The 139,461-nt window shown below is 35.6% G+C and overlaps 17 protein-coding genes and 1 long non-coding RNA gene across 33 annotated transcripts; 13 read left to right on the top strand and 5 right to left on the bottom strand.

The window, feature by feature from the left end:
- Positions 1-830: 830 nt before the first annotated feature.
- Positions 831-5,867, top strand: LOC113734313 (transcription factor GTE6). 2 transcript variants are annotated; one of them, XM_027260804.2, is made up of 9 exons: positions 831-1,125; positions 1,616-1,754; positions 2,203-2,424; positions 3,229-3,306; positions 3,636-3,860; positions 4,049-4,147; positions 4,261-4,337; positions 5,066-5,216; positions 5,315-5,867. In XM_027260804.2, the coding sequence occupies exons 2-9, from the start codon at positions 1,629-1,631 to the stop codon at positions 5,513-5,515; spliced, it is 1,179 nt and encodes a 392-aa protein (XP_027116605.1). In that variant the 5' UTR covers positions 831-1,125; positions 1,616-1,628; the 3' UTR covers positions 5,516-5,867. The 2 variants fall into 2 exon arrangements, with proteins under 2 accessions (XP_027116605.1, XP_027116606.1); XM_027260805.2 differs by having other exon boundaries at positions 850-1,125; positions 4,279-4,337.
- A 137-nt stretch (positions 5,868-6,004) lies between these two features.
- On the top strand, positions 6,005-11,488 carry LOC140004473 (putative disease resistance protein At1g50180). The gene is made up of 3 exons (XM_072082001.1): positions 6,005-6,299; positions 7,596-8,631; positions 9,476-11,488. Exons 1-3 carry the CDS (start codon positions 6,294-6,296, stop codon positions 9,841-9,843), a joined length of 1,410 nt encoding a protein of 469 aa, XP_071938102.1. The 5' UTR covers positions 6,005-6,293; the 3' UTR covers positions 9,844-11,488.
- Positions 10,346-11,488, top strand: LOC113734312 (disease resistance protein RPP8). The gene is made up of 2 exons (XM_027260803.2): positions 10,346-10,480; positions 10,602-11,488. Exons 1-2 carry the CDS (start codon positions 10,442-10,444, stop codon positions 11,319-11,321), a joined length of 759 nt encoding a protein of 252 aa, XP_027116604.2. The 5' UTR covers positions 10,346-10,441; the 3' UTR covers positions 11,322-11,488.
- Positions 11,489-14,434: 2,946 nt separating this feature from the next.
- On the bottom strand, positions 14,435-14,863 carry LOC113735400 (uncharacterized). Its single transcript, XM_027262412.1, has one exon. It carries the CDS (start codon positions 14,861-14,863, stop codon positions 14,435-14,437), a length of 429 nt encoding a protein of 142 aa, XP_027118213.1.
- Positions 14,864-22,881: 8,018 nt separating this feature from the next.
- On the top strand, positions 22,882-24,673 carry LOC113735401 (uncharacterized). The gene has a single exon (XM_027262413.2). The coding sequence runs from the start codon at positions 23,175-23,177 to the stop codon at positions 24,492-24,494; it is 1,320 nt and encodes a 439-aa protein (XP_027118214.2). The 5' UTR covers positions 22,882-23,174; the 3' UTR covers positions 24,495-24,673.
- Positions 24,674-26,377: 1,704 nt separating this feature from the next.
- On the top strand, positions 26,378-31,966 carry LOC113734314 (protein NPGR2). Of its 4 annotated transcripts, none has more exons than XM_072082004.1 (6): positions 26,378-26,655; positions 27,559-27,833; positions 28,516-28,768; positions 29,150-30,366; positions 30,784-30,937; positions 31,350-31,966. In XM_072082004.1, the coding sequence occupies exons 2-6, from the start codon at positions 27,579-27,581 to the stop codon at positions 31,664-31,666; spliced, it is 2,196 nt and encodes a 731-aa protein (XP_071938105.1). In that variant the 5' UTR covers positions 26,378-26,655; positions 27,559-27,578; the 3' UTR covers positions 31,667-31,966. The 4 variants fall into 4 exon arrangements, with proteins under 4 accessions (XP_071938105.1, XP_027116607.1, XP_071938104.1 ...); XM_027260806.2 differs by having other exon boundaries at positions 26,379-26,923; XM_072082003.1 differs by lacking the exon at positions 26,378-26,655 and adding an exon at positions 26,952-27,251.
- A 577-nt stretch (positions 31,967-32,543) lies between these two features.
- LOC113735402 (uncharacterized) lies at positions 32,544-36,987 on the top strand. Its single transcript, XM_072083278.1, has 9 exons — positions 32,544-32,596; positions 32,679-32,914; positions 33,589-33,792; positions 33,900-34,026; positions 34,950-35,057; positions 35,140-35,200; positions 35,289-35,412; positions 36,500-36,695; positions 36,894-36,987. The coding sequence occupies exons 1-9, from the start codon at positions 32,544-32,546 to the stop codon at positions 36,985-36,987; spliced, it is 1,203 nt and encodes a 400-aa protein (XP_071939379.1).
- An 814-nt stretch (positions 36,988-37,801) lies between these two features.
- Positions 37,802-40,364, bottom strand: LOC113734315 (large ribosomal subunit protein bL28c-like). The gene is made up of 2 exons (XM_027260809.2): positions 39,998-40,364; positions 37,802-38,138 (listed from the first exon to the last, which is right to left on the bottom strand). The coding sequence occupies exons 1-2, from the start codon at positions 40,224-40,226 to the stop codon at positions 37,906-37,908; spliced, it is 462 nt and encodes a 153-aa protein (XP_027116610.1). The 5' UTR covers positions 40,227-40,364; the 3' UTR covers positions 37,802-37,905.
- A 1,098-nt stretch (positions 40,365-41,462) lies between these two features.
- Positions 41,463-51,841, bottom strand: LOC113734316 (uncharacterized). 8 transcript variants are annotated; one of them, XM_072082006.1, is made up of 11 exons: positions 51,712-51,841; positions 48,898-50,498; positions 48,662-48,799; positions 45,126-45,180; positions 44,592-44,692; positions 43,899-43,940; positions 43,735-43,824; positions 43,202-43,309; positions 43,025-43,117; positions 42,845-42,924; positions 41,463-42,721 (listed from the first exon to the last, which is right to left on the bottom strand). In XM_072082006.1, the coding sequence occupies exons 2-11, from the start codon at positions 50,437-50,439 to the stop codon at positions 41,908-41,910; spliced, it is 3,063 nt and encodes a 1,020-aa protein (XP_071938107.1). In that variant the 5' UTR covers positions 50,440-50,498; positions 51,712-51,841; the 3' UTR covers positions 41,463-41,907. The 8 variants fall into 8 exon arrangements, with proteins under 8 accessions (XP_071938107.1, XP_071938111.1, XP_071938109.1 ...); XM_072082010.1 differs by having other exon boundaries at positions 48,898-50,488; positions 51,712-51,834; XM_072082008.1 differs by having other exon boundaries at positions 48,898-50,556; positions 51,712-51,834.
- Positions 51,842-56,484: 4,643 nt separating this feature from the next.
- Positions 56,485-58,107, top strand: LOC113733702 (F-box/LRR-repeat protein At3g58900-like). Its single transcript, XM_027259895.2, has one exon. It carries the CDS (start codon positions 56,485-56,487, stop codon positions 58,105-58,107), a length of 1,623 nt encoding a protein of 540 aa, XP_027115696.2.
- Positions 58,108-61,821: 3,714 nt separating this feature from the next.
- LOC113735277 (F-box/LRR-repeat protein At3g59190) lies at positions 61,822-64,453 on the top strand. Of its 2 annotated transcripts, none has more exons than XR_003459560.2 (2): positions 61,822-64,047; positions 64,262-64,453. XR_003459560.2 is itself a non-coding variant. In XM_027262301.2 (2 exons), the coding sequence occupies exons 1-2, from the start codon at positions 62,173-62,175 to the stop codon at positions 64,302-64,304; spliced, it is 1,737 nt and encodes a 578-aa protein (XP_027118102.1). In that variant the 5' UTR covers positions 61,822-62,172; the 3' UTR covers positions 64,305-64,453. The 2 variants fall into 2 exon arrangements, 1 of the variants encoding a protein (XP_027118102.1); XM_027262301.2 differs by having other exon boundaries at positions 61,822-63,866.
- A 6,592-nt stretch (positions 64,454-71,045) lies between these two features.
- Positions 71,046-72,761, top strand: LOC140038179 (probable FBD-associated F-box protein At1g32375). The gene has a single exon (XM_072083279.1). The coding sequence runs from the start codon at positions 71,046-71,048 to the stop codon at positions 72,759-72,761; it is 1,716 nt and encodes a 571-aa protein (XP_071939380.1).
- Positions 72,762-75,829: 3,068 nt separating this feature from the next.
- LOC140038024 (uncharacterized) lies at positions 75,830-77,491 on the top strand. 2 transcript variants are annotated; one of them, XR_011841834.1, is made up of 3 exons: positions 75,836-76,227; positions 76,761-76,894; positions 77,069-77,491. It is a non-coding gene; the product is annotated as an uncharacterized lncRNA (long non-coding RNA). The 2 variants fall into 2 exon arrangements; XR_011841833.1 differs by having other exon boundaries at positions 75,830-76,227; positions 76,761-77,491.
- Positions 77,492-84,496: 7,005 nt separating this feature from the next.
- LOC113735403 (F-box/LRR-repeat protein At3g58930-like) lies at positions 84,497-86,063 on the top strand. Its single transcript, XM_072082013.1, has 2 exons — positions 84,497-85,784; positions 85,882-86,063. Exons 1-2 carry the CDS (start codon positions 84,639-84,641, stop codon positions 85,939-85,941), a joined length of 1,206 nt encoding a protein of 401 aa, XP_071938114.1. The 5' UTR covers positions 84,497-84,638; the 3' UTR covers positions 85,942-86,063.
- A 1,085-nt stretch (positions 86,064-87,148) lies between these two features.
- Positions 87,149-90,126, bottom strand: LOC113734317 (cyanate hydratase-like). Of its 2 annotated transcripts, none has more exons than XM_027260814.2 (4): positions 89,758-90,126; positions 88,746-88,817; positions 88,198-88,306; positions 87,149-87,410 (listed from the first exon to the last, which is right to left on the bottom strand). In XM_027260814.2, the coding sequence occupies exons 1-4, from the start codon at positions 89,988-89,990 to the stop codon at positions 87,366-87,368; spliced, it is 459 nt and encodes a 152-aa protein (XP_027116615.1). In that variant the 5' UTR covers positions 89,991-90,126; the 3' UTR covers positions 87,149-87,365. The 2 variants fall into 2 exon arrangements, with proteins under 2 accessions (XP_027116615.1, XP_027116614.1); XM_027260813.2 differs by having other exon boundaries at positions 89,716-90,123.
- Positions 90,127-96,352: 6,226 nt separating this feature from the next.
- LOC113734318 (protein NRT1/ PTR FAMILY 5.2) lies at positions 96,353-102,733 on the top strand. The gene is made up of 4 exons (XM_027260815.2): positions 96,353-96,704; positions 98,465-98,682; positions 101,063-101,628; positions 101,775-102,733. The coding sequence occupies exons 1-4, from the start codon at positions 96,578-96,580 to the stop codon at positions 102,649-102,651; spliced, it is 1,788 nt and encodes a 595-aa protein (XP_027116616.1). The 5' UTR covers positions 96,353-96,577; the 3' UTR covers positions 102,652-102,733.
- Positions 102,734-117,467: 14,734 nt separating this feature from the next.
- On the top strand, positions 117,468-124,219 carry LOC113734319 (protein NRT1/ PTR FAMILY 5.2-like). The gene is made up of 4 exons (XM_027260818.2): positions 117,468-117,983; positions 119,473-119,690; positions 122,265-122,830; positions 122,946-124,219. The coding sequence occupies exons 1-4, from the start codon at positions 117,869-117,871 to the stop codon at positions 123,832-123,834; spliced, it is 1,788 nt and encodes a 595-aa protein (XP_027116619.1). The 5' UTR covers positions 117,468-117,868; the 3' UTR covers positions 123,835-124,219.
- A 2,943-nt stretch (positions 124,220-127,162) lies between these two features.
- Positions 127,163-132,117, bottom strand: LOC113734320 (protein unc-13 homolog). 2 transcript variants are annotated; one of them, XM_027260820.2, is made up of 5 exons: positions 131,258-132,117; positions 129,592-130,473; positions 129,012-129,464; positions 128,680-128,866; positions 127,163-128,334 (listed from the first exon to the last, which is right to left on the bottom strand). In XM_027260820.2, exons 1-5 carry the CDS (start codon positions 131,807-131,809, stop codon positions 127,358-127,360), a joined length of 3,051 nt encoding a protein of 1,016 aa, XP_027116621.1. In that variant the 5' UTR covers positions 131,810-132,117; the 3' UTR covers positions 127,163-127,357. The 2 variants fall into 2 exon arrangements, with proteins under 2 accessions (XP_027116621.1, XP_027116620.1); XM_027260819.2 differs by having other exon boundaries at positions 129,592-130,494.
- Positions 132,118-139,461: the final 7,344 nt, after the last annotated feature.

The raw sequence follows: 139,461 nt of genomic DNA on the forward strand, positions 1-139,461 counted from the left end.
GTAAGGAACTTCATTTCTATCACCTTTGGCCTTCCAATTGGTTGTTAGCTTTTTGTTACTTTTCTTACTAAATGAAAAGGAAAAAGAGAGAAATCTTGTGCCCCGTTAACTTGCTGTCATCCCATGCGAATTTTGATCCCAAGGTTTCTAGTGAAATTCAAGAACATGCTTTTCTTTTTTTTTTTTTTTTTTTTTTTGTGATTTTGCTTTATTTTGATGAACGCTCATTTCACTAGAACTGCAGATTATCTCGAGACAAATACATGCAGCAAATTGCTAGTTTAAAAACTTAACACAAGAGGAAATATTAATTATATTATTTTTTATTTGTATATATTTTTTGAAAGATATCCCCCAGTTATTTTATCTTCTATATATATATATATATCCCTTAATTATGTTATTTTTATTTATATGTTTTTTAAAGCTATCTTATTAACTGAGGTGCGCTTCTAATTTAATGTAACAAGAGTTTATTTTGTGTTAATTGTTGTTATTGACCAAGCTACTCGACTTGAACTCGTGAGTAGTTCAGTCAAAAGTTTAACTCAAACCCGCTATTGACAGAGCTCGACTTGCTTGATAAGCTAATTGAGAAAAGTTCAAGTGAAAAAAAAAACTCGTGTATTTATTGAATCTTATCGAATAATGTATTTATAATATTATTATTTATTATAAATTATGAAACTTACTAAAAAAAAGGAGGTGATCTCAATTATATTGGATTGAGCTTGATTTGGTTGATTTCGAGCTCGAACTCTAATAAGGTAAGATAAGCTCAAATTCAACTTTAAAATTTGATGAATTCGAACTCGATTCAACGATTTCTACTTAAGTAGAGCTCATCTAGTGCGCTATTTAATTCAACTTTGATTCGAGTCGATAGCAGCCTTAAAATAATTATGGCGTCGTTAAATTGCCAACAAGGTATTAGTAGTAAACAATTAGTGGAAAGTTTTGCACTATTTGGCTTGGACAATTCTCCATAAAACGAGTATACGTCGTCGTTTTCCACCGGGTTGTGGAAACTAAGAAACCTCGTGCCAAAACCCCTTGTCAATCGTGGGCTTCAGTTTCTGAGAATTGCCTCCGGCCGGCGGCTTCTTCTTCAACTCTCCAACTAAGGTAACCAAAATCAAGAACCCAATCTCCTAATTTTCTTCCTTTAGCAGAATGCACTCATCTGATTCTCGTTAGTCCATAAAATCTGTAAAATTCAGTGCTCGTATCCATTACGAAGATGAAAAAATTGTTGAACTTATCTGTTACCCTTTCTTTCTGCCTTTCCTTTTTCTTTTAAATTCTCTCTTGAACTAACTCCTTCTCGGTTATTCTCAAAATCCCTGCTTTGATCATTCCATGTTTAAAAATCCAAACTTGCTATTCTCTTTGTAAATTTTTTGTAGACTAATTTAAGAAAGAAAAACCACGGCGTAAAAGCCTCAATTTTTATTTTGGGAATAATTCACCTTATCTTTGGTTGCGGATAATTACAACCCTGGTGCAAAGTAAACATTTTGGTGGCATTATGAATATTATTTTTTTAGGGGTTGCAATATTTATGGTTCATGTAGTTAAAGTAATTTTTTTTTCTATTTTTTTGGGATGATTAAAGGTGGGGACAACTGATGGAAATACCACGTAGCTTGGCCCCTGATGTCCAAATTCCAGAGCCTATAGAATACAAAGACGATGCTTCTGAAGTGGAGAACCTAAAAAATCAAGTTGATGAAATCTTTGTGAAGGTTGATCAGGTAAAGTAAGGCGGTAATTGGGATATTAATGTTGTTTGATTTAAGAAACTTCTATCCTGTTTGTGATGTTGGCTTGCTTGCATTTGTAAAACGAGACTGATGATTTTAACTATCTACTTATTTTTTGTCTTTTTTATGAACAATTTTAAACTTCATTTGTGTATACAAAGCTTGTCTTGATGTATACGCAGGAATCTTCTGTAGCTTATTTCAGAGCAGAGTCATTCTATTGAAGTTCTAGAAAAAGACAGGAATGTGATGCCAAATATTGTGTTTGTGATTCATCTGTTCTTTTGTTGTATCAGTCATCCTTCCAAGTGATAATTTAGGAGAATTGTAATAAGCGCTTATGACTGTTGGTGTTGTTGATGGATGATAACGTTCCTTTGGCATGTAATGAATATGATTTCAGCTTGAAGTTTTTGAGTTTTTTGATTTAATTTTGCAGCTTGAGCAAAGATTGAATGAAGTTGAGCAGTTCTATACAATTGCAAGTAGAAAGCAACGAAGTGCGAGTACCCCAAAAAGTTTGTCAGCTCTGAAGGATAAAGACAAGGAGAAGCAAGTTGCTAGCTTTAAGAAACGACAGCAAGATGCAGCACGTAGGGAAGCAGCTGCTGCCAAAAGAATGCAGGAACTTATGCGCCAATTCCACACAATATTACGTCAGGTGATAAAAGGTTTATTTGCATGTGTTCCTGTTGTTGGACAATATATTGGATCCGGCTTCATTCTGTGCTTATTGTTGTTGCCCCCCCCCCCTTCTTCTCTCTTTTATTGAAATTTTCATGAAAAGTATGATGTACTTCCTTTTGCTTTTTGAAAGTTTTTCATATTATTTTTTCTTGACAAAGATTTTTACTCGGTCTTGGTAACACACAACTGAAGTGATACTGCAGCAAATAATTTAGAATGAATTGGTGGAGAGATTTTCTAACAGGCATTTCAAGGTTGTAGGAATATACTATGGTGTCCAGTTGTGATTTTTCATCTTCTTTTCTAATTTATGAATGATATTATTGCTGAGCTGAAAAATATTCTCTTAACTATTCACAAAGATGTTTGCAAAAGCTGCAAATAATTATTTCTCGTTAGTCGGATATTGCGCCTTCAAATGTTGGAGAAGATAAGGTGTTACTGAACATGGAATGCATTATGGTTTCAAATTTGTAGAGTTTTCTGTTTGAATTGGCCTTACTTAAATAAAGAAAAGAAATCTTATTTTTTTTTTCTAATATTGGTATCTATAGGACCTAAATTTTAATAAGATTAATATATATGCTTCAATCTTAATTTGAAAGAAACTATTGTTTCTTTTGTCATTTTTAGTTGTTAAGATTATTAAGAAGTTAGCTAAAAAACATGACATGAGCACACGAGCACCATTGTATTTGTTCTTACATGCTGCATATCATATTGTTGAATTTTGCAGGTTACAGTAAAGTATCACTAAGTTGATTTGTTGGCTTGTCAGATCACCCAGCACAAGTGGGCAGGACCTTTCATGCAGCCAGTGGATGTTGAAGGTCTTGGATTGCATGACTATTTTGATGTAATGGTTTTGATCTTTCTACATTTTACCATGATGCTATAAATGCAGCCTAGCCAACTCAATCTCTCTCTCAGCATTGTGTACAAATGCATGTGTGCAAATATGCGTACAGTCAGGCTCACTCCCATGCAGAAGAGACCCTTGATTTGAAACTTGTTTACCGTTTTTATTTCTGGGAGAAATAGTAGAAAAGGTGTTTTCTTTTGAAGTTTGGTCATCTGTTTCCCTTTGGATTAACTTGTTACAAATGCAATGGTTTCTTTAGTCCTTTGTGTTTATGTTGTAATTCAGTTATTTTGCTTCATTTTTTTGTCTTTCCAACATTCCAGGTAATTGAGAAGCCCATGGACTTCAGCACAGTTAAAAGTAAAATGGAGGCCAAGGATGGTAATGGATATAAAAATGTGCGGGAGATATGTGCTGATGTTCGATTAATATTTAAGAATGCAATGAAATATAATGAAGAAAGGGTTGATGAGCATGTAATGGCCAAAACTTTGTTGGGAAAATTTGAGGAGAAATGGCTGCAATTGTTGCCTAAAGTTCATGAAGAGGTATGAAACAAATCGAAAATTTAATTGCCTTACTCTATTAATCAGAAAAGTGTTTAGTGCTACAAAAGTCAAATACTTGTGGTTAACTTTTTGGGGTTATTGAATATCACATAATCAAGTTTCCACAGCAAACAATCATATCTCAATTTTGAGGCCTCAGGTTAATTTTCAAAATTGCAACCTTGTAGGAGAAGAGGCGGAAAGAGGAGGAAGCAGAGGCTCAATTGGATATACAGCTTGCTCAGGAGGCTGCACATGCCAAAATGGCTAAGGATTTGAGTATTGAGGTAAGTAGCATTCTATTGGGAAGCGTTCTAAGAAAGACTACTGCCTCAGTTTGATCTCAATTTTCTATTTTGCATTCTAATTAATTTGGAAAAGTACTGGAAATTTTTGACAGTTGTATTTTGATGTCCAGCTTGACGATGTGGATGCGCATCTTGAAGAACTCAGGGAACTTGTACTTCAGAATTGCAGGTTTGTTATTTATAACGCAGCTCTTTCAACAAAGCTTTTAACTTTCTTTCTTCTTTTTATAATAATAATAATAATAAAAACCTGCTTTTCGTGGCTTCTGTTTTGGTCTGCTTGTGATACATGGCATGATTTTTTAATAAAGGAGTTCATGAATGTTTGACCCAGCAATTTGTTATAGATTTGCAGGGTACTGACTTAGAGCTGTTAATCGAGCCGAGTCGAGCCGAGTATTTGGCTGCCGAGCTCGACTCGAGTTTAATTCGAGCCGAGCTCGAGCTCGAGTTAGGAAAACGAGCTTTAAAATGTGTTCGAACTCGGCTCGTTAAATGTACATGTGGCTCGAGCTCGACTCGTTTATCACAAACGAGCTCGAGCTCGAGCTCGTGCAAATTAACCTTAATAAAAACCTATAATTTTTAATTTTTATAATTTTGATTTCTAAAATGACAAATATGCCCTTCATTAAGGAGCTCTAACGAGCTACTCGAGTATCTAACGAGCCGAGCTTACTCGGCTCGGCTCGTTAACTAAACGAGCATGTTTCGAGCTCGAGCTCGACTCGTTAACCAAAATTAACGAGCTGAGCTCGAGCCTTAACGAGTCGAGCTCTAACGAGCTTTCGAGCTACTCGATTGACTTAACAGCTCTAGGTACTGTGCATATATTACTATTTTGAAATTCAATAACTTTGGGATATTTTGTTACTAAACTTTGGATGGCATTTCCAGAAAGATGACAACTGAAGAGAAGAGAAGACTGGGGGCTGCACTCACCCAATTATCTGCTGAAGATCTCAACAAAGCCTTGTTGATAGTTGCTCAAAATGATCCGAATTTTCAAGCAGCAGCTGACGAAGTGTTTCTTGACATGGATGCTCAGGTATTAAGTTCTGCTTAACTATTTTTGTCTGCTTTCATCTTTTTGTATCCCTGGCAGTAGTTCTTCTAAGGTAACTTGGGTTTTGGCTTCTTTTGCAGAGTGAATCAACATTGTGGAAGCTGAAGTTATTTGTGAAAGATACTTTGCAGGTAGGAAAAAGTCCAGCATGTGTGGGAGGAACAACCAACAATATGAACAATACTAGCAACTACCAAAACAACAATAACAAACGTAAGAGAGAGATTTGTGTTGCCCTGGCTAAAACTTCCCATAAAAAGACCAAAAAACTCTCTATTTAGTGCAGGATAATGGTACAGATAGTTATACCCTAGGACTGGCTCCTTTTTTACCTTTTTTTTTTCTAGTGTAAGTGGGAAGTCTCTACCCCGAGACCTCTCACTCACAGTCCCTCCCCCAGCTGGCTCTATTTAGTTGCAAGTCTTTATGAATATGGTTCTACTGTAGAGAGAGAATTATTTCCATTTGAAGTGACTGGTTTGTCTTCTCCAAGTAGACACGAAATTCAATTCTACTGTATAGTTTAGTTCTTTCGCAGAGATCATTGAGCAAGATTCTGCTAGACAACATGGTTTCACCAAATGCATCCATGTATTATATTTCATATGCTGATAATGACTATTGTGCTCTCAATTATGTCTTCTTCTACATTTCTCCTTGATTTTCCTTGAGATAAAGAACAGTGGTGCTTTTTAAACTAGAGTTATATTGTCAGTTCAATATTTAGTGGGTATGTGATATATAGCTTTTAGCAAAATAATTTGTGCACCTGATAGTAATATTTCCCTTTTCCAAGAATGATGGAAAATGCCCTCATCGGCAGATTCCTGCTGCTGTGGAACTAACGACAATGAAGAGCCTTTAAGTTGTAACTACTACACTCTTTTGATGCTACATCCTGCATCCATCTTCTTGGCCTTAATTTCTTGATTTATGAGAATAACGAAGAATCTTGTAGCTGCTTTGCTGCAGGGTTTGCTCTGTTTACTGGTTTCTAGAATTTTTTTCTTGAAATGAAGTGGGTGGGAGCTTGAGGAAGAGTTTGAAAGAGAATATTGAATGCCGGTGATGATCTTGGATTCTTGATTCTTTATTTTAAAATGTTAAAGAAAGGAGGTAACAGAAACCGTTTGGTCCAGTTGCTAATCATAGAGGGAAATATAATGTGTACTAATATCGCATTCTTTGTAGTTTGTAGCTCCCTAGCTTTATCCGTCAAACAGGAGCAGTTAGTGAAAGACTGGCAAAACTTTGTCTCAAGAGTAATACTTGTAATCGTAGAGAGAAGGGTGGGCAAAGAGATAAACATGATACATTTTTAACCGTGCAGGAGTAATCATTATAAATAAACTTGAAGATCCAATTTCCACTAAAATTTTGGGGATGGAACCTTGCCTCTTAACGTACGGCAACACCTATTCAGCAAGTTAACACAATTATAAAATGTACTCTCTAATTTGTAATTAGGGCTGCAAACGAGTCGAGTTTTGGTCTTATCGAGTTGAGTCTTGACTTAATTTCATCGAGCTCGAGCTCGACGAGCTGGTAATTTTCAAACTCGAGCTCGAGCTCGAAAAAAATAAAAATAAAAATATTTTTTCTTAATAAATAATAAAATATTAAGGATATTTATGTAATTTTACTAACGAGCTTAATGTTTTGATCTCGAACTCGACTCTGGCTCGACCAGCTCAAGCTCGACTCGAGCTCGATATTGATCAAGCTTGAGTCGACCCCTATTTGTAATCTATATACAATCACTTTCCCATAATATTCTTCCATTTTCTGTTTTCATTCTTTTTTTTCTGTGGTTTAAACTGTTTTTTCCCCTCTAGAAGTACCAGAACCCTAGAGATTGGAAAGTGGTAGTCCTAGTAGCAACCTTCAAAATAAATTTGTGTTTGGATGGAAGATTATTTGAAATATTGTTTAGGGTAATTATTATAATACTTTTATGATTTAATGTATGCGAGATAAAAAGATAGTTGTAACATAAAAAAAAATTGATTGAAAAGCGTGTTTCTGATGCAAGCAAATAATTTATTTTTGCAAATAATGCCTATCCAAGAGTAGAGAGCAGAGCAATTTAAATATGCTCTTGGAGGAGGTTTGGTTATGCACAACTGATAATGAACAAGAAATATTAGATTCGGGACTTAATGCATAAGTTGAAGAAATACGAAAGGAATAAAGTTGATAGGAATTGGGATTGCTTAAACTCAAAGCAAAGGTTTAGAATCACGATTAACTTAATTAATTTTATAATCTATGTACCGAATGTCTATAGCCTATAAAGCTGTAGAGACGTATTTTTGCTGATCATGCCTAAACCTCTTTGATCCTTAATTTCGACAATCACAGATGGCCGAGCCCATTGTATCATTTCTTTTGGAAACGATCGGGCATTTGTTGATTGAAGAGGGAAAGTTCTTAAGTGGGGTGACTGAAGAGGCTAAGCAGCTTCATTCAGAGCTAAAGATGATGCGGGCACTATTAAAAGATGCTGACGAAAAGCGACATGAGGCTGAAGTTGTTAAAGAGTGGGTTTCACAGAGCAAAGATCTAGCTTATGAAGCTGAAAACATGGTTGAAACTCACGCTTTCAGGCTTGCATCAAGACAGATGGCAAGAGGTACTAGGAATGTCATTCGAAGATACACTTGTATCGTGAATGAATGTTATATTCGTCATAAAGTTGGATTAGAGATTCAAAATCTCAATGCCAGAGTCTCTAATCTGAGAAGATCTTTTCAAGAATATGGAATAAGGGCTGCAACAGAAAGAGAAGAATCAAGCTCTCGGCAGCAACAATTGAGGATGACATATTCCTATGTTGCTGATGATGAAGATTTTGTTGGATTGGAACACGACATCGAGAAGCTAATGCAGGTCCTGGTGAATGAAGCTGAGTTCTCTGGCTCCTGTGGAGTTGTTTCCATTTGTGGCATGGGAGGTTCAGGAAAGACAACTCTTGCACGAAAGCTATACAACCATCCTAATGCAAAGCATCATTTTGATAGTTTTGCGTGGGTTTGTATATCCCAACAATGGCAAACAAGAGAGATCTTGCAAGGAATCTTGGTTAGCTTCTTCCCAGAAAGAAGAAGGGAGATTGAGAAGTGGAGAGATGATGAGATGGTTGGGGAACTTCTTCGATTCCAGCAGAACGGAAAATGCCTCGTAGTTCTTGATGACATCTGGTCGACTGATGCATGGGAATGCATCAAAGTTGCATTTCCAATCAGAAATAAGGGCAAGATATTGCTCACAAGTCGTAACAAAGATGTAGCAATGCGCATTGGTCCAAATGGTTTCCACCACGAATCGAGACTGTTAACCGATGCTGAAAGCTGGGAGCTGCTCCAAAGAAAGGCATTGAGAGACAGACCTATCCAAGGTTTGTTATATCCTGTTACTCCAACTATAAACTGTAAAGTTTGTTTACAATCCTGCATCACGCTATTAGGAGCATAAATTTCCTAACCTGTCTACACCACCATGTCCAGATAAAGGGATTCAGTGAAAATTATCATAATTTGGAAATAGTAGCCATACGGTTCATATTATTGAACAATGTATAATTGGTCAAACTTTGTGTGAACAACATAAGTATTCAATATGGTTCATGTTATTCAACAATCATGGACCAATTGTCTGAAATGAATATCTACAACATTCATCTAATTCATGTTGCTGACCTTTAAGATCGAATATTGATTGCGTACATAGATTTACATATTGGAAGTACATTGAATCTTAACTTTGTTTTAAAATTCAGATGACAAGCAATTCCTTGAGTTTGCTTTTCCCTCTAGATTATTACCAGTTTTTGACCTTGCTGGTTTTCATCTCTGTATTAAAGAGACCTTAGGTTCTCTGAAGTGTACAGTTTTGTTATGTCCCCATCAAATAGAAGTTCGGTTTAGGCAAAAATGAAAAAAAAAATGCTATAGAAAATATCAATTAAGTTGTCCTTAAACCACAAAGCCCTTTTTAAATACATCCACTTATTAGAGAAATTATATTTTCCCTGCCACTTCTTGAGCTGAAAAATATGAAGAGTGATAAAATCTAGTACATAGTCATAAGGACAAAAACATAGACAGGTTTCCATAATCTTTTAGAAAAATAGAATTGATTGCTCTATTTAATTGGCTAGATGAAATCTGGTTGAACGTTCCGAGGCATGCCTTCGAAAATGTAATCCATGACTAATTTACACTACAACCAATGCTTTACAGGAGATGGAGATGTTCACGACTTTGAAGTGTTAGGCCAACAAATGGTTAAATTTTGCGGAGGTCTTCCTTTAGCTGTGGTCGTTCTAGGAGGAATTCTTGCAACAAAACACAGCTTCAATGAGTGGAATGTAGTTTACAGAAATATCAAGTCCTTCCTAGCAAAAGGAGAAAGCATCGAACATCAAGGAAAAGTGCACAAGATTTTGGGTCTAAGTTACGATAACTTGCCATACAAATTAAAGCCTTGTTTTCTTTACTTAAGTGCATTCTATGAAGATGAAGAAGTGCCCATAGAGAGATTATATCAGTTGTGGATGGCTGAAGGGATGGTCTCTGCAGAAGACCAAATGGGGGGGGGGAATCAATGATGGACATTGCTGAAAGCTACTTGGGAGAGTTGGCCAAACGATGTATGGTCCAGGTTCAACAGGTGACGGTAGCAGATGGGGAGACACTGCGAAGCCCTAGAAAGTTTTGGTCATGTCACCTTCATGACCTCATGAGAGACTTCTGCATAGCAAAGGCAAGAGAAGAAAATTTTTTGAAGGTCTTTGGTTATCAACATGGGAATGAAGTCGAGTTGGCCGGTTCCACTTCATCATCAACCGGTAACATTCACAGACACGTGATTTATTTGGGTGACCAGGATGCTTCCAATTATGCTCAGGAAGGGGAAACAACGAAGCATCTTCGAACGCTTCTGTTTTGTGCCACGAAACATGGAAGTATGACAGCACAATTGGCAGAGTCCCAAATGAATATGTTCAAGATGCTAAGATCTTTGACAATTCAAGGCGTCAACAGTCCAGGCCTAGAAAACAGTAAAAATAGTCCCAAGTTACCGATAGGTCATCTCATTCACTTGAGATACCTGAGTTTGAGAAGTTCCAAATTTGTCATGTCACCCTCGTCCATAAGCCGCCTGGAACACTTGGAAACTCTTGATTTATCTAATGCCAAAATAGTATGGACGAGAAATGTGCCATTAAGGATGCTGCGACTGAGGTACCTATATCTTCCTCATGATATCTCTGTGCAAATATATGCCTCAAGTAACCTTGAAATCTTAGAAGGCGCCAACCTTGCAAAAGTTGTAAGAAATTTCTCTGAGTCTATTAATCTTCAGGAGCTACGTGAATATAGGGGAGAATTGGAAGGTATAGAAGAAATCATCAACTGCGTATCACATTCACACAAGCTAAATCATGTAAATATCTGGACTCCATTTATTCCTGAATTTTTCGGCCTAGAAAAGGGATTAGCACTTCTGAGGCAATTGTTCCGCAGCAATCTCCAATGTCTACGGCTAGAAGGACCTTTAAGAAAGTTACCTGAGTATGAATCCAACTTCTTCGGAAACCTATTGGAACTGCAGTTAAGAGAATCCAGGCTTGAAGAAGATCCCATGGCGATACTGGAGAAACTCCCAAACTTAAAAACACTCAAGTTCTGCAACCATTCCTTTAATGGAAAAGAAATGACTTGCCATTCGAGGGGATTTCCTCAGCTCAGGTTTCTTCTGCTCCATCATTTGCATCAGTTAGAGAAGTGGACGGTGGAGGAAGGAGGCATGGCTAATCTTTCTTGTCTCTATATTTGCGACTGCGAACGCTTAGCAATGATTCCACAAGGATTGAGGTTTATTGAACCACTCAAAGAATTGGTGATTCAAGGAATGCCCGACGAATTTCTGAACAGGGTTCGATTGGTGGATGGTCAGAAAGGAGAGGATTTTGACAAAATTTGCCACATTCCTTCAATAAGGATCGATGAGCCTCCACTTCTTGAAGCATCAAGCCTCGTTCTCCCGTTCTTAATGCTGATTGCCTTTCATTCTGTGATGTAATATTTTTGCGTGCTCTTCTAGCTTTGATTGTTCTCATTTATCTCTATTTCAGCTTATTTTTAGGCTAGTACCAGTGCCTTCTACTGAGGGGACAGTGTTCTGCTTAATTATGTATTGCTGCATAGATTTAATTATATAATACGGGGATATGATATTTGGTTGTTTTATTCCTCTAATGTTTGGACGTTGGAGTTTGATATCTAATTTTTAAGCTCAATCTTTAACACAGTGTTAAATTGTCAACCTAATTCGATTCGAACGTGATTTGGTTCGAATATTATGATAAATAGTGAATTTAATAATTGAAACTGGGGAAAGAAATGAAAGCTAGAAAAAAAAAAAGGTCAAATCTGTGATATTCATGTATTAAAAAAAGAAAAAGAAGGAAAATTTGTCAATTTGGTCCCTCACATTATCAAAAAAAAAAAAAAACCTTATTAGCCTTTCACATTCAAATTCAACTAAAATAGTCCCTTAGGTATAACAAAAAAAAAAAATCAGCCAAATTTTCCTTTGAAAAGATTTTGACTGTGAAGGACTAACTTTAAAAGATTATAACTAGACTTTGAAAAGTTTGAAGTGATGATAGTCATTATTATTTCCCGAGAGAAGTATACATAGCAATCTTATATAGGCGAGATCAGTCGTACACAGCAATCTCATAGTACGTGGTAGTGTGTATTTGGTTTGCTAATTTTCAACTTTGTGCTGCAGAAAATTTAGGCCTCTAAAGTCCCTGTTATGTCCCTATCAAATAAAATTTTAATTCGCGGAAAAAATGAAGAAGATTTCTATATTTCCCCATCTGGGATTTGGTGATCTTTCTAGGTATGCCTCCTCAAATGTGAGCCATGAGTAATTATAGCAACTTTAACCATCCTTTTCTTCACAGGAAGGGAAGATATGCATTAACAGGAAATGTTAGGCAGAGAAATGACTGAATTTTGTAGAGGCCTTCCATTAGCTGTTGTCGTTCTTGGAGGAATTCTCGCAACTAAACACAGCCTCAATGAGTGGAATGTGGTGCATAGAAATATCAAGTCTTACTGACCAGCATCAAGGAGAAGTGCAAAAGATTTTGGCTTCAAGTTACAATGACTTGCCCTGTAAACTGAAGCCATGTTGTCGTTACTTGGGTGGATTCTCTGAAGATGAAGATATAAAAGCAGCGATACTGCATAATTTGGAGATAGCCGAAGGAATGATTTTTGCTGAAGACCGAAATGGGGACGAATCGCCGATGGATGTTTGGATAACATCCACGTGAAGATAACATACAGTGAGTATCAATCCAAGGGAAAGTTTGGATCATGTCACCTTCACGACCTCATGAGAGACTTGTGTCTGGCGAAGGCAAGTGAAGAAAATTTCTTACGGGTCACAGAATATCGCCATCGGAATGAAATTGCTGATTAATTTGGTAGGTTTCAGTTCTTCATCAATAGCTAAAATTCATCGACGACTCTTTATTTATTTGGGTGATCAGGGTGCCCAAAAGTATGCTCCCCCTGCAAGGGAAGTAACTGAGCATCTACGAACACTTTCAGTTCGTGCTATATATACGGTATGGTCATTTGAGGACACAATTGGCAGAGTTCCAGTTGGAAAGGTTCAAGATGCTTAGATCTTTTGACAATCCAAGAAGTGATCACTCCAGGCCTGGAAAACATCAAAGTCAATAGTAGCATCCCGTATGATGTTTTCAAGTTACCAATAGGTAAGCTTATTCACATGAGATATATATACCTGAGTTTGAGAGATCCTAAATTGGTCATCTCGCCCTTGTCTCTAAACAACCTGGAACACTTGGAAACTCTTGATTTTTCTAAATGTGCCATTGAGGATGCCGCGATTGATCTATCTATATCTTCCTTCCAGTGGCAAATCTATGCCTCAACAAATCTTGAGACATTAGAGGGTAGTGTCCCTGGAAAATTTGTTAGAGACATTTCTGAGTTAACTAATCTTGAGGAGGTGCATGCATGGATGGAAGACGTAAAAGCTGTAGAAGAAATGATCAACTGGCATATCACCTTCCAACAAGCTAAATCATGTAGCTCTTGATGCTGAGATTCCCAAATTCTTCGGCCTAGGACAGGGAAGAGCACTTCTAACTTGAGGCAATTATTCGACAGCAATCTCCAATTTCTGTCGATAGAAGGATGTTTAGGCGGGTTACCTGAGTACGTATGATTCCCGCTTCCTGGGAAACCTTTTGGCCCTGAAATTAGGGGCATCCGAACTCGAAGAAGATCCCATGACAATACTAGAGAAGCTTCCAAACTCACAAAGGCTCGGGTTTTAATGGGACGGTGCTTTCGTGGGAAAAGAAATGCAGTGGTTTGCCATGGCTCAGTGATTAGCCTCTGTTAGAGAAGTGGACGGTAGAGAAAGGAGCCATTATGGCTAATCTCCTTTCTAGTCTTCAGATTCACTACTGTCAAAGATTAACCATGAATCCGGCCCGAGGGATTGAGGTTCATTGAACCACTCAAAAAAGTGTTGGCAATCCGCGAAGAATTTCAGAACAGGGTTCGAGGAGAGGATTTCGACGAAATCTGCCACAACATTCCTTCAGTAAGGATCCCTCCACCTCTAAATCATATTTTGATCCAGATACGTCTTGAACAAAAGCTTAATTCTGGAAGCCTTTCATTCAGTGATGTAATTTTTCTCCATCTTCTTCTCTATTTCCCATTTTATTCTTGTTTAACTCCATTTTCTAGCTTCATTTCAGAATATATAGTGAGTACTACTACTTTTTATCAGCATTCCAGTGATGAATTGTTGTTCTAGGTTGATTATAAATTCTGATTTCAAATAATCAGTTTTTATGATATTCTCGAATTGGCAACGTGAATTTTGGTAAATAAATGTGAATATCTTCTTAAATACATCCTCATCCTTAGTAGTATATTGTTGTGAATATCACAGACTTATGCCAAAGGAGTAACATCACAGAAACTGCAATACAAGTATGAAAACATTATTAATTCTGCTGAGTTTAAAATTAGAAACAAAAAATAATAATAATACATAAAAACTACCCAAAAAAAAAAAAAAAACTGAGAAAGGATAGCAGCAGCTTAAATGAGATGGAATTATTAAACAATTCAGAGTTGAAACCATCGAGCCAGCTCCGTAGGATTGACTACACCAGGAATGTGGTTCCCATCACTCTTCAACAAGCTCGCCACCTCAGCGTAACTCTGGCTACGCAGCTTATGCGGCTCGGCTTCAGGTTTATTTCTCCGGCTCCTCTCCACCTTCCTCGAGTGAGAGCCAGCTGACTGAACAGGCGCGGCCTGGGCTCTAGCCGGGTCAAACTTCTGACCCAACAGAGTCCCTTCCGTTAGAAACTCGTAAGCCATGTAACCAGCTAGAAGCCGATTGTTATGCAAAGCTGATGATTCCGAACCTCCCAACGACGTCGTTGGATTTAAATTATTAACAGCCGTCGCTTCAGCTGACGATTTTCTCGTTGATGGGAAGGGGCTAGGGTGCTCCCCCCTCTCTTTACGCTTTCGGTCGCTCGAACTCATCTCAGCCGTCCGATTAATCAGAACACAAAACAATTAATCGGAGGACTATAAAAAGGCCACGTCAGCGAAAGATCCAAAAAATGGTGGTAATGGGATGGAACGAACAATTCAAGAAACCGGTGAGCAAGAACTGAGGAGTGTAAAATAGAATCGGACAGTTTAAAAAGCTATAAAAGGTACATTTAGGAAATGAGGGTGAAATAGTAATTTCATATTAAGCTCCTTTTTCTTTTTCTATTTTTTTGAGGTAAAATGGATAATGAAGAAAGATTGGGAAATGTCGATAGGGCAGAACTTTGGACATAGAATAGAAGATGGGTTCTGATAAGGTGTGTGTGAGGTGACTTAAGATTGGGATGGAGGGTCACCGGAAACTGATAACTAAGATGAAGATTTGGGGGTATGGTGGCGGCGCACGGGGTGGCTCCGACCGGGGAGATGGAGTAAGATGGGGTTGATCAAGGAAGGAGAAATTGGAGCTGAGAAGAGAGCTTTAGGAAGAAAAGAACGTAGAGACCTTTGGTCTTAAATCTATCTAGGGAGGTTATAATTACAGCCCTTGAATTAATAAGGTATTTGCTAAATTGCCATTGCAATTTGTTGTCAAATCAGGTGAAGGGATGGCTGGCTCAATAGCTAATGGAAATTTTATGTGCAGATGGCGGAAAAAAATGCTGAAAATCATTAAAAAAAATTTGAGAAATCATCATTATGATGGCACTAATGCTTATTATGAGGTTGATTTGGATACTTTTAGGATGTCACTAGGAACATTTGGGGTGGGACAGGTTAGAAGTTGTTCGTTGGATTAACTCTCTTAATTCCGTCGCTAAGTACTCATTTTCTTTCCCCCCTCTTCTTCATAATTGGTGTTGAATATAGGAGGTAAAATAAAGGTATTTAAATTGAAAATGAAAGTTCACAATTAACACTTGCACGTACTCGCTAAGTATTAGTTTAGGACCAAAAAATGATTATAAGAGGTAAAATAAAGATATTTAAATTGAAAATGGAAGTTCAATATTGACATTGTACATACTCGTTAAGTATTATTAGATATGCCCAATACTAATTCTACCATCAACTTATTGCTAATATTAGAAAAAATGAAAACAAATACTTATGTATGATTGATATATATATACATACATACTTGTGAATGATTAATTAGATATATGCAATAACCATATAAAATTTTTAACATCATTATGCATTACTTATCATTACAATTCTAATATCATACACATTTTACAAGTGGACCGTTCAAACCTATCTTCTTAAAACGGTATCATTATAATCTCAAATTGTTTCAGTTATGATATTTTGAAACCCAAAATTGTAATTGGTAATATCTTTTTTTTCCTTTTATTTGGATTCAATCTTTGCACTCAGTTCAACTAATTTATTGCGCTCAAAAGGAAATCTTATCTCTTGGCAACCATATAAATTTGGAGGGTACAAAATTACCAAGTGTAGTACCACTAAGCATAATGGTTTACCAAATAAAAGAATATATTCCAGGTACAGCTACAAAATGCTTTGTGCAAATTAAATCTATATTATATCCATATTTTAAAATATCACACAAAATCAAAAGTATAGATACAAATCACATCCTTGTATTTATCAAAAAAATGTATGAAGAGTTCAACGGTTTAAACAAATAAAATTAGTTTCTGACAGGTGTCGGGCCTGTGCAATAATAAAAACAAAAAATCTATTCAACTAAAGTTAATTTTTGTAGATAGTGGTAAGCAGGGTCGAATCCACAAGAATTGGGTGTAACTGCTTCTTTTCAAATTCACAGTAATCAGGAGGTGTTTTTGTGTGGAAAGTGCCAATCAAATAAATTCAAATAAAAATAAATAGCTAACTAGAAATTAAATGACAATTCACTAAAATCAAAGTAATAATAAATAAAGGTCTAACCAAGAAATAACTTCAGCAATGGTTCACCTAATTGATCATCGATGCAAAGACGATTCCAATTATTTATTAATAAATAGAATATAACTGTCAAACAAGCGATGACAGTTAACCCCTCCTTACTGTGTCGGTGATGAAGGTACGCCCGTTAATCACTGTTCTAATTGAGAAATAATCTTAGGTACGCCCTTAAGATTTAATTTTTCAATTGTCTTACATATTAGAAGAGCCCTATTTTAACCAAATAACGCACTGCCAAGGTTATTTCAGATTAGCCCACATATCCCCCGGCATAAACCTAATCATGCCAGTTATCACTAATTCAAGGTAATTAAATAAATGCGGATTTAATGCCCTAACTGACAATAGATTATCAAGCTAACTAATTATCCGGATCCAAAATAATTAATTAATTAATTAATCATAAATACTGCAATCAAGGGATACGCGAATACCAATAAATAAAAGAAAAAGATAAAATTAAATCGATTTTACAAGTTTTAGATGAACCAAAACCTCCGTTATTCCTTGACTAGAATGAAGGGATTAGTTCATATTTGATGCGAAAAGTCCATACAAAAGTGAAGAGAGAGCCGCGGCCATCAATTGAAAAATGGGCAAATTCAATTCGGTCAAAGGAATACAGTAAAGCAAGGTTGCAGAGGATGATTCAATGTCTTCTTAATTGCTCCTGACATCCAAGGAGAAAAACTACCAAGTACCCAAACGAAAAGTCAAAGCTAAGAACTACTAAGTTGTGCCTGGCATTCGTAAGAAGAAAGCAAAAGAAAATCCCAGGGAAAAGTCAACAAAAGCTATCCAAAGTAGTGCTCATCCTTTGCTATCTCTAATTTTCTATCTAATGCCTCTTCTAATCTCCCACCGTGCGGCGGCTTTTTGCTCTCCAAGGAATAATGAAGACTCTCCCCGTCTGCTGTCTTTGCTGCAATTACCAAAATGGTCATAAGTTTTTCTTTTTCAAAAATGCTCCTTGGGATAATCCTTGATACTTGGGCTCCTTTCCTGTCAAATTGACACTTGTTATTATATTTGCATTCTACTTCCTGAAATAAATGCAAAATATCAAAGGTGAGTAAAATTTAACAATTCATCCACATCAGGTCAGATAATAGAGAAAATTAATAATAAAATAAACGATAAAATTGTAACATATCTTGCGTTAGCCACAGCAGCTCTTATCAAGATTTAGACCTACAAATAGAAGCTTTCCTTTTTGCAGGTTACTTTAGATTTATGATGGCAATGCAAGAAGAGATAACCAACATACGAATTATTAGAATATGGTAGATATCAATTGTCACTTTGGTTTGCTTCAATGAGGGATAATTTTAGAAACCTCCACAGATTTGTAATAATATCGCTTAGTATTTGAAAAATATTATTTGTCTCCTCTATTTTTAATTTTAGCATTGTCAACCTATTTCATAATATATTATTAAAAAACTTGACTGATATGGTTTTTAAATTAAGAACTGCAAGACATTAACAAAGTTGGAAGGCCGTTGAATAGTTTTCGCTTCATTAGTCTACACAAGAATTATAACAAATTTTAGAAATTTTACATAATTTTAAAAACTCATAAAATTCACCTGAAATATTTTAAATGAAGAAAATAACATTTTGCACTTTAAAAACAACTCAAATGAGATTTTAAATATATAGTTAAGAAATTTATCTTTTACTAAGTTTTCAAGCCATTGAATTGGACAAAAAAAATTTAGAAATTCAAAGAACTTGTACACAATTTATAAATCCTTAATTCATCCGTAAACACTTATTCGATAAAACACCATAAATGAGTTCATAAACATAATTTTAAACATTTTGTCTTCTTCTAGCTTTCAAGCCATCACAATCTCGACAAAAATTTAAAAATTTTCAAAATTTCTAAAAATTTGAAAAATTCTTAAATTGACCAAAAAAACTGAATAATCTTTTCTGGCTTGAAAACATCTAAAATATACTCTTAAAAATAAATTATTTGTGCGGTAAAACATATACTGTTATATTGTTTCCTATCAAATTTATGCATTCACACAATTTGTCTGTATTTTAAAGCTTTTATTAATATATTTTTAATTATAAAAGTAGGACAATAAAGGGCACTTTTGAAATGAAAACATCTTCTGTATCAAAAAAATAAGTTATTTACTAATATAGTTTGAAATAAGTTGATAACGTTATAAAAACTTAAAAGTAGAGGCAAACAGTTTATGGATTCTAAATGATACGCTGTGACAAGACTCGAGGGATGTTTCTGAAATTATTCCTTTGCTTTAAGGTAAATAAAATAAAACACCCTGTTAGTGAGTGACCGTGGTTAGACAATCACCATCAGCTAGCAGCAGCAGTAATGAAGAATCTGGACATCTACAATTCCTATTTGATTGATGCTTAAAGTGCCGATCCGACCCCATTGTTTAGACCTAACAGTGCCGACCTAGTCATCTTGCATTGAATCGACCCCGCTTTTAGTTTGTCATACTTGTCAATTTTATGGCATGCCAAGATTTCTGATACGTACTCGATCATTTTCACATGAAACTGGAAACCAATATTAATTTTGAGGCATCTTGAATGCCAAAGGGAGAAAAAGAATAAAAAAAAACTCGAAATGTATAAAAGGATTATTCAAGTAGAAAAGATAATCTAAAATTTGAGGGATTGGTTTCTATAACTTTTCACGTATACACTGAATGACCATACAAGAAAGTAAGTTGAGAAAAAGAGCAGTTCTGCTTGTTCAGTTTTCTTGAAATTGTTGTTTTTGATACTGTTTTCCCTTTCATTCCTTCTATAAGTGGAAATGATGAAACGGATCATAGAGAAGTAAATACCCATCAAAATGGTATGTTTGCATTTCAGAACTCGGATGGGGAAAAACAAGATGAAAATAACTAGTGAACCCCTTGATTTTCATTATCAACTGGAAATACTTCAGTGTTATCATATGATTAATGTAGTTTAATCCGGTTAATTAGTTAAGCAATCAAATATGTCATAAGAACAAAAGAAAAACAGCTCAGTAATTAGTTGTAATTGTTAATGAATTTTCAATAACAAACCAAATCAATTTTGCATTATAACCCAAAACAAAGTCAATTTACATTTGAATGCAGAAAATGGATTCTGCTAGAGAACCTGTCAAGTTGAGGCCTTGCATGTAAATCAAGGAAAATGGTTACTCTTTGCATGTTGATTTACTAACCGGTTATCCACATGTATTCAAGTCAACCTAATTAGCACGATTTCAAGAAATTTACTTCTGTAATTAGCCAGTGTGAAATTCCTTTCCTACGCGAGGGAAAAAAATAATGTCACGTTCTTATGTTAACTTTCGAATTAACGTTAACCCCTTTCGATGAAAACATCCATAATCATAACAATAGTTCAGAAAGAGAGAAAACAGTTGAAAAAGACTCTCCCTGAGTTTGCTGTTCAAGAAGCTTAATGATGGCTAAGCGCATCTGTTTCCATACGTTCAATCACACTCATTTGCGAGTTTAGACAAACACATAAATGGAAGTCATTTTCGCTCGCCGCCCATTATCAAGTAAGTTTGTCTGTCATCTTTGTAGATGCATTTAGTTTTCGTCAAATACCATAACACTATTTGTGTCTAGAAGAAAAGCAATGTTGCCAAGAACTTGTAGCAGGAGTATCAAATCTGGGAGTTTTGATAACTTTGTTTGTATTTTATCACTTTTTTGAGGGTTTAAAAATTTGGCATGAAATCTATGTCGGTGACTATTTCTGTCTTACACTGACCCTCGTACAAGTTTCCAAGGAAAAAGTATATAACATCTGAATATAAATTGAGGATGGAACCCATGTAGTTGTAGTACCAAAACAAAAATATTTCGTGTTCTGAGAAAACTATGGGGCGTGGAAGTTGTGCAGTTTTAGGGGAGCTAAATTGTAAATCGAGGAAACATTATGAAGCATTGATGTTTAATGCAGAAGTGAACAAACAAAAATGCGATTGGCTGAGATGATAAAATTCCGCCACAGTATCGAACCGACGAATGGCATGCTATTTCATGACCAGAACAAAACCATCCAGCCAGATCCAAGAAGGATATGATAAATGATACCAGTGCTAGAATTAGATGGAAGTTGAAAATGCTACTACTAGTATAAACAAAATTTCAACCAAGCATTAATTTCTTTGGTTTCTTCCAGTTTCAATTGCATGTGCGTGCGTACCATATTGGTTAGGAAGGTCCCAATGTATTTCCTTTACCAAACTTTGAACTTTTGTGCTGTATCTCTTTCAGTTTCCCATGTCGATTAGGTGCTAGCTGTTTTCTTTTCACGATGTTTCTGGGAAAAAAAAAAAGCCCCCATGTGTGATTACCAAATTCTAAGTAAGATGACATTTATGATGCCACAGTGCTCATTCTCAACCAACCTGTTTCATTAGAGATAATTTTGTTTTCACAGCACAGACATTGAAAGTGGTACACATTTTTGTATTTGTGGATAACATAAATGGTGGTACTGGTATAGTAAAGAAATTGCTGTTAAATGTGCCCAAGCGAGTCCAAGAAGGCTCCATTTCATTCTTATGCATCAGTTGCTTTACAACCTAAGGCTAAGATACCTCTATCAATCATCAAACAATAGTGAATGGAGAGTAATAGTGGTTTGCCATAGATTTGGGCTTGGAGATCCATAGAACAAATCTTTTTGTGGCTAAGATAAGGATCATCTACCATGCGATATACCACATTTGTGGTATCTCATGATACTTTTTCTTTTTCTTTTTCTTTTTTAATCACACTTTTGTTAATTTGTACAATGTGATTTACCATAATGTAGTGTTGTAGCACATTGTAGAATTTCCCTCAAAACAAATATGAATACATAGTCAAAAGGCAAAAAAATGTATGTGATTGACATTGGATTACTTCAAAAGAGTAATCAAAAGAATTTGTGTGAAATCTTGAATAAAGTCTCACAGTCAATAATGAATTTCTGGTAGAATTCATGGCAACTATGCTGTCACACTTCAGAAAAATCCTATCTTTCCAAGATCATCTGTATATCTACATAATTACCCGCAAGAAAATATAAGGGACTTATTAGTCGATACTGGCATACGTCAGAATCAATCATGTTTCTGCATTTCCACTTGGTCTGGATGCACATACATGCATGCAACTCTCGAAGGGCATAGGCAAAATTTCAACTCTATGCATGCAGCTGATATCTGCCATCTGCCTCGGAAAAGAAAACAAAAAAACACCCAACCAAAAGTTAAAGCATATGGTTGACTAAGAAAATAGAGCATTTTTTTTCTTTTACTCAGAATCGACCTGCAAACCGGAACACCATTGCAACTGAGTCATTCGTGCATTTATTTTGCTATGTTACGACATTTTGATCATCAGCACTTGGGTTGCAGTGGTCAGAATGGCCCGACGAATGTGCAGAGGAGAGAATACTATATACTTATCTCGAGAGTACTACAGAATAAAGAATTTGGTTATACTCTCGAACAAGAAAGAATAATGCAGTAACTAAATTCACTTGTAGTCGGTAAAAAGTTGTAATACAGACAAAGTTTGGCCCAAAAACAAAAAAACAAAAGAATTGCATTTTCTTTTTGGCAAAACCACCCCATGCAACAAATGAAATTTACCAAAAAGCTCGTCAAGAATTTTGATAGAGCACATTAGTTTTTTTTTTTTTTTTTCAATAAAAGGTTATAATTATGGACAACGGTCCTTAATCCTTATCAATCCTATTCACTCTCTCAATTTGGTAAAATATATGTATGCTTCTTTGACTCAAATACGGCCTTATACTTGAAGATTTTATACCTTGCAGAAATAGTAAAGAACAAAGGAAAATTTATGGTCCTTCAATGCTATTCCATATAAGTCAGTGAATAATTTAATGAATTAACTATCCAGCAAGAAGTTACTTCTGACTTTCTGTTCATTTCAGCCTCAGAATTCAAAAAACACTACTGATTCCTGTAACCTGTTTTTCCAATGACGCGTATTCCTATATATGAACCAGATACTACAATCCAACAAAAAACTACAGCTATGTAACCATGTAAAAGCAAAATTTTGTGTCAGCTCGTCCCAAGATGACCAGGGAAATTTTCTTTACCTGGAAGATTTAAGAAAATCATTAATGATGCTTTTACCAAACACCCTTTTTGTAAATGTAGACATTGAATTTCAAATTTCTGGCGAACAGTTGGCTGTTGGGCTTTCAATTAATGCATAGGAAGACTGAGAGCATGGGAGTGTTTGGAGAACAAGTATAAATAAATCCTCGGTGGGCTTGCTGAGTGAAGTGTAAGTTCAGTGATAGAGCACTAATATCTACGTAGATTCTTCTGATAAAAATGATGAGTGGGGCAATGAGAGTTGCGGTTCTATTGCTTTTTTGTTTTCATTTTTTTGTAGTTAGTCGGGTTGTAGGGAGAGATGTGAATTTTGTTAAGGATGAGAAATTTTTGACTGCTGTTGGTAAGGGAGGTGGGTTTGGATTTGGAGCTGGGGGTGGTTTTGGGACTGGTGCAGCAGGAGGAGGATGGGGAGGTGGAGGTGGAGGTGGAGGTGGGGGTGGAATAGGAGGTGGCGGCATTGGAGGAGGTGCAGGTGGGGGATTTGGTGGCGGTGGTGGATTTGGAAAAGCGGGTGGTATAGGAGGCGCCGGAGGTGGCTTTGGAGGAGGTGGAGGCGGAGGAGCTGGTGGAGTAGGCGGTGGTGCCGGAGGTGGCGTTGGAGGAGGTGCTGGTGGAGGAGCAGGTGGTGGTGCTGGAGTTGGAGGAGGTGTAGGTGGTGGTGGTGCTGCTGGAGGTGGCATTGGAGGAGGTGCTGGTGGAGGAGCCGGTGGTGGTGCTGGAGTTGGAGGAGGTGCAGGTAGTGGTGGCGGTGCTGGTGGCGGCGTTGGAGGAGGCGCTGGTGCTGGAATTGGAGGAGGTGCAGGTGGTGGTGGTGGTGCTGGAGGCGGCGTTGGAGGAGGCGCTGGTGGAGGTGCTGGAATTGGAGGAGGTGCAGGGGGTGGTGGTGCTGCTGGAGGTGGCGTTGGAGGAGGTGCCGGTGGAGGAGCAGGTGGTGGTGCTGGTGGAGGAGCTGGAGCTGGAGGCGGCGTTGGAGGAGGTGCCGGTGGTGGTGTTGGTGGAGGAGCTGGAGTTGGAGCCGGTGCAGGCGGTGGTGCTGGTGCTGGAGGTGGCGTTGGAGGAGGTGTTGGTGGAGGAGCAGGTGGTGGTAGTGGAGTTGGAGGCGGTGCAGGTGGTGGTGCTGGTGCTGGAGGTGGCATTGGAGGAGGTGCAGGGGGTGGAGCTGGTGGAGGAGTAGGAGGTGGTGCAGGAGGTGGGGCTGGTGGTGGAGTTGGGGGTGGAGCAGGCGGGGGAGTAGGAGGAGGAGCTGGTGGAGGCATTGGTGGTGGTGCCGGAGGTGGAGCAGGTGGAGGCGTAGGAGGAGGGGCTGGAGGAGGCCTTGGCGGAGGTGCTGGAGGTGGGGCCGGTGGCGGAGTAGGGGGTGGAGCAGGTGGTGGCTTTGGAAAAGGTGGAGGTATAGGAGGTGGTGCAGGCGGTGGTTTTGGGGCTGGAGGAGGTTTTGGTGGAGGGCATGGGGGATTTGGTAAGGGTGGAGGAATTGGCGGTGGCGGTAGTTTCGGAGGTGGGACTAGTCCTGGAATTGGCCGTCGCAAATTGTGATCTCACTGATGCCGTTGGAAACAAAGCAAAACTGGGCAATTTTTTAAGCAAGATTATAAAGATTTTAGAAATTTTATAGCAATGGAAATTTCACTCGCATCTTTTTCATTTTCATTCTGTCCGTCCGTTCAAGTCTGCAATCAGATTATATGAAAAGCAAAGTTTTATTTATTATTCCATCTGCTAAATCCAATTAAAATGGCTGAACGACGAAAACCAAAATCCACATACACACTCATACACAGATTGCTTCAACCCAGAAATTCAAATTGTTCAAAGATTCTCAAATAGCCCCAAATGGCTTTTTGATCGATTTTCGAGTTCAAAGGTTGACCTTATCCATAGTCTCTTGTCGAGTTTTATTCCTAAATTTCATGTTATCATCATCGTGTTACTGGGTCTACTTTCAGTCGGATCAAGTCAAGGTTTTGTGGTGGATCCGATTATCATAAGGATTAAAATAGTTCAGTTGACAGCAAAAGTCAACCGTGACAAACTTTTATTGTTTGCTTCTTTCAGATGAAATGAACAAAGGAGTTGGTTCTCTTTGCTGTATTAGCAGATTTCTTTTGATTTTTTTTTTTGAGACGACAATTGTTATATAACCTATCTATCCTAAATTACAGGGATATGCAGACCTTATTAAACAAAGGGAGTGGTTTGACATAACTCTTGAATTTTTTTTGCTGTAGGTGAAATTTGAACCCCATCTACAATTCAAAGAAGGACTTAAGACCTTTCTGGTGGCCACTGATGACCGTCCCTGCACGGTTAAGGGCCAAGATTTGCCCTCAAAATTTTGTGCGGCTGAAATTACACCATGTAACTCGATTTTCGCGTCAAGTGTGGGGCCCACCACTATCTGTTGTGAAAATACATCCTGTGAAAAAAAAGTTACACGATGTACAAAAAAAATTACGCGCAGTTAATAATGACCAAAATTGCCAACCGTCCGTGCCCCGAGTCCCACTGAGCCAATCTCAGTGATTGTTTCAGATTTATTGATATCCACATCTGTCTTTTCCCATTTGATGCTGAATGTCTATCCGACCCATGGTAGTTTAGCGGTAAAACGGATTCTTAGATTGAATGAGGTTCTGGAATCTATTTCTGGATTTGATATGTCGGCTCGAGTCAAGACATATTCCAGATCACGAAAAAATAATTTAAAAGTCGAAACAGTACCTTTTTTCCCCCCTAAACAAATGGAGTCAATTATTCCAAGTCCGATGGAGCAAATTCAATTTATTCCCTTTTAACTATCCCCAGGCCCAATGGTTAAGAAATCAATTTGGGCATTCTTACTTTCGGTCAAGCCCAATAGTTTAAACTTGGCTGAAACATGCTCGACTCCCTTCCAAATGCGAGCACAATCATCCAAGCAAGTTCCTGTTGAGTTTTACCATTTTCTCTCAACTTATTCCCTCTTGTAGCATATATTATTGTTTGAATTAAATCAAATTCAGTTGAAAATATGAAATAACATATGGTTATTGTAGCTTATTAAATCAAATTCTGTTTAAGAAGGAAAAGATGACTAACATATGGTTCTTCTTATAATTTATTTTGAATTAATTATTATAATACTCTTTTGCAGTGTAACATATATTAGATGCAAAAAGTGATAACAAATCTAAAAATGTGATTGGAACACGTGGTTAAAATCCAGGTGAAAGAGTATGCTTAGAATCCATTTGAATTGTAATTTCTTAAAATTTTTATTAAAAAAAATAATGTAATGACTTACGAGTTTGACGTATATGAAAAAAAAAAAAAAATTTGATTGAAAAATGTATTAAAAAAACCGTAAAAACCTTTATGCAAAATCCAACAAGCAAAGAGCCTTTCAATCCACTTGCTCAGATGATATAAAATGGATCAACTCCATCATGGAGGCCCTGGCCTAGCCTTTTAAGCTGGCAATCAAGCAGTCAAGCAAGTAGGCAGTTGACCATGGCAATATGGCATCCAAATTCAACAATGAATGTAGGGCGTCATCACTCCTTCAAACCACCATCCAGTAAACCAATAGGTTTAACATACTTTAATAATCTAGAATTAATAAAATTAATATATCTTAGTCTTATACAATTATTACCTAAATCCTATTTTTGTTCACACCCGTTGTGAGGAAGATTCAGTTCAGGTGTCGTACTGCCAGGTACCAAAATTAATGCAGCCACAGCAACTCTCTGATATATGAATGTTCACTTCAACACTTCCCCAAACAGCACCACTAAAAGCCAAAGAAAATAATTTCGAAACAAGGAAAAAGAAAAATGCAGAAAGCTCAAAAGATCATCTTTAAGTAAACTTTGGATTCTTGGTAATTAGTCCACAAATTCAAGCACCCTTTTGGGTGAAAGAAAATGGGTTGTCGTGTATTTGATGTTTTGTGGGCTCAGTCAATGACTTTTACCATACAAAAGGTAACTTTTTTCTTTCTTAAACTGTAATGTGGAATTCTGTTCTGTTTTACTATTAAGCGTTTCTTTGCTGTGGTACTATGAGTGGACTGCGTTTCTTGAACTTTTAACTGATAAAGTTGGTTTCTTTGGTCATTTTGCTATCTCTCCTGATGGATGTATCTGGGTTTTGCTGAATTTTTCTGGAAATTCTGAGCTTTTAAGTTTATACTTGGATATAATATCAGATTTCTAAACTGGGATAATATATGGGTATTGAGGTACTACGAAACTTTCAGTTTAAAAATTTTCTATCTCAACGCTGGTTTTGATGTTTTTAGGCGACCTTGAGGTCAGTGTATAGATATGTGTAGAATCGTTCTTTTTGTTCATTATACTTATTAAATTGTGTTCTTCAGAGAAATTTTGTAGTTCTGATTGCATTAAAGACTTCATACATGAGTTTAGGGTCTCATGTGGAAGCGACAAGGCAGGGATTTGATCAAAAGCTTCTTGCTCTATTGGAAATTTAGGAATTCGGCACTTAGTTCACTATCAAAACATTTTCACAAACTATTTCCTTTTTCCTTTCAACGCCACCATCTTATCATTAGTTTGGGTATTCACTAATAATTACCCTGTGATTCCGTGGTGATCAGAAAGTCTGCAGTGAGGCGGAATGAGAATTAAATACTGGCTTCACAAAAGAAAAAGTAGATTTAGTGGGAGATTGCGGAAGATGATGAAATGCATTTGTTCTGGGGAGCAGCTAAGAGTTGATGAAATAATTCCTTCATCAGAGTCTTTGGCAACCAGGGACTACTCAGCAAGCGGATTTTCTTCTCGAACTGGTGAAGCTGATACAAAGGTTGATACAAGCAACATTGAAGAAGCCGAATCTTCACTACGTGAGAGTGGCTATTTGAATTATGAGGTTGGTGAAGTTGGCTTGTTGCATATTTTATTGACATATAGCATTAGTTATGCATAATAACTCAAGATCAACTGCTTCTTATTCTGCTTTAATAAGAAAAGTTGTTGCGATTGCAATCACTTCAGCAGAGGTAAATTAGTTGTTTATTCTAAATATAACTTCTGAAATTTATTCAACAATTGCCGTTTTATTGACAATTAAAAAATATTGCTGAATTTGATAGACTTCCAAAACACGAGAGTTATCTTTCATGCTTATAAAATACAGAGAATTCATTTTGGACTGGACATTCAGCACTATAGAAAGTGGATGATGATCATATCCTTAAACAGTCAAAGCCTGTTCTAAATGGGGGTCAAGGTAAATGATGATTTGCCACCCTCGGTACTGTCTTGAGTTGTTGTAGTATAGAAGTTCTTGAGAAAAACTTCTCACTACTGAAATCAACTTCTATTTTAGTTTTTCAGAGGAATTTCAGTTTTTCTGACCTTCTATCTCAACTTGAGAAAAACTGAGGCTTCTAACTGATTCCGCATGTTTAATGACACTACTGTAATGATAATAAGTATCATATTATCTGGTTTGTCTTAAAAGCGTTTTTTGTATGTGTAATGTGTTCTACTTTAGGTTCAGTTGCCTTCATATTGTAGTGGCAAGATTTGAAAACTTCTCAAATCTGCAGGAAGCGAGAGCTTTATTGGGGCGACTTGAGTTTCAAAAAGGAAACGTAGAGGCTGCTCTTCATGTTTTTGAAGGCATAGACATTGCTGCTGTGACTCCCAAGATAAAACTTTCAATTGCTAGAAGATGTGAGCTCCCCAGACGTCTTTCACAAAGTGATCCAGGTCCACCTATGTCGATGCATGCTGTATGTTTGCTCATTGAGGCAATATTTATGAAAGCAAAATCACTTCTGGCCCTCAGAAGATTCACAGGTACTCCCTCTAGCTTTATTTGTGTGAAGTATCCAACCTTTTTATCAGTTCATTCCATTCCATCAGAAGATTTTGACCATTATGTCTATGCATACTTATGAAGTCAATTAAATCCCATATGCTGCAGAATGATTGTACTAGAAACCATGTGTACTTTTACCTGTCATATTATCTGAACAGGCTGAATTGAATTTAGGTTTGGATGAATTTGGGTATAACCTGTATTTCAGGAGTTACAATAGGTTTTGAGCACACTCTTTCTTTGTTCGTTTCATTATATCTTTGAGCATACTCTTTCTTTGTTCGTTTCATTATATCTATCTGTTTAGTTGGATCTCTTTGAACTGAAGCAGCTGTATTTCTGTCCATGTAATGTCGCAGAAGCTGCTCAATCATGTAAAATAATTTTGGACACTGTTGAAGCTGCAGCCCCGGAAGGCCTGCCTGAAAGTTTTGTTTCTGACTGTAAATTATTGGATACATTAAACAAGGCTGTTGAGTTGCTTCCAGAGTTGTGGAAACTTGCCGATGTTCCTCAAGAAGCAATTTTATCATATAGGCGTGCTCTTCTGTATCAGTGGAATCTTGACCTGGAAACCAGAACCAAATTAGAAAAGGAGTTTGCAACCTTTCTTCTCTATAGCGGCACTGATGCAGCCCCTCCAAATCTCCGCTCCCAGACAGAGGGGTCATTCATTCCACGAAACAATATTGAAGAGGCTGTACTCCTCCTATTAATTCTGCTAAGAAAGTTTGTTACGAAGAGAATTGGATGGGATCCATCAGTTATTGATCATCTGTGTTTTGCATTATCGATCGCGGGTGAATTTAGTACTGCTGCACGCCAGATTGAGGAGTTGCCTCCTGGAATAATTGAAGACAGAGAAAAATATACTACTCTAGCACTCTGTTATTGTGGGGAAGGGGAAAGCTTGGTGGCTTTAAACTTATTAAGGAACATACTGAATAACAAAGAGAACCATAATTGCATATTTGAGCTCTTACTTGCATCAAAGATCTGTGGAGAGAATTCTGAATATCTTGAAGAAGGTGAAGCATATGCTCACAAAGTCGTTTCCAAGTTTCAGGGAAGATGTGACCATTTGGCAAGCATTGCTCATTACTTAATTGGAGTTTCACTCTCGGCTCAATCAAAAAAGGTTTGCTCAGATTCTCAGAAAATCTCCAGACAGTCTGAAGCAATTGAGGCACTTGAAACCGCCCAAAGACTGACAGATGACACTAATCCTAATGTGCTTTATTATCTTAGTCTTGAAAATGCTGAACAGAGAAAATTGGGGGCCGCTCTTTATTATGCGAAGAAAGTATTGAAAATTGAGGCAGGATCTGGTCTAAAGGGATGGATTCTTCTAGCCCGCATACTGTCTGCTCAGAAAAGGTATGGAGATGCTGAAAGCATAATAAATGCTGCTTTAGATGAGACAGGAAAGTGGGACCAGGGAGAATTGCTAAGAACCAAGGCTAAACTGCAGATTGCGCAGGGTCGTCTGAAGGATGCCATTGCGACATATACTCATCTTCTTGCTGTTCTTCAAGTTCAGAAAAAAAGTTTTGGTGTCCATAAGAAGCTCTTGAGGGTATGTGCTTCACAATTCACAACTTACATCTGCTTTAAAATGATTTCCTTCTTGGTAAGAGCTCATGACGTTTCTGAGGAAGGTCTCAACATATTCCTGAAATTTCTTTTTGGTACTTTTCTTGGGAAATGATTTTCTGGCCTTTCACCTTGTGTCTCTATTTTGAGTTTGTTTTTGTGAAAATGATGAACACATGTAGCGTGTACATTAGAGATCAACACGGTAAAGAAAATCAAATGCATGAACCGATGTAGCTTGAGGGGCTCACTATATTTACATTTTTGTACTACTGTTACGCATCGTGCTTTGGGGGAAGACATGGTTGAGGGGGAGGAAGCACTAGTGCAGTATGCTTCTGCTGCATTACCGTCTCAAAATTCCTTTAATTCTTTTTATTTTTTATTTTTTGATTCACAGAACAGGAGGAACATTAACAGAAGTTTAGAATTGGAGACATGGCATGACCTTGCAAACGTATACACAAGCTTGTCACAGTGGCGGGATGCTGAGGCTTGTCTTGTGAAGTCGGAGGCTATTAATCCTCATTCTGCTTCTAGACTGCACTCAACAGGTATGAATGCTTCCTTCAGTTCCCAACTTAAAATCTGTGCCATAAATCATCTTCAAATTTGGATCATTCTCTGCCTACAAGTGCCCAATTAACCACACAAACTGCATGAAGTGACCATGATTTTGCTTCTAGCTTTTGAAACTTCCTAAGCATATTTGCCAGATGAAGAAATCATCCACTCGGCTAGCTATTTGCATCAAAGAATAATCCTCATGGAATTCAAAGTTTGAAATGAAATTCCTGCTGCTCTATCTTTGCCCTTCTAAGCTGCCAAAATCATCATTGCCTATTATAAATCTGTAGTGCTAACTGTTAAGCATGTAATTCTACTAGGACATTTTCACTCTTTTTAGGTTTTAAGTCAATTACTGAGATTCTGTCAAAGATTTAAATATGATGGCGACTTTTGTAGGTGTACTTTATGAAGCAAGGGGCATGAAGAATGAAGCCCTGAAATTTTTTGAGGCAGCATTGAACATCGAACCAGACCATGTTCCGAGTTTGATATCTGTTGCAACTGTTTTACGACAACTGAGTAACCAATCACTGCCAGTTGTGAAGAGCTTTCTTTCTGATGCATTGCGCCTTGATAGAACAAACCCTTCTGCATGGTACAACCTTGGTCTGCTCTACAAAAGTGAAATTGGAACGTCAGTACTAGAAGCTGCTGAATGTTTTGAGGCAGCTGCTCTTCTCCAGGAGTCTGCACCAGTGGAACCTTTCAGATGATACCAATCAAAATCTTGATCTCAAACGTGTATATACCATACCACCAGTTGAGGGCAGAGAGAAGATTGGCGTGCCATCGATTTACAGGTGTATAAACTTCTGGAGAATGTGTAATCAAGATCACATTTTGGTGTAACCACTTTGAAACACTTTGTAGTGTACATAATTTTGTTGTCGGTGAATTTCTTTGCTTTTGCTTTTTCGGTTTTCTTCGCTGACTTTAATTTTGTTTTTGGTATGGATTCAAGATGAAATTTTGTTCTTGGTACTAGCATTTGAATATATTCTCTTTACTAGCAACTTGCTAAAGTAAGGGAAATAGCCCCTAGCAAATTCTCATTCCTTCTATAGTTTCATTGTTTTTGGGAGTAACATTTAATTATTTCCTTGCAGACAGTATACTTAAATAAAGTTAATACTTGCAATTGACATTTTTTTTTTTTACTTTTCTTCTTTTTGGCAACTTACCAATTGAGTCCTTATATTTCGATACAAGAAAAGAAAACGAAAAATACCATAATAAAAGAGAATACTTCTAATAGTTCTAAAACACTATGTAGAGCCTTATAAAATTTCCACATCTCATTGTTCAAAACCTTCATAGAGTTTCTGGTTTTGCATAAAGGTAAGAGAAAAACACAGAAGAAAATGTCTGTTCTAGTACTTTATGATCCTATAAAATTATTAAGAAAAGAAGCCTCTTCTTTATTTAAAAAAAATTGCTGAATGATTTCTTGCAAATGATCAATTTTCAAACATGAAAATCCTTTTTGAGAAAAACCCATTTGAAATCAAGCTTTAGGTGTAATAATTGATATTTTTCATTTTTATATTTTTTGAAAATTAAAATTTATGGTATCTTGAATTAGGCTAGAGAATGCCGGACATGCAGGGGCTTGTGAATGAGTTGATTGACAAGCTTAAAAAACGGTGAGTAGTAGAAAAATATTCTGAAGCTTCCTCTGTTTTATAGTTTTTGCCTTTTTTTTTTTTTGAATTATTTGCCTGTTAGTGATGGATTGATTAATGGGCTGTCTTTCGTTTTGGTTTTAATGTTAATACGTTGGCAGAAAGGTGAAGGGATCACTGGAACTGCTTTGCAGACTGCAGAGCTGCTGAGGTCTGTGATTTCTGTACAAAAACTTCCTCCTACAAATAAGGCTGCAGCATTGATTAACGCTGTGAGGGATGTAGGGGAGAAGTTGATTGCTGCAAACCCTGTTGGTGAGCCTCTTGCTAGCTTCTGTCGTAAATGAGCTTCTTCTTAGTGGTTGACTGGATATGTAAGCAAGAATTCAGTTGAACTCAACGTGACAGCACTAAATTAGCGCTGAACTATAGTGACCAATAATAGTTTTTGGTTGACTGTTGTGTAGGAAATGTTCAAATGAATGTAATTTAATTGGACACAAAGAACTGAATTTAGTGATGGATTGTTGTTACTCGTTGGTAACTTTTGCTTCATTGATTTTTATTAGTAACATGTCATTGTTGCAGAATGCTTGTTGAAAATTCATTTCTTTGGCTAGTATTGCATCTGGGACTTCTGCTTGTAGATTAGTTGCTTACTTGCTTTTCTTTAGAAGTTTGCAAGCGTTTGAAAAGGGATCTCCAGCCTCTGTATCGTACCCTGTTAGAAGGCAGATATATAAGACGTGTAACGTTCTGCTTGCTGTGTAAAACTGGAAACATTTTGTAAACATAGAAATCAACCTCAAAATTGGATTTTCGATCCTTTCGTTTCAAGTGCCTTGCTCGTTGACCACCTAATCGCTCAGTACCTCTTTTCTTCTTCAATTTCAGAAGTATACAGAATTTTCAATGTGAGTTTGTGCAATTTCTGGTTTGCTGGTTAGAAGTCAAACTTTTGTGTTTGCCTCGCAGCAAGTATCATGTTTTAAGAACTTTGAATTGAATTGCAGAACTTTCTGTTGGGAATGTTATTAGACGTGTCCTTCATATTGTTAGAGAGGAGGATTTATCCCCATCAAGTGATGAAGCTGGGGATAATGAGGAGGAAATCACTTGGCTCAGAGACAATACTGCTCCATATGTTGCTGAAATTATACGCCCTCCATTACTGCACATGCTTCATACCTTTTCATCTGCCGAGGAAAAATCCAAATGTTAGGCTTGCAACCCTTTACATTTGAGTGTTTTTTATCAAGTGTAGGAAACTTGATTTGGATTACACATAATAATCCCTTTTTTTTTTTCCTGTTTTTCATCTCAGCTTATATATTTGGAAGGAGCAGGAAGCTAAAGAATGATGTCATTGAGGCAATTAATATGTTAATCGAAGATGTTAATATCTGTTATGAACTAATTGCAGAGCAGGCAGTAGAGCATATTCATCACAAGTAGTTATCGTTGAATCTTTGCTCAAGTTGATATGTTGATTTGCTTTGCTTGTTCTGCTCTACTTATCTTTGCATACGTTATTCGTTCCTGTTTAGTAATCGTCCCGGAACATCAATGTGAGGTGACAAAATTCTAGTTCTTAAGAATTGCCAAGTCAATGAAATTCCAAGCTCTTTCTTTCTGTTGCTTATATCTGGGGCTGACTAACAAACTGATCCTTCTTGGATTCATGCATGTCATAAATGATCATAGGAAAGTTATGGCATTTCTTTTCCATTGTAGATAGGGTTTAGGATTTGTATGTCGAAAGCATCTATCATCTTGCTAGATTACATTTTTACATGAACTAGGCGATTCTGCTACCGATCATGGATAAGAAACTTCCTAACCAGAGTATGTTTGCCAACTTGATGAAGGAAATGTTTCTTGAATTATTAGTAATTTCAGCAGTTTGAACTGGGTTGAGAACATGGTTCAAAGACTCGGCCAAGTCGTCACTGGAACGGAGCTTTCCGATTCGATACCGGGACGAGATAATTCTGAGATAACGAATCGCCGAGAACTCATTCGAGACGTCTCCGAGACAGATAAAAACGGCCGAATCGTCCCGAGTCAACTCAAAATTTTATTTTATTTTTGCTATTTTTAAATTATTTTTATTTATCATATTTTTTGTAATTTTTAGAATATTAAATATTTTAAAATTTTGCATCTCGCCTAGACCGCGACCAATATGTCGAAACCGATATAGAACGGTCTGAACCACGACCGCGACTTTGAACCATGGTTGAGAATATTTCAAATTTTCTAAATTTTGTAGGCAGATACATGTCTAGAAATTCGGTCCCCTAAAGATTTTCTTTTTTTTTTCATATATTGTGAATTAGGAGCATTAGTTTTTAACCATTTCCTCTGATTCCAGTGAAACGATATTGACCCTGGGTTGGTCTAGAACTGTATTGGAATTCTTACTTGCTGCGAAGGACAAAAAACGTTCATTTCATGTTTTTGTAGCTGAAGGTGCCCCAAGGTCTGTGAATTTTAAGCTCGTCTTGTCTGTAAAGTGGCAGACAATGGATGATATAATATTACGTGCATATGTTATGCATCAGGTGCCATGGCCATGCTCTTACAGATTCTGCAGTTTTTGCAATGATTTCTCGTGTAAACATGGTAACTTTTGGGTTGTCATTTCTTTTAAGTTTTAGTGTAGACAATAGTCGTGTGGCATTGTACACTCTTAACCACAAGTTTTATGAAGGTTATAGTTGGAGTTCATGCGGTGACGGCCAATGGCGGTGTCATTGCTCCTGTTGGCATTGATATGGTCGCACTTGCTGCTCAGAAGTTTGCTGTTCCAGTTGTTGTCGTTGCTGGCATTCACAGGTACATCATGCAAAAGCATTAGTGTGGTGCTTCCAAACTTCTTGATCATTAGATCTCCGTAATCAATGAGAACAATTTGCCAATTTTTTTCCCATAAAACCTTGCTCATTGTGATCTTTTATGGAGTATCTATTAGAGCATCCACAGCGCACTGTGATAGGGGGTATAATGGCCCCCCATAACACCGCTCCATGACACGGTCCCCCATAACACCGTGCCATGGAGATTACACGCATAATGGATCCATTATGCGTGTAATCCATGATGCCGTGGGACTCATAATTATTTTTAAAATAATTCTAACCATCAACGTGCATATCCAATTTTAGCTCTAACGGTAAATTTGCTAGTAACGTTCATATCCAATTTTAGCCAGCAAACGTTCATAGAAAAAGATATATTATTCAAACTTAAAAATTAATAATATCATTTTTAGAAAATAAAAAATTCAAAAGGTAAAAAGTTTAATGAAAGTTAGTACTTTATTTTTTTAAAATAACAAATTTATTTTTAAAAATTACTTTATTTATTTATGGGATATGAATTATGCATTATTGAAATAAATATTTGATTTAATTATGGACTCATGCTATGCTATTACACCTTATGGAGTGTAATCCATTATGAGTGAAAGTGTAATAAAAAAGAAAAAAATAAAATACTGGCGTGGCACGTGAATTACACTTTACAGGATGTAATAATATTGTGGATGCCGTCACGGAGAATCGCTTGCTCAATTTCAGCTCCATAGCTACGTTTTGTGGGATTTGGGGCAGGGACGGTCATCAGTATGACCGTCCCTGCACGGTTAAGGGCCAAGATTAGCCCTCAAAATTTTGTACGGCTGAGATTACACCATGTAACTCAATTTCTGCGCCAAGTGTGGGGCCCATCACTATCTGTTGTGAAAATACATCCTGTGAAAAAAAAATTATACGATGTACAAAGAAAGTTACACCCAATTGATAATGACTACAATTGGCAGGGACGGTTGCACCTGTAACCGTCCGTGCCCCCGAGTCCCGTTTTGTGTGTGCTTTTCTGAAAGACCTGCTTAGTGTAGACCATCTGTTGTCACATCATTGCAGTTGTGCCCACTGTATACGGAAAATCCTGAGGTATCATTAAACGACGTGAGATCGCCATCAGAACTGCTGGAGTTGGGAAATTTCTCCGATTGCATGGATTTTGGAAGCGTAGATGGTGCTCCTCTCGTTCATGTGGCCAATCCTGTGTTCGATTATGTGCCGCCAGAACTTGTCAGTCTAGTTATTACTGACATGTAAGCCTGCCATGCTTTACCATGTTTCAGTTCATCTAGTCCTTGCTGAACTGATCAGACCTGATACATACAAACTTTGACATCTGATTCTAGTTTGGAAAACCTATAACAAGTTTTACCCTTTATTGGCATCTTGTCACCCATCTTTTCATCAAATGATCTAACTGTTGCACTCTAATGATCATATCTTGATTTCAGAGGAGGGCATAAGCCATCATATATATACAGGCTAATTGCTGACTACTACTCCAGCCAAGATTATGTACGTTATGGGAAGGATGCTTTATTGTAAGTTTCTTCTGTTTTGGTGTCTTTAAGCTTCATATATATCCTTCTGAATTGGAAGAATGCCTTTTGGTCATGACACATACCTTCTTGTTTTTTTTTTTTTTTCAGCAAACTCTGAAATATTGGCATCATCATTTCCAAAATGAAGCTTCAATTATTCCAATTCGGGGAAAAATGGCAAGGGATTTTCTGTTTTCATCAATGTACTTCAGTGGCTGTTCGTGAAATGACAAACTCACTTGCAGGGAGTTCTTTTAATGAGTTAATGCTTTAATTCTCAAACTATTGAATGTACGGTTTTGTGTAGAATAGAAATTAGCCATTATAAGATAGGTTGAATGTGGCTTCAGCGGCCAAGAAGGGAACCGAACAACCTCATTAATTGTCGCTGTTGCTGCTAATTTGCCTTGGCCTCATGCACCTCATGACTCTAGCACGAGGCTCTAATATCTTCTCAACATTGCATGGTGGAGGCAAAAGGCACATTCTTGACTCCTGAGAAGGGCTCAAAACCAAGGTTGTGGATGTAATTCGGAAAATTATTGGGCAGAAGGTCTTCTTCTATCTTGCAGTTTCATGCGAAGAGCTTCAAGTCCAACTCAAGAGTGAAATAACCAATTCTCAAGCTGAAGTATGTGCACCGTAGGCTGATTTTACCAATTGAAAGTAATGAAAATACAAGTTGGCCTGAAATTTATTGCGTGAGCATCCGCAGGGCAGACACAGGATCTAAAACTTGTATCGACTTTTGTCATGAGCCATATTGCACCCTCCAAATTTGGCAAACATTTTCTTTGGTCATGTGGGGAAGCAAAACATGTCAAAAAAATGCAATGAGTTGGATTGGATTTTCCACTGCTTCACGGAATATCAATGTTTAGCACTGAAATTGCTAGGACAACATTACAATCCTGTTTTAACCTTACTCCTTGCTAAGATTGATCCCCGCCTTCTTGGCAACAGCATCCAGTCCATTTTTCTCTATTGTCTTCATAGCTTTAGTTGACAAGCGAAGTTTAACATAGCGTTTCCCAGCCTCCCACCAAACTCTTTTGTACTGCAGATTCACAAACTGTAATCTCTTTGTCTTGTGGTTCGAATGAGATACCTTGTTTGCCTTGTTGGATTTCTTTCCTGTTAAGGGACACACTCTCTCTGCAAATACAATAAATACCAACATTTCAACTTTTTTTTGAGGAAGCTATGCACGCACCTTTCAGGCAAGAGTCCAGAATTCTCTAAGTAATAATTAAAACAAATAAAGCATGCAGTGTCATATATAGCAGTAACCCCAAGAACTTATTAGTATAGACAGGAATAACAGTAGTCTGAACCGTCTTTTTTCCTTGCATTTTCACTAGAATTAGCAAAAGGATAGCGCAATCAAGCAATATGTGTTGACTAATGCTGCTCAAGCATATTAATCTAACTCCCTGAACCGAGTTTCTTTTGCTATTTGACAATATTATGCAAGCATCATGGAGCTGAATGCTAAAGAAGATGAGCATAGAGAAAGCTTAAGTCTCGATTGTATAGAGTAATCATCCATAAAGCTGCTAGCCAACTAGGTACTACAAGCTAAACAAGCATCTTGATTCCTTGACAAGTTTAATCTCCATATTCATATAATTTACAACTTAACACGACAGCAAAATGATGCTAACATAAAATCCAAAAGAACTGACAAGATAAAGAATTCAGCATCTCCCTAACCACTTGGTTTCCCACAAAACTAGATACAAGCTACCATACACCTCAGTTTCTGCAGATTTTATGATCATGGATATTATAATATCTCCACAGACTGTTAAAATTTCCTTCTTCAATTAGAAGGCAAATGCTTCTCCTTATGACAAACATCAACCACCCTGTTTCCACAAATTAATGGTCGCATAATGCACATTTGAGTGACAGTTGTTGGCAACAAGGTCCTCTAAAAAAGCTACTTAGAAGTTCAGCACCCGTAGTTTAATTCATTGATGGATTAGTCTCCTGTGTTTGTACTATTAGCGTAAGTTAAAATAATCTGATGTACAATGCACATGGATTCCTTGATTGCATATCATCAAATCATTGGCTCTCTGAAAATACAAAACTTAGCTCAAATAGTCGAGTCAAACATGCCAATGCAGAATGTGGACGAGCAATATTCACCAGTCATTTTCACAAGCAGTTTTGCTTCTTTGTCACGCTCATGTGAATCACTCTCGTAACTCCTAACACTAATTTGTTCACCTTTGAATGTTAAACCCGCTAGGAATTCCCCTCCTAAACCCACCTGAATCACCTTCCCCAACTGTCTTTTACATTTAAAGCTTAAACTCTGAAATGAAGAAGAGTTTTTGCATCAACCCAACCAGAATCTTCCGTGACATCTAAACCACATATAATCCCAAATTGCTCATAATATTGCACTTCTCTCATGAAGCACTCGTTAACTGAAGCTTCTTGTATCATCAAATAGTATTCGTCTCACAAAAAACTTGTATCAACAATTCTGAACAATGTCAACCATCCTAATAATTTACATACACCATCCGCAGTCAAGGACAGAGGATATTTGTCGTCTTCACCCCATCTATCAAACAGACAGATATACAGCAAAACATTCTCCAATTTACATTGCAGTAGTCTAAATGCAAAAAAAAAACTAGTAGTCATACTACTGCAATTGTCCAGTACTACAATATAAGCATGTTTAAGCTTTCCTTCTAATATAAATTTTTGCCAAAAAGGTTCCATATTTAATATTATCTTAACAGGGGCTATAATTACGAAGTAAATCTTCTACATTCCCCCAAACCTACCTTACCACATAGAACATTAACCTAAGCACTAAGCAAACAAGCAATTATTGATCAAAAAATGACAAAAAAAATTAACAAGAGCCCAACAGCAGAAATCAAGCAAATACCCAAAAATGTAAAAAGAGGAAAAACGAAAATAAAAACAATAATCCACAGGAAAAAATGCTTAAAAGACACAAGAGCCACAAGAGGAAGCGTGAAATTTACTTGCCACAGGCTGAAGAGAAGGCCTAAAAGGAACAGAAAGGGCTGTTGAAGGCAGCTTGAACTGATTGGGATCGCAAGAAATCTTGATGCCATTCAACTGGGAAGTTACAAAGCCCAGCTCTGAACCCACTGCTTTCATGGAAGCCTTGAAGAGGGGCCTATTTGCAGCCATGACTGCCTGTGAGCCCACTGCCAGTCCTCCCATCGTTGCTGTAATAGTTGTAGCCATTTTTGGGGGATTCTTGAAACTCTGTATCTCTGAGTTTATCTTCCACTCTTCTCTGATTCTTGAATATACTTTTATGCTGCAAGAAGAAACTCTCTGCTTTGCTATTACTGGGAGGATAATATGTTAGTCATTTGTGGGTGTTTTGTTTGGGTACTGCAACTTTGTTTTCTGGCCTCTGGTTTTGTAAACAAGGTATTTACAATTCAGACTTCAATTATTGGTGAATGTGATATAGACCCTCGAGTATTTTCTGATAGCCCCAAAAAAAAGGGAATTAAAAATATTTCTTTTCAATTAATTCTTTTTCAAGGATTGGGCAAGTGACTAAAATTAAAAAAAAAAAAAAAAAGGCATTGAGAATATAATTAGATTCCCTAACAAAATTTGCTTCAAAAGTGGCATATGGATTTATGAGTAAGGATCTATTCTCACAAATGCTTAATTCAAAAATTGCCTCAATAATCTATTTTTGTGTAAATCCAATTCCACCTTATTACTTGCTTACATTTCTATGTTTGGCTGCTGTCATATTATTGCTCCTTTTTGCTCCAATTTGCTAGTGAAAAAGAAAAAAAAGAGAACATATTATGAAATCTTGTTCCTTGGAGTACCTTATTTTCCTTAATTTGCTGGCATCTTTGGATGAATAGGAATATAAAATTGTCTGAATTGAAAGTCACAACAGGCCGTTGAATTCACCTGATTTTTGTATTAATGTTTGCTGAATTTTTGATCTGAGGCCCTGGGATGAATTCAGCAAACATTGATACGGCTCCGTTTGAATTCATCATTTTTTTTGAAAAATAAGTTTTGTTAGGTACAATACCACGGTAATGTATAAATAAAAACAATCTTAAAAACACCAAAAATAACCTCAAAAAAATAACTTCATCTACAGTAAAAAATTTTCACCTGCAGTGCTATAGTAAAATATTTCAAAAACACCCTCAAAAACAGTTCATCCAAACGAAAATTTTTCCAGATTGAGCAGTAGAGATGAGAATTGGAAAATGTGATGAACTCCATGGGTAACGATGGTATTAATGTGTGAATATGCACGTATTTTTGTGTGTGTGTGTGTGTCTGAAATTTATGCCTATGTTCAGAGAAAAAAGACACCCTTTTTCTGGTGAGGGGTAATGGTCTCGGTCTACTAGAGTTGCATAATATAATCCTTTAGCCGACTTGCATCACTTCCAAACTTCACCAAAGAACCTAAGTACAAAAGAACAGATGTTAAGCCAAACGAAATATAGCAGAAACCTATATACCGTTCGATAAACTTGAATCAGTAATCCTATTACATGTATTTCCCCTCAGTTGAGCACTGGTGACCTACAACATTACTTCCATTCTGCTCAAAATGGAATGGAATGGCATGCTAAATAGCTCCAATCTACAAAGGGAAGGGCAAGGGTCATGAGGGCGATCTTTAGCTGCATGCTTCAAACCCCATTACACTCTTTTTTTGTTTTTTTTTCTGGGTAACTTTACATGAGAGGCATGAGAAGAAGAAGACAGCGATACAGACTAAAGCTGGAAAGACCAACATCCCAGAGGCTGTGCAAGACTTACTCCATGGTTTACCACCAAATTTGCATGCAAAAGAGTTACAAAGAACAAAAATGAGACTAACAGCACTCCACAGATCCGGTCATCCGATGATAACATGCAAGCCTACTCATTTAGGAAATCTCTTGTGGTAAAGATCAGGATCGACATACTCCAGAGTCACAATACGGTCATCAAAAAGCCGTCCATGCAGACAATGCGCAGCCATGCTAGAAGCTTCAATTCTTTTAAACTCCACTAGAACACAACCAGCCTCAAAACAATCAGAAACATTGGGCATCTCTTCCTTGTTTTCACCTTTCTCAAGAACGTCCGATCCCATTTTCCCACAGGAGTCTGGTTCTGAGGCACTCCATCTTCCAACATTGTCCAAAAATGATTTCTCCATGACACGCACTTCATTTTTCATCTCACAGGCCCCAACTGTAGCATCAGAAATGCTGTCATTGCTCATCAACTGGTTTGTTGAGGTGTTCAGGTTTTTAGTGCATTCTGTAGAACTGATATCCAGAATCTCCTGGCAGGCTGAGCCAGTATTAGTCCGATTGCCATCGTTAATAATTCGTTCATGACTCTCATCATTCAATATATCGCTGACAGGTTTGTAATCAGAATGGCCATCATGGAAATTGATGTTGCTAGTATCACCAGGTTCTTTTAAATTGCTAAAATGGATGTTTTCAGCAGAGATGGCATCACCATTAACAGTTTCATCAGCACTCACAGATTCTATGCAGCTGTCAGGGGGCTTTGACGTGATATTATTTGCTAACACTTTATCAGTGATACTCTCTCCACTTGCTTCTTCTGAATTGCCCTTGTAATCCATAGCAGAACCACTCCCATCCACTGCTGTAAATGCTGCACCAGTAGTATAATTATCAATGTGCTTGACAACATTGATGGCTTTGACAGTACCAAACCTGCAGTATTGGATGACACATAGAGGTGCATTTAGACACACATTACATTTAAAAGGCCGGCAAGGAGATTGGAAGCAAGTGCAGACTAGAATAATTCAGTTATGAACTTATATTAACATCAACCTGGCACACTCCAGTCTTATGTCTTCCAATATCTCTTCCAGTTCGGCTTCAGACAATGATAAGGGTCCTACTGGATCTAACTGTACATGAGATGCATTGGGAAATAAATTTTATTATGATACTGATTCCACAACAACTGACAAGAAAGAAAAGCAACAAAAGAATGCGTATTAACCATACCACATTTTTTAGCTTCAAAACTCCAGTGGGTTTCTTCAGAAGTGGCTTTGCATGCTCAGGGATCCCATAGAGTGGCAACTGATTAGCATTTCCCTAAAAATTAGCATAACAAGGTTAAGCATAGGACTACAACAGACTAAAATTAAGACGAGAAATAAGGAAATCAGAGATAACAACCAATGTTGGAGTATCTGGAGTAGCTTGTACCACAGTGAGCACTTGTCCTCCCAACTTCATACCATTAAGACCAGCACACGCTTTTTGAGTTACCAGATGATCAACATACTGAACAGTCCAGACCAGTTTTAGATTCTTGAATGAGAAGCAACAGACATATTTGGCTAAATTTAAAAGGACATAAATCACAGAAGGTCAAGGAATATAATGCAGCATGAGAAATAGATTTCATATAATATGGCAGGAGAATTTTCAATCACCCAGTGACAAAAAATGCATTTTTACAAGTTACCATAAAAAATATTCATGTCAAAAAGGATTAAGATTAAAGATTCATAATTTCATCATCCAAACGCAACCAGCACTGTCAGAAGTTTTATAGAATTAAACGCCCACACCAAAAACTTACTGCTTCTTTCTTTATTAAAACCAAACTAGTGGATTGAAATTTAGAATAATTATAAAAAAAAAGTAATTTTCTTATGATTCAGAAGAATTTGATCAATTAGGAAACTAATGAAAATAGGTGGTACCTCAAGAAAAGCACATTGTCCAACACCTTCCACATTATGCTCAAAGTGAAATGCCTTTAGAGATCCAAAAGCCTCAACAATCTCCATAAGCTGAAAGCAGTACAGGAACTTTAAGCACAAGAAAGATGGCAACAATAAAAAGTGACATTTGTCAATCATCTTACCATTTCAGCTGAGATAACCTTTGATATTCCACCAATAAAAATCTAAAAGAATTCGAGAAATCCGTTAGCATAAGAAAACATGCCTTCACAAACATAAAATTTGAAGAACCAAAAAAAAAAAAAGGATATCCATAAATATTTTGTAACAAATGAAAGATAACAAGGTGAGCAGGAGGAGCAGATGCCATACAAATTGGATGACACATGAAGATATACATAAAAGGCCCTTATCACATTGATACAGGAAGTATGTTCATATCCCAATTTATAATTGATCAAGTACAAAAAACATAATAAACTGGTATCGCATGCAGAAAAAAAGAAAGAAATAAACCGGTATCGCATGCAGAAAAAAAAAAGAAATAAAAAAAGAACTACAAATCACAATGAAATCACTTCTGAAAGAAAAAGCCTGTTTGAGGTATAAATTTAAGACAGTAAGTCACACTATATAAGGATTGTAGCCCAAAAATATTCACAGCCTTAGGATTAAGGAATCAAACATGTCATAGACAAACAGTTTAGGATTAACAAAAATGAATTACCATTCAAATGATGAGCAGATTATTCATGTTAAAAAGGAATCAAAATATAAAGTCACTACATGCTTGACTAGAGCATCATGAACGAGGATGCAGAAGAACAGACAAAGTTAAACAAAGTTATAACACTCCTCATCCTTAAAATGCATACCTTATGGCTTGAGTCCTCGACATCGTCACTTATTGAAGTAGTTGCATCTACTGATTTGTCATCAACACCAGTCTGCACGAAAATAGCAACTGTCTGAAAACCTGCTACATAAATAGTAACCACAATGTACCTCAGAAACAGAATTTCAGACAAAAAACAACTGTTGCATGATAAACAACTTGGAGACTTCATATGCTAATCAAGCACAAAAGCCTTGATTGAGTTGCCCAAAGAAAAACTATGAAACAGTATTTACGAATACAGGGAACCTGTTGCACAGACTTCATATACGCGAATAAATCACTTGTACAATCAAACATCACAACAATTTCCAGTCCACATTTAAGAATCACAGACCTCTTACTTAAGAGCCAATACATAATCCGGATCAGGAAACCTTAACCTATTTGGGCTAGTGCCGAAAACAGAGGCAAAGTTAGACACAATGCTCAGGAAAGACACAAAACTCCAAATACTGATTGAACAATTACTTAATTCTAGAAACCATAATTCTAGAAACCTCCCGTAAAGTACCTGATAATATCAGACTGTATCCCTTTTCAAAACTTAGACATACCTCCCCTTGGTACTGCAAAATGTTTACAATAATCATGACTTAATCAATCACCAATAATTATGCCTCTTTATATGAAATGAAGAAAAAACTACAAAGAAAAACTTAACAAAGAAATACTAAAACCACGGTTTCCCTCCTTACCAACTCTTTCTTGCTTACCCTCTTGTTCATCATTTTTCTAAACAAATACCTTCCAGTTCCTCCCCAAAGCCATGAGCCCAATGGCCCTTTACCTCCTCCCTTCTCCTATTTTCTCTGCCTCTCAATTTCTGCAATAAATGCATAGTTCACCGGGACGATATATAACTCTTTTGGTAGATAAGGAAAAGGAGGAGGATGCTGAGTTTGACTGGAGTAGTTGATAATAAATTAATGGATTATATGCACAAAAAAGCTCCTTGTGGTTAAGCAAATGTACACTTTAGCTACCTATGGTTTGTAAACCTCACTTTAACCCCCTATGGTTTTAACTAAATTGAAAACGTTAATTTTCCAGTTAATTTTAACAGTCAAAGAGAATAGTCAAGCTATTTAAAATAATGATGTAATTATTAAACTGCTCTTTAGAATGATGTTAAAATGATATTGCAAACAAGAAATGGGGTCAAAGTGCAAATTACACTTTCTTCCATCTTATCCAGGAAGCTCCTTTTGCTTTCTAGCACCTCTTTGCCTTTCTTCCTACCACTCTCCGCCCTTTGTCATCATCCTCTTCACCACTTCTCTTTTATCTTCTCCAAATCCTAACAGTTCCTCCACCGCCCCCCTAATCTCCTCCTCCTCCCTCTCGTCTCATCAGGTTCAAAGTGGAGGCTTAGACCAAGTGGTAGTGCAGACGGAAGGCGCTTAGATAGTGGCAATGGAGAAATCAGCGCTGAAAGAGGGAGACAAGGAAGAATGGGGTAATTCGGTTTTACTAGAGGTGGTTTCAATTGAAAACTTAATATTTTCTTTGTAGAGGATGAGCTGCAATTTTTCAATTGCTATTGTGGCTATCACACTAAGGCCAACTGTATGAGGGTACAGATGTAGAGTGAACCTTGGACAGCTATTATTCTCTGGTTTGATGTCCACATTATTATTTCTGTTTTGTGGGCAATTTGTTGTCGATGTTAGATTGAAAGGAAAAGAAATTGTAGGAGTAATTGGATTAGTTTATTATTCCAAAGCAAAAAGGAGAGACGATGTTGAAGAGGAGGTAGTGCCTAAGAAGGAAGCAGAGGACTAAGGCCTGATAAGAGGCCACGGTTTGGCTTTGGAGAGACATTTTTTTTAAACAATTTGGTGTGTCTAAATAAACAAATGTCTAATTTAATCTTTACGAGTGTTTAATGTAACAGAAAACATAACAGTTCACTTTGGTTCAAACCATGGAGTGTTAAAATGTGGGTTTCCAAACCATAAGTCGTTAACTGGTACATTTGCTCAATCACAAGGGACTTTTTGCATTTAACCCTAAATTAAGAGATTGGCCTTCAGTTGGATTTAAGGTAATTACGTTTTCGGCATATGGGCATTACAACAAATTTTGAGGTTTTCCTTCGGATAGGATGGTATTGAAACTCAATTAGAATGCTATGCTAATTGTGAAGGCTTTGACAGAATACTACCAGTTCAGAAGCAAAGGGGTTGGGAATGGTGGTGGTGGAGGTTCTTGATAGGCTCTTTGGAGAGGCATAAGGGATGGTGGAAGTGCTAGACAGGCTTTTTTGGAGAAGCACAAGGGATGGTAGTGTAGAAGGTTCTTGGTTTTCTATAAGGCATGAGGAATAGCTAAGCAGTGGATGGTGGTGATTGGTCAAAGCAACCAATTTTTATTAACCATAAGGGTAGTTTTGTAGAAACATGTTATTCGTGGGCTGACATGACCATTTTGCTACCTAAACCAACTCAATAAGGGAGGTATGTGTAAATTTTGAAGGATGAAGCATATTGTCTGCAATTATCAGACAGCTCGGGGGGAATCCCTGAAATTTTGCCTAAAAAATTTATAGACTGCTCAAGGAACTAAATTCATATAGCAGGAAGAGTGGATAACCTAACCTTATATACCATTACAATATGGTAATTAAGATGCCTTGTAAGGTATTTGCTTCACATCCCAAAACCGCCATCTATAATAATTTAGCTTCCCAGCTAAAGCAATAAAAAATGCAACAGTAAACACTAAAAACTGGCCAAAGAATGAAAAGCTTGTGCTTGGTTTAACAAAATAAACAGTCAAATCACACAACATTCTCCAAACAAGTAAAAACCAAAATCAACCAATAATTACTTATTCATCAAGAGACGCAACATAATAAGATTCCCAACCATCTTTGAGTGTAATCAGTTCAAACAAGACGCCAAAAAGCTCTTTTTTTTCTTGGATGACAAGTACCACTTCTGCACACATCTACTTGAGTTTTTAAAGGGGCATCCACACAAAAATAAATAATACCAAATCATGAAATATTAAGAAAGTTACAGTTTTGCTTACCACTTTTTTCACATGAATAGAAATATTATACATTGAAAGTCCAATTAAAGACCACAAGCCCAACCCCCACTCGTAAGAATTTAAATATTTATTCTTCCAGCATTACATTCAAGCTGCTTTGAACATTTATCCCTTAAACCATGCAGCCACAAAGCAAGGGAATGTTTGAGCTCAAGAAATTTGAGGCATCTAGATACCAAGCAGCAATGATCATTAACAAATAGCAGGTCCACAATTAATAGAAAACTTAAAATAAATGAGGACCATTTTTATTAGGAGTCTTATTAACATCTGAACCAATTAATTTCTTAATTCCAAAGAATGACCGAAAAATCTACCAACATGTTCTTATGGTTCCTCCAAGTAGGAGCTGTACTCCCCACCATTGAAACATGTGGAGCCAACTAGCTCCTCCTCTTTCTGCAACCCCTGCCCCCAACCAGAAAAATAGCAATAATGAAGCCAGAAACTAAAGATGCAGCAAAACTGAGCTTCTTGAAGGAATCCATAGAAGAAACTGTTCCTCTAACCTAATTTTGTTTGTAGCAAATACTAAATTTTGATGCAAATGACACGAACACTTACCTTCTCTCCTCCTCGGATCCTCCATCACGTTACATCTCCTAGTCCTAGTTCTACCAAAAAAAAATGAACTACAGCCAGACAGCACTAGGAAAAAGTATGACAAACCAATCTTAGATATAAAATTCTCTATGTACAAATTTGAGGACTGATAAGGAAAATAAAAAATAATTCCCACTTACAAGCACTCAAATATTGCATTAGAAGGCAAATTTAGGAAGACCAAATCATACATCCAGACAAGAAAAAATACTGAAAAGACAGATTGAAGAAAAACCAAGAAGTCCACATCTTAATCAATACGCAATAAGGTGAAGCATATCATCAATCCCTACACGGATTTAGTTATATAACTGCCATAGAAAGAAGCAAGGCTCAAAAAGGGTAATTGAATGCCAATAGCATAAAGCTTAATGGATTCATTGTTCTTACAGTCACTTCAACAAAATCCTTGGGCCGTCTGATTTTAAGAACAGACCCAAAGAAGGATCTGCCATCAAAGGAAAGTGCAGCTGAAGCATCTTCTGGTGTCAAAAATTCAAGAAGAGCTTGGCCCTTCTCCTTGTGTATCTGCAGTACAGATACAGCAGAGGAAGTTTAATCTGGTAGCATTAACATGCATGACAACCAAAAGATTTCTAGTTTAAGAAAAGTAGCTAAATGCCTACCATACAACTGATGCACGGAGAAGTTCCTTTAATATGGTTAACACCCGAAGACAGCAGGAAATCATTGATACATTCCACAACAGCTTTCTCAGAAGCTGTAGGCGGTAAATTCTCCACATAAAGCCTCCTCATTGGCCGTGTTGCTTGTGTTAACTGGATGGAGTCAATGGCATGTATCTGAGAAAATGAAGTATATTGAGAAATACCAACAGGCTTTATTGCAGCTGAAATAGTAGGAATCACACTCAAAGGCTTGGGTCCATTCTCTGATGCAATTTGGCTTGACAACTGCACATTAGAGGCAAGAGAACTGCTAGTGTCACTTTCCTTTCCTACAGGTGGATGGTCCCAGCCAGCAGTTCTGCGCTCTGGAGAGCGAGTAGTTGGGGAAGGAGTCTTTGCTGCAGCATCAGTTTTTCTCTTTCTTGGTGAATAGCCACCAAGCCCACTTGAAGATCCAGAATAGCGCCTGTGATTACTATTAGAACCATCAGTTGATATCCTCTTCCTCTCAGTATCGACATGTGATCTTTGAGATTTATCTTTATAAGAGTAGTCCTGGACCTCCTGGTCATCCACCAACTTCCACCTGTGGGCCGTTGGTGAAACTGAAGAAGACCTCCTACTTCTTTCTTGATCACGCTCTCTGCTCACAGACCTTTTCCTTTTGGGCCTCAAGTCTTCATAATAGCTTCTCGATGGCTCTTTTTCCTTCATTTTGGAAAATTCTGAATTCTTTGATTTACGCTTATCATGTTTTCTTGGAGCATCCTGGTCTCCAGTTCTCTCTTTGTCTTCATCTTGATGTTTCCTTCTGCTTTGCTTCTCTGGTCTTACTCTACTTTCTTCGGCATATTTATCTCTCCCAGTCAAAGCTCTTGAATGTCTCTTCTGTGGTTCATTTTTATAATCATGCCTCGTTTGGTCAACATCTCTGCTCCTGCCGTAAACCTGTTTGTGGTCATTATCTATAGCTTTTCTGTGTTCCCTCTCTGTTACAGATAACCCGAAAACCTTTTCTCCAGACCTCTCCTTTCTGCTCAAATCCCTCGAATGTCTCTCACCAGATCCATTTTTAGAATCTTTATTAGAACGATCACTTCTCTTGCTATTGTAAGTATGTTTATCAGATTTGCCTCCACTGGCATCATTACAACCTAAAGTTGTTATTACTGAGCTCAATTTGGCGCCCCGCTCTCGGCTTTCTCCAGATCTGTCCTTTGTTGAATATGTATTATCTTCTTTTCTCCGAGCATGGATCCTCACAGATTCCTCTGAAATAGGTATAGAACCACCATAAATAGAACAATGTTGTCCGTCTCCATCACTTTTTGGACCATCAGAAACATTCTCCATATTGTGTTTGCCATTACGTTCTCCAAGAGCAGATTGAATTCCCCCTGTTTTCTTGTTTTTCCTTCTAAGCATTATGTCTTCAAAGCTCAAAGGTCTCGTCCGAGCTGAAGTGCCCTCGTCGCAAGAAACCAGGGATAGCTCTCTATTATTTCGATGCTTCTCTTTATGGTGACTGGATCTGCTCATGCTTCCCACTATTACGTTTCAAACAAGAGACTTCCAATCTTCCAGCATGCTGAAAGAACCTAAAGCAACAAACAGCTTCAAACATAATACCCATCGAAAACTTGACTACCTCAAAACCTAAAGGGATCAATATAAAACCAACCATAGATAAGTCAACTATCTAGAATTCCTCAAGAAAAGCACAAGTTCACTGCCTGGTACAAAGAAGTCACTACATATACCCATATAAGCACATGCATAAGGCCTTGTGTGATGGCAAACAAAGTCAAAAATCAAACTATTGCTCAACATCTAACGACTAAAGACCACATTATCTCATCAGCAAACAACAAGCAAAATCCAAGTGGGAAACCAAGACAATTTGCAGGCCAACTACTATTGTATGCAGACGTCATCTTCCCCATGTCAAAATGAAGCATAGGTTGGAATGTACGTTGCAACAATAAGGACTCAAAATTTATGAAAGCTGCCCAAATGACAGCACCTAAAACAGTTGAATTATCCATTACATGCATTTATCCATCAACAGAAATCCACAATCAACAAGAAATACACTAACAACCAAAGCTCAAAATTCTAAACAAAAGTAAAGCAAAAATACAAACACCCTCCCTGCTCTCGTCCTTACTATTAACCAATTAATTTTGATCCTTTATTTCGCCTTCAATTCTTTTCACGAGTACGACAAAACTCGATTAGAACATATCGATACAGCCACAGAAACACCTTTTCAGCGCAGTCAATCCAACATAAAACATTTCCAATTACACCTCATACATTAATTGCAAAACAAGAATAAACAATGCAAAACACCAAATATTAATTCTTGTTTTCCTCATAAAAGTTAAAACTTTTCATCCCTAGTTAAATTCTAACTTCAAACCCACAAGAGTTTCCCAAATTCATCAAGTGGGCACACTAAATATCCCTCAAATCTTGCCCTCCAACCCCTACACTTCACTCCAAGACATGCAACTGTAAATTTATCTATGCCAACCGAAAATCTTAATAAAGGTATACTTTTGCTTCCCTCTTTCCTTTATTTTTTTAATTTTAATTTTCCAAGAATTGCAATAGCAAGAAGAAGTTTGTAAATAAACTTCCAAATGTTTAAATTAAATGAATTAAAGAATAAAATCAATAAGCATTTGTAATCTGAATACTAAGCAACTAACCAGTGTGCATTTGCGAACAAGAACAATAAAAGGATACAATAAAGAGGGATATCAACAAAAACCTGCTGGAGGGAATTGCAGAGGACGGAAAACTCACCGGAGACACGCCGGAGAAGACGATAGAAAGAATTGATGAAATGAGAGGACTGTAATGTTCGGGGTGGTGGCAGTTTAATTGAGGGAGAACCGGTGGCATAAAACCTAGACGAGAGCTGAAGACATAATAGCCTGTTAAATGACCTTTCTACCCTTATTATGATAGTTTTGCTCTATGTTTTCAGAACCGGACCGGATAGCGACTCAGCCAAGGTCAGGGGTCAGAGGTCAATGGGTTCGATCGGGAGTCGATAGGGGGTCGAACCGGATGACGTCATAAATAAAAATTATTTAAAAATTAAAATATTATATATATAATATCTAATAATATATTGATATTAATAAAGGTATATTCATATATATTTGATGTTTCAAATATATTTAACGAGAAAATACAAAGAAATTAGAACAATCAAGTAGCAATTTATATTATTTAATAAATATTAACAAGTTTAGAATTAAAATTATGAATTTAATTGAAAAATAACATCAAATTTTAGGACAATATTTATAAAGTATCAAATATTTGAGGTATATCAATAAGTTTTAACAATTTAAGGGGTCAAAACATAATATTATAAAGTTTGAATTTTTTTATAAAAAAATTACTGTTGAACCGGAAAAACCGATTTTTTCCCGGTCAAATCCGGTCAAACCTGATTTTTGACCGAATTTTAAATTTCTGGTTTTTTAGTATGACTCGATCCGGCTACCTGACCGGTTCCCGGTTCGACCGGTCGGTCCGGTCCGAGTTTCAAAACAGAGGTTTTGCTTTAGGGGAAAGTTTTGAGATTCAATATATATATTAAATTGATGAACATTTTTTTTTTAAAGATTAGATTGATGAACAGTTGTACTACTATGATATAAGATCTTGTTCTTGAATTAAAATTGGCTTGCAAAAGGAAGTCGAGTGCAATTATGGTAAAAAAAATGAAGGTTTTATGATGTTGTTTATTGTAGTTTTATACGTTAATATGTATGATCTATCGTAATCTATTAACTCTAATATTGTGAGTTAATATGTATGATCTATCGTAAATATCTTGTTCTTGAATTAAAATTGGCTCACAAAAGGAAGTCGAGTGCAATTATGGTAAGAAAAATGATGGTTTTACAATGTTGTTTGTGGCATTTTTGTGCATTAATATATATGATTTATCGTAATCCATTAACTCTAATGCTGTGCTTTAATATGTATGATTTATCGTAGTGTACTAACTCTTATATTCAATGAGCATGAAGAATATAAAAGCACAAAGTGATGAAACGATTGATTTCTGAAAATCTAAATCATGTGAAAACTTGGTATAAAGGTAATAAACGAATGTTGAACTATAAATACTTGCTTGCTAATTGACTTCACCTAATAATGGCATGCAATGTAAGTGCTGATTCCATAAAAACTATTGGCTTTGTAGTTATATAAACAAAAATATTTTGATCATTTTGAATAAAATCTCAAGTACTTTGCTAAGGCTCGAAAATGTGTTGAATAGTATCTAACTTTCTGTACTGTTCAACAATTACGGTAACATTAGACATAGGATGAGCTTAACATGCGGACCTATAACATAATCATTGCGTTCTGTTGCAAATTACAAAATAGATGGAGGATTAATATGTCTAAAAGACATACAAGAATAAAATGATGAATCTAATAAACTGAGACGTGCAGGACTTTTTTCTGTGTCGCATTTCATTTGCTTTCAAGTGAATTTTTAACTCTGATGTATATTATTCTCAGTGTTCAGTGAAATTATGGTGACTAACGAATGCTTTTCATGGTGGACAATTTCATTCTTGTGCAGATCAAAGTGAAAGGTCTTGGCCATTGCAATTCAGAATCAGGTGGCATATATATCAGATGCTTTTTGTAATTTTGGAGCTGAAGTTCGGTTTCTGCTTTTTTGTAAATTTTAGAAGGTAGAATTTTTTGGATTTCACATCTGATATCAAAGATCTTGGTTCAAGAAATTGATCCTAGGGTATCTGAGAATATTGCAGAATTGACCCGACTACAAGGTTAGTTGTGGGTGTTTTGCATTATCAGACTTGAGAGCATATGAAAAAGTCAGTTGATCAAAACCACAAGGTTGTGTCATGGAGTATCTAGTTGGTGAGGATTGGATCATAGAATTGGTCTCAGAATTGTCATATTGATTGGAATTATGAAGACAGAGATCGATCGAAGAAGAATTCTGACTGTCTATTAAATTGTGACGAAGTGAGTTATCAATGAATAACATCAAATTGTGCAACAAAAACAATCTATCTAGGTGCCCGGAATATGGCAATAAGAAAAGTGTTTGATTTTTAGCAATGTCATGTCTCAAAAAAGTTTTCTACCCTTAATTCCAGACTCCTAATTAACATAGACTCTATATACGAAGTAACTTGCTAAATATTTTAATTTTGTACTGATCAATGGGGTAATATCTATTGAGAGTACTATTGCCAAAAATTCATAACTACAAAATGACAAAAATGATCATTAAATTATTTAATTCTTTATTTTTTATCACTGCACTTTTTATTTAGCCAAATAGTCATCCAATTATTTAAACATGCAATTTGGGACCAACAAGTATACATTTTCATTAGTTGAATGATGAAAAAAAAGTAGATTTTTACTAGTGGAGTGACCCGAAATATACTTATTCATTAATTAAGTGACTATTTTATCTAAATAAAAAGTTTAACAACCAAAACATGAAATTTGAAATAGTTTGGTGACGTGCGTGTGCATAGTTGACAACAAATTTTTATTTAACCAAAATAGTCATCCAACTATCTATTCTTGCATGTGCATAATTGACCAAATTTTGGCTATACGTAATCTATACTCACTTCATTTCTTTTTTTTTTTTTTTTCAGTGTAGTCTTTTCAAGTTGCAAATTATGTTGTTTTTGTATCGTAATTCCAATAAAGAAAACTGATTTAGTTGCTTCCGAAAATAAAAAAAAAAGGGAAAAAAACCAACAACTCAACCAGCAATAGCCTAAGTTTATAGGATTGATTGACCGATTGAAATAATAACACAATTACATATACTATATGCTTGATTGACCGACTAAAACAAAGATGCTAAATACATGTATATATAATATACAGGTCAATGGGTAGGGTTTGGATCACTTTGATCCAGATCCAAACCCAGACCTAGACTCAAACCCAAAAATAAATCCAAATTCAGACCCTTCTAAATTTGGATATTTAATGGGTATTCGTTGTATTTTCGTAAACACACTAAAATAAAAATGTATTAAAATATATATATTTAAAAAAATATAAACACCATCTAGTTTTTATTTTCAAATAATAAATTTAATATTCAAGAAGTTGAATGCAATATTATGAACTCAAAAAAATAACTGCTATCGACTACTTCTATGTATTTTTAAAACGTTAATTGTATCTACGTCAAATCTTTCATTTATTTGTCTTTACTTTTTCTCCTTTTTTCTAAAAAAATTTGTACTAATTACAATAATAATTGAATGAAAACAATCATGAAGTCTTACTATATTCGATCCAATAACCATAGAATACTAGAATATGTTATAAATTTATTAATATATATATACATACACACACACACACACACACACACACACATATATATATATATATAATTTAATTATATATATATGGATTTAGGTAAGATCTAGTATAGATTTGTATTTGGATATGGATCATAGAAAACCAGACCCTATCCAAATCCATAACTCTTTTATAAGGATGACAATCGGATAAAAAATGAGTTGGCGGATCAGGTCAAGACCCGAGTATAATAAAAGAACGGCTGATTTGCACACGACCTGCCAATCCGCAGCGAGTCAACATGCTTGACCCGAACACGAAATTTTCAGATTGACGGGTCACCTGAATGATTCGATATGAGCCGAAATATAATTTTAATTTACTAATCTACTGCTGTAATTTCTAATAGAACTAATTCCACACAAGACTAATTACATAATCAAATAATAAAGGCTCTAATGAAACAATCCCAAGTTAGATCTAGAGTAAATTAAAACACCACAAGAGTAGAAAATAATGTAATACTTCATCTATCCAAACATAACAACTCCAACTTCACGCAAGCCAAACAAATTCAATTAGAACAATCAAACAAACAACTACTAGCCAAAAACAAATTTAAAGTCAATACATTACAATGCACATGAAACAGATAAAAATACCTGTTTAGACAAATTTTTTTAATTTATTAACTTATTTTTATTTCCTAAACGGGTTAATGGGTCAACTCGTTTCTGACCTGGATTTGACTTGTTTTCTTTTCGGGTTTATTGGGTTCGCCCTGATTCTGATTCGAATCCACGAAACCTAAATCCAAATTTATTAATTTCGTATTCTGTTTTTACGTCGTGTCGAAAATTATTATCCCTCCTCTTCTACAGAGTTTGGGTCTAGGTAGGGTTTAGGTTTGAGAAATAAAATTCAAACCCTATCCAATTACATTGGATCATGGTTGAATTTGGGTAACACCCAATCCATTAACATACCTAATGTATATTGTTCCTATGGGATGTTTAAAACAGAACTGGATTCGGATGCGAGGTCGTCTTAATTTTTTTCCTTTAGTTTTCAAAGTCGTTTACAAAAAGCGTCTGCCTTCCAAATCCTGATCGACGTTGTCTACCAACATCCTCTCTTACAAGTTTTTTCTTTTTCAAGAATTAGTGGTTCGATAAAGTACCCTTTTGCGTTTCTCAATCCCAATTTTCCTCGGTTTTGCTGAAACCAACAATGGAGAAGACGGCAAAGAAGGCACAGGCAGAAGGCAGCGAAGATGATGGCATATCAAAATTACCAGAAGATATTATGCAATACATACTTTCAAATTTCCTAACACCAAAAGAAGCAGCCCAAACAAGGCTATTGTCCAAGGCATGGTGGAGTGCGTGGCATACATCCCCAGTTGTGTGTTTTTGCGAACCAAACTTCGGTAAGAGCTCCAATCCTGAATTTTGCAGAGCCATGTTCTTGAATTTTGTGAATAAGGTCTTGCTGAATTATCGTGAGCATAACCATAGGATACAAACTTTCAAGCTTCAGATGATATTTAACACCGAGTCCGCTCAACTTGTTGATGAATGGATGAAGATTGCTATTGAGAAAGGATTGAGAAAACTTGAGCTCAGAACTTATGAGAAGTCATATATTTTACCTAGTATAACCCTTGAATCTAGATCCCTTGAAGAATTGGTTCTATACAACTGCAAGTTTGAGCAGAAGCAAGTAATAAAACATATAATGTGTCGAAGTCTTAGAAGACTAGATCTTGAAAATGTGTTTTTAGTTGATGAAGTATTGGAGAATATCATCTTAAACTGTAGGTTGATTGAAAATTTGAATATTCATCACTGTGACGGCTTGAGAAACATTACAGTAAAAGACCTCAAAAAACTCAAAGAATTTTCTGTTATCTATGATGGGGAACAGAATGTTCAAGTTTATTCACCAAATTTAGAATCCTTTACTTGTCAGAGAGGTTCATGGTATTGTCAGTCAATCCGAGGGAGGCTTAGGTTGTTCGCTACTCAAAATTTGAAACTCCTAGTATTAAATGGTATTTGCATCACTGACGAGTTTTTCTTGGGCCTTGGAAACGTGTTTCCGCACATTGAAGAATTGAAAGTCAGCAATTCTAATGATACACATAGGATCAAGATATCTAGTCAGTCCCTCAGGAAGATGGAGTTGATTTGTAACGAGAAATTAGAGGAGGTGCAAGTTGATGCACCAAAGATTGTTCAGTTTGTATACGTGGGCAGCAGCATTCCCCGTGTATCTATCACCAGTGCTCCCTTAAGTCATTTGGAATCAAGAATTGGAGTAAATTGCAACAACAACGTGAACAATTCCTGGTTTTTTAAACTAAAGGAGATGTTAACCAACTTGGGACAATCAAAAGTTTTTCTGGGGATATCTATTCGTGCAGATGTAACAGTTAATCTTAATGAGATTAGAGATGGTCCAACCAATCCTACACCTGAAATTGAAGAATTATCTGTAGAAGTTGTTTCGTATTGTGCATCTAAACAGACTACTGCTGCAGCACTGCTAGACGCATGTTTTTGGAGCTTTCGTCCTAAAATCATACTCCAGGAGTGGTGTTTTCGTGGAACTATTTACTTCACACAGTTCCTCCTCGAGCTGCTGATGATTAGCAGAAATCAAGACCATCTGAATTTGTTGGAAACCACGTTTTGGCTGAAAAATCTAAAAGATGTCAAAGTTGTTGTGATGAAGAGGTCTGGGCTAAACGATGAGTGGCAGCCTGAGCTTTCAGACTGGAAGCCCTTACTTTATTCATGTGACGATGGTGGTTTCAACACAGCAGTTCATTTCAATTTAGAATGGTGGTGAAAATATATACAGTTTGGTCTCGATTAGGATTCAGGGTTTTATGTGATTAGTAAGTTTAGATTACGTTTTTCACTTTAGCAATCTAGTCAGTCTATCAGGAAAATACAGTTGATTGATAACGAGAAATTAGAGGAATTGCAAGTTGATGCTCCAAATGTTATTGTGCTTGAATACACAGGCTCGAGCATCCCGCATGTAATTTTTACCCCTCTCTCATGTCCTTGGGAATTTAGAATTAGTCTAAATTGCCATAATGCGATCGACAATCCATGGTTGTTTAGTTTAAATTAAAGGAGATGTTAACAAGCTTGAGGAACTCAAAATTTTTTTTCTGGGGATTACTTGTTTTGCATCTGCAAAAGTTGATCTCGATGAGATTTAAGATGGTCCAATGGATCCTAGACTTGAAATTGAAGAGTTATCTATAAAATTTTCTCAACGGCAAGGACGGAAGGTTTCTGCAGCTTTTCTAGATGGATGGATGCGGTGCTTTTGTCCTCCAATCATACAACAGGAGTGGTGTTTTCTTGGAACTATTCATTTCACACAGTTCCTCCTCGAGTTTCTGATGATCAGAAGAAATCAAGACCATCTGAATTTGCAAGAAACTAAAAAGCTTTGGCTGAAAGATCTGAAAGATGTCAAAGTTGCAATCTTGAAGAAGAGTATATTAGATGATGAGTGGCAGCCTGAGCTTTTGGACTCGAAGACTTTGCTGCATTCACCCGACTCTGGTGATTTCCACACAGCAATTCGCTTTGATTTAGAATGGCGGTGAAAATCTTTGCAGTTGGAACTGGTGCTAATGCAATTCAGGGCTTACCTGACTAGGAGATGTAAACTAATATGTTATACTTTAGCTATCTGCAGTGGGATGAACTTTTTCTTGGAACGAACATTTTCTATGGTATGATCTTTTTTGTTCGGCCTTTTCTGTCTAGATTCTAATTTCCTTAAAGGACATTGAAGATTTCAGGTTTCATGACAGTTATACTGATGGAATGCTGGGATTAGTCAGCCCCGTAAGCTTTACTAAAGGGGAATTCATCTTTGGACAATGGTTATTGACCTTTTGCCTATCCCCTGTTTCACCTCTTCCATCTTAGTCGTAATTGTTTTTATTCTAACATGTTACCTAAATTGCATCTTAGACCATTTTCATTGATTCGCTAATGATTCTACTTTCCTAAAAGATGCAAATTTAATTTCTTGAAAAATTATTTGCTTACTCAAAAGAATTGTAAACATTAGAATAAAAATACCTTGTGGTGTTTCTTCTTTCCAATATCCATTCCTTAGCTGTAATTTTTTTTGGTTAGGAATTTTTTTTGAAAGTCTAATCTTAATCAGGCAATGAATATATCAAAGCAAGCAACAAATATATGCATTAAACACCAGTAACCTTTTTGCATGTTTTTAGGAGCTGTGTACAAAACCATGGGAAAACTCTGGCCAGCTGAAGTTACGAAATTTTGCACTAACAATACCAAAAAAAAAGAAGTCAGACATTGAGGTTGAACAGGTTGATTATTGCAGAGTGATACATAGATTATAGCTATTTAGAGAGTCAGAATTAACTAACAAAATTGATCTAGTATTCATAATTCTCGCTCATAAAACTTAAATACAGAAGCAAAAGACTTGTGAGAAAGACATTTTCAATCTTGTCGACTGTTTGAATGTGCTTATACCATTAACTTCCCAGCAATCAGACCTGAGTTCTGCATTGGGAACTCCACGAACTTTTGACTGTTTAATTATTGGGCAAAAGAAATATATCATCTCCATCTAGATGAACCAAGTTGTTACATTATCAGGGACATTGTCTACCAGCAAGCAAGATATATAATCTCATCCTCAAAAGTGTAGGCATTGCATCAAAAAGAACTTATGGGCATGACATGAACAGTAAGTTCATGCATATATTCAAAGGTAAATTACACTTTACCCCCCGTGATTTAGTATTTTTGTACATAACCGCTCTATGATTTCAAAAACTATACTTAATCCTCTCATCGTTTGAATTAAAGTGTCAAACTAACGGAATTTGCAATCCATAGTAGTCACCTAAAATATCAAAAATACCCCTATATAAAGTTGAAAATGATTTATTAACGACAGGAGGGGTTATGTGTATGTTTTAAAAATTAAAAGAAAGTTATATGATAAAGTATTAAATCATAAGGAGATTATATGGTAAAATATAAAATCATACGGGGTTATTGCGTCATGTATATTATGTTTATATATTTTGATCATTTCAACCATTTTAATTTTTAAACAAGGGTAATTTTTATATTTTTAAAGATCCCGTTACGGATGGTTATTTCCGTCACTTTGATACTTTAATCCAAACTGTGAGGGGGTTACATATAGTTTTTAAAATTATAGGGGGTTATGTAAAAATAAATTAAACCATAAGGGGGTAAAATGTAATTTACCCTATATTCAACTGACATGTATGTATATTCACGTCCGATCAACAAAGCACTATATTCACTAAGCAAAACTTCAGATGTTTTCTCATATGCAATTTGAAGTTGTCCAACCACTTAAGAAAACATGACTAAAGCCCTGACACGAGCAAATCTGAGAGTCGAAAAGACGAGCTTCAACAGCAGCAAACCATGCTCATCTGCATTGACCGTTTCAACACACTTGATTTTGTTGAACAGGTAAACGTATACTGGTGTACAAACGAAAGTAGCAAACTGGTGTTTGTCAAAGAAGTTATCAGGCAAGTTCGAAGAAAGCAGCTTCAATTCTTTAACTTTAGACAATAAACTAGTTACGCTGTTTCTTTTAAGTGGAACCAATCAACCAAACAATAACAATATATATTTTGGAGAGAAAAAAAAAGTGATTGCAACATCGGCCCTGTTTGGAAGCCAAGTTTTTGAGCAAGTTTTTTACCTACTAGTTTTTTAACAACTTTTGCTACAGGATCCCAAAAAACTTCTCAAAAATTTTTACCTACATATTTCAAAATATCCAAAACATACAAAAAACAAAAAATTCCCTTCCTTTTTTTTTTCTTCCTCCTCCATCCCAACCCACCACCACCTCCGTCGCTGACCACCACGTCCGGCGCCATTTCCTTTTTTTTTGCCTTTCAAGCAACTGAGCATAAAGAACTGATTCTAGCAAGGATGATGCCGCTTTATGGGGGATCTCTTTCTCAGGAAGCTTCCGTTTCCTCCTCCGCACAACAGGAGCTAATTCCATGATTTTTAATGGGGAAGCGGTAGCACCTTGTCCGTGTCCACCAAAGGACACAGCACCAGAAGGCCGCGACGGGGGCTTATGAGACGGCGTCCGCCTACTACTGCCCACTGAAGTTACAGGGGTTGATGGACCAGGTGATGATACACCTGTAGCATTGGCAGTTGCAGAATTTTCATGTTGGGCATGAGCCGCCAGGGCATGGCCCAGCCCCTAAGCCTGAATGTGTTCAGATAATTGGAAATTACTAGGGAACTGGGGACCGCCGCCTTGACGTTGCATCTATTGCCTCTCTGGACAGTACAATCAAATGCAGGCAACCAAGGCCCAATTTAACTGCCGGGCAAGGGAAGAGGGAGGAGGAAGGGTAGAGGGGAGGAGAAGGGGAAAGGGAGGAGAGGGGTGGTGGGAGGTGGCATTGGAGGAGGTGTTGGTGGAGGAGCAGGTGGTGGTGCAGGAGGTGGGGCTGGTGGTGGAGTTGGGGGTGGAGCAGGCGGGAGAGTAGGACGGGAGGTGGAGTTGCTGCTGAGCGTGCGGAGGTGACGGGGAAGAAGAAGAAGAAGAAGAAAAAGAGAGGAAAGAAAAGAAAAAGGAAAGAAAGAAAAAGAAAAAGAAAGGGAAAGAGAAAAAAAAAAGAAAAGGAAAAATAAAAAATTTTCACCTTACAAAGACTTCTACAAAATTTTTTCAAAAACTTCTACAGTGTACTACAGTAAAATTTTAGACAAACTCCCAAAAAACTCAGGTTCCAAACAGGCCCCTCATCTTGCAATAAACTTTTGGCCCATTCCAACACCCCGTCGTCTGAGAAGCTTTCTTCTCAGTCCATCCATCCATCCATCCATGGCGGAAGGCAGCACAAGCGGATTATCAGAGCTCCCACAACACATTATCCATCACATCCTCTCTTACCTCTCAGCAGAAGAATCAACAAAAACGAGCTTAATATCGAAATCATGGTTAAGCGCGTGTCAAACCAGCCCAAAATTGGAATTCAATCCTCACGTCTACTTCTCCAGGAAACTCAATCCAGCTCGCTTCTGGGATTGGAGCAAAGAAAAGAGAAGGGAGAAATACGAGGAGTTCTTCCAACACGTGAAGAAAGCCCTGAAGCCGTATAGCAAACAGGGGTTACGCATAAACACGGTTAATTTCACGCTTGAAGCGACTCGCGATTCTCAGTGGAATCCACTCCTTGAGAAATGCACAAAAATAGCAGTAAAAAATGGGGTACGGAATCTTGATTTTTTTATCCCGGAATGTGATTTGCCAGCAATTGTATTTAGAGCTAAATCACTTGTTGATTTAAGTGTTAGAGAGGGTAATATTAAGCGAATGTCAGTTGGGGAAATTATATGTCCTGGGCTTAGAAAACTGTGCCTTAAATGGGTGAGTTTGGACGTGGAGATGTTTAATAATATAATTGAAAGCTGCTCTTTTATTGAGGTATTGGAAGTTTGGTATATCCAGGTGTTTGATGATTTTAAGGTGACTAAGTTGAACAACCTTAAGGAACTTACAGTTCGGTTATTCGAAAATCAGTGGGTTAAAGTTGAAGCACCAAAGCTTGAGTTGCTAACTTGCACAGATGATGAGAATTGGTTTGAGGGTGAGGATGGGGATGAGGAAGACAGATTGACTTGTGGGATTAGATTCCCTGCCTCGCACTATCAGAATCTCAAGTCTTTACTGTTTAGTGGGATTGGGATAGATGACACTTTCTTTATGGATTTGGCGTGTAAGTTCCCCAACCTTGAAGATTTAATGGTCAGATATTGCCAAGAGCTAGAAAGTATCAAGATTTCGAGTCAGTCCCTGAAAAGAATAGAGTTGATGGACAATAAAAAATTGGTAGAAGCACAGTTTGAAGTTCCCAAGATTCTAGCCTTCGAATATTCTAATGTATGCGACATCATACCCCGATTTCTTTTTGCGACTGCCTCAAGTTGTTGGACTTCTTCCATTTGTTTATGGTGCAGGGAACATGTAGATGTTTCATGGTTTGTCAAATTGAAAGAATTATTAGCAAGTTTATTTCAGTCTGAAGTTTCACTTGACATTGACTTTATATGCAGCGTAGCCTTTGATCTGAATGAGATTAGGGATATTGTCAAAATTCGTGAACCTCAAGAGGTGCAGAAGTTGACTATACATTTTGACTGGATGTTCTCTTTAGAGAAGGGATTTTCAGCTCTCGATGGTCTTTTCTGGGTTTGTCGCCCTAAATATGTAAACACAGAGTGGCATGATAGCTTAGAGAAGAATGACGCGGTGAAGTTTCTATACGAGACACTGATGTTCAGAAGAACTCAGGATCAGTTTCAGTATTCGTTGCAAAGTAAGTTCTGGCGGCATGATTTGAAGGAAGTAAACATTGAGGTCCTTGATAGATCTATATGCATGATAGGGGATAGAGTCAACTTTACGACAAAGGGGAAAAATGAGCATCAGCAAGAAGATTTGGACTGGGAGAACATTCTGAATTTGTTAAGGAATGATGGAAGCTTTGGAACGATGGTCTACTTCAAGTTACAGTGGTAAGACATGATATGCCCTAGGAAGTTAAAAGATTGAATCTGTAGAAATCGAAGTTGGAATAATGGCAGAAAGTTATGTTATAGTAATATTCTGTTAGTATGGTAATTTACTTGGGGGGCATCAATTTTGAGTTGATCTGGTTATTTCATAGTGCAGCTCGACATGCTTCTTTTGATTCAGGTACTGAGTTTTTACTGGTTCAAAAGGATGGAGAAACTTATAACTAGTGTAATAAACCATTGTGGGTATAAAGTTTTCGCCTATTGCTACATTTATTTGGGAGAGACACCTTCTTTAGAATTTGTTTTACAAAGTGCATGTGCCTTTTGACATATCATGGTTGGTTCATTTAGTTTGTCTTTGAATTCATTCCATTATTTTTTTTACATCACAGGTCGCGTGTCATGGAGAAGGATGGAGGAAATTTCGAGACTTGAAGCTGTTAGAAGAATTTGCAGTAAATCTGTTATTTATAATCATACTTATATTTGGATGTCTAGGAAGTTGAGCAAATGGTATCTAGTATTTGTCTCTTTAACTAGTCCTTGGTAACATTGGATTATAATGATCTGGAGCTTTTGATTCATTTACAAGTCTGTTTAAGTAGCTGGATGTTTGAACCACAATATGTTTGCTTTGATCAATTACTAATGCTGAGATATGAGCTTGCAACCACCGTTTTGATCAAACTGAGACAGGAAATTGAAATTTGTCTGGCAACTTCATTTGGAATACCCATTTCTTGTTGTATTCTTGTAATCATTTTGACTAGTAATAGACTGCTTCAGATCTAACCAGGACATGAAGAAACTTCATCCAAGCCACTGCTATTGCAGATCTGACCAGGACATGAAGAAACTTCACCCAAGACAGACGTTAACTATTGCAGACGACACATACATCATAGCTACTGTAGAAAGTCAAAATTGACTAACAACCTGTTCTAGTATCCATAGTTCTCAGTCATAAAATGAACTTGCAATAGTAGTTCAAAAATAACTTAAAACAGCAAAGTAAAATCTTACTCCTATAAAGAAAAGCATTTTGAAACTTATCAATTTTATTCCCAAAAGCTTAGTCATTGTGTCAAAGCGAAACTTACAGTTATATCAGAAACTTTGGGTCCTACGTATAATTCAATAATGTTGAATTACATTACAATCAACAACACATATGTTAACTTTCCATTCATAGCACTACATTCTTTTTTTTTTTTTTTTTTTTTTGTCGACGGAGTGGGTGTCCGGGTCAAGTCCGTAAAGGCGGCCCGACTAATCCCACTTCGGCCCGGCCAAGCGCCCCAACTCGACCTAGCACGTTAGATGCACGGAGAAGCCGATGTTGCTGCGGAGGTTCGACCCCAGGACCTGACTGTCCGGAGGAAGAGGCGCCAACCACCAGCCCATTCACGTGGGGGCTCATAGCACTACATTCACTAACCCAAATTCTGTATGTTCTCCTATGCAATATGAAGTTACAATATGACGTTGTCGAACCATTTACCAAATATGGAAAAAAGTCCCAATCATCCTCCAATTATTAGCCGGGTGGACTTTTGACCCTCCAATAATTAAAAGTAAACTTTTGACCCCTAATCTTAGCAATCTATCAAAAATACCAAACATTATTAGACTTTCTGTCAATTCCAGCAGTTAAGGATGATCGAAAACAACATCACGTGCACTCCACGAGGAATTGGTAGGGGCATTCTCATCCACCCACGAGAATTCATCCACTAAAAGGCAGCCAAAAAAAAAAAACCCGTAATTGAAGGAATATTTTACAGCCCCTTTTCTTTACTCCCGTGTCATCTTCAATAACAATCAAGAAGATTTCATCTTCCTCTGATGCTGCTGCTGTAAGCCAAAGGGAAGACTTCATCAGCAAAGGACCCTCTCTCTCTCTTTCAAAAACAAAAGGAAGGAAAAGGGGAAGCCAATATACAAAAGGAAAGAAATTAATTTTGCTGTTATAAGCCACAAGGAAGACTTCAGGTGTGTTTGATAAAATTGAAGTTTAAAAACTAAAATCTGAAAATCTGAAGCTCGAATTTATTAAATTATTGAATTGTTAAGTATTAAACCTAATACATTTGAATTAGGGCTGCAAACGAATCGAACCGCTCGTGAGCGGCTCGAGTCAAGCTCGAGTCGAGCTCGAGCCGGCTCGAGTCAAACTCGAGCTCAAAATATTAAACTCGTTAGCTCGCGAGCCGGCTCGCGAGCTTGGGTATATATATATATATATATATATATATATTATTTTTATTTAATAATAAAATTACGTATATTATATATATATTTTTTTTATTTTCATAGTAAAATTACGTATATATCCTTAATATTTTATTATTTATTAAGAAAAAAATATTATTTTATTTATTTTTTTAAAAATAAAATAATTATTTTTTATTTTTTTTCGAGCTCGAGCTCGAGCTCGAAATTTGCCGGCTCGTCGAGCTCAATCTTGGTAAAATTTAGTCGAGACTCGACTCGATTAGCTCAAAACTCGACTCGGTTCGGCTCGTTTTGCAGCCCTAATTTGAATACATATCACACGTAGTGTCTGTTTGATAACATAAAAAAGTACTGAAACTGAATTCATTCAGACATTCAGATGTTTTTGGTGTTTGATAAATAAAAATTTTTCTGCTGAACTTATTAAGTGGTGCTGAATTTGTATGTATTTTTTTTCAGCACAAGAATCGTAATTGAATGCTTAATTTGATAAGAATCAAGAGATTTACTTCAACTACTTTATCTTATCTACCAAATCTATTCTTGTTTGTTAATTACATTCAAAATCCTTATTTAATTAAACAACCTGACATTCTCTGTCTAATGGCTTTCTACTTCTATTTTCTCCCTATTTAATTACTTTTTTACAATTTCTCCATGCTCCTCACATCTGTTTACTCCTTATTTTTTTTCCATCTTTCTACTCTTTCATAATTTTGTCATTTTTTTCCTCCCAATTTTTTTATTGCTACCGTACTCACCGATCTCAAATTCATTATTTCCAAGGTAGATTATTTGTTGTTTTGCGCCAACATTTTTCCATTGAAGTAATTAAATTTCTATATAATTTGGTGTGAATTTAAAACTTGTTTATTGCAACTTCCTTTTGCTTATATTTGGATTTTTCTTATCAAACTCTGATTTAAAAATATATATTTGCACCGATATTTGGACTTTTCCATAACATATTTCTTCTTTTATATTACTTTGATTTAAACATAAATATTGTCATTTTCATGCCTAATAATTTTAAGCTAATTAAATCATAGGTTCTATTTTCTTTTTGGATTAAAAGATAGAAGGGCAAAATTGTACAATTTAGCTTATTAAGTATTAAGTTATAAATGTTTATCAAACAGTATAAATATGTTCAGCATTAAGATTCAGATATTCATATATCTCTTTTCAATGCTTAATATTCAGCAAATTAATTGTTTCAGTATTCAGAATTCAGATTCAGTTTTATCAAATGGAGCCGTAATAATAAGTGAATAGTTTATCACTTAATTTTGGGAGTAAGTTTTGTCTAAAAAATTCAGTACCACTTAATTAATTCAGATATTTAATTTTTTATTATCAAAAGCATATGAATATGTTAGGATCTGAATCCATTTAATTTTAGTGTTAAATTAAGTTATCAAATAGGGCCTTCATCTTCCTGCTAACCCCTCACTCTTTCTCTCTCTCAAATACACAAGGAAGAAAAAGGGGAAAGCAAAAATACAATAGGAAGGAATTTAATTGGGAAAGAAAGTCATGCCAAGTGGAAGAATCTTTAATTGGGAAGCATTCATAGTGCATGGAATCTGATCCAAAGAGGTCTATGGTAGAGAGTAGGGGATGGAAAGCATGTAAACATATGGAAGGACAGATGGGTAATGGGTTCTAAAATAGGAAAAGTGACTACAACATGCCCTCCAAATTGTCAGCTGCAGATGGTGAACCAGCTAATAAAAGAGGGAAGATGGAATAATGAAATCCTACAGCAAACTTTCAATCAAAAGGATAGAGAGCGAATATTCAGCATGCCTCTCAGCTTGTTCAAAAGACAAGACAAATTCTTCTAGAGTTTCTCAAAGTCTGGAGTCTACACAGTGAGGATAAGCCATGCAATTGCAGTGCAGGAAAGCAATAAAGACAAAAGAAAATAGAACCTGGAAGAGGAAACAAGCTGGGAAATTAGAAAGCATAGTATTTGGAAGAAACTCAGGAAATTGAGCTTAAAATACAAGTTGAAACACTTTTATCTGGAGGTGTTTACAAAATGGCTTAGCTGTTAAAGAAGCAATCCACAACTAGATAGGAAAAGGCGGCAACATATGCACAATTTGTGGAGAGGAAGTAGAAACAATGGAACACATGTTCTACCAATGCCCAATTGCCCAAATAGTATGGAAGTTAGCACCAGTAAGATGGGAAGGACTGAGAGATCTCCAAACTAACATGTGGAGATGGTGGGAGGCTGTAGCTCAGATAGGAACAAAGGAACAAGGAATGGAACAAATCAACCTGACAGCAAACATTTTATGATGGATATGGAAAGCAAGAAACAAGTCAGTGTTTGAACAGCAGAAAGGAGAAGCAAGAGACATTGTTCTGAAGACACAACAAGATTGGATTGAATTTGAATAGGTAACAGGACAGGAAACAATAGGGAAACAAGGAGAAGCAGCTCCAAACCAGACGGAACCGAGAAATGTAGCATCACAAGAAGGAACCAATGGATGCGGCTATAAATGCAAGGATGATTAGGATAGGGAAAGGAATAATTGCAAGGCATTGGACAGGAAAGATTATAAGAGCAAAAGGAGTAGTAGAAAGGAAGAGAAGAGAAGCTGTAATGGAAGAAACTTTAACCATTAGAATGGCACTCCAAATAGCAAGAGAAGCAGGTTGGAGAAAAATTGCAATCCTATTAGATTGCAAAACAGCCACTAACCAAATCAGGATCAACAATGTGTAGGATGGACATCTAGCAACCATCCTAGACGACATTGATGAATTAACACAAGGTTTTGAACAATGCATAGTTTCTTTTGTATCTAGAATAGCTAATGTAGTAAGTCATATGTTAACACATTTTGCAAAAAACTAGTTAACAACATAGAATGGGTAAATGATTTCTCAATTTGGTTAATAGAAATAGGTTGGAAGAATAAGAGGATGAATGCCCTTTTTTGTAATTAACTTTTGTACTGTCAAGTGTTAATATATAAACTAATATTGTCGTTTGCTGAAAAAAAAAGAAAGAATCTTTGGTTACTATCCTTAGATCGTTAGTTAGAGCCCATGTGTCTCGAATTTAGTTAGCGAGATGTATTCTCCCAAAACTCCATGTGTATTTGTAATCCTCCATGGCAAAAACTTTAGGTTCTCCTTGGAAATCCTCTCTCTATAAATTAAATAATACGACTATTTATTATTAAAAAATAGCAAAAATTGTAAGTGGGGTGAGCTCTTCGGAGGAGGAATTCAAAAAGGTATGCTGAGTCTTTGTATTCTTCTTCTTTGTGTGTGTGTGTGTGTGTGTGTGTGTGTGTGTGTTTTTTTCTGATTTACGTCAAATTGTGTATGGTTAATGAGATTGCATCGTATTGATCTATCTTGTACTGTCAGAGTTAGTTTACAAATGGCATAATTATCTTTAATAACTAAAACATGTTTGAGCACGTTTTTGGTTTTGTATGCAGGATTGAATACGAGTTCGTTGGACCATTTTTATGACAAGTTGAATGTCGCAGAGATGCATTCAAGGAAGGTCTCACAATTGATTAGCCAGTGCGCCAAGGTTGTTGCTGGTAGCTGCACGACATAAGATGGATCATATGCCAAGATTAAATTGGACAATCGGCAGAGACCCTTTACGAGCTGCAAACTTCAAATAGAGCAAGTGCTAAAGTCTTTATTCTGTAATTTTTTTTTTTTTTTTTTTTACATTTTTTGTTCACAATTGATTATTCCATACTCGTAACTAGTGGTTGCTTCTTATATGCCAGTAAGTTATTTTTACGTTTTGGGTTTGTTTGGATTGTAAGTTATTTGGAATATTTTTACTGTAATACTTTTTGTGATGTGATGTATGTGAAATAAAAAGATAATTCGAAAGATAAAAAAGTGTATTGAAAATTGTAATGATGATGTAAGCAAATAAAACTGGGTAAATAATGCTCAATCCAAACAAACCTTTAAGTGCTTACATGATAGAGGCATCGAATATTGTTCTTTTCTGGTGTAAATGACTTTTCGACAAAAAAAAAAAAAAAAAGAAGGAAAAAGCACAGGGACATATACACCATAAGCACTTTGTACAAAATTGCTACTAAAATGATGTACAATTGCAGTCCATTTCACGATTAGAGCTTGCAAATCATGCTGCTTGGAACCAACACTCAGTGACAGTGTTAGGATCTTGGTCATTGAATTCGAAGCAGGAAGTAGAAACGGTTTCTTAAATAGTTCACATTTTTAATTTGCCAAAAAAAATTTTTCGCTCAAATCACAAAATCTAAATTGATTTTAATATGTATGGGACTAAAAAAAATAAATGTACTAAATATACACTGTATTCAAATTGATTTACATTCTGAATACATGTATTTACAATTTATTGAAATGCATGAAATAGTTCCGAGCCAATTTCATGGTTAATGGGCATATTATACTCCTAAAATGAGATCCATTTTATTTAAAATAAATTCAATTTAAGACTGGGCATATTATACTCCTAAAATGAGGTCCATTTTATGTAAAATAAATTCAATTTAAGACTATGTATTTGTTCTAAATTTACCTTTTTGTTTTAAGCATTCTATTCTTATTCAAAAACTAAGTAATTTCATCATTTAGGGGGCAATGTGAGGGGAAGATGAGGATGTTTGTGTAGGCACGATGCTTCAATAATAGTGAGTTGAGTTTGAACTCAAAATACTACAAATATATTTTACATGGGCTGAGCTCACATAACTCAATTAGTAGGCCTGGCTTTTTTCTTTTTCTTTTTCTTTTTTTTTTTTAAAATTAAATACTATAAGCGGCCAATCTTCATCTATCGGTTATTCTATGAAAGGAGGGGACATTTGTGATCCCTAGGGCGACTCACGTCTTGCCGTCATTGGAGCCCTTAGGGTTAGTTGCTTTTAGCAGATTTCCTCTAAGAAATCCATGGCCGAGACAGTAGTCAGGAGAAGCATGGCAGATCTGCCAGAGCCCATCATACATCACATACTCTCTTATCTCTCAGGTGATCAAGCAGCTCAAACAACTGTGTTGTGCAAGGCGTGGTTGAATGCATGGCTCACTCGACCCACTCTAGTATTTAGCAGTGCCTTCTTCTTCTCCAAGAAAAAGAAAAGGACAAAAGAAATTTGTTGGCATCCGCCGGATAGGGATGAGATCAGGGAATATAACAACTTCGCCAAATACGTGGAAAGGAGTTTCGATAGGTACCATAAACAGAAGACAAGTATAGACACGATTGAGCTGGAGATCGATAAAGGTGTGTTTGACTGGAAGCCGGTTATCAGGAGATGCATTCAAGTTGCTGCGGAAGACAGCGTGAAAAACCTCAAACTCTCACTCTGCGATAGTGAGTTACCTGAAATTCTTTTTTTTGAAGCTAAATCACTAGTAGATTTAACTCTTAGCCAGGTCAAGTTGGTTGAGCGATCAACTGAGAAAATTAAACCGCTTGATCGTCTCAAGAGGCTGTCTCTTAACTATGTAGAGTTCTATGATGTGCCGTTTGAGAGCCTAATATCATGCTGCCAATTGGTTGAAATCTTGGAAATTAGTTACTGCAAAAATGGCAACGATTCTGATCAATATTTTAAGGTGGCAGGACAAAATGCTCTCAAGGAGTTGATTGCCGTGTTATCACATCCTCAAACACTAATCTTGTGTGAGGCACCAAGTCTTGAATCACTTACTTGTAAGTCTGACGGCAAACATGGTCAGTATCCTTGCTTCCTTAATTTGCATTCATCTCAATATGAGAATCTCAAGAGTTTGTTGCTATCTGGTGTTGGCATTGGTGACGCTTTTTTTGTCAACTTGGCACATGATTTTCCACACCTTGAAAGTTTGTCTGTCCAATATTGCCAAGATTTGAGGAACATCAAAATCTCGAGTCCCTCCCTTAAAAGAATACAGTTGGTGCGGAATTGGGGTTTGAGAAAGGCACAATTTGATGTTCCGAGTATCATAAAATTTGAGTATGATGACCGAAAATGCAGGATCATACCCGAGTTCTCTTTCGCAGCTGCTTCAAGTCGTTGGGTTTCTTGCTTTACTATATGCACGGAGGAAGATGCGGGCAATTCATGTTTCCTCCAATTGAAGAAACTGGTCGCCAGTTTAGCTCAGTCTGCAGTTTCACTCAAACTCATGTTTAGACGGAATGAAGCATTCAATTTGGGGGAGGCTACAAAGGATGCAGGATTTGACGAACCTCAAGTGGTGCAGGAACTGTTTTCCAAGTCCATAGATTGGAACTTCCGTGTTTCATCTGCATATTCAATGTTGGATGTTATTTTTTGGGTGTGTCGTCCAAAAGCCATAGTGGATTATTGGATTGACAGGCCTAGGTACAATGAGAGGTTGCACTCTCTGTACACGAAGCTTATGTTCAGAAAAAATCATGAACAATTTCACAATTCTCAACAAATGAAGTTTTGGCAGAGCGATCTAAGGGAAGTAAAAGTAGAGATCTTTCATCGTTGCGTAATTCAATCGGAGCTCGGCTTGGACTTTATTTTAGTTGGACAAGGAGAGCAGTTGGAGGAAACTCTAGATTGTAAGGATTTTCTGAGTTTTCTAAGAACTCGTGCACCCAACTGGGGAATGATGATTAAATTCAATTTGGATTGGGAGACCAACTGACCAGCAATCCAGCATCTGGGATATCCGATGAAGCAAAATCATCAAAAAGTTCGTGCTTGAAGTTTGAAGAGTTGGCTTTTGATTTATAAGGTACTAAATATTTCGTGTTTGTATTACTATCTCATCTCAATCAGTCAATACAATTATGCTGCAGATTGAGTCTGGTATACGAATTGATCATCCCCAATAATATATGTAAAATGAAGTGAACCTGTAAATGCAATATGGCACGAGATAGTTAGTCCTGCTTGGTGAATTGGAAATTATACCCCAAATGACAAGGAAGAAAAGAGATTACTAGGATCACAGAAGCTGCATGGAGGTATAAAACCATAGTGATCTAAGTGGTTTTGAACGTGATATGCATTCAATTATGTATGAAAAATTGATTGTTTGATTATACATCTCGGCGTGTTAGGTGTGTTTCGCGATAATTGTAATTTTCCTTGCAAGTGTTTCGCGATAATTATAATACATGCTTTGTTACATTCCATCATATTGATCATTCTTGATTTCTCTTGTATTGTTAGAATTAGTTGCCGAATCAAATATATATTTGAGCGTGTTGTTGTGTTTCTTTGTAGGATGAATTTTCATATGACAAGTTGAACGTCAAAGAGATGTATTCAAGCAAGTTCCAGATTGTTGAAGGATATTGTCTCAGACTTGAATTTCCATTATTCCAAAATTCTTGATGATGGCTGCAAAACATATAGTCTTCCCAGGTAGATTTTGTGCCAAGAGTTAGTTGATCCGTCACCTTCTTGCTCCTTAATTATCAATTTGAAAATAAAATTTAGACTTTATGGTTTTAATTTGTACTATTCATTCAGAAACCTGAAAAATGATCGAGTAAGTATCAAAGTTTTTGTTATGCAATTTGGGTTTTTTCCCCTTCTGTTAAAAAAAATTAGTTTTTCTATGCTCGTAATTGGTGTATGCTTTTTCTGTGCCAATAACGTAAATTAATTGCTTATAATATGGATGTATTATTCTTTTCCTCTGAAAAATGTGATCAAAATCATTTTTGAACCAAAAAAAGAACATAGAGACCATAAGCACTTACTATATTATTATTGGTACCTAAATATTGTACAATTGCCATATGCCAAGATAAATCATAAATGTGTACACGTATGTGTGAACCTAAAAAATGTTACAATTATTGAGAAAAATAAGAGAAACAAAGGACAAGAGTTTATTTCCTTGTAAAATTCATAATATGAAATTGCTCTATTTATAGAGTTCAAAACAATTCCACTAACTATCCCAATAACTCCATTAACTCCACTAGCTACTCCACTAATTCCACTAACACTAATTCCACTAACTCCATTAATTAGGTAAAACAAAATAAACAAACATGATTAATTAACAATAGTAAATATTTCCAACAAAAAAAATTGTGTATGTATGAAGATAAATACTGAACATTCACTCTATTTGTAAGACAAAATTTTCATGGTTACTGCTTCCAAATTGTGCAGCACTAAACCAGCATTGTCTACCACCAAAACAAAACAAAAAAAAAACAAAAAGAAAAATCGCGTGCACGCACACACACACGCATCATCGGAGAATTGAGAATCAATGCAAGAAAAGTCATTCAAATAAATTTTCTGAAATCTGTGCTTGAAGAGATGAAGGCATGGTATCTTGCTGAGTTTTAGGGTCTGTTTGGTTGGAAGTAAAATATTTTCCTTGGGAAAATATTTTCCGTGGAAGTAATTTTCCATGAAAATCATTTCCCTTTCATCATTTTCAGGTGTTTGGTTAGTTTATTGAAAATATTTTCTTACTTCATTTTTCTGGTGTTTGTTTAACTTTTGAAATATTTTCACTTTTATCTCTATCTTTACTTTTTACACATTATAACTACATACTTCTTTCCATGCAAAATAAGAAAATTTATCTCATTGTTTAACTTTAAAAAATCTTGGAGAAATGTATATATGAATAAAAAATATCTCCTTAAACAATAAACAAATTGCTGGTCATTTAGTGTCAAATATCAATCACATGCAATGCTTATTGTGACATATATCTTGCACTCTCACTGTTGAAAGTTTCTTTAGAAAAGAATGTCCCTATTATACATAATTAATTACTAGCATAGGATGAACAGGATGAGGTTTTTTTTTTATTTTGAATATAATAGGGGGAGGGTTGGGTTGGGTTGGGTGGTACGGGGGAGGGAGTGTAAGGAAGAGGTCTTGGATTCGAGTCCTCCTGTTTACACTAAAAAAAAAAAAAAAGAACATACTACAAGATGTTTTCAGTAAGTTTGGAACATACTACAGGTGGAATGCATGCATTTCGGAAAACAACTTCAGTAAGTTTGGAAGGGAAGTTGTTTTCCATAAGATGAATGAAAATATTTTACATAGGAAAATGTTTTCAGTAACTTTTGTGCAACCAAACACGGAAAATTAGGAAAATATTTTCTTGGAAAATATTTTCACCCGAAACAAACGGACCCTTAGTGCCGAAAGATATTTCGCTGGCATTTAATTTGCAGCTTCTGAAGCAAAATAGTTATCGATTGTGTGATTTCTTTCTAGTTTCGAGGAAATATAAAAATGAAAAGGATGCATCATGGAAGATTTCTTACATCTCTTTGGTTTCTTCCTAAAGGACCCAAACATTCAATCCTTCAAGATTTCAGTTTCCAGCCCAGGTCCATAACATTGCAATCAACTAAACAGTTCCCTTTCTATTTTCTTAGCAACGGTTCCATAATTTGACCACATAAAATTGTAGGAAAAAAATTTATACTTTCGATGGATGTTCTCATGCTGCTTTGGAATGAAATTTTGACTAAATTCTGCTTTGGACCATTTCTGTTGTATCCGAGCTTAGGAGCTTTTCTTTTTTTTTTTTTCCCACAGTAATATTCTTTCTGAAGAATATTCCCCTTGTAATGCGCTTCCATATTTTATTCCCATTATGAATTTTTCTTGCCATATCGTCTCCTATTTGCCATGATGAAAAATGAAAATAAGAAAGGGTCACTTATAAATGGAGAAATTGCCATTCATGATAAACGAAAACTTTGAGGGTACGTTTGGTTACCCAAGGAATTAGGGTTTAGAATTGGAATTGGATCCCCAATTCTAATTCTCGTGTTTGGATCCTACCTTTCGTATAGAATTAGAATTGAATCGCAATTCCAAATCGATCGAATTCCATGGTTCCAATTTTTTGGCTGGACCAAAGAATTCCAATTCCAATTCCACGGCCAGATTCTCGTTGGGTCAACACGCGGACTTTAAATGGGTCAAAACTCAAAAACGGGTCAACTATAAAGCTAGATTAAGGAAACAAAGCTAGCTTCTTCCTCTGTCTGCATTAGCAAATCGCCATCTGCTCCAGCGTTCTCTGTCGCTGCCGCCGCCGCGCCTTCTCCTTGTCCCAGCATCTCTGCCGTAACCCCTACAAGCCTTTCCTCCCTCTGCCGCAACATCGAGTGGGTGAAATTTACAGATTGAGTTATATTTTGGTCTCCTTTCTTTCATTTCCTATTAATCTTGAATTGTGCCTCCTGCTTTTACCTTTGCCGCCGCTTCCATTGCCATCACCACCACCACCGTCGCGTCCTCTCGTCCTCACTCTCCTTCCGCTCCTTCAATTCTCAATTCTCGACAATTTTAGGGTTTATGATGTTATATTCATTTTTAAATTTTTGCCGATCAAAGATTGATTTTTTTTTGTTGTTCCTCTGATAATGTTTGCCATTAATGTTATAAATTTGCTACTGTTTTTTTGCTTCTAATTCAACATTTGGACGAGGATAGAAAAAAAGGTAGCACTTTGTTGCCCTGTTCTTCTAGATTTAACGTAACCAAGCAAAATCTTTTTTGTTTTTGATACAGTAGCAACCAGGTTTTTGTTTGAGATTTTTCCAATAGCTAATTTGGTCTTTTGAATTAATAGCTAGTTTGGCATGATTTGGTCTTTTGGCTTATCTTTTCTTATTGTTGTTGTGATTTTGAATTGCAGAATTTGGATATTGACATGGATAAAGAAGGAGACGAGCAAAAGGCAAAAAAGAAAAAAGTGGGAATGTAAAGGAGACTTGTTAGAAAATGACATGGGAGACTTGCCTTTGAGCTCTTGCCAAAAGGTGGATCAATGTATGAAGAAACATTGGAGACTTACAAATTTCATGATTAGATCTCTTTGATGCTGGAGAAGTTGCTTCTTGTATTGAATTTCTCAGTTTTAGCTGACGTTAACCACATTAATTCTTCATTCATTTGTCAATGAGCTGAATCCAGAATTATGCACCTTTTGTTGTTCTGTATCAGGGGCCTCTCCGTACTTTATTAGTTGAGGCAATCTGTCCTTACAGCGAAATTCTGCGCACCAGTCCCTACTGCAAGAAGATCTCCTCACGCAATCTTCTGAAGAAGTGATGTTGGAAATGGTGGTCAACTGCTGTGGTTTTTAGAAAAAATGCTACAAACTTTGTGAATAAGTGTTAAATCTCTTTTTGGTGTGGCCTTATGTATATTACCTGACCTCGTTTCCTTCATGTTCAAGTGTGGTGACAACTTCTACCTTAGCCGGAGAGAAACTTGTGACTCTTCCTTATGTTGAAGTGTTACTTGTCAAATACTTTACATAGGAGATAATGCAGGCAACGAAGCTTCTGTTGTTACCTGTTCTGTATTTCTTTGGATAATGTTTTTTCCTTGCATATAGTAAAGGAGCCTTATTTTGACTTTAAAGTAGCACGTGAAATATATCTAAGGCGTCTTTATCATGGAAACAACAGAGTTTATGTAGAGCAACTTCGACTCAATAAACATTGTCTTACTGTTTTATGTACAAATTTAAGAGAGCATTGTGGGTTGAGGGATACTATAAATATTACAGTTGAAGAAGCAGTTGCAATGTTTCTCTATGTTCTTGCTCATAACTTTAATAATCGCACTGTCAATTTTAATTTCATAAGATCAGGTGAGACAGTTAGTTGATACTTTAATATAGAGTAGGTTTTTAATTTTCTAAAATTTAAAGTTCCTAACTTAGAAAAAAATATCAAGGTTTTAACTTGATAAATATGTACTTTTTAAGCTAGAATATGTAATTAGTTTTTATTTAATATAATTTAATTAAGAATTTTTTTTTAGAAAAGGAACTAATTAGCTTTTTCTTTAAAACTTTAGTAACAATTAGTTAAATGCAAGAAAAAATAAATTATTAAAGGCACTAATTGGTTTTTTCCTTGAAGTTTTAGTAACAATTAGCTAAATGTTAAAAATTTACTACAGAGGAAAAAGAAAAAAGAAAAATTTTATGTAAACAAATGTTAGATGAAAACAATTCTAATTCTTAATGAATTCTTCTCCCGTCCAAACAAAGAATTTGGGATTCGAAATGAATTCTGTATCAATTCTATGCATTTCTCAAACAAAAGAATTACAATGTTTTGGAATTCCAATTCATAGTATTCTAATTCTATAGAATTTCAATTCCAATTCAATTCCAATTCTGTAAAATCAAACGCACCCTGAAGGTTTTTTATTTCAAAGTGTATGCCATCCTATCTTACCTTGGTAGTTTACTTATCATTTAAAGTAATTATTTTCGCAATATGAACCACGAAATGATCAATCCATGAGAATTGTCAAGATTAATTAAATTTTGCGCTAGGTGTTGGCAAAAAGAAAATAAAATGAAATGGTTGTAACTGGAAGAATAAAAATTCCAATGGAGCAAAAAGGAAACTAATCCTACTTGAATAGAGATTAAACACCTCATAAAAAAGGGAAGTAATTGGTTTCCATCACCCAAAAAAAAAAAAAAAATTAAGGGTTAGTAGTATCACAGATACAGCTTGGAGGAATGAAACCACATTGGTGTGGTGGTGTGATGTCTGAAGATTGATTCTTATTTACAAACTTCATATTGGCAATAATTGAGATACATTATGCAAGAGCAATCCTTTTGGTGTTGTTTATTTATTTTTATTTTTTAAAAAAAACCTTATACTTTTTGGGTGTTGCTTATTTTTGTCACTCTTTCAAATGCCAATGTTACAGTCATAACAAAGGACAAATTCTTACATATCTTCACACGAAATATTAACTACAATAATCACCTCCTAATCTGAATAATAATCAAAGGGTAACTTTAATTTTTAACTTTCTATTACCTTTTTTTTTTCCTTTTTAATTAACTACATATATAATATTTGCCAAAATCACTAATTCAAAAATAGAGATTGCAAGCTTATTTCAATTGCCCATAATCTAGTTAATTAAGCACAAAGCATAATCTTAAACCCGTTACATAAGTCAAATCAAAGCAAAATTTTAAGCCCGTTATGTAAATCAAACCAAATCTCTACATCTGCATAATATTGCGTTAAACAAAACAGTAAACTAAACATCAACAACCTAGTGTTTGACCCGATTATGTTCAAGTAATCTTTCTCAATTATTCTTGGTGACTTCAATACATCTTTAATTTATATGGCACCAAAGTGATATTCTCAAAAACTTGAGGACCCAAACATCATCCACCACATCCTTCTCTCTTACCTCTCACTGGAGGAATCGACAAGAACGAGCCTCCTGTCAAAATCATGGTTCAATCCTCATCTCCACTTCTCGAAGAAATTAAGCGAATGCAGCAGCACCGAGGAATTTCAACAGGGTATAGGCACAGGTGTTGGAGCGAAGAAAAGAAAGCGCAGAAATATGGGGAGTATTTCGAGCACGCCAAGAATACCCGGAAGCCGGACGACAGCAAGCAGGGTGAATTTTAAGCCCATTATACTAATTTTATTCTGTAAAAGCCCATAATAAGTAAACATGCAAATATAAGAGTAGCCAGGCTCTTCTCAATCTACAGTATTCCCCTAGGGCAGCTCTTTTCCTTGCAGATCAATTTTAGCCTTTAAGCCAAAAATCAAGCTTGCCGATGGCATCAATGGTAGACTTGCCAGAAGACATTATAGGTCATATTATCTCTTTCCTCTCATACAAGCAAGCAGCCAAAACAAGCGTGTTGTCTAAATCATGGCTCAATGCATGGCGGGCACGTCCCACGACCGGCTTGACGTTGGATTATAACAACTTCCGCAAGGAATTGAAAACAGAAGGTCAGGGGCGTTGGCATAAAAGAACGAAAGGGGAGGGAAAGAGAAAGTTCAGTAAATACGTCAGAAGAACCCTGAAGAGCTGCACCAAAGAAAAGACAGGCATAAAACGAGTTCAAGCTTATTGTAAGTGGTATTTTTTTTTTATTGGAATTCTCTCGTTAAGAGATGCTTGCAGGTGGCTGTCAAAAGTGGTGTGAAGAAACTCTATCTTGATATCTACGGATGTGCTTTGCCTGGACACTTCATGGCTCTTCAAATTCCAGAGATTGTTGGCAAGTCTAGTTCAATCTCAAATTTCAGTCAGCCTTGAGCTTTTGGGCAGTATTTCATTTGATTTCAATGAAATTGGAGATAATTTAACATCTCATGAACCTCAAGAGGTGCACGAATTGACTCTGGACATCCACCTGGAGTCTTTATTCTCATCTCCAGTCCTAGTGTTGGACGCCCTTTTTTGGGTTTGTCGTCCAAAAGCTATGAGGCAACACTGGGGTTTTTCGGACGCCATGTTGCCATCAATTTACAAAGAGGAAAGCAACTGACAAGCCTAAGGAAGAAAAATCATCGAAAAGGTTGTGATTTATGATTTGGCATGTGGCACAATTTTTCAGAATTTAATTGCAATGCTGTTTTACTTGATAGGATTTACATTTTTCAAATTACGAGTACTTACTTGATCAAAATTTTGATCAATCATAGTTGTAGTTTGTGCTTTTGCTTCGATTTTCTTTGATGGAATTACTCATAATGACTAATGCAAGTTGTTCCTGGAGTGACTCTTTAACTTAGAAAGTAAAACCTGGTCCCTTAGTCAATATGGCAGTCTCAAGTAGTCTAACTTTTGGTAACTCTTTTGTTCTTGCAATCTGTCCTGTGCAAATTCTAAAGACTAATAGCAAACAACACAATCTGTGGTGGATTCGGGGGAAAGAAAAGATTCAGTAGATGCAGAATAATTCATTGTGACTCACAAGAATATTAATGCATACGCATACGAGACAAATATAGACACTAAACAACAAATTTAATTGCATGTAAACCATAATAACCTTTTTAACACACATTGAATTATCTTTCACAATCAATCTCATCAGAGGACTTTGATGCAATCATTTGGTTAGCTTTTTTTTTTTTGTTTCCATTTTTTTTTGTTTACCATCACTCACAATTAATGTACCTCCTGCATCTAGATATTTTTCTAAATTAATTTCACTATTCCAAAAAAAATTAACCTAGCCTCAAAAAAAAAAAAAAAATCAACCTAGTCCCTCTTAAGGAGTGTCCTGAGACACTTGATAGCTAGCCAAACCCATTTGAAACTTCAGGATCCAGCAAGAAAAATTTTCAAACGACAAAAAAAAATTAATTAAATAAACCAGTTGTCTTCTAAGAACCCAATTAGACTTAAGAACAGTGAGCAGAAAGCTTTTAAGACGGTAAAAATAAGTAAATGAATCGAAAGAGTACTTATCCTGTTAGAAATTCCAGTTACTTTAGTAAGACCGATCTCATATGCCCAATAAAGCAATCCTTCTGATTCGTTAAACAATTAGAACTTTTGTGAGTTTGGGAGACTGGAAATCAATGGTGACATGGACGTTGAGCTCTTGTTAGAGTAGAATTCTAATCCTACATATAATCTCGAGCGAAGCACGACTATAATTAGATTTCCCTAGTGCAGGTAGAGTTACAGTTGCTTGTTGCTATGGCGCAATCAGAAACACTAGAAGATTGTTCAATCAATTTGCCAGTACATATAATACATCATATACTCTCATTCTTCTACTCTCCCATGGAAGCAGCCCAAAAAAGTTTAGGGCAAATTACACTTTACCCCCTGTGATTTAATATTTTTATACATAATACCTTCATGATTTGGATTAAAGCGTCAAAGCGACGGAATTTGTAATCCGTGACGGAGTCACCTAAACTACAAAAAATACCCCTATATAAAGTTGAAATTATTTATTAACCACAAGAGAGTTATGTGTATATTTTGAAGATCATAAGTGGATTATATGATAAAATATTAAATCATAAGGAGATTATATGGTAAAACATAAAATCATACAAGGTTAGTATGTCATGTATATTATGTTTATATATTTTGGTCACTTTATCCATTTTAATTTTTAAACAAGGGTAATTTTAATATTTTCATAGGTTCCGTTACGAATGATCATTTCCGTCACTTTGATACTTTAATCTAAACCATAAGAGGGTTATATATAGTTTTTGAAATCAGGGGGAGTTATATATAAAAAATACTAAACCATAGGGGGGTAAAGTGTAATTTGTCCAAAAGTTTATTGTCCAAGGCATGGTTGAGAGCAGTAGAGCACATGCACCCGGCCCAAATTGAAGTTCAATGGTTGGGAATACTCTATACCCAAGAAGAATACTGACATCCAAGTTCTTGAAAAGCAATGCTACGATTTCATAAATCGCATCAACTCCACCTTCAACAGGTACGATGAGCACAAGAATGGTATTGATAATTTGGAGCTTATTCGCCCTCCATCTGTATCGCCTGAGCATGTTAATAGATGGATCCAAATTGCTGTAGACAACAATGTCAAAAGGCTTGTGGTTGATATAACTACAGATTCTTTTATTTTGCGTCAACCTATTTCAACCACAGAATCTTTTATTTTGCCTCGGACATGTTTTTAGCTGAATCACTTGTTGAACTGAGTCTCTGCGGCAACTTCCAGTTGAACCCCGAAGTAATTAAGAAAATAACTTGTCATAATCTCCAAAATCTTTGGTTCACAGGTGTTGATCTAGATGAAGAAATGTTTCAAATAATAGTTATGAGCTGCCCGTTGATTGATTTGTTGAAAATTTGGAACTGTGCTGGCCTGCCAACCTTAAGGTGACTAAGCTTCAGAAACTTAAGGTATTTGAGGTTATCTTTAAGGAAGGTGGATGTGTTGCAGTCGAAGCACCAAGCCTTAGATTCTTTAATTATCGTAAAATATACTCGTTCGACAATGAAGAAAAAATGCCATCACAACATTGCAGTCTTCAGATGCATTCATCTCAAAATCTATGGCATTTGCAATTTGAAAACATTGACATTACTGACGAGCTTTTCTTAGTTATCACAGAAAAATTCCCACTTCTTGAAGACTTGAGCACATGGTTCAAAGTCTCGGCCGAGTCGTCACCATCTTGGGTCCTCCCGATATGATACCGGGACGATATGATTACGAGATACTTAAATCGCCGAGACGTCACCGTGAAGGGTTGAAACGGCCGAGTCACACCGAATCACTCCTAGTCAACTCGAATTTTTATTATTTTTATTAATTTTTAATTATTTTTGTTTATCATATTTTTTTACAATTTTTAGAATATTAAATATTTCAAAAATTCGCGTCTCGCCGAGACCGCGATCGATGTGGAACGGTCTAGGCCGCGACCGCAACCGCGACTGTTACTTTGAACCATGCTTGAACATCCAAGGATGCAACCATTTGAGAAGAATCAAGATTTCCAGCCACTCCATTAAACGCATAAATTTGGAATCGAACTATAGACTCGAAGAGGCCTATATTGATGTTCCGAGCATTAATCGATTTAAATTTAGAGGATGCTCCATTCCTCTGTTTTCTTTTACAGCTCCCTCCGGTTCTTGTGTTTCTCTAATTGAATTTTATTGGTGGGACTGGCAGTTACCAGAGGCTTCTTTGTTCTTTAACTTGAAGGACTTGTTGACAAAACTAAGTCAATCTAAAAATTCGCTCCAACTGAAGTGTGGCAGTACTTTAGCAAGCACCATTGTGGATGAGATAAGAAACAGCGCTTTATATCCAATTCCTCAAGTTCAAACATTGTCGATACGCTTTGAGAAGGGAAAATTCTTTGATGCTGATCTGATTCTGGACACAATCTTCTGTACCTGTCGTCCAAAAACCATAGCTCAAGATTGGAATCAGGACCTGGATTTGAACTCAAATGAACTTTCAAGCATTGAATAGTTTGGTCATCTTCCAACCATAATATGCCCTTTTTTGTTGAAGTTAAGAAAGTTAAGAACCACACTTGATTACTTTTTTTTTTTTTTTTTTGGTGAAACAGGGATAACAGTTGTTGTGGTTGGAACTTTATGGACCACTTTAGTACATATACTTGGACTTCAGGGACAAAAGTTGCATTTTTTTCACATAGTGCGTTAGCCGTTAAGAGACTATCTAACAATCATTGAGAGCTGTATAAAATTCGTATCAGACAAAAGAAATATAAAGAAGGAAAATTTTAAGATGACAAAAAAATACAGAAATTGCCAATTATTTTTGAGATGTATGTAATCGTGTTACTCAATTATAGAAAGGGTGGAGTCTACACCTAATTCCGCCCCTCTAAGGTGGTTTAATTTTGATTTTTTTTTTTAAAAAAAAGGAATTTCACATGACTCCTGCCAATAGGAATTTGTAGATTTGTCAATTACGCTTTCCTGTTTCGAATTGGAAACAATAGGAGAGTCCAATTCGAACTGTTTTGGGTTATGGAAACTGGGAACCAATGGCGGTGACAAATTACTCCATAGTAGTGCATAAAAGGAGCAGTATCTTCAGATTTCCCTAGTGCAAATTGCTCTGCTTCATCAATTCACGCTGACACCAGACCTCTAGCGTATAACCTAAAAAGTTGTCTATTACCATGGTGGAGACAGAAGCTTTAGAAGATTGCACGGCGAAATTGCCTCAACATGTTATGCATCACATACTCTCTTTCTCCAAATCCCAAAACAGGCAGCACCAATGAGTTTGTTGTCGAAGGCATGGTTGCAGGCATGGCGCACGCGCCCCAATTTGGAGCTTTTGTGCAATATATATTCAGAACCGACTGATAAAGGCATTCAAAAAAGGCGAAGTGATTTCGTAAATTGCATCAACACCACCTTGCAACGGTACCGTGAGCACAAGAATGGTATTGATCGTTTAAAGCTTTGTAGCCCTCCATCTGTATCGCCTGAGGATTTCAATAGATGGATCCAAATTGCTGTGGAAAACGGAGTCAAAAGTCTTGATATTGCTGCCTTTGATATTGCTGCCCCTTCGGGTTCTGAATATTTTGTTTTGGCTCCAACTGTTTTTGAAGCTAAGTCGATTGCAGAATTGGATCTTGGCCATTTCCAGTTGAAGCCCCAAGCGATTAAGACGGTAAGGTGTCACAATCTCCACAAACTTCGGCTTATGCATGTGAAATTAGACGAGGTATTGTTCCAAAGAATATTGTCCAGCTGCCCGTTGATTCATTGGTTGACAATTGTTAACTGTGCGGGTCTTGCCAACGTTAAGGTGACCAAGCTTCAGAAGCTTGAGCGTCTTGATATTGTAGCAAAGGGAAGTTGTTCTGTTGAAGTCGAAGCACCAAGTCTTCTGTACTTTAAGTATGGTAAACTACTTTCCTTCGAGCTAGAACGAACATCAAGACGTCGCAAGCTTCGGATGCATGCCTGTCCAAATCTAAAGCATTTGCTGTTGGACGAAATTGGCATCACTGACGAGTTTTTCTTAGATATCGCAGAAAAATTCCCACAACTCGAAGAGTTAGAAATCACAAGCTGGGACGGCGATTTGGAAAGAATCAATATTTCCAGCCGCTCCATTAAGCACATAAGTTTGGAATCGCACTTGGAACCAGTAGAAGAGGTCCAAATTGATGTTCCAAGCCTTGATTGGTTTGAATTCACAGGAAGATCCATAAACCTGTTTTCTTTCACAGCTCCCTCTGGTCCTTGTGTTTCTAAAATTAAATTGGGGTGTAGGGCATGGCCCTCAGGCCCCTTACCAGTGGCTTCGTGGTTCTCCAAATTGAAGGACATGTTGACAAAGCTAAGTCAATCTAAAGTTTCACTCCATTTAGACATTGATCAACCTGTGTCCAGGTCCACTGCTTTTGAGGTAAGAAATAGATCCATTCTTCTTCCACTGCCTCAAGTTCAAAAGTTGTCCTTATGTTTTCACAATAGATGTTTAGATACTGAAGACTCAATTTTAGATGCTATCTTCTGGACTTGTCGTCCTAAAACCATTGCTCAAAAGTGGAACAATTGCCTGAAGCCAAACAAGATTCACCTCGCAAAGGTAATCTATGAGACGTTCCTTCTGGGAGGAGAAAATATTAAGCACACCAACGTGCAGAAAAGGAAGCTTTGGCAGAATGATCTGAGGGATGTAAAGCTCGTGAGATTTAAAAAGGGCCAAAGAGTGCACTTGTCTAATTCTCTGGACTGGGATACTTTTTTGGAAGTATTCCCGCGTAAAGGGGACCGTCGACGTTTTCGCTATGAGCTAGAGTGGGAACCAATAGACGTGGATCGGAAGCAAAAAGTTTCAAACCCAAAAAGAAGGAAATTAGAGGAGAGCAGGAAATAGCAGAAAGCGGTAGGTATCAAGAAGCTGATGAATATGATGTTCAAGGGCTTTCCGAATGCATTTAATCGTCTTAGTGACAGGCTCAAATATTTCCTGGGCAGGAGTTGAGTATTTTGATCCTGATATTCCATGCCAAAATTGAAGATGAATACCTAGACATTATTTAGAGTTTAAATACCCTTTACTGATCATTATTCACCAAAATATTGACCCTTCTGTCAAAATTAAAAAAATCTTGACATTTTTGTCGGCAATCCATAACTATATAAAGAAATTTATTTGTAGAAAATTGACGTCTTATATATGTCAAACTTTTCATCCACTTAACGCCTGAACAAAACCAATACAGAGTCCTGCACTCCAGAACAGCCGTGGCTTTTCCTTTTGCTCCCTTGCCATGTTTTCAAATTCTTTAAGAATTTCTTCATGCAGCAGAAGGATGATTTATGATGTTCCTGCTTTCACATAAATTTAACACTAAAGATACAAGATATGTTGTTCCTTCTCTTTGTATTTAACTCTCTTCTCTATGAACACACATGATCATGATACAGTTCTCGTTCCTACGTCCTTGCACATGTATCTTGTGCTTGTACATTGGAAATATCAAACAGTAGGAGGAGCCAAAAAAAGAGCAAGAGAGGGCTAAGAATTCCTTCGTGTGCTTCCCAGACAGTTTGATACTATCCAACATTTTTGACAAAAAAAAAAATCCATGAGGCCAAGTCCCTGTGCGATTGTTCGACAGTCAACATGTTTTATCTCTTGTTTACCAGTCCAAGGCTTGTTTCAGTGAGTAGTTCTCTACTATCAATCTTGGAAGAACTCATGCTCAATAAAATGCTATGAAATTGGTCTAAAACTGGATAGGGGAATTCAATGCAAACTGATGCCACACACAGAATTTCAGCTTTACTGTAAGAAAACTTTGTGGTACACCAATTCAGTTCCAAGTGCAAGTGCATTAGTAAGAACAAAGATGATACTTCAACCATTATTGTTTAAGGGCATGCCCCAAACACTGAGAACGGACTACTTGGCATAGTACATTTGTTCCACGACAAAATATATGAATAACTTCTGACTGGCACTGCAGCAATGATTTGCTTAATTTCCTTGTAATCTCAACCTTGACATCATGTGTTCAGATTTCTGCCCCGCAAAAGAAGTTAAACAACAGTTAGTAAGGTAACACAGATCAGTTGAACAGGATAGGCTAGTAATAGTGCTAATCTCTCAACTTGTGGCTCATCAACAAGGACATGAAGGTATTCCAACAGGCCATTGCTTTCCTGGCTTTAATTGAATGGCAACTACTCTTACGAATGATGTGAGTAGGTAGTTCGATGAGAACTATTTTATATTTTGTTTCACTCAAGAGAATTCTATACCTTGTATATAATTCTGGCCAAAGAAAGGGAGAGAAAGGAAGAGAGATCCTGCTTAATATATCATAAGCATATGAAATGTCTAAGAAAACAGCAAATTTGATCCGAAGATTGGGTCACCTTTTTCTGTACTATGGTTGCTTAAAGAAAGAATAAGAAGTAATTACATAAGATTGTATGATACAAATTACACAATAACACAAGATGAACTAATTACATAAGATTGTATGATATACTTAGGACCGCTGAAGGTAAGGTATAAATCAGCATTTTATAGCATGATATGTATATGAAAGCCAAAGTAATTCATTAGTGCTGTGAGTAGCCTAAATTTGCAGACAAGCACAACCAGATAACCTTTGTGTCATCCCATTCCTCTCTCTCTCTCTCTCTCTCTCTCCCCCCTCCCCAATCTGCCCCACTACCTGCCCCAACCCCCGTGCGAACCCACAGAAAAAGACAAACGAAGACTAAGTTATTTTCTCCAAGTCATCAACTCAGTTACATTCAGCACATTCATTAAAGATACAAATGAAGATGCAAGAACCGACCTGCTCAGAATGTGGCAAGTACTTCCCATCAAAAGTCACAACAACACGCTCTTTTCCATCCACACCTTTAATTTTGTCAACAGAACAATAGAAGTCTATAGCAGACATGCTGAAAATAAGAAAGACAAGAAGAGTAAACTGATTATATGACCAAAAAGTTCAGTTGAAATCTGTTCATAAAAAAGGAGATAGGTTATAAACCCTTAAATATGTATGAACCACCATGGCGCCCATTTCCTATCACGACATGCCATTAGAAGTACAGAAAGCGAGGAAGAGATATCTAGGTGGATGCATGTGCACAAATCGGAGAACAAACTATTAGAGGTATAATATAAACTATTAACGCATGCTATAGAAACCAGCTAGTATTAGAAAAATGTTCTAAACCTAATCCTCACAAGGCCATCAAAAGGGTTTGGTGCAACAGATGATGGACTTCTGCTCAAACATAGCTATCAAAAAAAAAAGTTTCAGAATTCTCCTGGGTACTTAGAAGAACCACCAGTAGAGAATTTAGATATTCAGGAGTCAACATAGCAACTTACATGCCATCACCAAATTCCTCATTGATAATTTCTTTAATGCTCTCACCAAAATGCATAACAGCTTCATTGAGCCTGCAAAAACATGAAGGGAGACAAGATCAGCCTAAAAGAAAGTCATTGATACGTGTACAAGTGAGAGTGAGAGACAAGATCAGCCTATGAGAAAGTCATTGATTCCTAACTAATAGCTCTCCGTAGATACTTCTGCAAGCATTTGGATTCAACTTTCATCTTTCTTTAGATACAATATCATAACAAGATAAACTTGAAGAAGGGAACATAATCACAAAAGCACTTCAGTCTCAAGTTCTCAACTCACTTGGGATTGAAATGACAATATTACAAACTTCAGATAATCTTTCCTAATTAGATAGGAAATGCAACAAGCAATTGCACAAGCTTGAAATTGCTGCAACCTTTACAATAATGCAGCCAAGATTGCTTTTTTTCTCTCACACTTGCATCTTGATTCTTGCAATTCAACAAATGAAATGACTTTCCTACCATGCACTTTCCTTGAACATCCAAAGATAGGGAGTTTACCAATGCAAATATACTACAATAGTTCATGGACAAAAATTGGAGCGTGTCAAATAGTACACTGAATTTACTACAAATTCTTGTCAATTTCTCTCTTCAAATACCATTTCTTTTCAACAAGCCGATTCGATGCGGATCATCGAAGAGCTACTATGTAATCAACTAAAGCAAAAGAAGGCTAACTAGTCACTTTCTTAACAACTTTGTCATTTTCCGAAAATTGATACTAATACAGATTGACTATGGAGGACAAATAGAACACAAGAAACAATCCAACAATATCCAAAAACTCAAGGTACATACCAGAAAAAGGACCCATAAAAATACAATAAAATAAAATAAAAACACAGAAAACAGGAATTTCAACCAGCCCACATAAAAATGTTCCACAAAACAGCAAGAAATTAAAACACGGGCTAAAACGGTTTACCTATAAACAGTTGGGTCTTGAATTAAATTAGGATCATATGACCTGAGAGGTGGCCGCATCATTTCTTGAATTAACTCCTCAGGCAGCTCAGGCAAGGATGCTCGTAATTTAGGGACAGTATCAGGCTTCAACTGGGCTTGCCTCTTGAATAGCTGAGCAACATAAACATTCGTCAATCCAGTTTCTTCAGCAATCTGACCATAAGTCTTGCCTGACTTGTGCTTCACTGCTTGAAGTTCAGCTGCTATGCTTATTTTCTCGCTCTGTTCTGCCATTTTTTACTTGACAAGAAAATCGTGAATCAGCAGCGTTATAACCACAAGAAAGGCCGGCGGCTACCACTGAGTCATTTAAGGCGTGGTGGGCAAATTTACCTCCCATCAATTATCATATTAAGTGATTTCTTAAAAATTTAGATGAATACATAATGTATTTATCTGATGCATTTATTTGATTCGATAATAATTCGATTTCCTTCACGCTTCTAGATGCAGATAAAATTAACGATTGATAAGAAGAAGAAAAAAAAAAGAAGAAAATTAAGCAGGTCATCAGTTTTCTATCCAAAGTTGTTCAAATGGGGCTTGGGGCTACGATGGGTCGAATCCAAGAGGAGGACAAGACTCTAATGTTGGATGGTCCTTTACTTTTAAGATCTTCACATTTGGGCAGTCCAATTTCATTTGCTTTATGGACTTTTGGGCAGTCCAACTGCTTGGGGCGGTTACATTGAAAAAAATATGTTTAAATAGTAATTTAAGAAATGCTTATAGGTAATTATCTTGACAAGATATGTTTAGGTAATTAAAGTAAAGTTAGTTTTTTACAAGGGCAAATATGAAAGTACTTAGACTGATAATAAAATGTTTACGCCAAACCCCTTCCTCTCTCTTTATATATAGTATAGATATCATGGGAATTTTGGTTAGACATTCAGTTCATTTTTTCCTCCTCTACCATTATAAGAGTTAGAACATCCGTTTAAAATGAAAAGAGGAGAAAAGAAAAAAAAAGGAAAGAAAGAACAAAAGACCTTCGAAACCTAATACCTTGTGTTTTGGTTTGCCTGTACTAGGTTATTGTAATCTTTCCCAAGCAACTTAATTGGTTGTTTCCTAAGCAACTTTGGTTGCTTTGCTTGTAAGAGGTTGCTACAATCGCCAAGAGTTGCTTTGTGAAGTAGTTTACTGCATGAAATTGGAATTGGTCTACAAGAAACTGAATTCCAGAGTCCCATATTTAAGGGAATCTTGAACTCATTCTTTTGTTGTTGGAGGAGGATTCCTTGGTCTTTAAACGTTCATTTGGTTTTGGCCTTTTGGGCTATCAGAGTCGAACCTAGAGGTGGCAATTTGGATTGAGATCCATTTATCCATCCATATAATCCATAATTAAATGGATTTGGATTATCCATTTATAGTATTGGTTTTAAATGGTTAATCAAAGTAAAACCATTAAATTAAATGGATTTATATGGATTATCCATAAAAACCATATATATCCATTTATTTAAAAACCAAATAAATGAAACGGAAAGGAAATGAACTTCTGAAACGGCTCGCCAGCCAATGGGGCAGCGCTCTCGCCATTGCGGTCAGTTGATGTTGGGTGTTGGCCTCGGAGACTCAGAAAAACATGTCCGAGGACTTGGGGAGTCTTCGTAAGTTTGGACTAATCAGCTCACTACTACATTTCCATGGGCTGTCTTCTAAACTAGAAAAATGTGGAATAAGGGAACTAGTAAAATATTTAAATGGATTATAAATGGATAATTGGTTTTTATTTAATCCATTTAGATCCATCCATTTAGATCCATTTATTAAATGGATTTAAATGGATTGGATAAATTTTATCCACCATCCATTAAGTCAAAACCAATTATGAACCATTTATCCATTTTGCCACCTCTAGTCGAACCAACAACTCGTGTTCTTAACCTCTGCTATGAATAATGTAAAACCATGTGACAAATATAAAAGCTTCTCTGTTCATAAATTAACAAAAGGGAGTAGTTTGCACGTAAGGAATTGTAGAACTACAATTCCTTGTTGCATAAGTATTTTGGATAAGATTCTTCTAGATTATCAGCTGAAAGAAATTATTCTGTTTTTTTTTTTTTTTTTTTTACTATTACTGCTATTTTTTCTTTTCGTGATATAATTTGGTATTCTGTTTTCTAACAATTCATTTTTTCTCATTGAGGTTGTTGTACATTTTATTGTTCATTTTGACACCTAAAACCAATTTGTCCATGTAACAAAATAATGATTGCCAAATGATATGAGATGTGTGTAGATACTCTCGCAACTATTTGTTGTCATAAACTGAAGCATCAATTATTCAAAGAACACCTGCTTTGCTATATCTATTTTTCTGTGTGAAAGAAAGAAAGTATGTATGAAACCGCCGAGCTTTGGCTCCGTGGTCACCAAAAAGAAATTAAGTTTCTCTTTAAACTGTAAGTTTGGGGGTTTAAATTTCACCTGCAGTAAAAAAAAAAAAATTCAAATGAAGTGTCAGAGCACTCTCTTATTCTAGTCGAGTATGTATAGCTATTAGTCTCTTATATAGCTTTTTTAGGCTCTCCTTCACCGAAGAATATGATAGATTATGTTACAGAAATGTTCTCGTTGCGACAAAAAAAAGTATGTAAATTTCCTTTTTTCTTTTTTTAACATATTTTGACTAGTCGAGATGATAACCGGACCACAGGAATGAGAGGAATCCGTCTAGATGCTTGAAAAATGCAAGTCAAAGTTGAGTGTAGAGCTGCGGTCATTGACGGCAGACGACCTTAATGGATGAAGATGAATACGAAATATAATGACCAAAATACCACTAGGATTTTTTTTTTTTTTTTTTGGATTCCTTGAAGAATCTAAACGAATGATATATTTGAACAGGATTTTAATTGCTGCTAGTGCTTTGCTTGATTGATTCTGGTCTGACTTTCACTGTGTTTATGTGATCATATTCTACTTTAGTAGGGTATATTGCATTCTTTCTGGTCTAAAGTGTGCCATTTTGGCTTCACACATGCAGAAACTGTGATATGAAATGAAAGATGTTGGAAATTGATACTTTGCAATTTGTGCTCGTTTGTTTAGTGTTAGGTATCTCAATCCATCTTTTTCAACAGCTGTAAGCTTTGAATTGGAAAATTAATCTCTTCCCTAAATTCCACATGTTATTCTCTCATCCCAACTCTAGCCCCAACTTCCTTGTCGTTCTTAAGCATATTCAACTCAAAAAGTGGCCGCAACTCCCTTCCCCCCCCCCCCCCTCCCACCACTTTGAGACATGGTCGGAAAGTTATGAAAGAACCACCCCAAACATAGTAAGCAGAGACAACATGGTACTCAAAAGTTAAACCTTTTTGTTTTTTTCAAGGTGTGTTTTTCTAAAGCAAAAAAAAAAAAAAAAAAAAAATACTATTAGACTTTTTTTATTTTTGGAAAAATGTCTGTGTGATGAAAAGTTAATTGAAAATTGAATTTGAACTTTTCTAAAATATCTAAAATGGCATGGTCTAGTTAGTGAATTTTTTTTTTTTTTTTTTTTTTTTTGTGAAAAAGTTCACTCAACTCCATAAAACGAGCATTTTGAATCAGTCTTTACTAAATCAATCGAAAAATGACCTACAATTTAAGACAATTTTGTCCCTGAAAACCTAAAACAGTAGGTCGATCAATATATGCTTCTTTTCAGTTGGTTTACTAGTTAAATTGGCGAACACGACCCCCAAAAATCCCATTTTAAGGAGTTGAGTGATCTTTTTTATTAAAACAAAAAAGTTTAGTGATCAAACTGTGCCATTTTAAATAATTTAGCAACTATTTTTGCCATTTACTCAACTTAAAAAAAAAAAAAAAAAAAAGAAGGTTCTAACTAGAGCATTTAGTCCTTGCTCTGACTTTTAATGCAGAAAGGTTTCCAAATATTTCAGTATTCATCATTAACCAACAAAAAGTAAAACCTTCTTTCACATCATTGATCTAGCAACTGGCAATACATTTCCCGCATGCAAAAATTGATAGCAACCTAAAAGGGTGTAAAGCACAATGAACATATACATTTATTTCGTAAAGTCATTTTCGTGAGAAGATTTGCATCTGGTATTCGTATATTTGTAATCATCACCATATATACTTGAATTTTCATAATGTTTCTTGCTTATCTGTGCCGATTCTTGTCAAATCTTTATTGCATTCCTTGAAACCAACCTTTACTGACCTCTCACAAAAGAATAAAAGGAATATCATAGCATAAAACAAAAAGGGCAAAACAAATACTAAATTCTTTTCTGCTCTTGTAAATGCCAAATTACTTTAATACTACCACTATAGAAATCTGCACTAAACATGTTAGTCCAAAAAGGGCAAAACAATCTTGATTTTCTTTCTTTTTTTTTTTAAATAAAAGATATAATTATGAATCTGCACTGATGACAGAAAATACGTCAACATGTTAGAGATACATAGAGACTTGAAAATCATAAGATAAAATAGATTTAAAAAAACAATAAACATAAAAATAATATTGTAATTTCTAAAACAATTTCAATCCAGATGAATTGCCGTAGTCCAGTAGATCTGTGCATGGCTTCTTATAGTAAATATTGCTTCAAAGCTAAAGAGAAATTTAGATATAACATAATAGATTTGCGAAATCTCAGATCCTATAGAAAAATGTCAACAAAAAAAAAAAAAGAAAACTCTCACGACGAAATCTTAACCTCTTACGAGAGAATAAAACTTCCACTAAAAGAATTTAGGAGAGAAAAAACTCCCACTAAAAAATGCTAGGAGAGATTTTATTCGAATACACGGGAAAAAAAACTAGAGAGAGAGTTTTAGACTAATAATCATTGTCCTAATAATTAAATGCCAATTTGTACGCGCTTCTATTGAAACTCTGATACTGTTTAAAAGTATAACGGCTAAAGGTTTTCAATCAAATGCATGAAAATTGTTTTTCACATGGAAATTGTTTTTCATACTCCCTTCAGAGGAAATGATTGGTCAAATTTCCACTCACCCAAGAAGATATCTTGCATATTGTTCACGGCAACATATTCAAAATCGGCACACATGTTCTTGATTTCACGGTGTTCATTTGCTGGTTTAGGCTTTTCAATTACCCAAGAAAGAGTCTTGTTCACAAAAATCAGAATAAAACAGAAGTTTTATTGTATTTCACTACGACTATCAGTGAAATTGTCAAAAGCTTTTGTACTACCCATTAGAATTTAACGATCCACAAATCATTTAATCTCTGAAAGCTCTTCAATTTTGTTTGTTAATCAAGTACATGGTTAATTAGAAGATCCAGATACGTGCCAAATTAAAATCAAGCACAATCCTTGAATCGAAATGGATCTTGAAAATTCTGTTAATAAGTACACGGTTACCTTGAAAATATAATATATATATATATATATATGCCAAATTAAGTAAAGCTTGATCCTATAAGATTTTGTTGAATTAGTAAGCAGTAAATGCAAGGTTGCTGACAGGGCTACAAACGAGCCGAATCGAGTCGATGTTTGGGCTAATCAAATTGAACCTCGATTAAATTTTACCAAACTCGAACTCGAGCTCGAGCTCGACGAGCCGGCAATTTAAAAGCTCGAGCTCGACTTGAATCAATTCGAGCCAAGCTCGAAAAAAATAAAAAATAATTATTTTATTTTTTAAAAAATAAATAAGATAATATTTTTTTCTTAATAAATAATAAAATATTAAGGATATATATGTAATTTTACTATTAAAATAGGAAAATAAAAAAAATATATATATACTTAAAATAAAAAAATAAAAAATATTATATATATACTCGAGCTCGCTAACGAGCTTAATATTTTGAACTCGAGTTCGAGCTCGATTTCGACTCGAGTCAGCTCAAGCTCGACTCGAGCTCGATATTGATCGAACTCGACTCGACTTGACTCGAACTGTTCGTGAGCGGCTCGATTCGTTTGCAGCCCTAGTTGCTGATCAACGTCATCATTGCATCTTATTTTGCTTGTTCAATCTGCAAAAGGCCAATCTTGTCATTTCATTAACGAGAATTTTCTCTTTAGGTTACTTCATTGGTCAAAGCCCGCAAAAAGATCCAATCTAGAATGCATCTTATCATCATCTTACTCCAATACTTGGACTTACTACTAGCTTACTACTCCTCCTATCCAAAATTGTTTGTCGCATTTCAAGATTTCAACTTTTTAGGAGTAGTTTGACGACAATGTTAGTGGATTTGCTTTTAAAATTATCCTTAAAAATTCAAAATTTAAATTTAAATTTAATATGAAATATAGATAAAAATAGAAATAATATTAAAAAAATAATAATCTTTTATACACTGACAATATATACACTAACAGATCTAGATATATACTACATATACAAAATTTGATAGTTAAATTCAAATTTATATGATATGGCATTCATTCAAACCCGTCAGTATATCTAGTGACAGTATAAGAAAGATTCATCCTTAAAAAAAGGGATTAAAAATAATTTTGACTTTAATAAAATAACAAAATATTTCAAAATAGAAAATATAGCACTTTCAATGAGAAGAGGAGCACCATGCAGTAAGATATCCTCGACTTCGAGAGAATACCGTTTCACACTTCACACTTGACTGAGACAAGGCATAAAAGAAAAAGGTAAGAAGGAACCAAGGTACGGGTGCAGGGTGGCTCTCTATAAATGTGGATGCTGCTTCAAAGTTCAAACATCAGTTGCCGACCACTACAACTTGAAAAAGTATATTAGAACCAAGTTTACCAGCTAGTAGCAACTTCTACTCCAGTTACTCCACCGGCCAGTACAATAGCAACTACTACTTGATTTCTTTCATGGCCTCACTAGAGCTAGCAGAAAATGGCTCGGATGGATACACTCAAGATGGTACTGTTGATCTCCAAGGGAAACCTGTTCTTAGATCGAAGAGAGGAGGATGGAGAGCTTGCTGGTTTGTTGTTGGTAATGTCTCTGTATCCTCTTTTGCTTCCTTCCAGTTCCACCCCAACTGTGTTGCAGTGTGTGCTAAAATGTTCATCCAGATCCTAGAAATGCAATGTTCGTTTACTCAAAACTTCTATTTTGTCGTTAAGATTTTAGTCTGAAGCATGTATCCCCATGCTTGGCTACATAGCTCCCTGTAAACTGGGAAGATGTTCCTGAAATTGTTCCCTCATCCTTGCTGCCTTTCTTCTGCCTTTTGTACGAGGGGGAGATCGGAAGGGCATATTCAGGAATGGAGAAACTGGAATATTGGCATAGAGCATATTTTGCTAGATCAAAAACCACGTTCATTTTACTAGAAATAAATAAAGCAACTTTTCTTGATAACACGGTAAAAAACATTTTTACCCATTTTTTCTTTTTCTTTGTTCAAAACTCTTTTTTCCTTAATCTTTTTGCAACTTATTTCTCCTCAAATGTCTACCGGAAGATGACAGCAGAAAAGAACAAGAATGAAGTCAAAGACCGAAGCCAATAGAGTTGAGCTTTATGTGCATCACGTTTAATTATATCTTATTCTTCAAATAGTACTAAGATGTAATCATGTGTGGACATGTTCGATGCACATATATGTTGTTGATTGGCTACTGGGATTTAGCTCAGAAGTCAGAACTTCAAAACCATGAAACTAATTGCCTAATTGTTAGCTGTATCTATCTAGTTGAATTTTCAAATGATTTTGTACCATAAGCAGCTTATCTTTCTTTGTCGAAAAATTGATCACGTAATCTTTTCGTGTAGTATTTTTTTTTTTTTTTTTTGCGTTTAACATAGAATTGGGAAAGTTTTTTTTATGTCTTTCCAAAGAAATTCGATCACGTCAATGCATGTTGTTTTGTATCATCTGTTTCAGTGAGTTGATTCCATTTTTTTTTAGTGCTCCTATATTGTTTAATGTCCGACTAAAACTCTAAAAGTGCAATTCGGCAACACTCTCTTTTTTGAAAAAAAAAAAAAAAAAAAAGTGAGAGGTCTTTGACCTACCGGATTTTCTACTTATGATTTCTCTCACCTTACAATCTTATAAGTTATAAGATACAAAGACTAAAACAAAAAGACAAAAACCTGCCAATCCAATTATTCACTTGTGATATCGTCATAATGATGACTGCCAAGAATGAATTCTTCTTCCATGGTTGCAAAATCATACGTAAATACGTACAAGAATACATAAGCACATATATATATATATATATATATATATGTATACACATTTATATTGTGCTACATCATTGGCCACCTTCCAACTAACATGCATGGGCTTTAATTATCATATACTTATTACTCCCTCCGTCCCACTTTGATAGTCCTGTTTTCCTTTTTCGTCTGTCCCAAATTGTAGTCCACTTTCCAATTGAAGAATGTAGTTGTATTTTAATTTTCCTAAAATACCCTTATTTAATGTAAGTTGTTGTTACTATAAACCTACCCCATTTAATAAGAGTTGATCTTTTTTTACCATCAATTCAAGTTCCCATAAAATTGTACTCTATTTAATGTAAGGGTATTTTAGGAAAATAGCAATCTAAATTTACTTTTCCAACAAAATTAACTACTTTTTCTTAAATTGTGTGAAAAAAGAAATAGGACTATCAAAGTGGGACGGAGGGAGTACATACTTTATCAATCAGTTATTTCTTCCAATTGTTTGTTTACATATCCCATATATACCTTTTCGTTTGTTTTGATGTTTCCTCGTTTTAATCGACTTTGTACAGTGTACGAGGTGTTCGAACGTATGGCATTCTATGGAATATCTTCGAATCTCTTCATATACTTGACCAAAAAGCTCCATCAGGGCACAGTTACATCAGCCAATAATGTCACCAATTGGGTAGGAACCGTCTGGATGACTCCAATCTTGGGTGCATATTTTGCTGACGCTGTTCTTGGCCGCTATTGGACGTTGGTGATTGCATGTGCAATATATCTCTCGGTAAGGCTGCATGTACAGCATCATCATTTTGTTCATAACATAAAAAAATAAAAAATTTTTGAAAACTTTTTTTAAGGTGCCATGGTTCTAAAAATGTGCCATAATATGAAATGAAACTTCTATAAGTCAAAAGAAAAGATCATAATCCACAGCTTATCTATTGTGATAGCATCTTATTGATCTTTGATGTGAACTCCCAAAATTACTTCAAGTTTGACATTCATTCAAAAAAAAAAAAAAAAGGTAATGCAAATTAAATAAGATAGGAAAGAAATATTAATTAATATTGTCTTTCACGAAAGAAGAAAAAGAATGACTAGCTAGTATGCAATTACAATACCTTTGTCCACCCTGAATCTGGAAAGAGGTCGGGATTCAAGGAATGGAGATTGACTTAATTAAAGCTGTAGTTTGAGTTGGAAGTGAATGAAGTGATTGAGACTCATCAATAAGCATTTTTCAAAGTGATGATTGAGCATTTTTTATTAAACAGGCTGGCATGGATAGACTTTGCTAACGTATTGTTTTTCTGTTCTATAGTACGTACCCTAGTTATCAAGACCACTTTAATAATCTAGCTAGAATAATTATTTATGCTTCTATCAAGACCACGTATTGTGTATTGCATTCTTTATTTTTAATGAAGTTGGAGATACCCCGACAAAAAAAAATTTTAAATTAATTTAGAGTGTTAGAATCAAGATCTATCAAATTTTTTTTTTTTAAAAATTGTATTTTATCCCGTAGCCCTTTTGTATCTTCTGAAACAATCTGACCCCAAGAAATTATTGTGTACGACCAATTGACCTCAACCTCTTTGGATATTCGTGTATGATGTATGCAAGACAATACAACTTGTGGCATGCTGGTCCATGATCTGGACCTTAAGGTGAAAAGACTTTCTTAGCTGCTACTACTATTAAATATGGTCAATTTTGTAGCTACCATTTTCTTGCCACTGGCCCAAATGTCCAGTGGTCATCACCATCATGGTGATGCTGGAGGTCTGAACCCCTGACATCTCACAAACTTGTCACTTTACGCGATTGATCTTTTGTTCTCACGGGATAATTTGAGTGGTCCGCTCCCTTTTCTTAGGGTATGGCGACTTTCTTGGCTTGTCCAGGGTTCGAGTCTCGTTGTTAATGTGCTCGATGTGGAGTGGAGCCTCCTCTTCCGGGTCGCAGGGGATTAGTCGGGCCCCGTAAGAATTGACCCGAACACCCCTGTATTGAAAAAAAAAAAAAATTTGTAGCTACCATTTTCTTGAAGAAAAGTACAAAATGCCGCTATGATAAGCATAAGCTGTAAATTAATATTTATTTCTTACTTGAAAAATCACCACAATTCAAAGATTCTTTCAACGTTCAATATTGTCTCCTCAATTGATTGATTCAGTTTCAATCCCCTAAATCAAGATTCTCTGTGGGCTGCTTCAGCATCAAGCAGGCATACTTTATGCTCAATTATCTTGAACCCGATGGATCATTCCTTTTTTTTATTACAATATACGAAATTGGGAATTTCACCAAGTCGATTGCTTGACATATAATTAAACATCGCATGAAATCGTCACTGTGTCTTGACTTATGCTCAACTCTTTGGATAGGTCCTCTTGTTTATAGTAATAAACTTGACCACTTGGCAACTCTTTATCCTACCTGATGATTTGTTAATTATCTACTTGCATTAGTTAATCATCAAGCAAGCATGTTTTATTTTATTTTATTGTCTCGGCCATTTTCTATATACTTTGTCTGACTTCCTTGGTCCTTGAGGTCTTTCAACCTTATCTAAATGGCAACTTGTAGTTTCGTTTGTCACGTATTTATTATTGACTTGTTATTTCAACGCCCATTTTCCTAATTAAGCAGATAGGCCATAGAAAAAGGGGGCAGAATGTAGTATTTATATTGAAACTCTTTTAATTTATGGGAAGCAATTACGTATATGGGTTGATGTTAACGTAGTCTATTGACAAAGTGTTTGAGAAATTAATTGGATTTGGACCTTAATAAAAAGTAATGAGACGGATAATGAAAGGAAGATAGGAGTTTGTCGTTAAAGATGAAAAATTAGTCCACTGGATTATATCAATTTATAAATTCTTCCGAGTCTCTTATTATTCTGGAATGATGATTTAAAAACTAATCACAATTTTTCCACCCCCCCCCCCCCCCCCCCAAAAAAAGAAGAGAATAAAGGGTCGATTTGGCCATATAATTTCAACTGGCAAGGTATATGTTAGGGTACAACTCCAGTCTGTAAGATTGATACTAGAGAAACATTGCATGGTACAACTCTAATGGAAATCGCTGCTCTTCAAGAACTTAATTTTAGTGATTCTTTATCTCATTTATCTGTTACTGCATAATATCAGGGAATGTCTTTATTGACACTAGCAGTTTCAGTCCCCAGACTCAGGCCGCCCCACTGTGCTGATCCGAAGGGCATCAATTGCCAGAAGGCCGACAAATTGCAATTAGGAGTATATTTCGCTGCCCTCTATATACTTGCAGTTGGAACTGGTGGCACAAAACCAAATATTTCAACAATTGGTGCTGATCAATTTGATGAATTTGACCCCAAAGAAAAGCTTCACAAGCTTTCCTTCTTTAATTGGTGGATGTTTGGCATATTTCTTGGGACACTTTTTGCCAACACAGTTCTTGTTTGGATTCAAGACAATGTGGGATGGACACTCGGTTACGGGCTTCCCACGACTGGACTTGCCATTTCTATACTGATATTCTTGGCAGGCACGCAATTTTATAGGCATAGAATTCCTACTGGAAGTCCCTTTACAAGAATGGCCCAAGTCATAATTGCTTCCCTGAGAAAATGGAAGGTTTCTGTTCCCAGTGACCCTAAAGAACTATATGAGCTTGATCTTGAAGAGTATGCGAAAAATAAGAAAGTCAGGATTGATTCTACACCTTCATTGAGGTTTGCACTACTCAAATCTATTATCCCAGTATTGGAATTTGGCTAAATAAGGAGCTAAATAGGGAAAAAGATTATTGCATTTTTTTTTTCTAATATAAAGTATTCGGGCTTCTTTCTGCTGATCTAGTGCATTGTTGATCATGCAGATTTCTAAACAAAGCTTGTGTAAAAACAACTTCCACCAATCCATGGATGCTCTGTCCAGTTACCCAAGTGGAGGAAACTAAACAGATGCTACGAATGATTCCCATCCTAATCGCTACATTCATTCCAAGCACAATGCTTGCACAGATTAACACACTTTTTGTCAAGCAAGGTACAACTCTCAACAGACGTCTTGGTGGCTTCAATATTCCACCAGCAAGCTTAGCAGCATTTGTAACACTAAGCATGCTGATCTCCGTCATGTTATATGACCGATACTTTGTGAAAATCATCAGAAGATGGACTAAAAATCCTAGAGGAATTACTCTGCTTCAGAGAATGGGAATTGGAATGATTCTGCATATTGTTATAATGACAGTGGCATCACTAACTGAGAAATACAGGCTTTCCGTGGCCAAAGATCATGGCCTAGTACAAAATGCAGGTCAAGTGCCTCGGTCCATATTGCTTTTGCTTCCTCAATTCGTGCTTATGGGAGTAGCTGATGCATTCCTGGAGGTAGCAAAAATCGAGTTCTTCTATGATCAAGCACCAGAAAGCATGAAAAGTCTTGGAACATCTTATTCCATGACTACCTTAGGAGCTGGAAATTTCATCAGCAGTTTTCTTTTGTCTACAGTTTCTCGTATCACGAAGAGGGATGGGAACGAATGGATTCAAAACAACCTTAATGCTTCTCATCTCGACTATTATTATGCATTTTTTGCAGTATTAAACGTCTTGAACATTGTCTTTTTCTTGATTATGACCAAGCTTTATGTATACAAGGCAGAAATTTCGGATTCGATGGTTGTGCTCAGAGAAGAACTTGGGGGATTGAAGAGTAAGGTAACCGATGAAGAGGCAACAACAACATAGGTTGGTGGATCTGCAGTTATCAAAGGGATGTATATTGTTATGTCTGTAATTTAGAGATAATGAATATCATTTTTCTTTTTCATCTCGAGAGAAATTTTGTGCTATCACTATAATTCTTCGTTTAGTATTGCTACTCTTCTGATCCTCAGTCCAATTTGCAACTCGTAACAGAAAATGCTAGTATTAGGTGACAGGACTCATTAACTACTAATTTGTTTACTACCTTTTTAACTTTGCAGCCAGCCATTTACAACTCTTCTATCGTTTAATTCACCATATTACTTGCATTATGTGAGAATGTTCTCTATAGATACTTCACAAGATACAGGTTTTAGGTTGGTAATTGCTTCTGAAGTTGCTTAATTTAAGTCTTCTGACTCCCTTTGATCGGGCATCAAGTTCTGGTGATATGATTCTTGATTTACTTTATGCTGTATCTTCATTCAAATATTAACACTGTTTCTATCCTTAAATTAATTCTCATATAGTAGCTTTTTAAGCATGGGGAATGGAATATTAGAAGCGATGCTATTCCACTTCAAAACATGAAAAAAGCCATCAATTTTGAAGGCCAGAAACCTTCATTTAGAAAGCAAACTCCTTCCCTTCTTCCTTTTTTACTTTTCTTTTTGGTTTCTTTTGTATCATTGTTCGTGGCATCTCCGTGGATGGAGAAAGTAGAACATTTTTTTTTTTCCACCTTTGTCGCTAAGTTAAAAGAACCTTTAGTGCCTAGACTTTACAACATTCAATGTGCTCATGACTTCAGCATTTGTTCCATCAGTATTAGACCTATCTGTGTTCACTACTTTCACAAGCTCTACTTAATTATTAGCTTTGAAACAAATTAGCAATTATTGAGATTCTACTATGGTATTCAATCATACTTTAAATCATGACTAGTGATTTCAGAAGGTACTAAACAAGGTAGAAATTGGCATCATGTACAAGAAGCCTATGTATTCAAAGCTCTTAACTTTGCCTTGCATCAGTTTTCAGGGGCCTCACTGAACTGAATGCAAACTTGGTTTATACTCATTGCTTGGTTAAAAAATCAGCTTCTAATTTGATTTCACAACGCACTTTATCAGTACAAATTGAATTTTTATCACGTAGAGCTCCTTGACTAAGGTAAAAATTTCAGTTTTCTCCATGGCATAGTATCAATATTCTTTGATTTTCCACAGCAATTAGAATTTTAGAGCTGGAAAAATTCTTTGATTGTTATTCCTTATGACCTTCAAACTACACTGGAAAAGCAGTCTTGGTGTAGAATAGTCAAATTATGTGTAATTTATAATCCCATTAATTAGTGGATCATGTGAAGCTGATGGGAATTGATTTTACTAAAGTTGGAATAATGTGCCACGAAATCGCAACCTCCAGTTTGAACATAAAGCTCTTTGAATAAGATTAGCCCGACTAACTCAACCTTTTCTAGTACAGCACTATTCTACTGTAAAGTGAATCCAAAATTATTTTCTACAAAATCCCAAATCTGATGATGCCTTCTGTCCCTCCAATGAATAGCTATATGAATGGGACAACCCCATCCTTGCCCTACAATTCCCCCCACCCTAAATGCTTAATCATCTTCACTTTTGACTTTGCAATACTAAAAAGGCAAAGTTGTCACTTACTCACCAAAGGATATATTATTATTACTACAATGTACTCCGCATAGCATTCATGCTAGTTTTATTTTCTATTTGTTTTTTCTAGTTTTGAGGTTTAAGAAACACCAAGAAGAAGAAAACAAAATGGCTTATTGACCTTAAATGGACCACTGCCTCATATGTGTAATCCAGTATAGTGAAGTTGAAAGGCATGATCAAACAATTGGTAAATATGGCTTTTAGCGGTTTCATAACATATTAGCCACTAAACCTTTCTTATTCACAAAAACAATTGTTGTGATGCATGCAAGTGAATGAACAAAGACATATTTGATGTTTTTCTAATTTATGCTTGGCGGAATCCAAGAGTCAACCTCTAGAGCCATTTACCTATAATTCATGGTCCTAATGCTGCTAGAACCTGGGTTGCATGCAATAATAATACCTACAATGACAACAATCAGTATTCCGAGGATCGCTAATATGGGCTACGCTAGTGAGTCGTGTGATGATTATCACTCCTACCTACTCTTAATACAGGACTATGGAAAATCAGATTTCTTTGTGCCAAACTGAAAATTATCATGAATTAAAATTACTAGGATCACTGGCGGAGAGGGAGGGGTGGTCATCCGCGAAGATCTTAGGAATCCCTTTCTATTCCCTTAAAGGATTAATAGTTTGGACTTTCATCCTTGTAAAATTGAGATCTTGGCGAAACCCATCCAAGTTCTTCACAAAATTTCTAAGGGTACACCTTCAATAAACATCTTTCCTAGTTTTGCCCTCATAACTCTCAACCTTTGGTTCTGTCAATGAGTCAGTCGAATCAACATCAAAAGTAGAGAAAATGAGAAAAAAAAGGATTCATTAGATTATTCAGAATTTCTTAGTTTGGTCATTAAATTAAACTTTTTATTTAGTTAATTATCATTCAACTAGCAAAACAATACATTTTCTGTCACTTAATTAATAAAAACTTGTGCTTCTGATCATTCAACTAATGAAAATATACACTTGTTGGTCGCAAGAAGAATGTTTTAATTAGCTTAATTGCCATTTTGGCTGAATAAAAAGTTAGGTGACTAAAATAGGGAGTCATGAGTAGTTTAGTAGCAATTTGTAGTAATTGCTCTCGGAGGTAATGCTATCCAAATCCTTCATGCTCTTTCTGGGATCCCTATCACAAGACTTTCATGATAAATTCATCAAGCTATTTCAACTCTGGAGTCCATTCAAATGAATATTAATCCACTCCAATGAAATCATCATGATGTCCTAAAGATAGCTAGAAATCCCACTAGTGCTATTCAAAGGGCCGAAATCCCTTCTTTGAGGACGTTGAAGATTCATCCCTTTTTTTGGTTTTTTTCTGACGAATCTTTGTACTTGCTTGATAGCTTTTATCAATTGTTGAGCATGCATTCTGGCAATATTGCAAGCGGCATTGAGATGAGATGAGATGAGATGAGATCTTCTGGGGATAAGATTGGCTTCACCTTCAGAAGTGTGAAGCAACCACTTTCGGTGACCAGTCCTTTTCTACAGCAAAGATTCTCTTTGTTTCAGACTTTCATTGCATTCCATGACAGAATCCATAAGTTGCTTTTGAGAAGGTTGTTTACCAATCATATTTGAAAGTAAGGCAATAAATTTGCTTCACAATTTTTGCTTTCCTACCTAATGTGATAAAAGGGATAGTAATAGACTGATAGTTACAAATCATAATTGAAAGTCCAAAACCTTTTTGCCATTCCTCATAGAATCTTCTCATAGTTACGTGACAAGTTGACTATTTCAATAAAATGATAAGGTTGGTTCTTATTCTCTTTCTGTCAAAAAGGTAAATTTGTAGCTTCGGATGCTGAAACATATTGCCTGCGGGGAAGAATTAATCAGAGTAGAGGAAAAACATATGACCAAACTGAGAACTGATTCTTTTAGTCAAACTTCTTTGCTACTATTTATCAGAGGCATGCATGAGGAACATATCCTGATAAACTTATTGGATGTGCAAAGCACAGAAAGAAAAAAAGAGAGAAAAAAATGGCCTATTTTAATCAAGGAGATATTGCAATATTTTCGTGGCTAGGTTCTCCTTGTCTGAACTTGGACGTATGAAATTAATTGTTATATACTATGTTTAAGGTAGTGTAATGAAACTCTTTTAAGATGTAAATTCCATGGGTAATAGGACAATAGTGTACAACTTTATCAATTTTATTCCAAGGTATCAGTGAGCTGGTTTACCAATGGTCTCCTGACTACAATCTTAAGAATAATTAGGCCAAGGCCTCGCAAAACATGTCAAATGTTTAATTGCTTAATGCAATTAACATGCTGAAGAAAATGACCCAATGTAAATATCAACAAAATGGACATATAATATAAGAAAACAACAACTTAGAGACACTAAGAACGGCTAATAGTTCTTCAATACAAGATAACTAGTATTAAATGGTGGCCAATAATGTGTAATAATTTGTTACCATCCTCGTGGGGTGAAAGCCCTTTATACCCCAATATCAGGTAAATCCTTGTATAAACCAGCTGCCTTAGCGTACTAGTTAACAATTTGAATGTTCTGGTCAATACATGACAGTTTGTTAAAAGAGTAAATCTTATATACATTAATAGTGTATACACTATCATGGTTGGAAACACAATATATATGTAATATATATGATTCATTAATTATTCATTGACCAAAATATTCAAATAATGATGGACAAATTGAAATTGCTACAAGATGCTCATTCTTCACAGGCCTAGTTTTCATTGCACCTTATGCATGCCTTGCTCGGGTGAAATTTGAACACCATCAGAGTGAAACTAATTAAGAGCATACATCCGTAATTAGAGAAACAACAGGTCACTTTTTTTTTTCTTTTTTAAAATTTCCAACAGTGGAGGGGTGATACTTAAGAAGTGGGGATAGGGCATGAGGATTTAAACTGGTCACGTTATTACATGGCAAATCTATAATTGATTTTGTATGCCTTGTTGGCGGTTTTGTGGAGCTCTTTTGTGGGAAGTTGAGTTGGGGCGGGCAGAGCACTTATGGACGGTTGCTCTTTCTTTGATCCTTTTTCTTGGCTGTTGAGAAGGGGACAAAGAGATGAGAACTGAGAAGTAACAAGAAAGTACCCGCAATGAGTCCCCTTGGCCCTTTGTCAACTCTCACGATCAACTAGAATTATAATGACCCTTTGCTAAGGGTGACTTTAAAAGAAGCAAGGAATCCAGAAAGACCCTTTTTCCTCTGCAACAAAGGCTAATTTGACAGAAGTTGAGGTTTGGCAATAGTAATCAAGCATTAATTATCGCACTTGCCAGAAATGTATAAACTTTTTTCAGTAGATAAGCTTCGCATGGTACGGTGCACTCAATGTGTTTTCGTGCTTGGATTTTTCTGAGGGGGATTGCAATGGAAGTGAAGATTTTGGTACTTAATGATTGCTCTTGATTAGAAGATATGATAACGACTTCTATGAACATGAGTTTTCCATAATTATCTTTTTTGTCTAAAATTTCTTTGTGGTTCTCTAAATGTTCCTAGATTATCCTTTTTCTTCTCTCTTTTTTAACCATCTAAAACTGCAGTCTTATAAGAGGCAACAACAGCAAAAATTAAATAAAAACAATACCAAAATAAACAAAAGAACCAAGCTTGGTTGTTAAGTTTTTTGGGGTAAAAAAATAGGACTAATGTCATTTTGAGGTCTCAAATGTTCTCATTCTAACACCCTTATGATCATTCAACAAAAAAACTAGCTAGGCTTGCTGGCCACTTTTGTTTATCATTTCATTTATTTAGTTTGGTCACTGTGCTTTCAGTGAATATTCAGTCTTGCAAGCTCGCTAGCAAATCAAACAGCTCTTTTTTATAACAAGAGTATCTAGAATGTAGCAAATTTATTTTAATGTAATGGACTTCTAAAGATACAACTATAAAATGATTGTGGATTAAATTTATAAATTAAAAAATATAATCAAATAACCTGGCATTTGGAATATCATAAATTTGTTATTTTTATTTGTTTTGCACCAAAATGATATCAATAGTATCATCTTAGCTGTAAAGGAACTTATGAGTGGTCTAATCTTCTACATGCATATCTTCATAGCTTAAAAATTAGCTTCAGTAATTTGTTTTAAGGTTTTTCTGTAATACGACAAAATACTTGGGCTTGAAATCCAAATCTTAGTCTTGTAATTGACACCAATGCAGAAGCACAAAGTTGACTACAGACTACAGTTAAGAAATTATACTGAAACTCTTGGAAATGTCCAGGACCCGAAGTTATGAGGCTAATTTGCCGAGTTCCCTAGAGAAAGTTGTCTCGGGCTCCTACATATTCTCTACGTACTCACCTGTGTCGGTTTTGGGTATAGGAAGGCTGTACCCACCTGTGTCGATTCCTTAGAGAGAGTTGTCTCACACCTCTAGGTATTCCTTCTGCATTTTTTTAAGCAAGAAGGAAGCTAAAGAAGCTTACCTTCATCAGAAGCAAAGGCTAAAGAAACACCCAATGCCCAACAAAAAAGACGGATTGTTTTTGGAAAAAATAATAAATAGAAAGAACACAAATAAGAAGGGAGACATCTAATGAGTAATGAACCGAGTGGCCATGGCCAACCACAACATGCACCAGTGTCAAGATCATTGACAAAGTTAAAAAATTCATTTCGAGGGGGCAAAATTAAATATACCTAAACTTATATATAATGTAATATATTTTTTAATTTTTATGGGATAAAATTTTAAATTTATAAAAAATATTTTGTCCCAAAGGAGATTAAGTGAGCAAAATTAAAGATTAGGGGGTAAACTGAAAAATGAGGTATTCTTTAAGAGAATAAAATGTGATTAACCCTTAAAAGAACGGTGCCTCTGTTGATTCGGAGCCCACCATTTGGATTCCTTTTTCTCTCATTTTCTTGAGAACACTCAAGAATTCGGCAAATAAATCTAGATCCCCGAGCAACCTTCAAAAGCCGGCAACTCTTGAAGGCGCCCACCATTTGGATTCCTAACGATTGTTTTCATTGTTCTTTGACATAAAATTGCGCGAGTGACAGTTTATTTTAGTTAAAAATTTTCTGTCAACATAAAACGCCAATGATCAATCTATATTGGGATTTGGAATTCCAAAAAAAGGTTCAATTAGAAGCTGACACTATCCATTTCTAGTGGTGTGATGAATGATGATAACTACACATCAGTGAGCAGGAGGACCAATTAAGTGTCCCAGTTAATTGAGCACCACAAGATTCAAGAACAGCTGCATCAATTGGTATTTGGGACTAATACCTTTTTTTAATACGCTAATCCCATCTACAACAAGGTGAAAGCATTATTACGTGGCTAACTCCACTTAGGATTATATTCTTTAGTAGAATTCATTCTCAATGAATTCTTCCACTAATAACAGTCAAATTGATGCTTTTTGCCTTGAAGAGTTAGTTGTCTGAATGATGCTCAATTTGGCTAATATGGCATTCATTTAGTGGGAAAAAGAATCCACTGGATGTGCTTGAAGAGTTGAAAGTAAAATGCATGGGATTCTAATTCGGTTCTCTCTCTCTCTCTCTCTCTGATAATAACATTATTATTTCTCTACCTTTGCACTAATAACAAAAATTACCTCAAATATGTACATATACAAACAGATCTTAATATAAACTGACTGGTTATCAACTCAATCCGAGCATGTTTGCAGTTTAAGTTGTAGTTTGTATATCATTACATTATAACTTGTATAGTTGACATATAAACAATAGATTTCAATCACAAAGAAGGAAACGATCTAACAGATAATATTGGCTATGCTGTGCCAAAGAAATCTCCAAAACAGATAATATTGAAAGAAATCTCCAAAACAGATAATATTGAATGGTTTTTGTTCTTCAAACATATACAAGCCTTTAGGGCTTCCATTGCCAGTTGTAACACTTCTGAGTCGGTTGTGACTTGGCGAGAAAACTGCAAGAAAACAAGGAAAGTCTCCATTTTTAGGAGCAACTAACATTTAAGATTGAGGCCACAGATTTAGAGGAATCAGTGGACGGTGTTCTGTCACCTGCAACTGCAAGTTGCAACATATACTGTATGAATAATTCGAATGGAAACCAAATATAAACTTCTAGGTTTAACTTTACCAGCATCTGGTAATTGCATGGTTTGAAGTGAATTTTCTACGGTTATTCATGCAAAAAGTCCATCAGTTAATCTATTTTTACAGCATGATATTACACCAGTTTTCCTTATCGTGTGCGTTTCTAAATTCAAGAAACGTAATAAAAACAATTTGGCTGAGAATACATTTTTCTCAAACTTATAACACTAACATCTTTGGTAGTTAATTTGCTCGAAATTGATCAAGTTTCAGCCGAAAAGAAGTAAACATTGAATATTATTTTTTACTTTTTTTTTTTTTTTTTTTTCAATTTGCAGATTCCTTTGATAGATTGAAGTAGGGAATTTATATGGATGGTAAAAGTGCTATCACAAAAATCATCTCCACTTTCACAATAGTTCAAATTAAAGTAAAGCAATATGGCTAAATGCTTGGCACTATGCACACATCTGATTAGATGAGGGAAGCCACATAATTCTTATTGTTTTACAATTGAATCATTACAAAGTTGCTGGACAATCCAAATTGGCATTACAATCTCTTGTAGGTAGGGTCTTTTCTAGACAACAGCAACAGCCATAAGGGTCTTTTCTAGAGTTTCATATTGGCATATTAATTTATGTGGAGGTTCTTTAATTTGAAGATGAAAGGGAATGAAGAGGATTCAGTACCTACCCTTTGAGAATTAATAAAACTAGTGTGAATATCCGTGCTACGCACGGTGCTGACATTATTGAAAAAAATAAAATGGTGAACAAATAAAGGTGAAAAAATTGAACCAACAAAATTTAAATGTAATATCTGTTTAACAATAGTTTGAAATATAGTAGAATGTGTATATCATTCAAGAATTGTCTTTTTTCGAAAAATAGAACCTGAAAAAAAAATAAAATTTATATTAAAAAAGGGAATGATATATTTCTACAAATGAATGTAATTGAATGTTGTTAAAATGAAATACTTACAAATACTAAGCATTCGATTTGATAATCTTTCTTGAAGGTGTGAACACTCTTCACACCAATCCACTTTTAGTACGAAAGCCAAAATTGATGATTTAATTAATTGTGTTGAATTTTGTGGAGTGTGTACTACAAATGAAAATGCATGATCTTTGACGATATAAAAAACTGCATATTTACCATGATCACGCAAAAGTATTGGTGATGCAGATGGCTGTCGAACTTGAAGAGAGGCAATATTTTCATTTCTTTGATCTAGAAAAAATATATATATTAAATCAAAAATAAATAGTTTTTGTATTTATTTTATGTGTAGTAAGTGATACATTGTATGAGAATTGTTAACAAAAAAATACAATAGTTAATATAGAAGTAGCATCAATATAATTTAATACAATTGTGTTGTAATCAAATGAAAATTACGCACCAATAGAATTGTTTTTAGCACCCATAGTTAATTAAGTAATCCCTATATAAATATAATTTGGTACATGTAGACCCCCCAAACCCCGCAAAACCAACCACTACTTATTGAAAACAAACCAATAAATGCACTAAAATGCCTCCCATCTATACCTCAAATTGCACTTTAACCCACGAATTTTGTGTGAAATTATCCCTCTAATTGCTTTTGTCCTTTTCGATTTTTTACATGTCGCTAACTGCTCCATTCCCTCTGCTATCACTTGTATATTAAAATCAATTTTTAATATTAAATAAAAAGGAATGTATTAGTTTATAATATGTTCATAATGTAGATAAATTATTAAATTTGGAAAAGGGCGTATGTTCTTATAGGCTTCTTTTCTTCTTCTTTTTTTTTTTTTGGGAAAATGAGTTTGTTCGTGTAGGTTTTTTTTTTTTTTTGGATACAAAATTGTTTTTCAAAGATTTTGGTTCGTAGTCCCTACTATGTTTAAACCATCTTTTAATATCTAATTCAATATTGTCTTTTAATTTGGCAGCCTCTATAATTTTTAATTTATTCTTTTGGTTTAAGTTTAGTTAGAATTCGGAATTTTTCAAATACCAAGAGAAACCAGATTTTTTTTAAAAATCACCGTCTTAAGTCAGGTAGAGCGCCGAAATATGAGTCAGGATTATTTCATTTATGCAGTTAGTTTCCTGATATCTGGTATGATATATAATTATGTCCCTTGGGTTTTTTTTTCATATAGATATCGTTAGGTCTTTGGCATCACTGCTGAACATAATCCAAGCTTAGAATGACGCGTTTTTTCTAATCCAGTGGATGCAAAAATACAAAAATACAAAAAATGAAGGTAATATTGTGATTCAAACTCTAAAAAGTAGGATACCATCTTTCAAGAAGTTTCATGCCTTCTTTAGCATCTCAAAAAGATGCAACATAGAACAGTTATTTGAATGCTAATAAACTCTCTTTCTACCAATTTTGAAAGCCCACCCATTAAAAGTGAAGTGAAAATTATTGCAGTCAATGCAGAGAGAAAATGATAAAAAAAAAGAATGCAATTTTGCTAAAAGGATTTCCGACGAAATTAAAAATTAATCCAATTTTAATAATGGGTGTATAGTGCATTAGTTATTAGTAGTATCTGAATTGTTTTTCTCTAATTATAAACCATTTTTAATTATTTTTTATTATCAAAAAATATTTTTTTATTTCATGCACGATCATTTTTGGAATAAAATTATGAAAATAACTATCGTAACACCTTTTTTATGTGATAAATATGCCAAAAAAATAATTAAAAAATTTCAGTAATACAAACAAATACATTTTTATAATATACAATTTATGTTAGAAATAGTAAAACCCCCAATCATGAACCTATACCATCTGCAATTATATAAGCAAGCAATACCTTATGTTAGAAATGTGATTGTGATTTTGTGTTTATGCTTTATTCTACTATTGACTATCTTTGCTTTACAGTGTAACAATAAGCAAACAACCGTTCATAGGATTTTGTAAAAAATTTTCAGAAATAATGGATGATCAGAAAATCAATGCAATATCATTCATGACAAAAAGCAAAGCAAAAGCAAAACATACTTAAAAGGCAGAGAGAACCGATCTGGAAAATTAAGCTGGCAAGAATATACTTCCAATTCTCCACAAGAAGGTTGAGTTCTGGTGAAGTCTCTGCACATAATATCTTCCACTATTGCTCATAAAAGAAACAAAATCAATACATTTACAAAATGAATAGAGAACCAAAAACAAATAAGAAACTGAGAGAGAGTGGGAGTGAGATAGTGGGATAGTAGGAATAGAGAATTTGTAGGAGTGGTTATAGGATAAGTTAAGATAGTGGGATAGTGGGAGTGAGATAGTGGGAATATTGATGGGTGATAAGGTGTGTTATAACCCACTACATTTTATGTATTAAAATAAATACAAAAATTTAGAAAAAAGAATGAGAAATTTAGAAGTCATTGAGAGGGTTTCTGCTAAAAACCCCTTCCTGAATACATATAGATATAGATAGATGAGAATGAAAAACTGATAATATCTATAATATCCTCAAGTACTACAATCAATATATATATATTTAACATAGCAAATTCATATTTACATATGAAGATAGCAATAAGAATACATAAATAATTAATGATATCAAAAGTTATTCTTATTGTTTGGATTTTGCACTCTTATTCAAATCTAATGTCAAATTTGGGCTAGATATATGCAAATTAAGTAGTATTTTAGGGTTGAATGTTCTATATCTTTCTCTTAAACTATAATGTTACTTTTTAAAAAAAATTTGGTAGAATTGGTGTTGTTATTATCATTATTTTTTTTATCAAAAATGAATATTTCAAAAAAAAATCTCACATTAAAAGGCTAGTAGTACTTTGTTTTTTATTTAGTGATTTCATAATTTGGATTTCACAAATGGTACTATTCTTGATTTTTTAAATCTATGACATTATTTCATGAATATTTTTTATTTAATTTTACCCTTTTACTTAGGATTACTGAGTTAAAAGATAAAATATTGTTATTTACTTTTTTACTTTTACTAAGCTTGGCAATAGTTTCTTTTTATTTACCGTCCCACTAATAAACTTCAAACCAAATTCCTATATAAGTGGAGTCACTACTTTTTTAAATTAGAAAGACATGGACGCCACTTCTTACTTAAGAAAATATTATTTGCACTCCATTTTTTATTATTTGCAATTCCACTATTTGTTTTATCATATAGTATAATTAACGAAAATTATATAACCAAAATGATTATTGAAGTGTGAATAACAAAAATGGAGTGTAAATAATCTTACTTATTTAAATTAATAAGAAAGTATGAAAGATGTTATATTAGTTATATTTTCTTATAGTTTTATAGAAGTTTTAATTGTTGTAAAATCATAAATATCGCAAGACAATCGGAAACGTGATGGGTTGAAGTTCAAATAGGATAACATGCATATTAACCAACAATTTGAAATGAAATGATTTTAAAAGGTAACCAACAATTTCAAATGTGAAGAGTATATGTGGAAGTTGAGAGAAATATATTTTATAAATTAAATTAATTATGAAATGCTAGAAAAATAGAATTGGTAGTGGGAAGATACGTGGAAGCTTGTTACTAAAAATTCCTTCTCAAATTTATATAGATATTATATAGATATAGATCTTCCAAAATGGAATCTGGCTATAGGGTTCTGACCCCCCAACCAGCACTCACATAACCCATTTTCTCCTTTAATCTGGGTACGCACTAATGACCTGGTAACACATGGTAGGAACACAAGAAGTTTGCGGGGCAAAAAGTTTGAGATGCTAACCATTATTAGTGCAGACTTCGAACTTTGCCATTTTTGTCGTATGAAAGTAGGGCTGTCAACGGGCGGGGTCCGGGCCGAAATTCATTATTCCAGACCCGGACCTGAATTACTATATCGGAACCGGATCCGACCCGTTTATCCGACGGGTCTTTTATTTTATGTTCCGGATCTGGATCCGGGTCGGGTCTACCCGCACAAATTTAGCAAAATTTATAATTTCTAATAAAAATGAGAAAAAAATATATTTGTAAATAAATTTCTAACTAATGCAAAGAAAAAACCAAATAAGAAAAGAAATCAAATTGACTTTACTCAAATACATCACCCTAATCAAATTATATTGATAAATATATATTTTTTAAATTATTAATTCATTTATATCCAGATCCGGGTCTAATACGGGTCGAAATACTATATTCCGTATCCGACCCATTTTTTTGTTTGACAAAACGGATCCGGATCCGGATCCGAAAAATGGAATTAAATCCCTACCCATACCCGCAATAATTTCACGGATTCGGTCCGGATCCGGGTCTAGACCCGACCCGTTGACAGGCTTATATGAAAGAAAATTTCTTCCAGAAATTTTCATCGAAAGTGAAATCTTGTCTGTTTGAAGTGCCGCGCTCCTCGTTTCCCTCCTTTTTAGGTATGCCACTATGTAGACAAAAAGTCTATTGATGTTTCACTTTAAAAAGATAGTTAAAAACTTTATCTTAAAAAATTAAATTGTTCCATAAAGCATGGAAGAAAAAATATAAGTATTTGTTGTGACAACGTGTTCTTTACAGTCTAATTTTTTTCCCTTAAAGGTTACTCAAATTACAGTTGATAATAGATAAAATTCAAATTTGTTCTGTGGAAAGTTAGTAAAGTTAGAAAACAAATTTAATAGAAATGGTTGTAAACCATAGAAAAATCAAGCGTATATAAACTAAACATACTTATGTATGGGACAATGAATGAATTTATTGATGATTGTGGTTTTAATTATTGCCAAATATTGTAAGGTGTAATTCACTCGACACTATATATTCTCATAATTAATCAATTGAATATTCTGTAATACAGATTTTAATGTTTAAATTTTTTTTAAAAAAATTATGTGATTTAACTTGGAAATATTACAATAATGATATTACTCTATATATAATCTTTATCTTAGTATCTACATAGTAATCTCAATGCTTGTTGAGATTCTCAAAATTGGAGGCTTTAATTTTCTCTACCATGCATTTGTGGATTTATTCGTTGATGTATTACTCTCACAAATCACAATAGGTTCCTTGTTCTCTTATTTTTTAAAAATTTTTAAAAATATATCTTACATGGTCCCAAATTATTAAGATTCATAATTGTTGAAGCCTGCCTCTTCAATTCCCTCATACAATTAATTAAAGCTATAATTGTAGAGACCAGGAAAGCAATCCTCCCCTTCTGTTCAGTCATTGGACTGGTAATGCCGGCCGATTCGGCCTCTCGGCAATTATTGGTGGTTCTCATTACTCGTTAGTCATTAGTAACCACTAATTGGCGCATCTTAGGATTTACTTTAATTACCTGCTTAACTATTCATTACTCTATGAAAATTCTGTACTTAATTGAAAAAGGGTTCTTCTATTAGGGCACAGGATAAGGAATGTGTCCGTGTTAAGTTGTCTAGAAAAGTTTAAATCTCTTAAGTAAAAAGTTTAATGATGAATGATGATGTTTGAATTTTATAGTGCGTGTTAGTCTTCTGTTTTTTGTGTGTTTATCCTAATCCTACGAATGTAAGATTAAAAAAGAAGAAAAAAAAAACCATTGCAATATTAGTTGCACGCTAATGAGCACCACAACCATCAACAGCTTGGCTAATGCATTTGGTTTTTTTTTATTTATTTATTACTTTTTGAAAAGGATTTTGAAAAACCAAACGAAGAAAAAAAGAAAGTTGTAAAACAACTTGGACGTGAGTTTAATTCAAGATCTCAGGAAAACAGATTGAATCAAATTAAAACTCAAACAAAAAAAAGGAAAATAAACAAACAAACAAACAAGATGGCCAGATGGGCATGAAATATTTCGACTATATACAGTAAGGACACTTAACAAAAGTGAGGTGTTGTTTGAATTGCTACTTTTTGAAGTTTTTGTAGAAAAATATATTACAACGATTTAATGTATATAAGATAAAAAGATAATTAAAAAATATATTCATGAAAAACGTAAAAATTTATTAATAAAAAACTACAATTCAAACACCTCTAAAGTCCACCTTGTATATTTTCATAAGATGGAATCCCTCATTGTCGTCACTTCAATTCATATCATGTAGTAAGCTCAAGCCAACTTCGCAAGGATGGTGTAGTGGTGCATTTAGCTGCAGCAGATGCTTCATTTCTTAAGCCCACTAAAACAATTAATAGTTGCCTGCAGCTCACATAAAATAATAATAATTAACCCCCCAAAAAGCTAAGTCATGGCCTATATTAAAGGGGCAGAAACCTGAGAGCCATTGTAGGAGTTGGCAACAACCGAAGTTTTCCTTCTCATTTCCTCTCTTTCTCTTCTCTTCTTGTTCAAGCAATTGTATAAAATAGCTAGTGAGGCACAAGAATTCACAAGTTAGTCTTGAATTCTTCTTGTTGTTTGTTGAAGTACTTGTGTAAAATAGCTAGCGAAACACAAGAGTTCATACGTAAGTCTTGAATTGTTCTTGTTGTTTGTGTAAGTTAACATGGCTATGGAGGATGGGATTAGTGATTATACTCAAGATGGAACAGTGGATCTCAATGGAAACCCTATTCTGAGAACAAAGAGAGGAGGATGGAAAGCTTGTTCCTTCATAGTTGGTACTCTTCTTTATCCTTTTTCCTTATCTCTTTGTTCATTTCTTTCCTTACCCTTTCTTTTTTCTTTTCCTGATGGCTTTCAACCATGGCCATTAGCAGAGGTAATGTGATATCGTGACTCTTAAGTGGATGTGGTACCGAGTTCATTCAATACAAAAATTAGCACAATTTTTCCCATACGTTTTTTTCCATGGGGGGTTTGGGTTGAGGGGAAATGATCCACCTACAGTAATAGTGTTATTTTGCAGGGAGTTAAACCATAAAGCTTCAAGCAATCCAACTGCCTCCATACTTCTTCTCTATTAAAAAGAAACCAATACTCTATTAACTTTTGTTAACCATACGACTTCTTTGCCATTAGACATGCATCATTAGCATTCGATTCTAGCAAACTAGCCATAAATTACTCCATTTTTTCACTCCTACTTTCAGCTTTCCACTAACCCTTTTCTATCCTTTTCAATTGTATTGAATTGAAATTAGTATGTGGTGAAACGACGTGTTAATTAGCTTTTGGTAACTTCTTCTATAATTTTAAGCCATTACCAAAATGAGTTTTTTCAAATCTTATTTTCTTGATATTCTGAAAACCTTAATATATAGATACATGGAGATGCATTAAATTGCAGCCCAACACTATTGACTATATATATATATCGGCAAAACTTGTTTTTTTGTATCTATGTATGTAGATGATTAATAATTGCACGTTGCCTACTCCATGGATGGACACTTTCTTGATTTTCGGCTTGACAATTTCACGTACGCTTCTGTCATATTTCCACATAGCCCCTAAACTTGAAGATGCAGACAAAGAACATATTATAGTTAGTATTACCTTATCATGCATAAAGATTATTTAGAAGGGAATTAAAAAAAAAGTTCATTTAGACTAAGATTTTTTTTTTTTTTTGGGAACCATGAAAACTGAAAAGCTACAATTCCTGATAAGATAATGCAAAAAATTGAGGATTCTTCATTTTGGGTAAACTTGTTAAGATGTTTCCTTCAATATCCATCATTTTCTGTGCACTAGCCTCCTAAAAGATATATCCGTGACAAGAGTAAAAATAAAGAAATAGTAGTATTTCTTACGACTTGTGTGATCACTCACGACAAGGAGGTGTAATTTGTTTGCCCATAAATTATTCATATTATATATTTTCATTTTTGTCTTTCATCCAATTCTTCAGCTAAAACCAATAATACAAGATGAAAATTCCAAAAGCTTCTGTGTCACTCGGTCCATCATGCTTATTATTTTTTAAAATTTTTTTTGGTTTTATTTGAGACCGTGATTGTCAACTATATATTAAATAACCCACTGCCAACTCCCAAGAAAAAAAAAATAAATCAATCACTTAGAATCAACTCTTTTTTTGGTGCAAATCTAAATTTCTACTTTGACCCTTTTCAAGGGTTGATTTTAATTAGAACTTTTTCTTTTCATTTGTTCTTCTTTTTTTTTTTTTCTTTTTTCTCTGAGCAGTGTATGAAGTGTTCGAGAGGATGGCATATTGTGGAATCTCAGCAAATCTCATTCTGTATCTGACCAGAAAACTGCATCAAGGGACTGTGACAGCATCCAATAATGTGACTTATTGGAATGGGACCATATGGCTGACTCCAATCTTGGGTGCATATGTTGCTGATGCTTATCTTGGCAGATATTGGACGTTTGTGATTGCCTGTGCAATCTATCTCTCGGTATGCTTCTCTGCACTAGATCAGTCCTGTCTTAACTCTTAATCAGTGTACCATTTCTTTATCATTGTTTTAGCCACTAATTAAGTCAAAGTGGATGACGAAGTCAAAAATTGATGACATCTGCCAATACTTAAGAAAAGTTCTTTAACATTTTCCATGCTGTTATTATTAAAATTTTTGAAAATTTTGTCTTGCATGTCGGAGGCACTAATATTTTGCAACACAAATATAAAAAAAGAAAAAAGAAAAAAGAAAGATGTTAGTCAAAGTGTCGATTTTTTATTTTATTGCATTATATTAAAAGGGTAAACAATTTTCAGCATATGCAGCTCTCTGAGAATGAGAAATGATTACAAAAGCATTCCGGCTTGAAAGTATTTGCAAAATGTCAATGAAATTTGGTCAAGTGAAAGAAATGTAATTGAAATGGAAATTAGAAAGCAACCATGTCTTCTGTTCAAACATGATTGCTGCACAAATGAAAGTCCGATAAATCATATCCACTGAGAAGTGAGAATAAATTCATGATTTTGCCTTTATGAAAGCCACACAAAGACAGGCGTATGGTAAGAAAAGAAGAAACAGAAGATTGGCTGGCCAAAGCGGTGGTGTCCAATTTTTTGACGAAATTGACCGTATGATTTCATGATACATCATACATCATGGCTTTTCATAACTTGAATAATATAGTACTTTCACTTGCAAGCAAGGTGTGAAGTACAAGTATGTGTACGTGTGTGTATATGTGTATATACACACACACATACACATACACATACACAATAGCTGCATATAACTATAGAGTAAATCTTATATACATTGATAGTATATAAATTATCACGGTTGGATGTACGACACATATATGCAAAATTTAGGTTATAAATTTAAATTTGAATTATGTGTTATGCATCCAATGGTAAAAGAGTATACACCGTCAGTGTATAGATGATTAATCCATAGGTATAAGGTGATATGTAATGACTGAATAGAAGTACTTTTAATGATTCTTTAGGCACAGTTACCAAATCAAGAGGCATCTTGTAATAAACAATCCAGGTCGCATTTAATTTGATTCTTTCTTAAGGCTTATCTGAACTATAGAATATATACAGGGCATGGATCATATAACAAGTAGATAATGGTATACTTTTTGACACCATATTTCGAATCTTCATCAATGGAAATTAGCATCAAATGTCTTGACTAGAATATGGAAATTCTTGATCTGCCTTGTTTAGGAATGTTGTCACATCAAGACTTATGCACCCCAACAGATTGATATTGGACATGTAATTTAGTGTATCTAACTTTTTAGTTATTCAGCATGATTAAATTAGGTGCTCATCTTTTGTTACTAGTTCTTGAATTTTGTTTATCGTATCTGTATTTTAGACAATTTTGAAAACTAAGATAAGAAACAAGAGTAATCTTTTCAAGATAATTTACATAAATCTTTAGCTTTGATACATCCAGATTTCTTCACTATGTCTGTCCCCAGTAAATGTGAAATTGTTCTACTCAACTTGTTAAACTAATTCTTTTTGTTTGAATTGCTATTTTCTGGAGTTTTGTAGAAAAATATATTATAGCGATTTGATGTCTATGAAATAAAAAGTAATTAAAACATACATTCAAGAAAAACGAAAAAAAAAAAAATTTTTTTTGAAGAACAATGACAATCCAAACAAAGGTTTCAGCATGAAAGACTTAAAAGTTAGTGAATGGAACAGCTAGAGAAAAAGTTTTTTTTTCTAGAGATTATGCAATGCTTGAAGAAGGAAGGAAAGAAACTTTTCATAAAGCAGGGAACTATATTTTGCTTTTTAATATATCTATTGTCTCCTATTTTTCTTTTTTTGGTCTGAGGGATATAATTGGGGAATCATTTAGAGAGACAACCATAGGATTATTGTAGACGAAGACCTAAGTCTAATATTGAAATGCCAAATGTGTCAGCTTGATATGAGAATAATAACTTTGTCAGAGTTGATTCCAAAAATGCATATATCAATACACGAAAAGAGAAGAATTTGATGCCCATTAAAATGCATCTTCAGATTGCTGAAACAGCATCCGCGTCCTTTCCTTTGCTAATTAATGACAGTTAGTTTGTCTAAATCAATTAATAATCAGAAAGATCAATTTCTAATCATGCTACACGTTCATATGTGATCTTCTTTAATCTCACTAAACACAAAAGTTAAGTACGAAAAAACATATTCTTTACTGGCTATGATTAGAGGCATCTGTCTTCTGATATTAATGTAATATAATATAATTAGTACAGATTAGTTCCATTAACCTTTCGTGAGTTAGCTGGATTTAGCAAGTGAAGTTTTTTTTTTTTTTTTTTTTAAGAGTTAAAACTGTAACTTCATGACCAAAAAAAAAAAAAAAAACTTTTACTATCTGTTTACTGCTAAGGTAAGATTATACAAGGCATTTATGCAAATCCCAAGTGTCCAAGATGACTAGTAGTATAGCTAGTTGGAGTTGTAAACCAAATCTAGAGAGACCATGCATGCAAATAAAGCAAATTATGCATGTCCTAACTGAAATTGTATCTGATTGCAGGGAATGTGCTTGCTAACACTAGCAGTTTCAGTCCCGGGCTTTAGACCACCTCCCTGCCATGCTGCAAATGTATCTGACTGTCCAAAGGCTACAACACTTGAATTGGCAGTGTTTTATACTGCACTTTACATCTTAGCTGTTGGAACTGGTGGGACAAAGCCAAATATCTCCACCATAGGTGCGGAGCAATTCGATGATTTCGATCCAAAGGAGAAGATCCAAAAGCTTTCCTTCTTCAATTGGTGGATGTTTAGCATATTCTTTGGGATACTTTTTGGCAACACAGTTCTCGTCTATATTCAAGACAATGTGGGATGGGCTCTTGGATATGGTATCCCTACAGCTGGGCTTGCATTGTCTATTGCCATTTTTCTGTTTGGTACTCCCTTCTATAGGCACAAGAAGCCTGCTGGTAGTCCCTTCACAAAGATGGCTAGAGTCATAGTGGCTGCTATTAAGAAATGGAGGGTACCTGTCCCTACTCATCCCAAAGAACTGTATGAACTTGATGCTGAAGAATACGCCAAGAAGGGCAAATTCAAAATTGAATCCACAACCACATTAAGGTTAGCATTTTTCCCATAATTAACTATAACTGCTTCTCTATTACTGATTAAATTTTTTTAAAAATCTGAATAACATCTTGTTCCATAGTTGTCTAACTGAAATGCATTAAATTAGGTACCTGAACAAAGCAGCAGTGCAAACAGGTTCAACAAGTATGTGGATGTTATGCTCAGTTACAGAAGTTGAGGAGACCAAACAGATGCTGAAAATGTTACCTATATTGATGACCACATTCCTTCCAAACGTACTAGTTGCACAAAGCTATACTCTTTTCATTAAGCAAGGCACTACTCTGGACAGGGGCATGGGTAAGCATTTCAAATTGCCACCAGCCAGCTTAGGTGCTTTTGTGACAGTAACCTTGCTGCTTACCGTGGTGCTGTATGATCGTGTCTTTGTCAAGATTATTAGCAAGTGGACCAAGAATCCAAGAGGCATCACTCTCCTTCAAAGACTGGGACTTGGATTTGTGCTCCACATTATCATTATGATCGTAGCCTCCCTGACAGAAAGGCACAGGCTTAATGTGGCCAAGGAACATGGTCTAGATCAAACCGGAGGCCAACTCCCATTGACCATATTTATATTGCTCCCACAATTTATCCTTATGGGAGTGGCTGATGCAATGACAGAGGTTGCGAGACTTGAGTTTTTCTACGATCAGGCACCTGAGAGCATGAAGAGTTTGGGGACTTCCCTTTCTATGACTAGTGTGGCAGGTGGCAACTTCCTTAGCAGTTTCATTCTTTCAGCAGTTTCTCGCATCACAAGGGAGGGTGGTCACAAAGGATGGATCCAAAATAACCTTAATACTTCTCGCCTCGATTTGTATTTTGCATTTCTTTCAGTAGTAGGCTTTCTGAATTTCCTTTTTTTCCTGGTTGTGACCAAGTTCTTTCACTACAAGGCTGAGATTTCGGACTCAATGGAAGTGCTAAAAGAAGAACTAGAGGGGTCAAGGAAAGATGCTTACCAAGTAGAGCTGGCAGATAACAAACGCTAATCAAGAATGTTCTCAAGAGGGCTAAAATTCATCTGCATGGAAAGGAGCTTGAGACTCAACAGGAGCATTATTTTGTAATAAGAATTGCTAGCATCACAAGCATGGATTGGTGCTTTCTCGCACAACTAAGATGAAACTAGCTTTTCCTTAAGCTAAAAAATGTACTGTTATGTTTTAGAAGCAGAGAGGAGGAATGAAATAAAGCTGTCAGAAGGCCCGAACTGGCTTTCCTGCATGGCCCTACAGCGTGTTGCAGCAAATATTTCAGCTCAGATATCTGAAATCTTAATTTGCATCTTTCCTTAAGAGCCCTATGAATGTACTACAACAAATATTTTAAGTTATCTGCTTGAAATCTCTATTTCTAGCAATTCTCTCTTGGTAATCCAGGACAGCAAATTTGCATCAATAACATGCAGTACTATGTTTTAGTTTTTTCTTTTTTTACCCCCATCTTTTGGAGCATTCTAGGATGCTTGAACGCAAATTCAAATTGAAAGGAATACATTCTTCCTTTAGTTCTCACTATTTTGGTTTTTTCATCGCTTATAGTTTCTTCGCTATTCCCATTAATTTCCCTTTCTATTTATTTCTCACTGTTTGTTGATTTTGATGGTCAGTAGCACAACTGTTTTCAGTAAAACTGTTACTTTTAGATGGCCACTGTTCAGAAAAGTAGTCAACAATAATGCTTCGCAATGCAAGGACAACAAGGCTTTCCATGTCTTTCTACGTGAAACTACCAAAATAATTCCTATGATGCTCCTTTCCCAACCAATCTAGATGGCCATGAAATTGAAGTTTGCAGGCCCGAATGCCTGTTTAGTGCATGTCATGTGTTTATCCAGATTTAAACTCAACGCATGTTAGAGACAAAATTTGATTTTGTTAGTATATATGATAGCTCTATACTGATACTTGAAAACATCTTATACCAATATAATTGAGCAAACATTTGATACTGTGTATAAGATAATGTCGAAAGCAGACATTACATATCATACTAGCCTGTTTTTAGTAGTTGATTTTGTGTCTACATTCCTCATGGAATCTAAATCCAGTGAAGTAATTATTAAAAAAAAAAACCACAAAAATGCTAAGGATTCTGTCCATGACGGTCAATGATCTTTTTCTATGTTTTGCATCATAAACCAAGCACAAAGGCCTGAAGAAAACTGGTGACTACAAAAAAAATTCTCTCAGCCTAATTAGTTTTGACGTCAAGCTGATTCATGATACCATCAGCCTTCCTGTATATCGAATTTACAAATTGAAATGATCAAAGATCAGCATCACTAATATTTGAGCCTTGGAAAGAAATAAAATAGTGTGAAGATGCAATATTGAGCCTTAAACCTCTGCTGCTAAACCAAGATGCATGTTTTAACAGACAAAAGGTCACATTTAACAACCACTGTAGACCCTAAAGTAATCCATTTTCCCCTCTCTGTTTATAAGAAGATCCTGAGACAGAACTTCATGTAAACTTTCTCAAGGAAATATCAATCAAACATCGTCTGAAGGACTCTATATATCATTTCGGGACGTGATTCAAATCTCACCTTCCATGTTCCCTTCTTGCTGCTTTCCTCCACCTTTTGGCTTTCCCACCCCACCAAAAAAGGTACCTAATCTGATCAATCTTTTTTTTCCCTAACAATTCTTCCTTTTTGGAGAATTCGTATCAAGTTCTCGTCAAAAGTGATTGCTAGAAACCTAAAGCTGACTTTAATTGTCACTACCATTCCAAATTTGTAATTTTGCTTGAAAATTTCAAGAACCCCTTTTCGTATATATTACCAAACAGATGAAAGAAGGCATTATAGATTGGATTTTAGAAAAAGCAAAATATAAATCTTTTCACCTGGGATGGGATAGGATTGGACTGTTTAATTCAATGGGTAGGCAGCCCCCGTCAGGAATTATCAGTAGGACTTTGAAAAGCGTAATGGCAACAATCGCTTTTCTAACAACGCCATTTCGATCTATGTTCGAGAAAAGCGAGAGTTCTGATCAGTTCTGGAGGGTTTTATGACTGAACATCACAATTTCATCAGGACAACAACACGCAAAGGCGTGGTCTCAAACGCGTTGGTGGAAGTACGCCTTCTGAAACCACTCTCAAAAGCCGCAGACTTTGTGATCATCTGGGGAAAAGTTAAACTCAACTCCTATCAAATCAAGATTTGGCATCCCAAATTCAGCTATCTATAATCACTTATGAGGAATGCAATTATCTGTTTAACAAAACGAACTGTTTAAAATAGCTTTAAAAAAAACGTAATTTTGAAGTTAGTAATTAAGAGAAAAATCAAAATGGAAGTTAATGCAGACTTAATTAGATTCAAGGAAATGAAGAAAGAAAGAACTTTTAATTTCAGATTCTGATATCTCTTTTTGCTAATAGCTTTTCAAATTTTCATTGCGATTTGTAGAAAGTACATTCTTAGTTGTTTATAAATATGTTAAAATCTCTTCTTCCATTGAACGTACTTTCAGTTCTTGAGTATGACCCAATGGTTTGTAAACTACAAAGATCATATTTACGTTGCAGTGACTTTGTAGATTGTCTGAGATAAAGTTGAATTAGCCTTCCATTTAGTTCTCTTTTAGCTTTGTGGTTTCTGTCTTGGAGAGCTCAGCCATCTGGTTGCAGATTTGATAAAACTAAAGTTCATTTCTATCGATGATAAGGACGGTTTTAACTTTCTCAGTCAGATGCTTTGAAAGTTTGGATAGTGCAAAACTATAAGATCTTATGCAAATGCATCTCATGTGGCCTTGACTTATGCTACTGCGGCAGAACTCCTAAATTATCCATGTTATATGGTGCTCTGCGACTATTGTTGTATGATATGGAAAACAAGGATTCTCACTCTGAACTCATCAAATATGAAAGTGAGAAGATGGGCTTGTCTGAATTGATAATCTTCTTGAATTCTTTTCTTGCAACCAGGGTAGAAACTTATGCTAGACAATTATTTCCTGTGAAAACTTGAACTCCTGCAGTCAACATCCCATCCGAAGATACATGTCAATATCAGCAAGTCAGCAGCTGCAAGAGCTCTTCCATCATGAAACCAGCGTGTTTTGCTGATGTCCTTGTGCTGATAAATTTGATGGTCGAAATCGGATAGGAACCAGTTGAAGCTTCTTCTCCAAAAGACTTGCTTCTATTTTTGAACTAATTCATTTCCCAGGTGTATTTCTCATCAATTACGGCCCATGCAGAGTGGATGATGCAAAAGAGAAAAACATATCCATTTGAAATGCTCAACCACAGTTAGTTGCTAATGCTGCGTAGGTCTATAAAAAAAGAAGACCATGATTAGTATAATGTTCTCTCATCTCCAAATATATCTTTGTACTAGTATACAACAATGAATAAATACATCATCTTTTTCCGTAAAAGTGTATTTCCTGAACTCAGCATTCAAAGATCATATGATCATATACCTGCCTCACACGCTCCTCAGTTAAGATCAACCTTAGTGGCAGAATCTCATGTAAACTGGTATTATTTTCATCCTCTTCTCTTTGCTAATTGGAATGACCTTTTTAGGAAGTAATTAGCAGCTCGATCATTTCTGTGACACAGTACCCTCAAAATTGTATTGGGATCTGATCTATTCCATCTTCCAGTTGTTGGTGGCATAGGAAGCTTCTGCCCAGCACCAACTACACCTATGCCACTGGCTTCACAGGCCACAATACTGAAATCTTCCATCAATTGTTCTGTAGATTGGCCCATTAATGCCACTACACCATCCACTGTCTCAGCTTCTATGTTTACTGCATCCTCTACGATTAGACCTTCTCCACATGTACAAAACATCCGCTTCAGGTTCTCAAAATCCTCCTCAATCATCTGATGGTCTGACCGAAAAAAGATTCTGGAGCTTCCCCCAGCAAGCAAAACCATAAGGAAGGCCTCAAAGGAAGCTCTCATTACCTCTTTTAGAGCTAGTGGTTGAGCTCTTTCAGTTACAATTGCACATAATAGAGTAAGGTTCTGCTTAAGTGTTCTCAGAGCTGGCCTAATACGTGCATTTGCTACATCACCTACATATAGACTTCCGTAGAATACAGAGTTCGAATCCCTGAAGATTAGACGGTAAGCAGCAACTTCACATACATGCTGAGTAGCAACATGAATTGCCGAGCGAGCGTGATCAAAGTAGGAGGAGGAATCCCCAAGTTGTCTATTCCTGTTGTTAATGCGGCTATGTGGTGAAGGAACAATTTTTGACGACAGGGACAATGTTTTATCAAGAGAGTTGAGCTGTGAATTGAGGAAATGTAAGGTGTTAAGACGGATGTACAAGCGTTGTGTTCCGCGACTTGTTGAAGGCCGCGGATGGTTGCCTTCATTCAGCATATTTTGGCCTGGGTCTTCTATGCCAACACTGCAGGCAGCTCTTTTCCAGAGTTTAGAAAACTTTGTTTCTTGGCTACATCGTGTTAAAGGGGGAAGTATAGGGAGATAACTTTGCTTTGATCCTGAAGAGTGGAGCAAAAACCCAGTGAGTTACACAGTGATCACATAATTTTGCTGATTCCAATGCATATTTTGATCCAACTTTTAGTTGTCTACGTTATCATTTATCAGCACAAAGAAGAAGACCATGAGGCAAAAGAGGAAACTTAGAGTAATACTGTCCAGCGGCTGCAACTTGCATGATTAGTGAAGCTAGACATTCAAAAAGGGACAACCAGGTTGGTATTTAGAGGAGAACAGGATTTCAGAGTATGATATGAACATCCCTATATATGCAATTATCTGTGTTCAGGATGATATCTTTCATTGACAACTACTTGGTGGAAAGATTCAGTGCCAGTTCTTACCACATGATGCAACAAAGGTAATGTAATCTCTGAAGAGATGCTCCAATCCATCAGTGAGAGTGTGGACCAGATCCTCAGATAAGTTCACTGGGGTATGGAGGAAGCTGTCCAAAGAATCCTTGATATGCTTCATTAGCTCTACAGCAGAATGTGCATATGGCTCGGTCTTGGACTTGGGATTCCATGTCTACAATGCAAAATTCTGTATGTCAAGTTGTTGCTGCACACATATAAGGAGTCTCGGGTATGTGTGTTACATATCAATTCATGTTAATAGATGTAAGAATTCTGCCACTGTCAAAAGATATAAATACATGTTTTATCAAACTTACTTCAGTTTCTTTGGCTCTAAGGAGTAATTCTTTCCCCTTCTTTAGGATTTCTTGAATCCATTGTTTCATGCGGTTCAGTATGATGGAATCAACTTCATAGGGCACCATCTCCCTGACAATTGCTTTGCCTCCATCTTCACATTCAACAGAGTCTTCAACCACCATCTGAACCAAAACCTTTTCCAACTTCCCAGCTCTGTGCAGCAACGTAGTTGTCTCCTCTGTGAGTGCAGAAGTTGCTACCAAATACTGCTTCAACAAAGTCCCGTAGCAAGTATGTAGGGTTACCGCTGCAACCCCAGCTGCGACAGGGTGCCATTTCTTGAGTACGGGACTAAAAATCTCCTTCTCCATTGCAGCCAAACGTTCAGTTTCATTAGCCAATTTAATGAGCACTTCACTTGCTTCTTCCATTTCAACAACAGCTCCATCTATGTTCCTATCTTTCAGAATCTACAAAGATTTAAAAAAAAAAAATAGAGAGATATAGTTCAAATATTTTCAGAAGTTGAAAATATCCAACAGAAAAGCAAAAGAGACGTCGATTCAGGATCAAACTAATATACATACTACCCTGTACCTTTGCAAATGCATTCCTCAATGATGACCTCACATAATAATCCACCCGATTGCCAGATGAAATATTTGCCATTTCTCCTTTCTCCAATTCTACTGCAAGATATCCTGGAACATCTTCTTCCAAGATCTTTGCAGCCGAAAAGACTAATGGAACAATACTCTCCATTAGTCCAATTGTTCCCTTATGAAAATTTTGATGGTAATCAAGCAATCTCATCTCTGCCCATCTCTTCAATGAAGTCAAGGCTGATGCCAACATCTTGACATACAAAGGTTCTCTATCAACTTTCTTAGCATCATTTGCGACTTCAGCTAACATAGTCAGTGATGCACCAAGAAGATCTCCCTCAACTTGTCCGGTCATAATATAATGCTCAAACAACACCCAAGTAAAACACAAGTTATGGATCGATCTATTAATTCCCAATGTAGACCATGTCTTCTTCATCAACTCAAGAAGCTCGTCAACTTCATCAAGAACTAACGTTTCCTCCTTGATATCAAAAATTGAGTACAGAAGAGCAATATAAATGTGTACGTTAATGGGATATCCATCAGCCCAATGGCAAATATCAGTAGGGGAACCATCAGCAGTTCTCCAAGACAAAGACACAACGCAATTGACTAGTGATTTCATGGTTTCTGAATTCTTTCCGGTGTCTATTGCTTTGTGTTCTGAAGCTTGGATGATTTCGCGAAGGCGAATAGCAAATTCATTCGACTTCTCTAATGGAATCGAAGGGTGAAGAAGAAGTCCAACCTCGAAAATTTTGAGCTGACGTTTTTGCCAAAAATGATACTCCTGAGGGTCATTAAATTCGGATGGTTTTAGGTGGCGTAAAAGCTCCAATGGAAGAATAATCGTCTCTGCACGCCTGCCCATCTGCTCGAAGAATTGTATCAACTTTACATGTTCAATCAGTCAGGTCAAAAAAATTTATCAACTCGAAGAATAAGCATTGTCGATACAAGCAGTGCAAAGCTATCATGTCAATAGATATAAACAGCTCAAGTAAATTATACAGTAATGTATTTTCCTCGACAAACTCTAGTGTGTCAAAGGGACCATTCCGCCAATCTATTCCAACTACCAAGATAACGAAAAAAATGTTGAAAACATCAGGGAGTGTAATTAACAGTTTCAGATTCTATCTTCGGTTTTTATGGTGAAGCATGATAAACATTCATGTGTTGGCAGCAAATGAATATGCTAATGCCCCATTTGAATAAAATATTTGCATAAACATTCTTGAAATAAAATTATTTAGTTTTTTTATCCTAAGGTATATCAGCTTCTAGTAATTAGCTATAAATTCATTCTACGTCCTTCCTTTCTATAATCCTCACTAAATTCCAATTTGCGTATAATAAGCCTAAAAAAAAATTTATATTGCTCTCTTAGTTAATTCCGAGATGATACAGATTAATTAGAGGCACATTAAAAATGAAAAAGAGAAAAAAAACATTTAAACATTTACCTATTTTGTTTTCTCATTTTATCGCTTCATAAATTATTTCATTTCACACGAAGAATTATTGTTCACTGCACCAAATTAACATACATTTTTATGAAATTTTAGTTAACTAATTGTATTTTATATTTTTTTCCCCAATTTCCCATTTCCATCGACGAAATATATAATTCTATAGACATGTTATCTACATACTTGGCCAACAAGGGTCCTCATGAGAGTTTTACGTAGCCTGTTATCACTCTGCTCCGTCACCCTCATTTGCTGCCGCATGATCTCAGCTGAGGTCATCGGCCGCCGAGGCCTAGACGGCAACGACGAGAACGCGCTCCGAGGACTCGACCCGGCCCCACCATTCGGCGAAGACGGTGCTGCCCCAACAGAGCTAGCCCTCCTTGATGGTGACTTTCTCATCATTTTCAATCCTAAAGTCCTTTTCACCCTACTCGTTACTGCCATCCCCACCCCCGGTGGCTTCACTGGAGATCCAGGTTGTCCAAAACTTGACCCAGACCCGCTTCCATCTTTCTCGTCCGACGGATTATAATACGTTATTGCACTCCTACCTCCAAACCCCGGCGATGACCGGCAAGCCGTGAAGAATATCTCATAAGCAGCTTCACGAAAATCATCCCGGTCGAGGCCTTCGAGCTTTCCGAAAGGCCATACAAGGTCCGAGATGGCCTCTGCGGGATCCGGATCGGCTCGGGGAGAAGGCTGAGTGGATGAACGGGTAAGTTGGCCCATTTAGGTGGCTTTGGCCTAATGATGGGCGGTGGTGATGCAGCAGATTCCGGCCGTTATCTTTATTGCCAAGTTTCCGGCGGAAGCGGGACAGAGAAGGTGATGAACATTATAGAACTGTTTTTTTTTTTCTGTTTTCGTGAGGACAGAAGAAGAAGAAAGAGAGAAATGGGATAATAATGGTTAGAAATTAAAGCAGCAAGAGAGAGAAGAGGAGAGAGATGGATGGTTTTGGGGCGGTGTAGACTTGCGAAGAAAACGAGAGAAGACAAAGGTGGTTGCATGAGCATTCCGGGTTTTGCTGATATATACGAATGTTGCCTCATTTGAATAAATGGCAAATTTTGTTTATATATCCCTTTTTTTTTCAGGCTCGTTTCTATCTCTTTTTTTTCCTCCCCCTTCTTTTTTTTTTTTTTTTTTTTTTTATTCTGGAAATTTCAATTTAAAAATTATTATTTCCAAGGACAGAAACACGTAGATTCAGAATGACTTCATCATGCATGCAAAGCTATTATTAATTTTGTGACATATTATTATTTACGCGACCAATGTCTTTGGATTCTTGTTACTTGTTGAAAGGGAAGTAAAATATATAGTCGAGAAGTAGTCGAGCTAGTTATGTTTTTTGGTCGAATTTATTCACCTGATAGTGATCTGGGATAGTTTCAAAGATGCCCTTTCTTTACTGATCAGCTGCATGTATATGATTTGAGTAAATGCTATACATAATCTAAATGCTTTTCGCAGCTAAATTGTTCTTTTACCAGAGACAGGTCTTTCCCTGAATATTCTGAGATAGACTAGGGAAGGAGTGTCCGGCATCGCGCTGGTGTTTGGTATCCGTGGTTAAAGAAAATTTTCAGTTCAGAACACACAAATTGATACACTATCATGTAGAATTTTCAAGACCAATTTTTTGTTTCTTCCATCATTATGTAGGAAATGGACTGAGTTGAGTTGATTTTGAGGATTTGATACGAGCTTGTGAAGTCATCTATCATCAAAGATGCCAATTGTGTGGTTTTGACACTAGATGGTGCATTCACTAGAAGAAGAGGTCAAGGTTATCTAGTCAATTAGTGATAAGACTGAATTATTCTATTCATGCATTGAAACATCTTGCATCTCCCCCCCCCCCCCCCCCGCACAACAACAGAAAAAACCCTATAGACATCTCTATGAAGAGATCAACTTTGACAAATTCCGATCCATCCGGTTAAAAGACTAAAAGAAAATTAGACTTTATCATTTGATAGAACTTGGTGCTTGCCGGGCGTTTAAGGTGGCAATTCTGCCGTAATGAGCATGTCAATATGCTAATCATTGGTCTACATATGTAAAAGAGTTGTTTCAAACAAAATATTATGTTGAAATCTTATTCTTTTAATTATTTAACTATGTGTAAGATTGGACTCTCACATGGTTGATAATAATTGGAATCTGTAATTAGACAAGTCTTAGTTGAACTCCGAGAGATTGAACTCTAGCACAAATGATTGTCCAACTTCTGTTGGTCTAACTCCACTTTGCATCCTTAAACTGGTAGCACCTTTTCACTTCACACCTTAAATTTTAATTTTGGACATTTTGCACTATAAACTCTTAATTTTGGATACTATACACCCTAAACTCTTAAATTTATCCTATTTAAATATAATAAATAATTATGTCATGCGCAAAATTAACTAATCACAATGTTATTTTAATTCTAACTATGATCCATCAACTTTTTTGATCACTTTCATCACATTGCCATTATTTTATGTAGCTTTAATCACTAATATTGTTAGTAAACCTAACAAGATTAAAGATGATACTCATTAATGACAATGTATTATTTTATTTTTATTACAACACTGTAGTACCTTTTGACTACTTTCAGTACATTGTCATTGATTCCTTGGATCCTCTACGCCATTAATTTTGCCAAAGTTAATTATCATTGATTATAATTAAATGGGACAAACTTAAAAGTTTAGAGTGTAAAGCATTCAAATTTGAGATTTTAGGGTGTAAAATGTTCAACATTGAAATTTAGCGTACAAAGTGATACAAGTTTAAGGGTACGAAATGAAGTTAGTCTAAATGAGTTCGATAAGCGGGTTATAACTAAGACAAGATTTTTCTGTTTTTCATTTTTAGCAAGAAAGGCTCAGTGAACATAGCAAAAACGCTCTCACAAAGGAGCAAAACCAAACTACTAAGACAAATTGTCTGAGCCAGTTTATGGAGAAATCTTGCAGGAGTTTTGATGAACCAAAAATTTATAGTGGGTAGGTACTCATAGTATTACTTCTTTTTTTTTTTTTTTTTCTGCAGGTCTTGTTTGCTAATATCATACGTCCTGCAATTTACAGATTACCCGTTTTGGCCTACTTGAATGAGACAGCAAATTTTTTTTTTTTTCAAGAGAAAGTTTCATACACTAATCAAGTCAATCTGAACAAGCAAAAAAAGACAGTCTGTTCTTTTGTTCGAAGTATTTGGCATCAGAATCCGGCAATTTTCAGTTGGAGTGTTGGTCTCTAGCTGCCGACAATTGTAGTAGTTCACAAGCCATTATCTGTTTCTCTCTTCTTCATTATTCTTCCAACCTTGACACAATTGTTTATTAATGCTTTTCTGATATTCTTCTAAGCCCTACCACCTAATCATTCTCTTCTTTATGTATGATTTTTTATTTTTATTTTTATTTTTTTTGTGGGACAATATCATTTCATAAGGTTTAAAGTTTGGACTATTTAGAAACCCCCAAAAAAAAAAATTGGACAGCATTGTTTGTTATACAAAAAGAATGAAAATGAGGTTTGGCTATTGTAGCAGCTCGTGAATGCTACGCGAGGTCCCCCCCGGTGCGACTCCCGTTGTGAGCGCCAAATTCAAATAGCCCAGGGTCAGGCCTTACTTCCGAGCAAGAGTCGGACTCTACGAGCACAATCCGGGCCGAATCCGGATTAAGTCGGAACAGTGGCTCCGAATACCGGGTGGTCTGACCCAAACTTTTAGTGGGCCTTTTTAAGGGCCAGAAGGATGACAGGCCGTAAGGAACCAATGTTCTTGCTGAAAATCCAGGCACTTGTACTTGGTTTTGTGAGCAGAAGCACAGCCGCATCAAACCGAAGTATCAATTTTGTGTTGAGAAGAAAAAAGTAAATTTTTAAAATTTATTGGTCCATGTATATTCACATTTTTTTTTGACAAACATCTATATTCACAGTTCAAAATGTGTCTCTATTTTACCACTTTTTATGATGCTTTGTTTTTTTTTTTCATTTCCTTCTTGGGAACTATATAAAAAATGAAAAGTTTCAGTGCAATTTGATGAAACCTAATTAATCATCACTTACCAAAAAATGGTGAATAAGTCAAACTCAAAATAAGATTTGGACAGATACTTCTCACACACCCAAGTTTGATAGGCAAAGGTACATACATTGTGTCTTGTTGTCGTTTCAGAAAAAATGATAGGGAAAATAAATTAAATTTAGAATTTTGAAGTAGAAGGAGGAAGAAAGTCTTGGACAATTAATATTTACTCAATTTGAAAAATGAGATTAATTAAGAAGCTAAAAAATGTTAAGACTAGGAATTCATGGAAATTTTGTGCATTTACTTCCTTTCGCAGAGTGCATACTTTTTTGGCATAAACCATGCCTTAAAATTTAGGAAAAATAGATGAATTATGAGTGTGTTTGGATAGCAGTTTATTTGAAAATATTATTTTGAATAATTATGCATCATCTTTTGCAATGTGATTTATGTGAGATAAAAAGTAGTTAAGAAGATAAAACGGTGTATTGAAAAAATATGTTTGTGATACAAATAAATAATTTTGTACAAATAATGCCTATAATTATCTATTTTTACCTTATTAAATAGTTCAGAATCCTAAAGAAATTAAATTTTTCTACACGTGTCTAATGAATACTTGTTATAATATCTAAATCACACCTAACCTATCATGTGAATACGTACACTAATAATTATTATCATACTTTGCATTTATAAGTTTTTCATAATTAATTTTACATTTTTAAAATATTAACACGTAAATTACATCTTAAAGAGTCCAAATTATTCTTTAAATTTTGGGCAGACCCATGAAATTAATTGGGAGGCATGAAAAATTAATGCTTTCAGCATCATGGACAATTTGATGGCTTGAATTGAGCGGACAAAGTGACCAAAATAGAAATAAAAAAAAATTGAACTCTTTTTCTTGAGTGGTTTCACTTTTAAATGAAGGAAGTAATCAACTCAGCCTTCCAAACCAGAAACAAATTGAACTTTTAAAATAACACATCAAATGAAGGAAGTAATCAATTCACTTGCCAAACTAGAAATAAAACAAACTGAACTCTTCTTTCTTGAGTAGTTTCACTTAAATGCCCAACCTGTGTGATCCCTTTTAATGAGTAGCCCATTTTCAAGTTTACTCAGATATTTTAGGGTATTAACAGCTAATGCCTTTTTCTGTTATTGGAACATAGCAATTAGCAATTAATCGATCTCTCTAGTTTATAAAAATTGCATTTCTAGAGTAGTCTCAATTCCTGTGATTTAATCTCATAAAAGTGAAAATATCAGGTTCACAGAACAAATGCCCATGAGTTTAGAGGTGATGAACTCGATTAACTTTCTAATCTTTCTAGCATTCGCTGCCAGTGCTAATTGGTGCACTAATCAAACTATACTTTTTTCAGACCAACCGGGTGTGTGTAGTTTTGCCTTGTAGAATTTCCTGCGTCCAAAATAAGTATGCACAACAATATAAGCAAATGAGTTTGGTCCAAACGACACGATTTGTTACCAGTCCTACCATGCGGTATCATTGTCACGTTAATTTCCCGTGTACAGAACTTAATCTAGATTTACGGTCCGTTTGATTCAATGTAAAACATTTTCAACGGAAAATGTCTTCCATGGAAAATTTTATCAAGGAAAATAATATCCTTCTCCATGTTTTTTCCTGTGTTTAAGAGGAGATGGAGACTACAAATCTTTAGTGGACTATTGCACAAGTAGTGGGTTTTGTTACGAAACTTAAGACTGGTGGGAGAGCTTGAATGGATAGTCTCACGACTAACGATGCGGACATGGAAAATAACTTCAATTCATTTATATGGAAAGTCATTTTACATCATCTAATGTAAAATATTTTTGGCAGGAAAAATTTTTCCCAAAACAATAACCCAAACAAACAATAGAAAATCAGGAAAATATTTTCCTTCCAAACAAACAGATGCTTAGGCTTAGAACCTATCTACACATATTGTTAATTCATAGCGAAAGGGATAGATTGAACTGTATCATCAGCAATCCTAACAGAACTAACCGCTATCGTTAGATCTAAGAGAAAGCCACATTGAATAACAATTATGGGAGGTAAAACTTGAATTCTTGACTTCACATTATAACTAGCACTTTAAACTAGAGACCGGATCTATAGTATTGTTTACAATGTATATTGCTGTTCAACAAATTGTTTTACATTAGTAAGATATGCAAACAAGGGTCCATTGGCGCGCCCTCGGGTGCGAGTCTTGGAGCCAAGGTATCTATTTCTTCTTTTTTTTTTATGAAACCTATTCATTATGATAAAATTGTAATCAACTTCGAATCATCAACAAAATATACTCCATTGATGTCATACTAATAAGTAGACATAGACTAATACCACCAAAATGCCTCTCTCGTATAGGTATCCTCCACACTTTCAATGGAGGAGTTGGCCACCATCAAACCTTTTAGGCTTGGTGTCCCACTAATTGCTATAGGTATGGCTCTCTAAATCCAGACGGGTATGTAGTGCGCTCGTTTGGTTCGATAGTGATTCAGTATCCGTCGGCCCTCCCCATAGGCTCAGTTGGGTCCCCCTTAGAATAGGATAGAGTAGAAGTAGGAGTAGATGTAGAATAGACAAATACTGAAAGTTGAAAAAAAAATTTAGGTATCCTCCACTAAGAGAATCATCAGACTTCACTTTTATCATGTTTTTGTCTAAATTCAACATCCCAAATTTATTTTCATTAAAATTTTCCTCTCTTATATGGTAAAATGGGACCTAAATTTGTCACAAAGAAAAAGAAATAATTCTTTTGTTTGGTAAAATGGGACCTAAAATTGTCACAACAAAAAATAAATATTTTTTTAATTCATCTTTTTTTAAGTGTAAGTTGAAGGTTTCGAACTCGAGATCTCTCACTTATACTCTCTCTTCCCATACCATCAAACTCAACTCATTCCTCCCTTCTTGAATTCATCTATTAAAATTTGACATATCTAAATGAATAGTATCATAGATTGACAATATAATCATGATCAGTAAATAAAAAAATAAATATATCTAATTCAGATAGAAAAATCTCATCTTTATTGAATCATTATCATCATCAAGTAACACAACACAATTAACCAAAACAAAAAAAAAAGGAAAAAAACACAAAACAAAATATGAAAAAAATCTAAAAACAACCAATCAATCAAAATTAAAAATAAATGGAAATTAAGATAACAAAACGTAGATATGGATAAGGCCTAAGGGGCTCACATGACGGTGATTGAAATCTAAAAATCGTCAACATGAAGACGTCAGCAACCGGACTTTGATTTCCCAATTTATAATATTTTTCTTAAAAAAAGATAAAAAGAAAACGTATTGTGTATAAAGAGTCTTTATAATTCCAACTATCAATTACTTGATTTCTATTTTCACCTAAAGATTTCATGCAATCACTGTTTACAAAGGTTTGCAAATTTGCATGCATGCATCATTAATTCCAATAGTTGCAATAATCAAGGTATGTGATATGCATTAGTGCAAGCAATTGTCCATTCTCATTAACTTCTTGAAAAATATATAAAAATACAATATAAAAATACAAATTAAGAGACTATTTACAATTAAAAGACTAATAATAACATTAATCCATAATTTGATATGGTCGTAATAACTTTCCAAATACCTGTTTCCCAATATTTGATATAGCTTAATGATGATTTCTTCTTCTTTGGTAAAATTTCACCAATATCAATGAAATAATAATGGATTTGATTAGCAATTAGGAGTTTAATAAGTTCATCATTTATTTGATGATTAGTGTTTGTATGTATTAGTATTTGAATAGAAGATGAGAGGCTAATAAAGTTCAATTTGTAAACATTAGTATGTAGGCAAATTGTTTTAATTGTCCATAATACTTGATTTTATATTTAAGCTAATATTTATATAATTTTGGGCATATTAGTCAAATCAAAAGAATAAAAAACACATATCGATAAATCGTTCAAAATATTTTTTTATATATGATATAGATATAGATATAGATACTATCAAAGTAAATATACAATATGTACTTATTTATAATAAGTTGACGCTTTAGTTTGGAAGGCGGGGAGGGATGAGTTCAGTGGTACAGAATGATAGAATGTAAGCAGATCCCGAATTCATACCTTCTCATTTACACTACAAAAAATAAAATAAAATAAAAGAAGTTGAGGCTTTAGTTATACTAGTAATACTACTATGACTTGAAAGTGTAACGTCTATAGATGCTTGTTTAGGTTCTATTTGATAACATAAAAAAGTGTTGAAACTGAACTTTTTTCAGACATTCAGATATTTTGAGTGTTTGATAAATAAAAATCTATTT

Source organism: Coffea arabica, chromosome 3c, assembly GCF_036785885.1.
Source record: "Coffea arabica cultivar ET-39 chromosome 3c, Coffea Arabica ET-39 HiFi, whole genome shotgun sequence".
Lineage (NCBI taxonomy): Eukaryota > Viridiplantae > Streptophyta > Magnoliopsida > Gentianales > Rubiaceae > Coffea > Coffea arabica.

Coding starts and splice junctions, on each gene's coding strand:
- LOC113734313 (XM_027260804.2), top strand. CDS start 1,629: ATGGAAATACCACGTAGCTTGGCCCCTGATGTCCAAATTCCAGAGCCT. Junction 1,755..2,202: donor TCTTTGTGAAGGTTGATCAG/GTAAAGTAAGGC, acceptor TTAATTTTGCAG/CTTGAGCAAAGATTGAATGA. Junction 5,217..5,314: donor TTCTTGACATGGATGCTCAG/GTATTAAGTTCT, acceptor CTTCTTTTGCAG/AGTGAATCAACATTGTGGAA.
- LOC140004473 (XM_072082001.1), top strand. Junction 8,632..9,475: donor GAGAGACAGACCTATCCAAG/GTTTGTTATATC, acceptor AATGCTTTACAG/GAGATGGAGATGTTCACGAC.
- LOC113734312 (XM_027260803.2), top strand. CDS start 10,442: ATGGACGAGAAATGTGCCATTAAGGATGCTGCGACTGAG. Junction 10,481..10,601: donor TTAAGGATGCTGCGACTGAG/GTACCTATATCT, acceptor ATTAATCTTCAG/GAGCTACGTGAATATAGGGG.
- LOC113735400 (XM_027262412.1), bottom strand. CDS start 14,863: ATGAGTTCGAGCGACCGAAAGCGTAAAGAGAGGGGGGAGCACCCTAGC.
- LOC113735401 (XM_027262413.2), top strand. CDS start 23,175: ATGATGAGTGGGGCAATGAGAGTTGCGGTTCTATTGCTTTTTTGTTTT.
- LOC113734314 (XM_072082004.1), top strand. CDS start 27,579: ATGAGAATTAAATACTGGCTTCACAAAAGAAAAAGTAGATTTAGTGGG. Junction 28,769..29,149: donor GGCCCTCAGAAGATTCACAG/GTACTCCCTCTA, acceptor GTAATGTCGCAG/AAGCTGCTCAATCATGTAAA. Junction 30,938..31,349: donor TTCTAGACTGCACTCAACAG/GTATGAATGCTT, acceptor CGACTTTTGTAG/GTGTACTTTATGAAGCAAGG.
- LOC113735402 (XM_072083278.1), top strand. CDS start 32,544: ATGCCGGACATGCAGGGGCTTGTGAATGAGTTGATTGACAAGCTTAAA. Junction 32,597..32,678: donor ATTGACAAGCTTAAAAAACG/GTGAGTAGTAGA, acceptor TTTGCCTGTTAG/TGATGGATTGATTAATGGGC. Junction 35,201..35,288: donor TGATTTCTCGTGTAAACATG/GTAACTTTTGGG, acceptor AGTTTTATGAAG/GTTATAGTTGGAGTTCATGC.
- LOC113734315 (XM_027260809.2), bottom strand. CDS start 40,226: ATGGCTACAACTATTACAGCAACGATGGGAGGACTGGCAGTGGGCTCA. Junction 38,139..39,997: donor TTCTCTTCAGCCTGTGGCAA/GTAAATTTCACG, acceptor TTGTATTTGCAG/AGAGAGTGTGTCCCTTAACA.
- LOC113734316 (XM_072082006.1), bottom strand. CDS start 50,439: ATGAGCAGATCCAGTCACCATAAAGAGAAGCATCGAAATAATAGAGAG. Junction 44,693..45,125: donor ATACAGTCTGATATTATCAG/GTACTTTACGGG, acceptor TTTATGTAGCAG/GTTTTCAGACAGTTGCTATT. Junction 43,941..44,591: donor TCGAGGACTCAAGCCATAAG/GTATGCATTTTA, acceptor GAATTCTTTTAG/ATTTTTATTGGTGGAATATC.
- LOC113733702 (XM_027259895.2), top strand. CDS start 56,485: ATGGAGAAGACGGCAAAGAAGGCACAGGCAGAAGGCAGCGAAGATGAT.
- LOC113735277 (XM_027262301.2), top strand. CDS start 62,173: ATGGCGGAAGGCAGCACAAGCGGATTATCAGAGCTCCCACAACACATT. Junction 63,867..64,261: donor GTCTACTTCAAGTTACAGTG/GTAAGACATGAT, acceptor TTTACATCACAG/GTCGCGTGTCATGGAGAAGG.
- LOC140038179 (XM_072083279.1), top strand. CDS start 71,046: ATGGCCGAGACAGTAGTCAGGAGAAGCATGGCAGATCTGCCAGAGCCC.
- LOC113735403 (XM_072082013.1), top strand. CDS start 84,639: ATGAGTTTGTTGTCGAAGGCATGGTTGCAGGCATGGCGCACGCGCCCC. Junction 85,785..85,881: donor CCAGGTCCACTGCTTTTGAG/GTAAGAAATAGA, acceptor ACTCAATTTTAG/ATGCTATCTTCTGGACTTGT.
- LOC113734317 (XM_027260813.2), bottom strand. CDS start 89,990: ATGGCAGAACAGAGCGAGAAAATAAGCATAGCAGCTGAACTTCAAGCA. Junction 88,818..89,715: donor CAAGACCCAACTGTTTATAG/GTAAACCGTTTT, acceptor ATGTTTTTGCAG/GCTCAATGAAGCTGTTATGC. Junction 87,411..88,197: donor ACTTGCCACATTCTGAGCAG/GTCGGTTCTTGC, acceptor TTTGCGGGGCAG/AAATCTGAACACATGATGTC.
- LOC113734318 (XM_027260815.2), top strand. CDS start 96,578: ATGGCCTCACTAGAGCTAGCAGAAAATGGCTCGGATGGATACACTCAA. Junction 96,705..98,464: donor AGCTTGCTGGTTTGTTGTTG/GTAATGTCTCTG, acceptor GACTTTGTACAG/TGTACGAGGTGTTCGAACGT. Junction 101,629..101,774: donor GATTCTACACCTTCATTGAG/GTTTGCACTACT, acceptor TTGATCATGCAG/ATTTCTAAACAAAGCTTGTG.
- LOC113734319 (XM_027260818.2), top strand. CDS start 117,869: ATGGCTATGGAGGATGGGATTAGTGATTATACTCAAGATGGAACAGTG. Junction 119,691..122,264: donor CCTGTGCAATCTATCTCTCG/GTATGCTTCTCT, acceptor ATCTGATTGCAG/GGAATGTGCTTGCTAACACT. Junction 122,831..122,945: donor GAATCCACAACCACATTAAG/GTTAGCATTTTT, acceptor GCATTAAATTAG/GTACCTGAACAAAGCAGCAG.
- LOC113734320 (XM_027260819.2), bottom strand. CDS start 131,809: ATGGGCCAACTTACCCGTTCATCCACTCAGCCTTCTCCCCGAGCCGAT. Junction 129,465..129,591: donor TGAGGAATGCATTTGCAAAG/GTACAGGGTAGT, acceptor AAATCTTTGTAG/ATTCTGAAAGATAGGAACAT. Junction 128,867..129,011: donor TTAGAGCCAAAGAAACTGAA/GTAAGTTTGATA, acceptor TTTGCATTGTAG/ACATGGAATCCCAAGTCCAA.